This window comes from Gouania willdenowi, chromosome 4 (assembly GCF_900634775.1).
Source record: "Gouania willdenowi chromosome 4, fGouWil2.1, whole genome shotgun sequence".
NCBI lineage: Eukaryota > Metazoa > Chordata > Actinopteri > Blenniiformes > Gobiesocidae > Gouania > Gouania willdenowi.
This window is the reverse complement of record NC_041047.1, coordinates 21261780-21384404: the sequence shown is the minus strand read 5'-3', so window position 1 is coordinate 21384404 and position 122625 is coordinate 21261780. Positions and strand designations below refer to the sequence as shown.

General features: G+C 38.1%; 2 protein-coding genes across 2 annotated transcripts; both read left to right on the top strand.

The window, feature by feature from the left end:
- Positions 1-2309: 2309 nt before the first annotated feature.
- On the top strand, positions 2310-11082 carry lpxn (leupaxin). The gene is made up of 9 exons (XM_028443569.1): positions 2310-2359; positions 3497-3552; positions 3707-3792; positions 5232-5316; positions 5841-6092; positions 6195-6368; positions 8101-8182; positions 8270-8418; positions 10703-11082. Exons 1-9 carry the CDS (start codon positions 2347-2349, stop codon positions 10967-10969), a joined length of 1164 nt encoding a protein of 387 aa, XP_028299370.1. The 5' UTR covers positions 2310-2346; the 3' UTR covers positions 10970-11082.
- A 23394-nt stretch (positions 11083-34476) lies between these two features.
- trabd2b (TraB domain containing 2B) lies at positions 34477-112661 on the top strand. Its single transcript, XM_028443557.1, has 7 exons — positions 34477-34824; positions 37095-37664; positions 76218-76364; positions 83029-83203; positions 108740-108836; positions 110613-110888; positions 111935-112661. The coding sequence occupies exons 1-7, from the start codon at positions 34720-34722 to the stop codon at positions 112158-112160; spliced, it is 1596 nt and encodes a 531-aa protein (XP_028299358.1). The 5' UTR covers positions 34477-34719; the 3' UTR covers positions 112161-112661.
- Positions 112662-122625: the final 9964 nt, after the last annotated feature.

The window sequence follows — 122625 nt, the reverse complement described above, 5'->3', positions numbered from 1 at the left end:
TTTAAGTGGGAGAACTTGCACAATTGGTGGTTGACTAAATACTTTTTTGCCCCACTGTATATCAACCTATAGCTAAAAAACTAAGTAAATATGTACTTGATAGATAATTCATTTGTTGTGACAATGCTCTTTCTCAATACATTTTATACTGTTGGAATTTAAGCCTGTTTATTTCCCTTTTAATTGCCTCATTTTTAAGGAACATGTGGAATGAATGTGGGTTGTACCCATGAACAATGTGTAACTTATTCTCAGCTTATACGGTTATTGACTATTGTTTGCAATATAGTAAGATAGAAATAAAGAAAAACGGGTATTATTGCATCTTTTTATTTGGATCTCTATTAGCTTTGGTGAGAGCCATTGCTACTCTTCCTGGAGTCCACACCCAATATATTTGTCTTATGAGTGCAGTATACTATTACATATAACACATCACACAACAGAAGGCAAACAAAAAAACAACTAAAACAATTTACAAAACAAAACAAAAACATTCATACATAATTTGCTCCAATTATAATTCCTTCAACATGTGGCTTTTAACATCTGATGATTGGTTATTTAGCAGTATACATTTACAATATATCAATATACCTTTACAATTATTTATTATTTATTTACAATATACATATACATTCATAGATCATATAAATCTAATCAAACTTACCCTAATTGATTGTATTCAGTAGCTTTGATTTTACATCATTAGACATCCACAGTTGTTTTGTTAATACAATAGTTTTTTTTAAATCTAAATTTGTTATTTCCTTGAATAATTTGTCTTGGAAGAGCGTTCCATGTAACCATGGCACTGTACATTGTAGTACTTTTAACTTTATTTGTCTTTGATTTCGGTAGAGTAAATCTACCTTCCGTAGCGTGCTTCGTTTTATACGCATGTTTTATATGCTTATTCTGTATTAAAACACTTGTTTTAGTAGTCGCTACTTTTGCTACTTCTCAGAACAGCATTGCTGAGTGCGTCCTAACCCAGACCTTCATTTAAACAAGCCACACTACAGAACTCACTCACACGTACTATCCCTTAGAGGAGAAACAGCCAAAAGTGCAAAAGTTTGTTAATAAATGTGCCTGTGTGGCATTTTTGAAACGATATATCGCACGACTATGTTCCCATAAATTTGGAAGTCATCGGAAATGGGAGGTGGGCCCCCGGGCACCATTTAAAAAAAAAAAAAAGGGCTCCAAGCATTGATGCGTACACACTCATAGAATATACCTACCAAATTTCAGCCCGATCCGTTCACGAATAACAGAGGAGTAGTCACGGGGGCCCCCTGGAGCCCCAGTGACACATACGGGGTAATGGGCCCCATGTATATATTGGTATGTGCCAATGATTCGGTACCACCAACTGTCATAATATTTGACTTGCAAATAAATTATTCTTTTGAATACATTATTTTGGGCCCCCTTGGGGCCATTCTGGGACCCAAATATGAAATCGGGCTCCGAGCATTGATGCGTACACATCCATTGATTATACATACCAAATTTCATCCCGATCCATTCACGAATAACAGAGGAGTAGAGATTTGTACACAAGAAGAAGAAGAAGAAGAACAACAACAACAAAGTGAGTGGCGCTTTGACTCCTGCAATGTGCTCACATACCCCTGGTTGGGAAACTATGCTATAAGTCATGAATTTGCTATTTATTGTTTTGTAAGTGTCGCTTACAGAACAAAAAGTGTGTTTTTTAGATTCACCAACTGGATTTTGTTCTGTCCATGTTCTATTATGAGTCATAAATGACAATTAAAGAGGAAAACTAAATATCATCCTATGGTACACAGTAGGAAGAAAGGTTTTTGTGTTTCCATACAAGGGGTGAAATTGTGGAACAGCTTCAATGAGCAGCTCAGGGAATGTCCAAATATAAAACAATTTAGGAAAAGATTTAAAGAAATGATTTTTGAACGCTATAAAAATGAAGGAAAATGAAATGGTTTACCTGGAATTTTTGTTGTTAACATATTGTTTAAATGTATGAAGATATATGTGCTTGTGTTATGTCAGAAAGTAGATAAAACCAGGAATTAATAAGTGGTAAACTTCATCCCACTCCTTTTCGAGCAGCGGTGAATTTTTCTGTTTTCTGTGGATTATTGTATTATGTTATACATACTGTACACTTTTTCATTGTGTGCTTGGAATTAAACTAAAACTAAAGTATACTTGAATATATACTTCACCAGCGTTACAGTGACAAAGGAAACTCAACTTTACAAAGAGGAAGTGATGATTTCTCAACAGACGTGCAATCAGGTTGGTTACATAGCAACTCAACAGCTGTTTAAAGCAACCGCTAGAAACTCCAACATGGACGAACTTGGTAAGAGGATTTGTTTTATATGATCATCATCAAACTGAACACTACCTTGATTAAGCTCATCTTGATCAATACATTGTGCTGTTTAGTGGCTTAGTAACTGTGACAGTAAACCTACAGATCATGTAAACTGGTTTTCATCATGTCTTTTGTAGCTATTGCCATTTACTCATGATTTGAGATCATGTGTTAGACCAGAGATGGACAACTCTTATCGCAGCAGGGGAACACAAAAATAGATTGTCTGACCCGAGTGCCACGATATCAGCATTCATGCCAGTGTTTACACTAATGACCAACAATCTGAGCATTATAATAGTACAGGAATAACTAAAAGTTTATGGGGTTTTTTTTTTTTGGTGCATTTTGTGAGTCATTTTGTATGATTTTCCTGTTATTTTTGTGTACATTTGTAGTTGTCTTTTGTGAGTCATTTTGTGTATTTTTGTTATTGTTTTGTGTATTTTTGTTATTGTTTTGTGTATTTTGCCGTCATTTTTGTATATTCGTGTAGTCTTCATGTGTTTTTTTTTTTTTTTCTTTTTTCTTTGAGATGTTTCATGTATTTTTGTTGTGCCTTTGTGCAATTTTTTTAAATTGGTATGCTTCTTGGAGAAATGTTGTGTATTTTCATGGTTATTTTGTGTATTTTTGTTGTTCTTTTTGTATTTTTCTGTCATTTTGTGTGTTTTTGGAGTGATTTTGCTCATTTACTTTGGGGGCTGCACAAAATTGGATTGATGGCTGCCAGTATCTATTGTCTTTAAGATAAAAGTGCATAATTTGAAACATATATGGTATTCATTATTTAAACAAGGTTGAATTTGAACTTTTAAGACGTCTTAAAACGTTTGTAATCTAAGGACGTGTTTTTTAGGTTCACACTTCCTGTCACTTACACTTACAGGGACTTTCTGCTTGTTGCAACCTTTGACTGAGTTTCACTTCTAAAATATGTCACATTGAAACTTCCTGAAGAAGTGAACTTGTAAGAAACGACTTAGATCTTTGATTTGCTGTGCAAAATGTACACTTCTTCTCTTCTATCAGTTTTCTCATGCATGAAATACTACATATACTGTATAATAATGACTGTGCTTGATTTTGAAAAGTGTACATTTAAAGATTTGTGCTGTGCAGATTTGCTATTAGAGGAGTTGGCCCTGGATGCCAGCAGTGATGCTGCCAAGGCTGAGGTGAGTAACCAAAAAAGCAAAACTCATCTGTATATTCATTCTTAGTTAAAATGATTATGAATCATAATAAAAAAGGTTTTTAGTTGAAAACCTATTGTATACTTTTTGTTTGTATTAAAATCGCACAAAATTCTTATTTTGGTTGTCCTATCAGGTGCCAGCTGCAGTTAATGATAATCTCACCAAAAATGGAGGAGCATCAGCATCGACGTCGGCATCAGTAGGCTCAAGTGTCTACAGGTGAGACAAAAGCTCCAAAATGAGGATCTGCATAATTGTCAAGTATAAATAGAAACGTTACTTATTCAATTAAATGTGAGTTTATTCAAAAATTTTCTCTCCTAAAAAATGAAAATAAAAATATATTGCTGTTGACGGCCCTCAATAAATTCATCCAACATTTACAGTCATGTTAACATAAGGTCATGCATGCACCACAAGGTTGTGTCATATCCTGCTGAACTCTGCATGATCCCTGGATATTAGCATTAGAACAGTGGTTCCCAAACTTTTCTCAGTCACGGACCCCTTCAGACATTTTACCTGGTACCATGTACCCCCTATCCTGCACACTTAAAAACATAATAATGTAATGTCATATACAGCCCTACAGTGAATTTTACCTATCCTGTTGTGGAATAATAATAATAATAATAATAATAATAATAATAATAATAATAATAATAACTTGAATATTTGCATTTACTGGAGAAAATGCATGTGAGGATGCAGGTGCTGGCCTGCGTTGTACTCATTGGCATTAGCATTAGCCTAGCAATCGCAATAACCAAGCAATTGCATTAACCTTGCATCAACATTAGCATAGCAATAGCTATAGCCTAGCATTAGCATTAGCTTAGGATTAATATTGACCTAGTTTTAGCTTTAACATAGCATTATCATAAGCTTAGCAATAGCATTAACCTAGCATTAGCATTAACTTTGCATCAACATTAGCATAGCAATAGCTAGAGCCTAGCATTAGCATTAGCTTAGGATTAATATTGACCTAGTTTTAGCTTTAACATAGCATTATAATAAGCTTAGCAATAGCATTAACCTAGCATTAGCATTAACCTGGTATTAGCAAAAGCCTAGCAATAGCATTAACCTAGCATTAAACATTAACATAGGACTAGAATTATCTTAGCATTAGCCTAGCATTAACATTGACCTGGCATTAGCATTAGCCTAGCAATAGCACTAACCTAGCATTAACATTAACCTAGCATTAACCATTAACATAGCACTAGAATTATTTTAGCATTAGCCTAGCATTAGCATTAACCTAGCATTAGCATTAGCCTAGCATTAACATTAGCCTGGCAATAGCATTAACCTAGCATTACACATTAACCTAGAAATGTAATTATGTTAGCATTAGCATTAACATTGACCTAGCATTAGCTTTAACCTAGCATTAGCCTAGCGGTAGCATTAGCCTAGCGGTAGCATTAGCCTAGCATTAGCAATAACCTAGCATTAGCCTAGCATTAGCATTAACCTAGCAATAGAATTAACCTAGCATTAAATATTAACATAGCAATAGAATTATTGTGACTGTGACTGTGCTATAAAAGTATTTTTGAATATTCTTTTTTTATATGAGATGTTGTGTCAGCAATGATGGAGACATCTTTCTTAAAGCTGACGATGATTTGTTCTTGTGTTGCTTTTAGTGATCCTGTGGCCGCAGCATGCAGAGATTCACCCACACAGGAGCTGGATTTGATATTACAGGATATGCTGTCACTGGGACATGAGGTAGGCCAGAGGTTCCCAACATTTTTTCGGGTCATGATCCCATTTTGATATCACAAATATCCCTCGACCCCAGAGATATTTCTTTATTTTTTTATCATGTTTTTTTTTATAGCGTGTAGCCAGGATGTAGTGTACAAAGTAGCAAGATGCACCAGCTCAGATATTTTTGAACTGCATTTCATCATTATTTTTGATTCATGTGTTAATCTGAAAAAGGATAATAATTCAAAAAATGTAAAAATAAAATTTCAAAAATTTTTTTTTACACCAATTACTAGACATTTAATTACCATTCACCCAAGATGGAGTCCCGACCCCGAGGTTGAAAAACACTGGGGTAGGCCATAGAAAGGTTTGTGATAATCAATGTGTGTGTGTAACGCTAGAGGGCGCCATTATACTATTATCAAAGACTCATCTTTTAACACTGGTTTATCACAGTAATGATCCTTTGAATATAATCCATCAATTTAAAAATAAATCACTCTTTTCTGAAGACTTTTCTAAAGACATTTTTCATGTAGGATCCAGCACCACCACCAAGCCCACCATTGCCAACTAAAAAGCAGTCTGTCAAAAGGAAGTCAGAGGTCAACCCACAGCAGAACAAAGACAACAGCAGCTCCTCCATGGATGCTCCCTCTTCCTCCCACAAACACCCATCAGACACTGTCGATGGCCTGCTGGGAGGACTGACCTCTGATTTGGAGAAGCTAGGTGTGCGCACCACAGCCAAGGGTCACTGTGTTTCATGCAACAAGTGCATTGTGGGAAAGGTACAGTAGAAACACATGCAGGAGAATAAAGAGGAGCAGAATTCTGCATCCTGATGCTGAACTGATGGTCTTTGACTCTGAAGTGTTGTTGTTGGTCTCCAGATGATCACAGCTCTGGGGGAAGTTTGGCACCCTGAACACTTTGTGTGTGTGGTGTGTAAGACGGAGCTGAGCAACACAGGCTTCTTTGAGAGAGAAGGACGACCATACTGTCACACAGACTACCATCAACTCTTCTCTCCACGCTGTGCATATTGCATGGGGCCAATTATGGAGGTGAGAAGATACTGTGTGTTATTTAAAGCAGGGTTTCCCAAACCTTTGGTTAAAAGACTTGTCTGTGATAAATATCATCATACAAATGTAATGTTTGTTGTATAGTTACAGTAAATGATATACATATATATATATATATAAAATCCCCTTTCACGTGTAGAGAAGTTACACTATCGCTTTCTGATTCAATAAACTCATGGTCCGGGGACCAAATCCAGCCCTTTGGAGCATCCAATTTGGCCTGCAAGAGAGAGTAAAAGTGACAGCGAAAACATTAATTATCATGTAAATGAAACTGAACAATATTTGCAGCGGCTCAGTTTTCCCAGTGTTTACAGTATATCACATGGTAGCAGTCATTTTTAATGTTAAACAGTTGAAAAATCCTTAAAAGTTTTACAAAATCTTTCAATTTCCCTCAAATTATGACATAATATTTCCCTTAAATAATTAAATAGAAATTGGTCACAAAATCTAGGAAAATTTAAAATGAAGGTCTATCACTTATTGCTTGGATATGGTCACTCTCTTACATATTTTGTGTTTCATGCATTATGTGCAAACTAGGGCACAATAATGATGAAGTTACTTGTTTTCCTTCATAAAATCTTTGGCCCTCTTGAGATCAAACTGCTCCGTATTTGGTTCCTGAACTAAAATGAGTTTGACACCCCTGCACTACATTGTTTTTCCCAACAACCTTTATTTTCTTAATATTCAAATCAAAGAGACATTGAAAGTATAGTAAGAACAAAATGCAGAGACATTTCTCGTGTCATCTTAATAAATAAAAGACAACCACACTGAGGTTTTGGATCCTGGCTTTATAACACAATGCAGACCAAACTCATTATTCAGACACTACTGAACTTTTTCCCATGACAGATGTTTGTGGTTTACAGCCCTTGTTCTTGTGTTCCTGTTCCTAAAAAATGACAAGAAACATTACTTTGTACAAACCAGGACTGCAGTGAGCAATTCTGTTTCTTATTGATTATTATATCCATTTTTTAAATGATTAATCAATGAATTATCGGAGAAATCACACATTTTTTACACTCTTTATGCTTCAACTTTTTCTATAACTAGCAGATTTAGGTGACACAAAAATCTTTAGAAACTCTTTTTTCTTGCACAAAACAAATAACCATTGGCGAATGTAACAAAATTATTTCTTATGAGAGGTATTATGGAAATAAATAAGCCACATTGCCTAAATAAACACAACCACAGTGAGGTTAGGTAAAAAAAAAGGTTCAACAATTAAAGAATATATATAAAAAATTAAGTTTATCTTTTTCTTTTTCACCTTTTCTGCACATGCTGTCGAAAAGTCAACAAACTTTTTGTGAAGCAATGCATGTTTTATTATTGCAATTAAATAAATGAATTTATTTTATTGCATAATTGTGACCATCACCAGCCCTCCCTAAGGAAGGGTATGGAAAACTTTATTAAAGGGAGGATATAAAAAGAGAGAGCAGTGTTACACTTAGGTGATGGGGAAGGGAACAGGGAGGAGGGAGTCAGGGTCGGACAATGGAAGGGGTGGGGAAGAGTAGAGAAAAGTAGTCAAATGTAAGTTTATCTTAAAAACTAAAACACAAAAACACTAATTAAACGATTCATTGACTCCTACAGGTTGTATCAAAACATTTTCTTCATCGATTAGTCAGTTTAATTGACGAATCAATTCAGGCCAAGTACAAACATGATTACATTTGTTTACCAGCACATCCTGACCGCCATGGATCAAACCTGGCACCCGGATCACTTCTTCTGCACACACTGTGGAAGTCCGTTTGGACCAGATGGTGAGAGCCTCATCTAATTCTTTTATCTGTAATCAACCCACAACTATACTGCTCACGGCTTTCCTAATTCATGCTCTCTTGGTTTAGGTTTCCTAGAGAAGGACGGAAAGCCGTACTGTTGTAAGGATTTTTACCATCTCTTTGCTCCAAAGTGCTCTGGTTGTGGAGAAGCAGTGAGAGAAAACTACCTGACTGCAGCCAATGGCACCTGGCATCCAGAGTGCTTCGTCTGCTCTGTGAGACACACACACACACGCACGTACGCACACACGCACATACTGACTGAGTAAGATACCCACACGCCTTCTGTATTTTCAAAAATAGCCGTTGAAAACACACATACAGTATATAATCTTTTTTTTAAAAACATGTCTATATATTTTCCCACAGCATGCCTGTCAAAAGAAAAGCTCCTTTCAAAATAAAAGACGAGTCCAACATAAGAGACGACAAGTATTTATTTACTTTTGACCAGCTGTCCGCGATCCTGCACCCAATTCAGGTTGGCGACCCACTTCGGGGTCCCTACCCACCGGTTGAGAATCGCTGAATAGAGAATGTTCTGTCTCTCTGTAGTTATTCCGGCAGACGAGTGTTACAGAAATTTAAGCTCAAAACACGTTGAATACACTGTCAGTTCCTGCCACTTAAAACAGCAAGCAGTAGCATCCAAAAACATATGAATTAAACATAAAAACAGGTTTTTACTAAATATGATAAATAATCAGGATTACAATATTATAAATAATAGATTTTGGTTTATTTGTGTTGTGTTTTTTTATTTTGTTACACTTGTAAGTTATTTGTATGTTGTATATTGCAAATAAAAACAAAGTAAAAAAAACAAAACAAACAAATATATGAATTATATATTTGATTATATATATGAACAGTCACTACTTAAATCATAAACCAAGTGTTTAAGACTTGGCATGTAAGTTCAGCTCTATATGTAAAATGCTAAAATCATCAATACAATAGTATTAGTTTATTTATAAATATGTAATCACAAAAAAGTTATTTTTCTTATTAGATTTTCTTATTAGATATATTTAATGTCTTTTTCCCCTGTAAACTGTAAAAGTTGATTGTGTGACTGTTAGTTTTTATTGTGTATTTTTCCACCATGTTCACCACCAGATTTTTTTTTAATACTAAAAGAAAAAGAAATAAACCTCAATCTTCTGCTGTTTTTCATTAATACAGGCTGAGCCTATTAGTTATAACATCTGAACGCGTACATTTGATGGAGAGACCAAACATTGTTTTATATGAAGCAGCAATTACCATCATTGTCAGCGTTACCTGCCTGTGATGGCCTCAATCTAATTCCAAGGGGCTGCAGGTCAAACACTTCATAGCGCAGGAAAAGTGGACCCTCAAATAATATATTGAGAGCAGGTTTTTTAATCTAGGACCTTTGGATTCTCTGGTCAGTTACAGGGAAATGCTCTGCATCACAATGTTCCCCACAGCAATAGTGTTTTTTTATTAGGACTGGAATGATGTGAATAATGTTGATCAAAGACTTGATGCACAACTTGTAGTTCTGCATGTTGACTCACTGTTGTCGTTCAGTGGCACAAAAACTCAATAGAATGAAGCTATTTGTAGTAGGAGTGTGTGTTCTTAAAATCAAAGATTCTACACCAGATGATATGAAATCTATCTACTGCAGTGTTTCTCAAATGGGGGTACGTGTACCCCTAGGGGTATGCAATGGCACTACAGGGGGTACTTGAGAGAAAGAGAGTGGAACATTACCAAATCAAGTGTCAGTCTTGGTCCCACCCCAGGCGTGAGATGAACTGAAATGATAAAAACTATAGGAATAAGTCTATTCAGGAGCCACTAAATCTGTTTTTTTCAACCTTGGGGTCAGGACCCTATGTGGTGGTCATCTGAAGTTTAAATGGGGTCACCTGATATTCCTGAAAAATGAAAATTGCATTTTAGTTATTATTATTATTATTATTCAAATTAAGACAACACACAATCTTAAACAACTATATTTCTATACTTTCACTTTGTGAAATGTAAATTGAATGAAACTAAAATGCAGTAAAAAAAATAAATAAATAAATAAAAACATGTCTGAGCTCAAACATGATAAAAAAGTAATTCTAGAAAAAAAATGTATTGATATCAAAATGAGGTCCAAAAAAGTTTGAGAACCACTGCACTAATAACTGTTTCTTTCCACTTATTTACAAAATAAAATATATTTCAAAATATTCTTTAAAATATGTGTTATCACTCACGAAGGGGGTACTTGGATTCAGAAATAAGAGAAAAGGGGTACTTGAGCCAAAAAAAAGTTTGAGAACCACTGGTCCACTCTATCTATCTATCTATCTATCTATCTATCTATCTATCTATCTATCTATCTATCTATCTATCTATCTATCTATCTATCTATCTATCTATCTATCTCACAATAACTCAAACTAACACAACATTATTCCCTCCCTCCATACCATTGTTCTCACCCCACCCCCCTGCATGTGTCCCTGATCTCAGGACTGTCTGAAGCCCTTCACTGGTGGATGTTTTATGGAGCTCGATGGTCGACCTCTCTGCCAACTGCACTTCCACTCCAGGCAGGGCACTCTGTGCGCGGGCTGCAGTGAACCCATCACCGGCCGCTGCATTTCTGCCCTCGATCGCAAGTTTCACCCCGAGCACTTTGTGTGTGCCTTCTGTCTGCGGCAGCTCAGCCAGGGCCTGTTCCGTGAGCAGAGAGGGAAGCCATACTGTTCAGCTTGCTTTGACAAGCTGTTTGTGTGAAATTAAAGAAAATAGAAACAACAGCTTTCAAATATTTAAAATGCTGCAAAAGTGCAATTTATGGTGAGAATAATCCAATGCAGGGGTTTTTTTTTAAATAGAAAAGGAGAAACAGCATCTTTACTTGTCTTTACATTTAAAGGCATTGTTTATATGAATTACTACACGTCAAATATGTTTAAAAATATCTTGGATGTGAGCATATAACAAGTTAGCACAATCATGTTACTAGGATTGTAGAATACAAGGAAAATACACATTTTGGGGGATAAAACTGAAAACAACTTCTACCCATGTGTACTTAAAAGGCCTCCACAAGTTGTACATATTTATGTGATTTCATGAAACATGATCACATAACATAAATGATGTAAAACTGAATGGCTTCCATTAATTTATTTTTCAGTTTGCCATTAGGCTTGGCAGTGTAAAGAGGTTCTTATGGAGCGTTCTACGTATCCATGTGGCTGATAGCTTGTATTGGCAGTGACTGGCACAGGGCGGCCATGCCAACCAGAGGTTTCTATTACTCTCACTGACCACTTGGTCCTCAGACTTTTATTCTTCACAAAGGATGCTTTATAGCAGGTTAGTGATTATTGTAGAAGGTTATGTATCACTGTGGTTTCAGTAGGAGCTTGTTCACTTCTTTGCCATAGTTTTGACGTTACAGAATACAGTAAGTTCTTTAGAGCGAAGGAAGTCACGAGTTGGGAACCCAAAAGTAGATCTTGGATTCATTTTCAGTTGAATGCAGGCATTTAGCAGAGCAGAAGAAAGAAAAATCCCGTGTGCTTTTATTCTGAAGGCGATATTTTAGTGCCAAATTGTATATGTAAATGTTTCAAAGGATAGTTCATTTCAGTGTTTGATATGAAAAGTAAATGCTTTATTCTTTTTTTTAAATGGATGGGATTTGATAAGAATTCAAATAGTTTCTGTTGTTGTTCACAATAGTTATATTAGTGCATAATTAGGCCCTATAGCATAATAGCAGAATTCTCCCCTTTGTAGTAAACACGTCATTAAATTGGTCCCTATGATATTCCATTTTTTTTTTCAATTTTTGTAAACATGCTTTCTCATCATGCACTTGTTATGTTAAAAAAATATATTTTGATTCTGCAATAACAGCAAGCAAAAGTATGTAAATGTATATAATGTCAGATATTTTTTCTTCAGCTGATTGAAATACAGCGATCAGAAAAAAAACTCTAAGTTCTTTATTACGTCTGACAACGAAGGAAATATTCATTCATTTGTTTGTCTGTTAGAAGCATTACGTCAAAAGTACTAAAACAGATTTTGACCAAATTTTAATGAAAGATAAACCTTTAGGTCATGGAAAATTTCTTTTCATTTTGAAGGGGATCCGGATCAATATACGGATCAGTTTATAGAAATGAAAAATCCCTATTTCTCATTATTGGCAAAATCTCAAAAATTCATATCTAAGTTGGTAATTGACTGAACTTTTGTTGGGTTGGTTCCTAAACTATTCCTCAACAATAAGAGCCCTCTCTGATGCAAATTAAATAAAGCCCATGAATTAAAACATTTCAAACCACAGAGACTAAATGAGAGTGTTAAACTAATAAAATGTCACACATTATTATACTGGGAAATATTTCATCCACTGGAAACCTTTTGCTGCTTTCTTCAGTCTTTAGTAAACCAACCATTTAGGCGTGCTGTGTGAAGCCAGCGTGTAAGTGGGAACGGACATGGGCATTAATCATGCTGTCATCACTGTCAGGCGAGGCCAGGCCTCCTATGGCCTCTGCAGACCTTTACATCATGGAACAAGTGTGAAGTGGTCAAAATTAAAAACCAAGATCATCAAATGTTTAATGATCTGAGAGCTCTGTACTCAGTCAGTTCCACACTGAGCTGAAAGCCTTGAGCTAAAAAAAAAGGCCCCACTACATATGCTTTACACACATATGTAGAAGTCTGGTTGGAAAAAGCAAAACTAGTGTCTGATATGAAATTTGAATCATATTAACAGCAAAATCAATTTTAGATTTATTCTGACACAACCTGAAGAATTCATATTTTAGTATCAAAGAGTATTTTCAAAGCAGTGAAATAAAATCCTTAATGCAGAGAGATGTGTGTAAATCACTTTATCCTGTTCCTGCGTTTCAGTTTGAATACCTACAAACATTTGTGTTTTAATAAAACATCAACATCAACACTTTAAAGGTGCATATTGATAAAAAAAAAAAAAAAAAAATAGTATTTCATCTGCATTAAAATATTAGTTTTTCCTGTTTTTGATAATATAGTGCATCAAGCTGTAAGTAGAAGTTGCCTAATATTCGTGGAATGCTAAACTATCCACTTTATATGCCTTGAAAAACATACAAAATCTGAACATTTTCAAAAATGAATGAACAAACAACACAAATGGATGCTCCTGTGGAGGGCCGAAGTTTGCCCACTCTATCTTTTTACCTGAGTGTCAGGTAGTGAAACGTCTATGGTACATGGAGAAATTAAGAAAACACAAAATGTGAGCAGAGGTCCTATAAAGAGGGAGCAGAAGAAAGGGCAGTCTGTGGAAAGCAGAGGGGATGGAACTCAAGTGACATTTACAGCAGTAAAACACAGCTTTGCTAAAAGTCAAAGAGGGAAACACAGTGGGAGTGAGGAGTGGATGGATGGACACAATGGATGCTGTTGTCACGGGAGGAAGGGTGAACAGGGCACAGGTCACGGAGTGAAGAAGTCACACAAACCTCCTCTGTAAATATCACACGAGGGATGACATCGTTTCATTGGTTTCATGTAGAGCCTAAACCCAGTAAAAACCTTCATCTGAGTACTTTTGCTCACAGAAACATGAGAAACATGACTTCCTGACAAACATTGGACAACCTGTGCAGTGAACGGTGAGCAACCTAAGGTTGGACTGCTTTCTTAAGGACTCCAAGTGCATAGCGCTTAGGTTGTAGACATGATGTATTTATACCCTCCACCTACCCGGGCCCTGGGTGACACTCAATAATTTAGCTTTATAGTCAGATGTTGCGCCCTGCTCCTAGTGTACCCATGCCTAGCGCCCAAAGACAGCTGGAGATAGACACTTAGTCTTATGATCCTCTTTTTGTTCTGTAAGTCTTTGTTGGTTCTGTTCAGTTCTAGTTTCATGTGTTTTTTTTTTTTTTTTTTCCTAAAAAGGGAGAGCAGTGTTACGCCAAAGTGGAGGGGGAGGGGGAAGGGGAGGGGAAAGGGAGCAGGGAGGAGAGACTCAAGGCAGGAAATAGAAAAGGTGGGGAAGAATAGACTGTTTTGCAGTGAGGGTGAGATGTGAGGTTGTAGAATAAATTGTGCTTATTATGTTGTTTCATGTGTTATCTTTGTGTTCCAGTGATGCCAGTGTGTTGGGTTGTGAGTGATTAGCTGACTCAAGTTTTACACCCAGGTGTCGCCCATTCCCAATCAAGCCTCCCTCACTATTTAGCTGAGGGTTTGGACACAGAATGAATGATTGCTGGTTCCTTGTCTATGTTACCCTCCTTGTGTGCTGCTGCGTTTTTTTGTGCCCTGCTCCCTGTTTTCCTCGTGACTCCTTGTGCCATTTTGGATTTGAGTTTTTGCTTATTAAAATGGACTCCTATTACGCTACGCCTGCCTGCTTCACTTGGGTCCTCATCCTCAACTCTGACACGTGACTGAAAAGGATCAGGCAGGTCAGTCAGTAAATGGATGGATGGATGGATGGATGTGTGGTGTTAAGAGCGAGTACAACCAGTTATTTAAAAAAAAATGACAACTGGTGGAGGAGGGTCCAAATAAATCAAATCAAAATAAAGTGACAAAATCACAACTACGGGATGGGAAGTGCTCAACCACCCGCACCAGGACTGCACAGCACACGAAGGGACGTCACCACCCTGGACACACCACCACAGATGAATGGATGCCAGTAGCTGCAGGAAGAGGAGACACAGTTAAAATACAAGCTAATAAATTAATCATTATAAATTCAAACAGACATTTTACACCAACAGCTTACTTTAAAACAAAGAGAAAACAAAATATCCCATATATATTCACAGTGTTTTATAGTTCTATAACAATATACCAATAATACAAGCAAGTACATAAGCAAAGAGACAAATCAGATATAAATAATAGGACACTCAGATTGACAGTTTGAACAAAATGGACAAATTCTAAATAATTAACAAATAAGAATAATTCTATTTATATACTAAACTTAATACACATTCAACAACTCATACATATACTGTACCTAATCAATCAAATAAAGCAGACACAATATACTGCCAAAAGATAAAAAAATAATGAATCAATCAATAATCTGGAACATAATTTGTATTGCTTTGTATCAGCAGTAAATTTCATCTTTAATTAACTATGATAACCATTAGTAATAGAAAACATCTAATTAAAATAATAGTTAGATATAAACTTTTGAAATCTATGCTTTGATCTATAGAATTTGTGTATGTCTTTATCTTTGATGAGCTCATGTCATACGTATCATAACAAAAGAAGACATATTACCAGCCATGTGCCAGCCAAGGGAGGAGAAATATAGATAACATAGAATAAACACGCTGAGAAAACTACGTTTTTTTTCTACGCCCAGGGAGTGAGCCGACCCTAAGGCCCACAGCTGTGTTTTAGATGAGTGCCTGTTCTCCTATTCACTTAATATTGTTGTTGACTCATTATATTATTTCATAATGTATTGATTGATTCAGCAAAGCAGAACCTCCAACTATGTCTCTCTGTATTCAATCTCAGGTACTGAATACGAAAGTATCTCAAAACTGTAACAGTTTACTTCTAGCTTCTATAGCGTGTCCCAGGGGCTGGTGGTCTTCCGTCTTTCCCCGCTAATGGAGCCTCCGTCCTGCACTGCTGATGTTTTCCAGACCTGCCTACAGACATGTTACCACTACAGCTAACATTAGTATGAATATTAGCCGTAGTATATGCAGCAGTGTAAGCTCAGATTTTAGGAGGATGACGATCGCCACCGTTTGTCAGTGTTGAGCGAAACTAAAACAGGGAACCATTATGGGTCTGTCATGTAGGCCAATGCTGAGTAATAAAAACATTGAGAATGAGATAAGTCGTCGCACACCTACCGATCAGAGAATCAACAGGAGTGCACAAGCCAGGTAGTGGGAGGAGCACAAACCAGGAAGAAACCTTTTATTTTCCCACCCCATTAATGGGCTAGATTGAATTACTAGCATCAGCATATGAAACTGCTACAGATGGATGGGTCTGATGTTGAGAAATATCTTTTTCTTTCATTTTTTTTTTTTCCTCTCTCCATAGCTGTTTCTGAAATTTATTGTCTTTATACTGTTTTATGGATTTTACTATCCCTCCATCAAGGAGGTAATATTTTCACCGGTATTTGTTCGTTTGTTTGTTTGTTTGTCTGTCAGCAGGATTACGTCAAAACTACTTAATGGATTTTGACAAAAAAATTCAACCAATTATGTGTATATATATTTACATTTAACGATTCAGCTTGTAACGATTTCTTGTAAGGGAATCATCTATAAATGAATGATGGACATCTCATTTGTTATTTATTTTTCTTTTCAAGTTTTCTTATTTTTTTTTTCTCTCGTTAAGAGACACAGCAGCAACCGGAAATAAATTCCTTGTGTGTGAACGTACTTGGCGAAAAAAAAAAGTGTAATTATTGGCAATTGTAATTAACCAATCTTTATGAAATTTGACTCCGCTGTGTTGGGTTGGCTCATTCCGATCGGATCTGGATTGTACATCTTATCGTGATTACTTGAAATAATGGGGGTGCCCATACGAATGCTCTGGTTTTCTGTTAATAAAGAGTAATTTTGTGTATTTTTGGCGTCATTGTGTGCATTTACTCTGGGGGACTGCACAAATCTATTCTGAGGGCCACATGTGGCACCTGGGCCACGACTTGCCAATGTCTGAGCTAGTGTGTGCTACCTTACGAGATACAGAGCTATAGCCACTCCATACATCGTCAGGGAATTTCTTCCAAGCCTTTAAAGTGTGAATGATCATAAAATCATGATCATGTTTTTTGACCCAGATAACTGCTATCATCTGGCAAAGATGGAGGTTTGCACTCTGTGAGTGCTCTTGTTTTGAAGTAATTGAGTCTATAGTCGTTCTACTGTCCTCACTGAAGCTTTGTCTTTTTTAGGGCAGGTGTAAAGGAAAGCTTGTTTTTAATGTGTTTTGTCTCGTTATATAAATCAGGTCACATATTGGACAGGGCTCCAGGGCCAACACACAGACAAGCCAGATGCCATCTTGGGTGTACAATTGAAAAGATGAATTGCTATTACATGTTTTCTTATCAAATCATTCTTTATTTAACCTATGATGAGCTGACAGGAAAAAACAACTGCTGTGTTGAAAATGATAATTGTACGAATGAGATTGAATGAGAAGAGTCTTAAATCATTTGTTTGAGGCTCATCAGCACACAAACAGAAACAGTGTGTTTATTCACAAAGTTCAGCGAGCAAACTGCTGAATGAAAATAAATGTTTCTGTGTGAGAGCATAAATGACTATTTTCACCAGCAAAAAGAAAACTTCAACACCTCCATAATTACTTCCACACTTGAGAGAAGCTGAGAAGGAGCTCGACTCCTCTGGGGTCGTCGTGTTTGCTTTGGCGTCAGCAGATTTTGGGTGCAGGTATCGCACCTGATTCATGACTGGCTCCTCTGTCCAACAAGAGCTTCTTGTTGCTTTTGGCTGAACACTCGAAAATAGAAGATAGTTCTTAGAGCTATCGTACGTTCTCTCACACACCAGAAAGCACAAACGCCTGCAAAGTATATAAGCAAACTTGTAAATACTATTTGAGGATTTATTTGAGCCATTTTGGATATGCTTAGCATAATTACACATTCATACACCTGCAAATAAGGACGCATCCAAGAGAAAAATGCAGTTTAAGCATGGAAAACAAACCCCAGATTGTCACTTTCAATGATCCAGTGCAAAGTGTGAGGAATATGCTAGAGGAGGCTTTAAAGAAAACCTCTCCTGCTGCATTGGTCTCATCTTCTATTCAACTGGTGCAAAGTCTGTTAGTTGGGTTTCCATAAGGAATGTAGAAATGTGTGAATAAGATGGGGAAAATGACAGCACAATGCATATGATCTGGATGTGAATAACAACATACCTCAAACTTAAAGTCAGTTTGCTCCATTGTGGGCTCGCCTTTAGTGTCAAGAAGATACATAGTTTAATGATGTCCTCCTCATTGTGTCCATGTGTGGGTTTACAGTCGTGCACCACATAAGTGAGCCTGTGTTGAGGGAAACCATTCTTACACTTTGAGAAAATGAAACCCTCCTTGTACGAACGTCCCTTGAATATCAAGCAAAGACTGGGTATTGATATTAGTTTTTGGAGATAATTGTTAAAAATGCAGTTGTCGTTGCCACAATTTTCCATAATTGAAAATTCATAATGAAATTGGCTAAGGTTTGGACAGGAAGTTTTACCGAAACAGTTCCAGGTTTGAAGTTCGCATTGAAACTTTGGTAACACTTATATCAAGGTGCTTGTAATAGGCTCTATTGAATTATTTTTATTAAGGCAATATATGTGTTAACAAAGAGCTATATTAACATACTTTACTGATGTTATTCATACACTGAAACACCTGGATTAAGGAAGAGGGAGTTAGGGTGGGACAGACATTTAACTATTTTGGTTGTGCTAGTGTAAGAAGTGTAACATAATGCTACTATTGTATATATTGTGTTGTGTCGTAATTGTGTGCGTGTAATCTATTGTGAGCCAACCCCAAAATTACCCTTGGAATCAAGCTTCCATTCTTGGTCATAATTAAGAACCTGGAGAAGTTTTATTTCTTTCAAGGTGTTGGATGATAAAAACGTTTGCCTGCGATTTTGAGCCAGTAACTATCAGAGCATGACGCGACTGCAGCCGTTCATCTGCACCATGCTAATGAGTTCTGGATGATGGCTGGAACCAGGTTCAGTTCAAAATGGTGAACTTCACCAGGCGGGCTTAGGGCACCAATTACAAAAAGACCCTGCAAGTGCAGATTCATGCAAACTGCCACATTCGAAGGGTGTATTTTACAGACCTGCTCTCCTCCGATGGTGAGCTGCCATTTTAATTCAGACTCTTCAGAACTAAAAAAAAAAAAAAGCAGTAAAAGCCTCTGGACTTTTTCTCCTGGTGTGTGATGTGTTGACCTTGGAACTTCAGTTTTTCTTGTCTTGAGATCAGACAGGTATGTGCAGAAATTTAAAACAATTAAAAATAAGGCAGATGGGAAAAGAGCAAAACAGAAGCAATGATGATGTCAGCTTAAAAATGAATAATAGATTATTTTTTAGGAAATAGAGATAAAACAAGACCTTGTTAACTGTGAAAAGAGTGTTTACTCTGGGAAAAGGTTGCTTGACACTAATGTGCAACATTAAGGAGGGGAATATGCTCAGGTCAGTTAGATAATTAGTACTAGTTTACTTTGAACATGAAAAAATATTAATAAAGGAAAATAAAACTAATAAAATATAACTAATATAATATACCTATAAATAGTACTGTAAAAAGACTTACTGTTAGGTTGCTTGGAGTCTCTAGATTGTCCGTAGGAATGGGTGAATGGGTTTGTGTGTGCTGCCCTGCTGTGTACACCCAAAGGGAAGCTGGATATGGGCACGTGCAGACCCCCACCACCCTGAGAAGGAAGCGGGTTGGAAAATGGATGGATGGAACAAATGATGAAAATGATACATTATGATTGGATTATATTTCATGCCTGAAAAGCTTCAGAGGAGGGTTGGGTTATACACATCATTTTTTTCCCCTTTCTAAAACAGTTCAATGTTAAGCAATTAAAATAATCTATAAAAGAGGACTGAGCTTAGGTTGTTGTGACATTTAATAAAAGATTAATGAGAAAAGAAAACTTCAATAACATTTATTCTAATTTATTATATTTGTAATTAGGAAATAGACAACCGATACACTCATTTCGAACACACACGTTTCAGTCGCTATAGCGACTTATAAAGCCACTGCAAACAGGAACTCGAGGATTATTCTGTCACTTTTATCAACATCTTCTTCACTTTCCTTCCCTGAATGATGTCTGGCTGCACAAATGTTTCCACTAAACAGCTGCGTCTCCATCAGGGCTTACAGGGGGATTACAGCTCAAATTACTGACTCTGTGGCTCATTTACTCTCTCATTCTATGGTCTTCAAAACAAAAGTTACACGTAGACATGTCCAGTGATATGATAATAGCATAAAATGAGATCCATATTTCAAAAGAGAAAAAAAAATGCTGTTTCCAGCACTGCAGAGAGGCTTTTATGCATTGCTTTTGATGTTACAACAAACTGAGGATCAAAAAGGCAAAAGCAAAGACAAAAGTGAATGTGTTTTGAACGTGCAGAGCTTCTCTGGGAAAACAAAAAGGGGAATTAAGTGAGAGAGGAAAGGATCAGACTAAAATGGATTGAAAAACAATATAGAGAGTGATCATTTATTAGAAAACAAAATTATAAGTGACAGTTTGAGTTCGCCACTTATATCTGACAAAGTCTTCGTATGGCTGAGCTTCGTCTAAACTTGAAGAGAGGCCAAACTGAAGTCATCAATAAAAAACATATTTTTCATAAAGTAATAAATAAGGAGGGTGATGATTATTAAGTGCTGTTTTCCATGTGGTTGACCTACTTTGTCAGTGCTTCTCTGTGTTAAAAGTAGTTTCTAACTATTATTCACCTCCCAAAAATGCTTTTGATCGGTTTGAAAATTGCTCTCCATTTATTCTCTCATTAGGTAAAAATATGTGAAGATGTGGAAGCCAACTCGACAAAAATGCTGAATTTGTGGTTTTCATAATTCTACTGTGGCTACAAAATGTCAAGTCAACCAAGATTTACCTTCGGAACATACAACAGTTTCAGTCAGGAGTGTTTCTGAAGTTAATGTCTGTTATTCAGGTTTTTAACACTCAAGTTGATACAAATGACTTTAAAAATAACGAATTGGATTAGTAAATGTGCTGCATAAGGATTGGACAGTGACATAAGGATAAAGTGTGAGCAGTTTTATTTATCTATCTAGCTTTTCACATGATGCAAGATCCTATCCCAGCTTACTTATGAGCCTCATTTATAAAACATTGCCAAGGATCCATCCTAAAAATACCATACGAGAACTGCTGTGTCAAAAAAGTTCAGATTTATATAACCATGCTGAGCAGTATCGCATGTACTTTTTACTTTTACCCTACAGTCCACCACAGAGCCAACATGTACAGACAGAAAATTGCATTCACACCTATTGCTAGGGTCAGGTTAGAATGTTGACTTAACAAACTTGGTTTGGAATGGGGAAAAAAATAACAGTGAGATGAAACCTCAGAGAGAGAACATATAAACCCCATAAAAAGGCTAAGTTAAAATTAATTTCCCTGTTATGTGCAGGGTGGCCCCTGTACCAGCTACCATATTATCGGGGGTAGCTATAAGTCGAGTTGAGGTTTCGTTTTTTTTTTTTTGGTCTTAGAAGACAAAATGAATCTCGCTGAAATTATTACATGAAAGTCAAGTGAAACTTCAAAGTAACTATCAAAGGCAATCAGCAGAACTCCTATGACAAAGACTGGCAGTTGACAGTCAAAACGTGTCGGAAGATAAAAATCTCTTGAAAAACCTTGATTGAATAAACAAAACCTCAACTCAACATAATGTTAAAAAAGAAGACAAAATTATTCTCGGTGGAACTATTACATGGAAGTCAAGTGAAACTTCAAAGGAACCATCAAAGGCAATCAGCAGGACTGTTCTGACGAAGACTGGCAGTCGAAAGTCGAAACATGTTTGGAGACAAACATTTGCTAAAAAACCTTGTCTGAAGAAACAAAACCTCAACCTATTATAGTTTAGAAACTACAACATTCAGAGATGTGTTAATATTTTTATATTTAGTGTTTGTGTACAGTGATTGTCTTACAGCCAAAGGCAGCTATTATGTAAAAATTGTGGAAAACATATTGGATGAAATACAATAGTGGTTCAAGCCCCCAATTTCATGTTGTTTTAGGCTTGCATGATAAACCTTTTTGTAAAACCTTAAAATCACTGTTTGGCAGAATAGCAGTCGTTTTTCTATTAGCTTTGTACTTTACTATGCCAAAACCGTTGTTTTCCCTTCATCAAGCTTGAACCATAACATCCCGTATCATGTTACACCTGCTCCCCTCATGGTTGAAGCCAACATCCACTCGTTGATGGTTATCCTCACTTTCTGTCGGCACAGCTAGGCCTCATTTATCTTCTAAGACACTATCTTAGATTTATGCAAAAAGATAGCACGGCAGAAACTTTGTTGGCTGACTCTAGTTCTGACCTGTGATCACATCCTCCGGGCTCAATGTTCCATGATCTACTCTGTAAATGAGGGCGAGTTATGAGACCTACTGTGTGGTCCTGTGATACCAGGACTCCCTGACAAAGATAATAAACCCTGGGTAATTTTAACCAGACAACAAACATGCAAGTATAGGCTTTCCTTTCACTGTCCTTAAAAAAATCAAGAAAGAAAGACACGCATGCACGCTTGAATATCTGAATCTTTCTGCATCATTTTACTCTGAATGGCTATAAAATTCTCAAATATCAAATTTATTAACTCCAGCTGCATTCAGATGGAAAAATTTAAAGACTGAAGGATCAGAGGAGAAAATAATTTTTCAGAGAAGGCGGGGCCTCTGAAAATGGAAAATAAAAGAGAGACTTACGAGCTACAAAAATCTTCAATGCGATTTCACAAGAGTCATTTCTTGTGTCCTGTGTGCTCGGATTACTTTGTAAATGTTACTCTGTCAACTTCATTTGGTGGCCAGCCCCCAGTGTCAAAACAGAACGCCGTCATCTCTGGGTGTGTGCAGTGTGGTGAGTGAAAGGCCGCTACATTGGCTTAGATGGGACTTTCAATCATGGCGGCGTGCCTTTATAGCTGGTAGACTGTGCTGCGCTCTGCCCTGCCTCATAAATCAAGCAACTGGCTCACAGCGGATGCAGAGTTTTAAAGTCCCCAGAGAGCGATGTATGTTATAATCTACTGCAGTGAAACCATGGCTGCCTTTTTTTCAGACATCTGTTCAATCACACTGGTCATCTCTGGAGTTTTCTCCTCGTCATACAAAGCTCAGGTCTGTGCCAAGCATGACTGGTGTTTACTCCATCTCTGGATGCCTTAAAGATTCATGTTAACTAAATAAAAAGATCAAGTTCTATACTGATGTAATGCCTGGAACTCCCTCCAAAACTGCCTATAAAACTTAAATTATTTCTTTTTATTGCTACAAGAATGGCTCTATTCAGAGGTCTCCACTGCATTATCTTAACTGATGAATTGTCACGACAATTTGTACAAACAGTCACAGTGACCGAAGGATAAATCCCCCAAACCTTGCCAAACCCCTAGAGTGTCTAATTCAGGAGATTCAACTGGTCAAAGGTTTTGAACAATCCAACAACGTGTCCAGGAGTTTTCTGGATTTCCATGGACACAAATTTGCAATCACAGTCATACTATACATTTATATTTAATACATGACAGCAAAACAGCTTAGAGGCACGAATGGTAGGGTTTAACATTCAGATTGAGCTACAGCAAGGGTCCCCACATCTTTTCTTACTGAGAACTGATTATTTTGCTTTCTGAAAACAGAAAAATAAAGTACCAACTAAAAAAACCATCACGGGATTTATTTGCATCTCAGAGCTGTCCTTTTGTGTTAAATGTTTTCAGTTACTCTTTCTTTGTTCTCCTATAGTCTTGAAAACCACGCTGCACAACTACGTAGGGGTGAATAAATGCATATGGCTGTGTGCTTCCAAAGCAGCATTATAACAAAAGGTGGTCGCAACAGAAAAAAGTTTGAGAACTAATAATTTAAATAGGGGCTTTGATTTTTTTTTTTTGTGATGGCGGAAGTCGGACAGAAAAAACAGAATTCACATTCTGAGACTTTTAAAATTGGATTCTAACATGTCTCACATGCACGTTTAAGGATACTATCATCAATTTCATTTTTTTTTTTTAACCAGAAAACAGGTCATTGAATGTCTAGAAATTGTGACAAAGCCACAAATACATTATGTCCAATTCCAAAGATAAACCCTCTCAATATCTCTTGCTATGTGTAACGTATTAAGTAGTAATCAAGTTATTATGTGATTTTAAAAATAATTCATCTGTTTTTAATGTGTTGTGATCATGTGTATACGACTGCATTCAAATCTGAAAAGGCACAGGTTTAGCTGACAGTGTATTAGTTGAACTGGTGGTCATTTTACCTGGTGACACATTATGACAGAAGCATCTCCAATCTCACAGCTGCGCAGGGTTTTGTGCAAAACGTCAGGGTGATTCGCCGGGTGGCAGTAATTAAAGATTTCACAAATAATGTTTTGGAATCATATCACACATTTCATTTAGATTTTTCCCATTAAACATTGTTTGTGAGCTAACCATCCTGTTTTTGCAGATCACTGGAAGCGTAAAATTAACAATGGCAGTCGACTCTATCAACCAAAGATGATGAAACGTAAAGAAAATGAAAATTTGCAATGTGCAAACCCTAAAAAGGAATTTGGGAACGTTTGAAGCGGAAAATAAATCAGAGGCCCTGTTTAAAGCTACGAGGGTAATTTACAATGTGTGCCTCCCTCATGAAAGTTAAAGGACAAACGAATGAAGACGTTAAAAAAAATAGGCAACAGAAAAACAGGCGTTGCAAGGTAATTTTCTTTCAGGAGATTACAGTATGCAGTGACACATGTTGGGAGTGAGTGTATACAGTACGTGTGTATATTGTTCCTAAGGATCTTGCTGTTTAATGTCTTTCTGTTCTTTGTGCTTTTTCTATTGGTAATGCATTCTTTGGACATATGTTTGTGTATAGGCCGACTTCTTGACAGCCTTCGAGTCAGTTGACAGCTACGCTGCTTCCTGTCACCCACTAACAGCCCGATGTGTGAGAGAAAAGTGGAACAGCAGAACGTCGTCTGTGAGGAGTGTGTCAACCACATCCATGTTAGTGTGTTTATCTGTCATTCCTACTTTTTTTTTTTTTTTTTAAACTCACTTTCAAATAACAATTAATTCTTGACACTAAAATGTGGTCTTAATATCTGCACTGTATCACTCATCAGTGACTTTCTGGTATTTCTCTCACTTAAAATGCTATCAGTCAACACCTTTTCCCTTTTCAGTTTTCCATCCTTTGCAGACTCCCCTCTATTTCTTCACATTTAGTTTTCACGTGCTCTTATGCAAACGTTTTACAGAATGATGCATTGATTTTTGGAAAACGCGGAGATGAAAAACAAGAGATGTGGTGATAAATAGATGCAGATAGAAAGCATGAAGTGCCTGAGAGTGCACTCCACCTTCAAGGAAACACTGATATTCCTTTCGTTTCCATTTTGACTCTTTTATTTCCCGCTCTCTTAACTATTGTTAGTCGATAATCTGATTTAGATCATCATAAGTGGTTTTTTTCTTCTCAAGGTCTTAAAAAGGCCATTTTATTTGCCTTGTCTTATGACTGCTAAAGCTTAGATTTAATCAATCCTATATGAGCTACTATATGTTCTTGCTTCCACTAGTTGTGCCATCAGACTGCTATCCAAAATTAACATTAGCAGTATAGTCATAACCCTTCCTTAACTAAGCCTGATTTTTTATTTTTATTTTTTTTTGCATCTAAAACTATTGTTTGATTAATTTGGATGATTTGAAGACCTGATCTCTATTAAAAAAAAACAGATCTCCTAAAAGGGAGACCTCTATTAGACATCTCTAATTACTATTTTTCAATTAAAAATATAGAGATCGGCAGTTAAACAAAAAGCAACTTAATGATACACCTGCAATGTCGGATTGTTGAAAGAAGACTTGCTTGCATTTGAGTAACACACTAACAACAGCTACACTTTATGTCACATAATATCCATTAAATAAAGAACTAATAATATCATGACTTATTTTCCATGTTACATCAAAGCATCCAAAGAAAAGCAGCATCTTCAAAGAAATGCATTAAGCAGATGTCCGTCCAAGCGGTTGTGTTCAGATCTTAAACTAAAGATCTTCGGACTCTGGTGAAAAAAAATCCTGAATGTGGACACGCAGACTGAAGCCTTTGATGTAAATGCATCACATGACATATAGTATTTATTATGACGACTAAAGGCTTCATTAGGATTGAACATGCCTTTGTCAAACTACAACTTTAATAATGACGAAGAACACTATTTTAAAGCGTGACATTGCCAATACATTCCGTAAACCTATGCTCTAAAAAGAGGGCACTGGCTTCATCATATGATAGAGTTTGATCACATTGTTTATTATAATAACAAGAGAAGAACCAACATTATTCTTCCATATTTTATTTTTCTACCATTCACAAAGCCACAATGCACATCTGCCCCACAGCAGGAGAAGCCTTTTCACTTCTATACCTCGCCTCCTACTTTCAGGGAAAAATGGGCTAAAAGGAGTATAAGATAGCAGGGGGATCCAGTTGTAGATAATACAATTACACATAATACCATTGGGCACTGGGCGAGATCCCAGTGCATCACAGTGTGTCTTTGACAGCCAGGCCTTTGATGTGAGAGCATTAGGCACAGAAAAACAAACACGAGATGTGGCTTAGTGTTACAAGGCTCAGAACACACAAAATAAACACCATTATCAGTGCTGGTGTTAGGAGATGATCAACCAGCAGAAAACATTTCATAAAGCAAACAGGAGCACAGTTTATTGTCACGGTTTTTGCATTCGTGCACGAAAAAGAAATTTTTGGCCACGAAAATCTCAATAATGAACCTATAGTCAGGGATCACACACTATCCTTGACAAATTCCATGATCTTTTTGTATGTTTTCCTAAGTAGAATGTGCTGTATTATTAGTTTTTTCATTTCAATTTAATTTATTTATATAGCACATATTAAAGAAAAAACAACATTAAGGGCTTGTATAAGAGCTTCACCTCTTTCAATAAACACAAACAATTTAGATTAAGGGCTAACCAATGAACACTTGTAAAATCATGAGACAAAATGCATAATTAAACTTTGATATATGAGGAAAAATGATGTATAAACAAAGTACGCAGAAATCAATATCAAAAGACAAATGAAAATATTGAACAAAAAATTAATTGAAAATTAAAAAAAGAATACAAACTTAAAATATATATACATACGTATACATACACCCATATACACACGCAAATACAAACATACATGTTATACATGGATTGTAATCATGGTGGAATTATATTAGAAAAGTGGTTCATTACATCTGTCAAATGATAACAACCAAACATTTATTATTGTTTTATCTGTTGCAAACTTTAAAAAATGTGATGTGCATCAACTTGTGCTTTTTTGTGATTAAGGCTTTTCTTAAATCCATGATCATTTCAACGGGATATTAGAAACTATTATATCAGCTCTACCTTGATGTTGTGTTGCTGAAAAGAGTCGTTTAATATTAAAACTACTGAAATGGCCTCAAACAAAATCACATATCAAATTAAGTGTAAATCAAATAGTTTTATTTAGACTTTGTGCCTTCATCCCTATTTTACTGAAGAAAAAAAAAAACTCTTCTGTGGTAACAGTAACTTCTTTAGCTGCCTTTTTCCCTGTAAAAATGACAAATGTTTTAAAGAGACACTGTTTCAAGAAAAACAGTCGTGGCTCTAACCTTTGTCACGTTATCTCTTCCTCTCATCTTTCTCCTCCTGCTTTAGCTCATTCTGGATCAGGGGAGACTGACAGATAGCCATCCTATGCATGTGTTGACGTGCCACAGGAGACATCCCAGCCCCGACTGTGGAAAAACAACTTACCACAGACATACTGTCACTAAACACAATTTAAATCAGACTCCCCACATCCAGATCATTTCAGAGAAACTCTAAACACAAAGAGTGGAAGGCAGGCATTAGTTGATAAAGCATATACTCCTTCAAACGTGTCTTCTTGTCTACTCTCTTCTCTCTCCTCCTTCTTTTCTCAGGACGTCCGGAAAGGAAGATCAATAACATTTCACCAGAGACTCAGTCAATATTATTTCTTGACATCTTCAAAGCCGGACAGAGGATATTGGAACTGAAGAAGGAGAAGGGTGGAGGGAGGTGTGTGTGTGTGTGTGTGTGTGTGTGTGCGTGGCTCATGGCTTCTTAAAACCTGGGCACTTCATTAGATTAGTTATCATCCGTACTATCTTAGTAATCTTATTAAAGCTTTTCTATATTATATTAACCCTTTGAAGGCTTTTCTCCTTTAATTCCAGCAGGTTCATTTTGTCTTCCTTTTTGAAACAATATGTTAAGGTTTCATTCATTCAGACAACTTTTTTCAGAAATGTACTTTAATCTCCTGCATGTTTTACTCAACTTTATTTATATAGCGCAAATTACAACACAGTCATCTCAGTGCGCTTAATAAAATATATGGTCCATAGTAAGAAAGAAAGAAAGAAAGAAAGCAAGAACTCAGCAAGATCCACCTGAACAAGCATTTCTCCTTTGATCAATCACTAGTAATCCATCATCAATGGTCTTTATCTGCAACAAATGTTACATCGTGAAATGACTGAACCCAATGGCTAATAGGTTCAAATACAATGATAATGGCTGCCTTTGGCCATATGTGTTGAATTCTTCTTCATACCACTAGGGGTCCCTGTGGGACGATACACACAAATCAAACTTGCAATGCGTTCCATGAGTAGTTTCAGTGGGTATCTCAACCTCTGTGTGCTCTATAGCATTAGTTATATGATGCTGAGATGAATGGGTCGTACTGTCATTGAGTCGCAAAGACAAGTACACAAGGACACAAAATCTCTGACAAAGCTGCTGGTCATAGAGATAAAAATAAAAGTCATTGGCCATAATTATTCATCTTTACACTCTTGAACACCCTCTCCAGATGCAAAGTATTGAAATAAAAGGAGTCTCTTTCACTAATGCCTCTTCGCATCACCTCCCCAGATGTGCACCGACGTGCGATCTGTGAACACAACATTAACTTTAAAGTCCTCTTTGGTCCCCAGTTATATACATGTGTGCCATGCTGTAAGCTTTGGCCCTTCTCCAGGAATGTCCTGCAGCCAGTGGCTCATAAGCCTCTCTTCCAACCAGCCAAGAATGTGTAAAGCTCCTTCATAAGGGGGAGAAAGGTCTGCAAGGTGTGGCTAGAGCAGCAGCTTCATGGTTACCTGAGTTTGCTGGTGGTCGTACTTAAATCAGATGGAACTGCTTCATAAAAACCATACACAGAAGATGAAGATTAAAACAACAGGATTCTTGTTGAAGACTGTGTGAAGTAAACACATTAAATAGGTCATAAATGTATTCCTTAAAACATTTAAAAAGCCAATTAACCATTTATAATTTAATTGTAGAGCTATGGCTTCACAAACCCTGTTTCAGATTTGTGTTCAGGATTCAATGGGCGGGTCAGAAATCATGGCCGCGTTACGTAACGCAGCCATCATTAGCATAAACCTGACCCTACTGCTGAAGTGTATAAATACATTCAGCTAGTCAACCAATCAGCTAACCAGTCATGTCCTGAGTAGTGATAACAGTAAACACACACTTTTATCTGTGATTGACTCAGTTTGGAGGCGCTTCACGTGCTGCAGTCATGAAAGGAAATAATAAAACTCTGGCACTTTTAGTCCATCTTGGTTCTCTCTTTGACTCAATCCACTCTAGAAAGAACTCTCGTATCGCTCCGCAGAAAGTTGAAACAAGGCGACGTTGAGTGGAAACGGTAGAGACGGGCTGAGGTTTAGGCGGACCAATCAGCGCTTAAGTTCCAAGTCGCCTCGACGCACAGTCAGGATTTTTAGGAGTCAGTTTCTGGCTCTGATGGCCCAAACAGGTAGGGCTGGCTTTCATTGGCCACCTTTACATGATGTTTTTTAATTCAGAATTGATAGTTATTCTGAATTATATCATTCAGAATTAAAGTGTTCTGATTCGTATTCACATGGAAATAGTAACTCAGGATTGAGGTTTACATAGAAAACCAGTTTATTTGACTTTATTCAATTCCACTTTAGGTCTGGGGGTTGGGAAGGCTCGGATGGGACAGGGGGAGAACGTGACGTATCACGTCTATCGGGAAAAACGCACAACAAACCTTTTATTGTTGGCTGTAACACAGAAGACCACACATGAAAACTGTTTTCACTTTTATTTTGATTGTAGTTTTGAAGCAGTAGCTCAACACTAACACACTTTGGTCCGAGGAGTAGAAGGGAGATAGGAACTAATCACAGATAAATAATGCCCAATAAAACTCCAGAAAACAATAACCAGGAATAAATATTTGCTCCAGGTAAATATAGTAGCTCTAACAACCATTTCAATGATAAACTTGGTGATATTACAGCCTGTGCAGCAGTACGGGGACGTATTTACTCCATCTCCGTATCACCCGTCCAATGAAGCCTGTTCCATTTGCCGATGTTTGTGTGTCATTGTGCATGTCTGCATGTTTTTGCTTCCATCCATCCACTATTTTCATTATATCCATGTCTTTTAAGGCTCTTATTAAAATAAATAAATAAAATAAATAGATCAGCGCCAGTCCGGGCCGCCATCTTGGATTATGCTGTCACCAGAGCGTCAAAACGACCGGAATTATCTTAAAGGGGAATTAAGTGTTTACAAGATAGAGGAATTATTTAATTTGAAATTGAAATCAGAATAAACCAGGCACCTAATTTGGATTTAAGTGTAATTCGGAATTAAATTAGCATTAGGAATTAAGTGTTTACAAGGTCAGTTTAAACCGGAATTTCCTTGTATTCTGCTTTAAAAAGGAATTAAAGCTCCCATGTAAACTTGGCCATTGTTACTGTAGGTTACGTCCTGGTTCAGTACACGGAGGCGGCGCCCGTCCTGTGTGTGGGCGTTGTTCCAGCACCTCTTACTGACACGCCCCCAGCGTTTCAGAGCAGAGAGAAGTGCTTGTTTTTCCATGATTTTGAAACCTAATTTTATATTTATACTTTCAAATTTGGCTCAGTGGTCAATGACACATATTTCTGTGGCGTGACAAACTCATAACACAAATGTATTTCTGCTTTACACGGACTTTAAAGCAGTACCCCCTTTAACGTATTTCTGAACCCCCTTTGTCCAACTACTACATTTTGCTTAGAAAGCTATTTAAAAACAACTATAGTGCATAATGATGGAATGATTGATAACGAGTGATAACACACATTTTACAGAATCTCCTTTTGTAAATAAGTGGATAGAAACAGTATTTAGTGCAGGAGTTCTGAACCTTTTTTGGATCATGACCCCATTTTGATATCAAGAATTGCTGCAAACCCCAAAGTACATTTTTTTCTAGAATTAGTGAGCGCTCAGAGATTTGTAACTTTTGCAGTTTTTACTGCATTTTAGTTGAACTATATTTATATTTCACAAAGTGAATTAGAAATACAGTTGTTTAAGATTGTGTATTGTTTTAATGAATAAAGAACAACTAAAAAAAGTCAAAAATCTATTTAAATTTTTCAGAAATTTCAGGCAACCCCGCATGAGATCCCCAAGGTTGAAAAACTTTGATTTAGTGGCACCTGATTAGATTTATTTTTATAGTTTTGATCATTTCTAGTAATCTCACTGGAGGTGGGACAAATATTGACACTTTATTTCTTCATTCCCCCCCCCCCCCTCTCTCTCTTTCTCTCTCAAGTACCCACTGTAGTGCCGTTGCGTACCCCAAGGGGTACACTTACCCCCATTTAAGAAACATTGTTAAAGCATTGATGTGAATTAGTCCGCAGATGAATAAAACAATTAAATATTGACTGTCCTGTTATTCAGTTTATCACCAATGATTAATGAGTAGCCAGGGGGTGAAAGGACAAAATGTGTCACAGTTTATCAGAGACAAAAAAGGTCTCATTGGGACAACCCAGTAGGAGTGTATGAGAGGCACAGAGCTGCCCTGTGGCAGAGGTGAACACTGAGTGGTGAGAAGAGGAGTGGAGAGAAGGGAAGAACATGGTGAAGGACAAAGAACTGCTTGTCTGAGCTCTGTGAGCTGTCGGCCTGGGTGGACCGACCCTGTGCCACATGTTTGAGAGGTTCCCATGATTAATTTCCACTACTTGACTCTGTCACATCGCCTGTCACTCGGACAATGTAGGAGGCCACAGTGAAGAAGAGGTGGAGCGAAGCCCATTCTCAGTGTTATGTTTTTACACAGATTGCCGCTGCTGGGTTTCCATTTTTAGAGGAAAGCTGCTGAAACAAGAGAGATTTAGGATGTTTGGTCTGTTGGTCTCGCTCACTATCTGACCTCTATTTAACCCTCAGGGCAGATATGCAGAGGAGTTCACTCACAGTGTAGTTTTATTCATCATGTCATCCAAACCTATGGATGAACATGCCTCGGTTACAACTGTTTTTTTTTTCTTTTCATTTTTTTAATCTTATTTTAATAAGTGTCTGTGCCGCAGAAAAAAGAAGAAGGAAAAAAAAAAAAAACTACAGTAACACCAAAAATATCTGAAAGTGACTGAGCAAAACTATCTCTGCAACAAAGTATTTTAATATCTGTTGCCATGGCAAGAACATTTATTTTAAACCAAAGTGTCAGTAGTTGTTGAATCACAAAAAAAAAATCACAATTTTTTTATCAAAAACTGTGTTGCAGTGACCTTTTTGGTAAGACACTGAAACCAAAGTTGAAGCTGACTTGTTTTTCCAGCTTTGTTGGTGTGTGCTTAGATATCATTCATTTTGTACTAATGCTTTAATTGATGATTAAGTGCTAAAATAGAGCTTTCTATTGCATATATTGTATTAAAATACTAGTTTTAGGAATCAGTGCTTTCTCTACTTCTCAAAACAGCAAGAAAAGCACAGTTAGTTGTAACCCAGACCTATCACTAAACAAGCCACACTACAGAACTCACCCACACGTGCTGTCCCTTAGAGGAGAAAAAGCCAAAAGTGACACACATTGTGCAGCTGTTAATATATTTGCCTATGTGGAATTTTATATCAGCAAATTTAACCCAGAATTGTCTTTCTGGTATAGGACTTGAGTTGGATTAAAATTATTGTGATTTAAATTCAGTGACGTGCTGTGAGCACTAGGGTTGGGTAGGCAGGGCGTTGCAAATCGAGACCACCAATGTCGACACCAATGACACTTTCATATGTTTCTGCTGGCAAGTGTTAATCAAACAAAATCAAGATCGTAAAACACCATTAAAGAAACTTAAACAATTATTCAATATAGCCTCCATACTCTCCCAACAAGGTATATCTCATGACACGACAGCACATTGGTTGTTTGTGTTGGAAACACAGAAACACGGAGAAAATGACAACAACAACAACTCAGAACAGCCTCAGTGAGGAGCATCCACAAAGTCAATCCATCCTTTTACTGTGGAAAATACAAACAATTTTCTGACCTTACCTTTGCTGAAGGTCTGGTAGCTCAGGTGTTGGTCTCCCATCTTTTAAAAGCTGTCGTTTTTCCTCATAAGAAAGTTTCTTTACCGTCTCTAGAGCTGTCATCCTGCCTGTAGTGTTATCCCGCATTCTAGCTTGAGGACATAGCAGCAGCCATGCTGTATCAATTCACTAATGCACTGTGAACATACGTATAGCATTAAGCATAGCACGGTTATGTCCAAAGGCAGCATAGCAATCTGCCTTTTCACGTAAATGGTTTTCATATTGGGGAACTTACTGCGCATGCACAAACACATATAAACACAGGCTATGGCCAGAGGCAGAGCAGCATTGTGCCTTCGGGAGAGGGTGTGGCCTGTTGCTGCCTTACAGCGAAGTGAGACAGTGCAGCGTCTCTGCCATACTAGGAAATAGCAGTGTTGAGTCATTTGGGCTATGAAAAGCACAAAATGCTGACACTTTCATACTGCCTACCCCGCCTACCCACACTGCATGTCACTGTTTAGAATGTATATCGCCTTTGGAGAAAAAAATATTGAGCGATGGGTTTTGGTCCATATCACCCAGCCCTAACTGTATATTGTTTACCATTTGAATTTTTTTTATTAAATGCAAATTGTGGAATTTCAGTCAGTATAAGTTCTCGGGCTGGTCTTGCATAGTAGTTTTAGAATGTTTGGACGAAAGGTGGTATAGAAAGGTAGGCTATTTAAAGTTTATAATAAAAATAATAAAAATGATTAAATATGATTAAATGCTAAACTTTGATAAATAAATAAATCCTATCAGTTACTGTGAGTGACACTGTGTAAAGTTGCGCTCCTGGTGGTGGTGGTGGTGGTGGTGTGAGTGGGTGGGGTGGTGGAGGTGTAGGTGGACGCACGGAGATGGATCCACCTCCCTCCTTCTCCCACTCAACACGCTCCTAACTCAGTAGGCACCAACTCTCCAAAGAGTTTTCCTTTTACAGGTCTGGAGCTGGTTGTAAACCCAGGGGAGAAGTTTGACTCTGACGGTGGTGGTGGTGGTGGTGGTGGTGGTGGAGCAATGATCCTCCAGGAGAGCTGCACATGTCAGCCCGGAGATCACCGGTGACTTCAGACAGCGGACTGAGTGCGGGTAGACAGGCTGAGAGTGAGATCAAGTCCTCTGAGAGCTGACCATCACAAGTATCCTGTCATCTGAACGATGCTGGGACTCATCCTGGTGTTTATCAGCGCCCTCCTGCAGGCTGCGGCACCCCGGGGTGCAGACAGACCGGGACGGACGAGGCAGTGCGACGCACCACAGTCGGTGAGTGCAGGGACACTTTCTCCTCTCAGTGACAACAACCTAATAATATCTGAAGATAGATGCTTATATGGAAACAAAACGAAATGAGCTCCACAGTCAGTGCTGAGTAGATAAAAACTCCACTTCTTTTCTCCTCCACTTCATCTGGAGTTTGATGAGTTCAGTGAAACTTCACCAGGACATTTTATTTATCAGTGCGTTTCATTCACTACGCGTTTGTTTCTGCAGTTCAAACTTCCAGGTTAGGTTCAATTATGATTTTTTTATTGGACAATTATTTGTGTCAATGATTGTGATGAACTGGTGTCCAGTACAGGGTGTGCCATGATACACAGGCACATAAGATATAGGGTAGATAACATGTAATAACAATCATGAAGTTAATTTCCAAAACAAGTAAAAAAAAAAAAACACAAGGAAGATTTCAATAAAACGTTTAGACGTTCAAAAAGGAGTAAGAAGTCTGACTTATTTAATCCTTACCCTGTTATAACCAGTATAACCAATTTATTTATGAGCTACTTATATATACATACACATAATATATACGAACCATACACACGTTATAATATAATATACCTATATACCTAACACAGTAATTATTATATTAATAAATCCCATCCTTCTTCATAAGAACATTTTATTATTATGATTATTATTCATAAATAAACAATATATATATATATATATATATATATATATATATATATATATATATATATATATATATATATATATTGTTCTCCATTTTTAAACGTGTGATAAATGCGTAACAGGTGTACAAGGGGGAATTTTTAATTGACCTTCCAGAGGAGGTTAAAATCAAAACACACACACACACACACACACCAACACCAGAACACCACACACACCACCCAAACACACACACACACACACACACCTACACACACACACACACACACACACACACACACACACACACTGACAATTAAATATGTGAGGTTTTATGAAATGAGGGTAATATGCAGATCTATGAGTGACTATTCCAGCATGTTCTTGGAACAGGATAAAAAGATTTTGGAGACCATGAGGTCATGGTTTTTTTTTGTTTTTTTCCCCCGAGCTGAATGCTGTGTGCCGGGAAGCGTCCAAAATAATTCAAAGCTACGCTTTCACTTCATGTAATTTGCAACGTGTCATTACGGCGTTCCCTGTGTTGTGTTATAGTATTTGCTGATAATAAAGGAGCCCTGTGCATCATTCATTTCTTCAACATTAAAAATCTCCATTTATGAACACAATTGCTTTTTTTTACTTCTGAAAACAGAATTCCAGCTGCATAAATGACATTTTGTTAGTCAGTTATGTGTTGGATGTGTTACAGCATTTCTGCAGTTTGGAGTAAACACAGGCCTGTGTGCAGAGTTTGACATAATTTTGTGTTTGTGTGAAGTTAAATAATAGATATCCACAATTAAACAATAAACAAGCTGATTTATGTGGCGTGGTAAAAACGGTGCTATGATATATAAATATAATGATAAAGAAAACACCACATAGAGGCTTCACTGTAAAAAGTCTCGAAGTTTGAAATGATATGGAGAGAATAAAATGCGTCACATGGCTAAAGTGATGCTACAGTCATAGCACATTTGCAGAAGCTGAAGAATGAAAAATATTGTAAACATAATTAAGTCAACTTCTCCTCTAGAGTGCCAGGCATTGTTACATTTTCATTAAATAAACACAAGAGACAAAAGGCTTCTTGGAGTAGAAATAAGTGGTGTACTTTAAGGCTGTTGGCCTCACATTCCCCTGGTGTAAAAATAAAATCACAAACAAAAGTATCATAGTGAGGTCAGAATGTGTGCGCGTTTCTTTCAGGTTTGGGCTTTTATGGGCTCCAGTGTAGTATATTTGCACTACAGCCTTGAAAATGCTTTCCAGGCCGAATGAGGCTTTGGCAACAGAGGTATGCACTTCAACAATACACGGGGGTCTGTTTACAGCTGAGAAGGCCCCTCTATAAACTCCCGTCCTGTACTACAGCAGTAGGAACCTTACAGCACAGGCAGACCGTAGCTGACTAGATGTTTTATTTCCTTCGCCATCAACGTAAAATAATATTCCAGTCTTTAACATGTTGCCCTGAGTATATGAGCCGTAAACCACAATAGAGGGAAAATGTGTCAGCGTCAGTTTGACAGCCAGTTCAAATATGATGGCTCTGGTATTTGTGTTTTCTTTTGCTCTTGAAATCCGTATCAATGTTATTTTTCCTTCTCCTTTTTCCACTGCTTCTTCTACAGCAAAGTGACATGAACTCTTTCCTGTGGAGAGTAAATCGCACTCCACCAAACCCACCCTCTTACTTATTTGGCACCATCCATGTGCCCTACACCCGAGTGTGGGACTTCATACCAAACAGTTCCAAGCAGGCTTTCCACACCAGTAAAAATGTGTTTTTTGAGCTGGACCTGACGGATCCACTGACTATCTCCAAGCTGACCAGCTGCCAACTGCTTCCCCACGGAGAGAACCTGCAGACCCTGCTACCTCGTGACTTGTATCGCCGCCTGAAACGCCACCTGGACTACGTCAAACACATGATGCCTCACTGGATGACTGCCGACCAGCGCGGTCGAGGCCTCTACGCTGACTACTTATTCAATGCTATTGCGGGAAACTGGGAGAGGAAGAGGCCTGTGTGGGTGATGCTGATGGTTAACTCGTTGACAGAGTGGGATGTGAGATCGCGAGGGACGCCCGTGTTGGACTTGTTCTTGGCCCAGGAGGCAGAGAGGATGGGGAAGACAACAGGAGCAGTGGAGCGAGTTGAGGAGCAGTGTCACCCTCTTAATGGACTCAACTTCTCTCAGGTAAGAGGATGGAGACATCAATCCTATTATTTTTCCTTTTTTTTTTTTTTTAACTTTACAGTTGCTCTTCAGAAAAGCTTTTGGTTAAATTGATTTTATTATCTTTTTTGTGATGTTGCTCCTGTTGTTTTAATTTCACCTTTGTTTGTATAGCACTTTGTGATTTTATCTGTGAAAAGCGCTATATAAAAAAATGTACTTATTTACTGTTATCATATTTAACGCTCTCATTATAATAATAATTCACAACATAGGTTTATGTTTTGGCTTTTGGCTTTTGGAGATAGCTTTATGGTTTTCATTGCGTCTCTACCTCAGGGGTCACCAGCCTTTTTGAACCTGTGAGCTACTTCAAAGGTACTGAATAATCCGAAGGGCTACCAGTTTGATACACACTTCTTCACTTCAACATTTTCATGGTTTCACTTTAACTAAATGTTAAGATAATAAAGAAAACTAGCAGTAACTTAAAAAGGTATAGGAAATGGTTCAACGTGCAACACTTTTTTTTCTTAATTCATTGCATTACATTTCATAGGAAATCTTTTTATTCTTTTTTTTTTACTCGCCACTAACTAGCACCTTTTTTAACGAATCAATTAACATTTAGCATTTGTACAAATTAACAATTTTGTAACATTTTACAAAAATCCACAACTTATCACAATCTTTTGTTTCTTGAACAAAATCCCATCTGCAACACTTCAACAAATTTGTCCCAATGTCTTAGTGAAAATAAGCATTTGAAGATGGTTCATTTAATACAAAAACGTATCAGTGCAGTGTGTAATCTATTCTGTCACCTGTATTGATCTTTGTGAGTCTAAAGCCTGGCAAAAAAAAAATGATTTTAGACAAAGGGGTCACCATGTTGGTGACCCCTAGTCTACCAACATGGTAGACATAGACCCCTAATCTACCTTATTAAATAAACACATTTAACAGCTGAATCTGCAGAAAGTATGAGGTGGAGCAAGGCACAAATTTGAGAGGGCGAGAGCAGGAGAAATGGGCTCAGTTGGACATTTCTATGAAGTCTAAAATAATGGGTGGATACGTTTGAAACACTCATCGCTAGAGTTTTAGAATATATCGAGAAAAAAAGAGCACACAATGAGTATGTGAAGTGGGGCAAAACGTGTCTTCTCAACAGATAATGAGTTTAAACAGGTGCCATTAATACATTAATACGAGTGGAGGCTAGAAGAGCTTCTTAAAGAAGAAGTAACAGGTCTGTGAGAGACAAAATCTTTGCTTGTTTGTCGATGCCAAATACTTATTTTATGCAAGAATTTACAAATAAATTCTTAAAAAAAACATCCAATGTAATTTCTTGGATTTTTTTTTTTTAATATTCTGTCTCTCACAGTTGAAGTGTAGCTATTAGGAAAATTAGAGACTTCTCTCATCTTTTTAAGTGGGAAAACTTGCACAATCGGTGGCTGCCAAATACATATTTGCCCCACTGTATTAAATGATTCAACCACCTGGAGGTCACTTGAATAGCGTGCACACAAAGCAATTCAATGTGCTTTACATGATTAAAAAGTGCAACAGAAAAATGGAACGGTTTGAAAACTGACTCCTTTTCAAAGTCAGAACCAATCAAAGTACTTGGCTTTCACATCCGCTTTAAATGCACATTCAAAGATTGACAATGTTTTTACTACTTATTGAATCAAAGTCTGCTCAACATTTGTGTGATCCACGATCAGACCACTAAATGTTCTGCCTCAGTGCCAGTTTGTATCTCAACAGTCCTCCTCATCATGTGGTTTATATTTTAACATCATGAGAGCAAGATGCTCAAGCAAACACAGTTATAGAAACATTGTGATTCTTTGTTGTCATACCCACTCCTGCTGTTGGCTTTTGTTCCATATAATTGTTTAGGATGCAGGAATTACAAATCCAAATTTCATCCTAAATACAATGTTTTGAAATTATATCATTTCAGCACAAAATGTTTACAAATAAAAACAAAAAAATGTATGCTTTGTTTACACTTATAGTAGAAACACTAGCGTGTAAATCCGCATTCAGACAGATTCACAGGGCTTTTGCAGCAGAATCTGTGGGGTCCTGAAGATCCATGTGACAGGACGGAGTTGTGCGGAGCTAATTTGAGCGGCGTTGGCCTTCCAGCGTCTCTTCTTTCATCAGCACCTCCTAACTACACTGTCAAAGTCACGCCGCCTGCCCTGAAAATGCCGGAGAGCTTTACTGCTCCTAGAAATAATCTGAGAAAAGCATGCTGTGTCTGTGGAAACAAGTGCTACTGCTTTCAGGAAGGTGCTACAAGTGTTTGTTGCAGAGATTGTAGCTAAGATGAAGTCCAATAAGGCCCTTCAAATATAATATAGTTTTCCTCTGATTTTTAATGCTTTTAGAAAGCAACAACTTGACAAAATATAAAGCATTTTTAAAGTTATAAAGTACGAGTTGTGCAGGTGGAGAAGCTACAGCATGAATAATCCTTTGCTTTTGTCTGCTAAACTACACTCAGGCACCTATCAACCTTGTTTTTTTTTGTTTTTTTTTTTAAAAAATGATTAAGTAATATAAATTTAAACACTGCATAAAACCTAAAATCATGATATCTTTTTACTGTTTACTTGCTAATCAATTATTAAAAGATGGGTTTTTGTTAAAGTTGAGACTTTACTACTTTACAACAGTGTCGGTGTCATGATGGGGCATTCGCGGGCCGTGCCCCCCCTGCTGACCTACTGCACCCCACTCTTCCCACTCTACAGGGGGAGCTCTGGGACTCTCCGTTTTTACTTCCTGCCCTCCATCTGAAATTGCACCCCCTTTGCGCGTCATCATAATCACGTGACTGAAACCCAGCTATTGGATATAACCAGACATGGGCAGTAGTGGGAAATAAGTGTTAACAGTGTATATTTCAATAAGAGACTGGTGAAAGGCTTCAAATTGAGAAGAGATAGATATTAGAAAATGGCTGCTGACTGCATTAAGACATGCCTTCGGAGACTCACTGCCATGTGTGAGAATTCATTCTCCACACTGAGGAACATCTTTTCAGACCACAGACGTTAGATGCTCCACAAAATAAAGGCCTGACTGGTTCAGCTCGCCTTTGAAAGAGACTCGACCCGCGAATGTTCTACGGAGTGGAAGGACACTGTTCTCAGGAGGTTCAGCACCAACACTCACCACCTCCAGCTGTTTTAAACCATTTTTAGATTAATGGAGAGAAATACCCCACACACAGAGGCTACTTTTACTAAATGACACTTCCCATTTGAAATTAGGTATTGATGAATGCCAAATTGTATGCACATAAGAACTGTATATACTGTATGTAGATGCATGATTTGCTAATAATTACTGACTATAAATAGTTATATGTATTCTTAATGTAACAGTTTATTTTGTGCTTACATAGATATATGTATTAATTTCTATTTCTGTGGCACATTCTGTTTTCGCGGTTCTTTGTACATTGTACTGTGTTGTTTCCTGTTTTCTTACTTTGTATCTTCCATGTCATTTTTTTTTTGTGAATGTGCCTGGACAGCGGGGAAGGGATGGGGTGGGTATATGTATGTGTATGTATTTATGTTTTCTTTTGTTTTTGTATTTTGTATAAATGTCATTTGCAATACACAAAAATAATAATTATACCTTTGACCCATTGAGGGGGGACGAACTAAAAGGGGGGAAAATGTGTGCAGCTTGTATATTGTATTCAAATGTTACCAGAAATGTTCAAAATGTCTCACACACCTCAATAAATACTTGATCACAACAAGTGCCTTGTTTGCGTGAATTGAGCTTTGTACAATGTTTTGAAGTGAAACTTGCCGTGGTTTTTAATGGCAAACGTGTATATGTAGAATAACACCATGAATGAACAAAAATGTGTGCCCCCCACAGTTTTCTAATTCCCCCCCCCCGTTGAATTTTGTCTGGAGCCGACTCGGCTTTGCAATGACATTGATCAACATCCAAAGCCATCTTGCACTATTTAACCTTTCTCAGATGCATTCAGTGCATATTATCACAAAATAGTTTGCAATACTACCCTAAAAGTCTACACAAACACCACATAGTGTGTCTTCTCATTGTCCAACTGTTTCCCAAATATGTACAAGACCAATTCAGATCTAAATTGAAACTGACATAGACATGATTGCTTGCAATTACAATAATTTGCAATTTAATCTAAACCCTATGTATAATTGAATCCCTCTATGCTTTAGTTTAACACCAATCAGGTCAGATGGATGATAGACCAAGAGCCAAAGTGAAATAATGCAAGTGGGATTTAGAAGAAAGAGAAACTGACCAGAGAGGGAAAGTTGAAGGGTTGACGAGGGTAAATGGACAAATGTAGGAATGTGATGGGAAACCAATGTACGTCGTCTTACGGTCAACGCTAATCTGAAACATGAGCAAACAGAGATCAGAATTGGGAACTTTTCCAAACCTTCTCGGACATATATTATTTGTTACCAATAAAAACGTCACAGGGAAGTTTTTGGAGGGTAATTTATCACCTGTCACACTGTAGGTCACTTATAAGTGCCTGGTCTCGGTGATATCAGTGTAATGGAGCTGGGACTACTGGGACTCAAACCATCCACCGCAGGCAACGTTTTATCCAGCTTCACTGTTTAGCGGCTGCTTTGGGACTCATGACCTCAGAGGAAACCAATATTGGTCAAAAAGGGGTACAGCAAATACATCATCCACGATGAAAGCAGGAGGCGGAGCTGTGGGTTTGAAGCAGTACTTATAGCGATGACGTTGGTGATAGCGTGGGAAGGATGTGGACGTACAGTGTAACGTATGCCGGAGCCTTCTTTAGATTTTTCTGGTATAATAAGAGTTTTCTCCCGCGGTATCTACATGATTTCCTCAAATGACAGAGTGTGAATATGTCTGAGTGGCATTTAAAATGTTGCGGAAACATTGGTGCATTTTTTACAGGCCTTGCATGATTAAAAATGCTAAATAAGATGGTTTCTACATTTCTTCAAAAATGTATGAACGTCTTACCAATCAGACTCTTCAAGTAAATGCATCAATAATATGTATAACAATAAGAAAACTACCTTTCTGTTAATTAAAAACTGCCACATACATACTGTATATAGCAGCGTTGGGCAACTATATCACAGCGGGGGCCACAAAAATATGATTGTATCTGTTGCAAGGGCCACATTATCAACATTCATGTCAGCATTTAGAATAATGACTGTTTTCCGCCTATATTAATGCTCAGATCAGTTTTGTGTTTTTATATCTTTGTGGTTTTGTCAGTTTTTAATCATTGTGTGTGTTATTGGAGCCATTATTTGTGTTTTTGTTCCTTCTTGTGTTTATTATCTGTATTATTATTATCTGTATTTTTCTGTCATTTTCTGTATTTTTGTGCATTTTGTGGTTACTTCCTGTATTTTTGTTGTTATTTTTCTGTATTTTCTTTTGTTTTTGTGCAAATTTGTTGATATATTTGTTGTGTGTCTTTGGAGCTATTCTGTATTGTGTTTTTTTATGTTTTTGTAGTCATTTTGTTTGTTTAAGTGGTTGTTTAAGTGGCCATTGTGTGTTTTATGAGTCATTTTGAGTATTACGGCAGTTTTTTTTGTGTACTTTGTCTATTTTGCTGTCAATTTGTGTATTACGGCAGGCTTCATATTCCTTAGAACTTCTTGAAATACAATTTTTGAGGATTTGTTTTGGGGTTTGCATGTGTGCGTTTCCACCTACATTAACACCTGTATTAGCTTTCACTGGGTCACACACAGAGGACACTGGTCCATGTCAAAGTGAAATTACATCATATCGGTGGCGCCTATTTCCTGGTCAGATGTCATAGGTCACTGTAGGAGGTGGTGGTGGAGCCCCGAGCAGCAGAGCGGTAAGGAGACTGGCAGTCTGCTGGGGTCAGTCTGGGCACTGCTAAGCAGGCAAACAGCAGCCATTCTAGCAGAGATCCTGGGTCAACCCCTGACCAAAGTGAATTTCCATCAGTTAAAACTACTTTGTGGAACAGTTTGTGCAAACAAAAAAAAAAGTCCAACTGTCAGTAGAGGATGAAATGTCACCTATGGGCTAAAGATCAAAGTGTAAAAGTTTAAAGGTATGACAGGGTGGTGCATGGATGGCTGCAGACTGTGGTTTCCTCTCAGCAAGAGAGCTGCTCTGTTTATAGCTTCACTGGGAGCCTGATGAGTCTATTTATTCAATCAGTGCAGCTCCCGTGTCATCTCTATCTGCTTGAACGGGTGTCAGACTTTTTGGTTGGCTGACTCAGCGGCTTCACGAATGCTGCGGTCACAGTGGGACGCTCACAGGCTCGTTGATGTGGTCACAACACCACAACCATGTTTATGCTAATGTGAAAAAAGATGTGCAACGTGATATATAGTTTTGCGTATGAAGAGAGGGGGTAAGGGGAAAATACGCAACTACTGAGTATCTGTTGGCTGTCCGAGCAAAATGACGTCCTCTTTATGAGCGTTTGTAAGGACTCATAGAAAACGCAGAATTCACGTTCTGAATTGGAAAAAAGCATTTAAACTTAATTTATAATCTGGCCCCAATATGACACAGAAATACCTCCATTCCATGTTTTGGGACAAGTTCACAAATTTACTCGCTATTTTCCCTCGGAAAACGGGTGATTGAATGTGTGACAAGTGGTCAAACGGACAAATATTTCAATTACGCTCATTGTTCGACATTGATCATGCTAACATGTGACTGAAAATGAATGCAGAGCATCATCTGAAGTGTGTTTTTGATGTGTTGTGATGAAAAAGGGGTTTATACGATTTATACGACTGCATTACAATCTGAAAAGGCACTGGTACTAAGACAGGTTTAGCTGATGATGTATTAGCTGAACCGGTGATCATTTTACCTCACGGCAGACGCAATACACCTGAAATCACATGACTGCGTGGGATTTTGTGGGGCTGTTTAATAAATACTGTTTTGGGTCAATATCACTCATTTGTATGGTATTTAAAACATGTGGCTAAGGGTCAAAAGTGTAGCAAACAGGCATACTACAGCTCGTGTGATGTCATTTTGCTTGACTTCAGCATTAAGCATATAAGTGTAAATTTCATAACAGTAGTTGACTCTTTAACCTTGTTTGGTATGATTTTGGGAAGTTTATTAGCCAGTAAAGTCTTCTAAATAGGGAAATAACTTAAATCAGAAACAGAATGAAAATGGGTAAATCCTGAAACGGAATTTAGAACATTTTGAAACAAAAAATTGGACTCCCAAACTCCCTATACTTTGACACACATAATCATTGATTCCCACAAGCCAGTTATCTATTCATTATCTATTATTCTACTTTAGTTTTAGTTTATATATGTCCCCAGTAAAAAGTATTACAAAGCACAGCAAAAGAGAGTCTTTGAGAGTTGCGGGTGGTAAAGCGTTACTACATCTCATAGCACAAATAAAATCAAAACGAGATTCCCACCCGTCATATCTAATCACACTAAATACAGAGCTTTGTGTTTCTTGGACAGGATTCACCCATACCAGACATGTTTAAAGGACGGATTTAACTAACATCCAAGTTTGCCCTTATCCAAATATTTACACTCAAAGATGGGTGTGTGAGCTTGGGTCTGAGAAGAGATGTTGGCTGCAGTGTGAATGATGGAAAATGTAATTCTATGTCTACACTCTACTCTTGTTTCCCAGTGACCTCCTCACTTCCTTCAGATCTCCTCCCTCCTCTTTTCAATCCTTATCTTTCTCTCGGACATGTCCCTGGGGCCCCTTGTCCCATTGCTAACCCATTGCTCATCTGCACACTCACGCACGTGTATATTCACACACACACCCTTATTATGTAAAGTAAAGGAGAGAAGGAGACTAGAGATGGACATTACCTCAACATTAGAGTTCTTCAACTCTCGCCCGGAGATGGACAACTTTTATCACAGCAGGGGTTATAATTATCAACATTCATGTCAGCGTTTAGAATATTGACCAATCTGAGCATTTACACAGGAAAGAACAAAGAATTTGTGTGGTTTTAAATGATTTTTTCTTGTATATTTTCCCTGTTCTTTTTGTTTTACATTTTTTGTTATGTGTGTTTTTGTTGTAGTTTTGTGTGTTTTTCTAGTCATATTTTGGTGTTTTCATATTCATTTTGTGTGGTTCTGTTGATGTTTTCTAGGTTTATAGAGTTTTTTTGTGTATTTTTTTTTGGTCTTTTTGTGTGTTTTTAGAGTGTTTTGTGTATTTTTGTTGTGGTTTCGTCTATATGTTTTAGCATGTGTCACATTATTCCTTAATTCAAAGATCGTAGGGAAAGGTTCATTATTGGAAAGACTTATTATAAAACATGGAAAACAGCAGCAAACTCCATTTAGCGCATTACGCGGCTAAACTTTTATCACGTGCGCAAATATGTGACAAAACTTCATGGAACACGTATCACGCAGATCATCTGGTCTTGTCAGCGAGTCCCACTGTCGCTGTAATGACTTAATCGGCCCCGTAATTACTAAATAGCCCTTTGCCACTCAGAGGCACTTAGGCAATTATGTGCTGGCCAGAGCTGTGCAGGCCAACACAGCGCTGCATGTTGAAGGGAATTACAGAGGTTTGGCCTTAGATGATGAAAAAGAGAAGGCACATTGCGCTTGAGAAAATAATTATATTGCTCATATTTTTGGAACCTCTTTTTAAAAGTTAAGCAGTCACAATTTTATTTCTTTATTATATATTCATTCAAAAAAAGATGTCTATTTGAAGACTAAAAAATGATGACAAAGTAGCTTCTGGCAATGGTTTTTGCCAGTGCTTCTCTTTTTTCTTCTTTAGAAATAATGTGCAAGTCATAATCTCTGTCCATGAATTCATTTGTCCAGAGCCGACCCACCCATCAGTACACATTATATAAAGCAACATGTTCGTCCTCTCTATAAACTTTGTGAAACATCAATATCTGGGATTCCATTACAGTTTTTTGCTAATTAAAAGTGTTATTTCTAAATGTCGACAAAGTATAATTACACTTTGAAAGTGTTTCCATTGAAAGTTGTAACACGTAGAACCTCCTTGTAACACATTCCTTTGTTGTTTCATGTCTAATGTGGCAGTAATAGTTTTTAAGGATAATAATGCTAAGAAATGACCCGGTATTCTCTCTTGTTTACACGCACTGCGTCATGTTTTTTCGAAGAGAAGTGGACCAAGTACTTCACGTCATATGACCATGTACGTCACGTTCTGTGACGTACATGGTCATATGCTTTTGCGACACATTTCAGTATCAAAATGTCTGAAATACCTCCTCATTCAAAGTGTAAAACTTTTTCATTTTTTTCCAATACCTTGCGCTATTTAGATTTTGCGCATTTCCAAGGGTAATGGAGACGCAGCTAGTGACATGTTGAGCTCAAAAGAAGCATCAACTACATGCTCTGAGCGGAGTTCAGCGTTTCACTCAGTGAGTCCAACCCAGGTCACGGCCCCCTGAGTACCTGAGGGACCTGAGATAATGACTCCAACATATTGTGCCTGAGCATTTTCAGGTTGGATTGATCTCCCGTAACGCACTGATCGAATCCCATCCTCCTTTCATTGGACACAAATTAAAGGAAGAAAATGGATGTTCGTCACCCTTGTCAGTTTATTCTCAAAAGCTGCTGACAACCCGTCTGCAAACACACAAGCACAGACTCACACTCTCATGCGTACACATACAGGCTGCTGTAATTATTCTGTCGACATAACAGCGGAAATTGCATGTGAATAAAGCAGTCTGATCATCTTTTATTCTTTAGGCATGTTGTCTAAATGACACAGACATGCATAATCCTTCATTCTATATCTGCTCATTACAACATAAAGAAATTGCAGTCATATGTTTGAAGGTGGATGAGGTTGTTTTTAATGGAATGGGCAGGTAATTTCCAGGATGGCTGAGGTTAATCTTAGGTTGTCTGGGCTAAAGCTGATTGATCACAGACAGGAATGTGACTGACTGATTTCCTCAGAGACCCTATTGGCCCCTCTGGAATGCTGTTGTCTTTTGAGGAGTTGTTTTATTACCTTTATTCTACAAGTTTAACCCTGTTAGTGGTGGGGATGTGTAAGTGTGCATTACTTAAATTGAAATTCATGTCTGATATAGGAACCGCCTTTGTTATATTTTATCACTTTCAACTGTAATTAAATGTACAGCAATCTAATCTGATTAATCTTGGAGGATAAATTAAACATTTTGAAGGTTACAAAGATCTGTGGTTGAGCCCTATCAATTTTATACAATATATACATTTTTATTGAATTTATTGAGTTATTTTTTTGTTGATTACAAGCCCAAGGCAAAAATGTTTCAAGCGAGTAATTGTACTTGTGTAGTATTCTGTGTACATGTGATGATAGGATAGGTCTGAAAAGTAATGCAAACATTGTAGATTATCTACTACTAAGTTTTGTATATGTACATTATATACAGTTATAGAGGTGTGTGCTTTTTAAACGTACTTGCGTTGTGTGATTTAGCTAGTGTGTTTGCAGAGAATGCTATGTGTTAGGACAGCACTCAAAAGCCTGGAGTTTTGGGTTCAATTCCTGGGTAGAGAACCTGGGAGCCATCTGTGTTTTGCGAGTATTTTAGCCTCCAAAAATATACATATTTTATTTTAATTGGCCTGTCTGAACTGCAGATAATGAGCATATTTGTCTGATTTTGTTGCCTCCAGTTTTTGGTTTAGACCAAGGCTGTGGCTTAAATAAATAAATAAATTGTTCTGTGTGCCAACCTGATTTTGTCATATTTTTCGTGAATATGAAATGAGATTTGAATGACCTCATCAGAATGGAGGGGCCAGAACTGATGGACTATGATGCCAGGCCAGATGTTCAGCTGTGGTTCTCCCGGTTCTGGGGCCTGATGTGGCCCTTTGACTCTCATGCAATGGCTCCCTATAGTTTAAGCTTAAGTTTCTGATTTGTCTTTATTCTCTCTTATTTCACCTGTCAGTCAGCAGCACAGTTTTCCTAACACAGTCTTTTTACCTTTTTAAGGAGCACGCTGTAGCGATTTGAATATGATACCCACCATATGGCAGAGTTTATTTAACACAAATGAGAGAAGGAATCAAATTTAGTGAGTGAGCAACAGAGGCTCTGTATAGTCTCAGAGGGGCGACGTTGTTTAATAAGACGTAGAAGAAGTGTGATTTTAGGTGTGACCACAAACTCAACGTGGAGCTGAGCACTATAGCAAGGAGGGAAAGTGAGATGGAAAGGTCCAAGAAGAGAAAAGAGGGGATGAGAAAGGGGTTTCTCAGTGGGTGGCTCTTTTCTCATTTTTCTTCCTCCTTCTGTCTTGTGGGTATGCATCATGTGACCATGTGTAATTGGCCTGTGGTCACACCAGAGTTGTGCAAACAGATTAGCAGGGAAACTTGTCAGCCCAAAGCCCTGGAGTGTGTGTGTGTGTGTGTGTGTGTGTGTGCGTGTGTGCGTGTGTGCGTGTGTGCGTGTGTGCGTGTGTGCGTGTGTGCGTGTGTGCGTGCGTGCGTGCGTGCGTGCGTGCGTGCGTGCGTGTGAGATTCACAGATGTGGGATTCTCTGTGGAACAGTTTGATGAAATAAAGCCTAGTATTAATGGTGAACAGGTGGCGTTGCTGACTTTGTCGCAGACGTAGGCACAGTTAAGGAGAAATGTCTGTGTTCATGAACCGTTGCACAAGTTTATTCAATACAAAGACATTTATCCATCCTTCTATGCTTTTCGTTGCTTTATTGGACATTACTAAATGTAATTATGACTGCTCCATACTCACATATTCCAGGGGTTCGATGTGGTTTGAGGACACTCGAGGATACAAATTTTATGCTCTGCCATAAAGCCAGGTTCCTCTGCACCGCTGCACGCACCGAACAGTAGTTCATTGTGCAATCTGTCTGGTTTTACTAAGACCTCTTTTAGCGAGTTTGTTACATGTCTACTCATAGATTTATTTTTTACCACACAGTGAACAAAAGCTTGGTGTTTTGGTACATTAATTACATTTATTAACTGCTACAGTTAGCATCATCAGCCTAATAATCACTTTGTTATGTTGTACCTGCTTATCCTGTGCTGCAGAGTTACAACAGGGTTGGCCGTAGCCTGTAGCAGCTTTTGCAGAAGCTCGTGCCAGAATAACTTGTGCTAAATAGGTTTCTAGTTTTTTTTCTTTCTTTTTCCAGTGCAACCGAAACTTTAATCTTGTTAAACAGCGGCAGTGCCAAATCCATGCATCTCTGAAACAAACCCACTTTTTAAATGATTAAATGTATGTCTGGAATTTAAATTTGAATGTGTAGAAATATCCACAATTACTGAATGAAAATTAATTTGCTAACAATATTGATTAACACAAAATACATCAAAGACACTTTTTCAGTCTGAAACAAAAGATTGAAATGTGAAGTCGATCTTTTGTAGTTGTAAATCAGCGATCTACAAGATATAGTGAGTGACTGCTTATTTTCATAATTTTTGCAACTATTTTGCAAAATTTTTTTGCAACTATTTTGCAAAATTTTTTTGCAACTATTTTGCAAAATTTTTTTGCAACTATTTTGCAAAATTTTTTTGCAACTATTTTGCAAAATTTTTTTGCAACTATTTTGCAAAATTTTTTTGCAACTATTTTGCAACAATTTTACAACAGGCTTAAAAAAAAAATTTGTAGATTCACATAAAGCTTCATGTTAGCCAAAGTTTACAGTTTTCTCCTTGGTAATTTTGACAAAAAACAAAGTTTTGATTTGATCATTAAAAGTTAATTCAGTTTTAATTCACATTTTATTCTAGTTATAAGAACTATAAAGCTTTAGGGTTAGGCCGCCACCCTAACCTTTATTATTTGAAAAGGTTAATACTTGACCATTCTTCTTCAAAAGTCATAATAAATGTGCAATTGCCTATTTAAGAACACTAATAATAAAAGTTGAGTACAAAGAAAAAACATTATCCTTTTTATTTTCATCTATTTTTCATGCTCAAAGCTTAGCAAGGCTGTTCTCGTGCCCCCTCTAATCCTCAGGGGGCGAGGGTTATAACGTCACACCCCCCCAGTTTGGGAACCATTGGGTTAGGCCATGGCTCTTATTTCACTCGACTATATTTAGTATCATTTTAGTCTGTAGAATATCTATACCAATATTTATACCGACATACCAATAATTGAGAAATATTGCTGTCTTAACATCGCACACAGAGATTACAACTATTATATACTAATAATAATAATACATTTTATTTATAAGGCACCTTTCAAGGTCACTGTACAGAAAATAGGTTAAAAACAGTAGAAAACAAAACATAAATAAATCAAAATCTACTTCTTATAGCATATTTAATATCAGGTTCCTTTCACAGTAACTTTCTTCTACACCTAACAATAGCAATTTAATTAATGAGTTGATACAATTTTGTAGAATTTTAAAGGGCCCATGTTAATCAAAATGAACTTTTCTGTGCTTTAAACATGATAAAAGTGCTATTAGGGCTTCATACACATGCCCAAAGTGTTTTCTTCATTGATTCCCTCAATCGTTAGTTAGAGGGTGATTTGCTCCTTTCTTACTGCAGGGCGACCCCAAACACCTCACTACAATTTGATGATGAATTTGAAGCGGCACTGAGCTGGAGAAGCCGCGCCTCCAGGAAGCTCTCTGCCGTGATTGACATGTAAACAGACACGCCCACAAAGGTGAGCATTTCAGCGTCCTTTGCGCTGTGCTATGTATGTATTTTCTACAGTCTATGTATGTACCGGTGAACGCCCCGCCCCCACGCTCTGTCTCGTGTTTATAGAGCAGCATGAGCTCAGTAACGGAGTGGGTGGGAGGAGGGCGGGCCGTTCTCTGGCCTTATGTCATTGTGCGGGGAGGAGGAAGTCAGTGTCCTGTCTATAGACACGCCCACTTATGAATATGCATTAGTGGGACACAAATCAGTCTGTTTGTGTAGAGTTGCTCAGAAAGTCACTTTTCAGAGGCTAAAACTCTGGAAAACAGGTGAGTTTGGGAAAATAAACCTCAAATACTATGTTTCTGGGGTTCTTGGAACAAATGGCGATGGGTGAAAAATAGCATGGCATGACCTTTAATAGTTTTTATTGTTTGACAAAAATATTGCACATTTGAATTTGTTATTGTGCATTTGTTAGTATTTACTCCCTGTTTAGTTTTATTAAGGGGAAAAAAACATGGACATTTCTCTGCTCTCATTGGTGTGATACCTTGGGGAGTTGTGAACAGTTGTGAAAACCTTACATCAAACCTTACATCATGCACATTAGAGGCTTAAAAAAAAATCAAACATAAGAGTTCTGCATGTACCAAAATCCATGAGCATTGAAAGTCTGCGCTGTGGGATCATTCCCTCTATGTGTTGGGTCTGCCAAAAACATTCCTAAATTAGATTTAAGCTGAAAACAAATTATGTCATTATTAGAACAAGTGACGTAATGATTTATGGTTCTGAATCTAAACTTACCGTCTCCTTAGTGACGGCCTTCTGTAAGATTTATCCAGCTATCTCATTTTCTCCTCCGTGTTCCCATATTTATACTACCTCACTTGACCTTTACGACTATTCCTTGAGAGGATCCAGTGATTACATCTGAAATTAAAAAACATCTAAAATCCATCAAGTAGTCAAATTCAATATTGACCTTGAATGAAAATACCAGAAGAAAAGAAACAGTTCCAGTAAGTTAAATTCCAGCAGAGTTTGCAGTAGAGTCCAGGAACGGAGATATGGAGCATTCTTGGTTCTAAACTGAGGTGACAGACAATCAGAGAGTGTCGGGAAGAATAAGAGGAAAAAGAAATCTCTCGCACATACAGTATGGTTCCATTAAGATGGTTGAGTTTGACTTGGCTGGAGAAAGTCGTTGTGTAAGCACAGACAGTTATTGGTTTCTGACGCCTCTGTCAGCTACGTGCCAAACCACCTGCTTGGCTACGTCCCAGGATACACTGCACCACGCTGCATGGGTAGAATTCACTATTTGCACAAAGAAGTTCAATCACTGCATATTTGTGATACCCCATGCCTATAATGAGAAATGCATTTAAATGAAATGTTGTCTTTTGGTATCCACCTTAATAATTATTAGTGCACCAGATCTTTAAATGTTTTGGATACAATAACAACCAATGTGTTTTTATCACATCATATTTTTGTCACATTGTTCGCATCAATACTTTTATTTATTTATTTACAGTTTGTATCAAATAAAACATCTATATTTGTATAATGTGATACACATTATACAAATGTGACACATACATTTTCTTTCTCTTGTGCTATTTCCTGTCTTGGTGCATTATGTGATGAACTAGGCCATATTGTACCATGCCTTGAGGAATGAGCAACTGGAGATATGCTCCGGTTCAAAATTAGCCTTACAGATGGGATAAGCAGGGATGAAAAGTGGGTTGGATTAATTTGTTTATTAATTAAATGTGTGAGCTTGACAATTAAATTGATATTTCAACTACACATGCGTGAGAATTTGCAGTTAAGCCACAGTAACCAAACTCTTCTCGAGGCGTCGTATCTACTAGTAAACTGTGAAGCTGATTAGGATTTAAAAAGCTTTTAGTCACTATGCACTGATGACAAAAATGGTCATTAAATGTATAATGTTGTGCTGTGTCTGCGTGTGTTGCCAGGTAGAGGGTCACCGAGAAGGTGATTCGGGGGGAGGACTCTGTGTGATTGATTATATTTCTTGAAAGCGGCTGGTATGGGAGAGCTACTACACTCCTTCACAGTGAGCCGAGCTAACAGAACTATGTATAAATACTGGGCAATAAATAGCATAATACCTGCATGCCGTGTCTCCAACCGTTACCTGGTCATTGGTCTTGCTACAGAAGGATTTGTTTTTATAAGTAATGCCAACTTGAGAACTATTAACCAGGTTGATGTTAATAATACATACACAGGGACCACATGCAGGCTCAGTCACTTTCCCCCACCCGTCTGTCAAGAAGACCCCAAAGATGGGCAGTTTTAGGCTTTCTAAAACCAGCAAGATGCTGTTTTCACATTTAGCAGCTGACATTTGCTTTTGCTTTGGAAGAAAAATAATCCTCTTTTGTTCCCAGGCTACTCATCCTTTCACTTCCCAAAAAACTGTAAACCCTTGTTTATAAAATGCTTGATTGCTGCACTTTAAGCGCTTAAACTCGCAGACAGTATTTCTCTCGTGCCATACACGTATTTTGGTTACTGTGACCTTCGATTCGATACAACAGTGCAGCGCTTGACGGAAATGTCAAATTTATGGGGCGTTAGGGGCAAACAATGAGGAACATATCAGAGAAACATGAAGACCCTGCTAAACGCCAATAGGTTTAATTAAATCCAGGCCACAATCTTAATAAGCGTTTGGTTTTATAAGGTTTTCTCAGGTGCTCAAGTTACCGTCCACAGTCCCGGCTCATAAATGTTGGGTTAATTCATCTGCCTTTGTGGATTAGACTTGCAAAAAAACGGTGACCTGTCATAGACGCCTTCTTGTGTCCTGTGCATGGTGAGATATATTCAGTGGTTCAGGATTTTATGCAGAATAGACGATTAATGAATGCATGCATTTGGGCAACTTCACGACATAAATTTGACGACCTTTACATCCAGTAATGGTTTAGCCCATTTGTCAGTTTACACAACACAGTGCATTTTGTAGTCTACAGATATATTTAGTTGCTATTTGTCTGTCTGATAGCTTCTCTATCCCTGGTGAACGGCTTCACTTGCTGCAGGGGCTCTGCCTCGTGTCATTTTGTAGCTTCTGAGATTCTGATAATACAAAAAATATGCAATGGCTTCAAGCAGAGCCAAGCCATGTTTAGCATCAACTTGAGCAAATCCCATGTTTTTGATAGATTTCTCTGCTGTTGATTCTCATAGTAATAGTGTCAACGCCTGGGGCAGCTCACAGAAGCCTGACAGACACACAGTGCAGGCATGCGTGCCATTGTTGACAGCTAAAAGCCAAATCTTTGTGAAAGCCTCATGGAGAGAAAGTTAGTATTGGAATGGAAACACAAGTGTAATTTATCAGCTTGCCAAACTGCAAAGAGGAGAGACTCAGCAAAAGAAGGTTGGGATAGGGCGAGAGAGAGAGAGAGAGAGCGAGTGGCCAGGGCCCCTTAAAGCCTCTGTAGTGAGCCATGGTGACGGCCAACCCAAGCACTGGAGAGTAGTGTGAATGGCTTTTTAATGCCTGCTAACAGCCGGGGTATTTAGTGGGAAAGAGGGATGACTGAAGGGATTCGATGAAAGATGGAAAGGATGGATAAAGGATGAGTGTGATGACAATATTTGAAGAAGAGTTCCCAGCTGGCCATTACTCTATCACTGCTGCCCTCAGGAGCGGCTTCACAAGAACTGAGAGCATGAAGTCCGGCTTGAGTTTAGTACTTTTAAACGGACGTCACTTGGGTATTAGTAACTGCACAATTTGTCTCACACACCCACCCACTCACCCACACACACCACATTTTAGCTTTAGACTAAAATGTATAAAGTCAGCAATTAGTACTGTACATGCTTTTACAGCTGCTACTGACTGAACTTGATTCAGATGTTGATAAAATGCTGCAGAAAAGCAGTGTTAAAAGATACCTTTGTTACAGGACAAAATGAACTTCTTTATGGTTTTTAAATTTTGTTCAAAAAAATCTAATTCATTAAGACCATGAACTGTTTCTGTATATTTTACACAAAATGTAGGTAAAGTGAACTATTAACGTAAAGGGTAGTGATTGATATGACATTACTTTCATACTTATTTACTGCTCGTGTAAAACCAAAGCATAGCCAAGGAATGCTGTAGAACGTCATACATAAAACTACATCTGTGCCTGTGTTGAGTTTTTCTGCAGAAAGCATTTACTGTATCCATAAAAACACACACGAGACTCTTGAGACCGGACCTTTAACAATGGACTTTTATAGAGACAAATGGAATTCTGGTTTCACAAATACTCTTTGTGACATGTGTGCTCTGTCACCAGCTGCTTAGGTTTGTGGTACCTTTCCAAAGATTGAAGATAACTATGTGGGTGTTGCTGTTTTATGCCAAAATCTCTCAAAAAATAATGGGTTCTCGCCTTAATAAAACAACAATAAAGTGTAAACTGTTTTTCTGCAATTTGTTGATTTCAAAAGTGCATTTGAATTTAAGGAGCAGTGCACTGTATTTCCCCCCTATGCAATAAAATTAATGTGTTGGGTATTTTTAGTACTTTTCAAGCGTGACAAAAAAAAAAAAAAAAAAAAAGATTATTGCCATAACACAGCATGTGTCAACACAAAATGGCTCTGGACTCAAACAAAAGCTACAAATGTTCTTCAGAAAATATAGAAATATAGTTTTGTTTATTTGGAAACTATTTCAGAACAAAATAAACACAAACTTCCCACAGCACAGACATGATGAGTTTTTAGACTTTTAGTTACAAAGTAGCATGGTGTTCCTCTATGCAAGAAGGAATGTGCTGCATGTTTTTCCTGCACTAACGTGTGCAGAGTACTCTGGATTCCTCCAACAGAAGCATGTGTTTGGTTGATTGGAGATTGAAAATTGAGCGTAAATAGTGAATGGGTGTAAGGATGTCTCTGTCAAACTGGAACATGTACTTGGGGTGTAGCGATCCATTGATCTGGATTGACATACAGCATCAATTGTTTAAAAAACTATCCGGTCAAATCGATGGAAACTCAAACCATCGATTAACGTTAACAGGTCTTTTTTTCCGATTTGCTAAAAAGAATGAATGTCATTTAAATATCTGAAACACTTCAGAAATAAAATTGTCAAAAGATCAAAATTGGTTTGGTATTTTTTTCTAGCTTCAAATGGGTTTATAGTATTGCCTTAAATCGAAATCGAAGGCCCCTGAATCAAACCAAATCATGGCAGACTTTGTGATGTCGGTAAATATCGTACAAAGAATCCATATCATATTATATTGTCATGAAACTAGTGATTTACACCCCTACCGTGTACCCCTTTAGCCTTTTTGTCATCATAATAACCCCTTCATATTTTTTATTCCCCGCCACAAAGTGGAAGAGGGATATAGGTTTGAGCTCCGTGCGTCTGTCCGTCCGAGTTAAAGGGGACGGCTTTTCTCAGAAACTTTGGCGTGTGGCTTCAGGGTATCAACACCTTGATGGAGTTCGAAAATGAGAAGTGCACAATTTATTTTTACGGAGTTATTACCCTTGTTCTGTTTTTTTGACTCTGCGGTATCTTCAAAGAGGACAGCTTTTCTTAGAAACCGTTTAAGATAGTTAGTAATTTTATATATTTAATATTTAAGGCATTTATTTTATGTGTTCCTGATATTTTGGCAAATTTAGCCTCATCTTTTAACATTGATTGAGCGAATTAGACAAGAATGTATTGTTGGCTTATGGAAAAACATTCCCCTTCACAGGGACATTATCTTTTCCCTATTATCTTGTAATTGATTGACACATATTTCCAGGTACCCCCTGCAATGCGCTCATGTACCCCTAACCGTACATATACCCCTGGTTGGGAAACCCCATTATGCAAGACTAAGCAGGTATAGGAAGCGATAAAGTGAGATTCTTAATGCAGTAAACAACATCTAAAGTCAAGTCTGTGCATAATTTTGATTTGTACAAACTGTTTCCTGCCTAAAAGTAATTCTGAAAAATCTGGTTGTTTTTGCATTATTTTTCAAAAACTACATAAACCTTTGGCCTGAAATTGATGAGGCATCATCATCATCTGTTGTTAACAAAAACTTTCAGGCCATGTCCATGTACCGCTGTTCAATAAACAAACCACACAAATGCTGATCTTTGATTGGTTGCTGTCATCAATGCTCCTCAGAATGTAGTTGAAGTTTTTTGAAGGATGTGTGGTTTGGGTTGAGTTCTTCAGTCGTATTGTTGCCCACCCAGACAAACCTGCTGCTCTATCGCATGTTTCCGACTCGAGAAATATAAATACATCCCTTTTAATCAGCAGTGCATTCTTTGGAGGCTCATTTGGATGGAATGTTACTGAAACTTAAGGTATCATCATTCATAAATAAATGTGCTTTGGGAAGCTCGATTTCACTCTGTTCTGCAGCTGCAGTTTGATACACTCAATTGTGATCTCTCTGCGGGTTCGATGACAACACATCATTGGCTTCAGAAATGTCATGGAACCCATTCTGTATATTGTACAACACAGACCATTCAACAAATGATTACATGCAAATTGTCTTCTATCATGAGAGGTCCTTGGCTCTCACTTGCTGTCCGTCTTCTTTCCTAAGAGCTGGTTCTGCTTCTGACGTTCTGTGGACGTTGGGGGGGTGGGGGGGGGGTCCTGAGTTCACCTCCTCTGAAAGGAGATCTAAACCGTGTGCTAACGAGAATGCCAAGTCTAACTTGGACTGACAGCTCATCGCGCCGAGAATGCTCCGTCCATGAGTGTGTGGGTTTGGGGGTCGGAGTGTGCCAAATAACTGAGTGCATTTATTATGAGAAGGTGAATAAGTACAGTAAAGCTTAATAACTCCCTCATATTTTCACATGCACGCATACAGGAATGTACTCACGTAAACACACATGGAGATAAGTGTTGAATTACACCCATGGAATCAGACAGGCACCCTATACATGCATCAATCATTCAGTAGTAATAATATTTAGGTATCTGATTGGAAATGTAAGGAATAAGAAAGCCTCTCTTCTTCTATAGTTCAATTGCATTGTGACCTTAAACATGGGCTTTCTCCGCTCATCTAACCAGGCTCCAGATGAATAGCAGATGGAATGAAATGAATGAAAGAAAAGAGGAGGAATAAAACAGGAGGGGATAGCAGTTGAAGACTCAGGGGTCAAAGTTAAACAGGAGAGACAAAAAGCGCTTAAGAGGCGCAAGACACAGACAGGGAGGGGGAGAGGGAGTGCTAAAGAGAGAGTGAGCAAAGGAATGACAGCGAGCCGGAGATAAAGGCAGCCCAAGGGTCAGGCCGGGAGCGAGGGAACAGTCTGCCATTTTCAGATGAAAGGAATCCAACCAATCCCCTCAATGATAAACATGTGTCTGCGTCGCCCATCCCAGGACTCGGCTCTTCACAGGCATGTGTGCGTTTAGCCATCTGACAGTGTGTGCCTCTGATGTTACAGACACCGCATGCTGACACTGACACTGTTGATATCATTATACACTTTCACACACACGTACACTGACACCTTGTCTGCCATTTAAGCAGCAGTCGGCAAGCATCTCAAGTGTTAACTGACATAAACCATCACCCAGTCAGCACAAACCCAAACCACACGCAACACCTCAGAGGTCCTCAAAGTACTCAACAACTGTATATTAGCAAATGTACAAGTTACTTGTCTGTTTTTAGAAGTCTGTTAAACATTACAATCATGTATATTACATTTTGAAAAGCTTTAGAAATGATTTATAAAACACTTTTGGGTTTGTTGTGCCACAGTCTGCCTAAGGAGAATTGGTTAAGAACTATAAAAATCAGTTTCCAACCAGGAGCTGTGTGAACCTCATAGTTGTACATGAGTCCATCGCAGTGGATACATGGACACATTTACCAAGGTTTTTTCTAACAAACAAAAAAGAAAACAAGAAAAAAAACTGATTTTAGGAGTGCTATGTATAAAACTATCAGATTTTTACAAGTGTGGTCCTAATCACTGCAATACTTTTGCAATAGTTTGTTTTCCATCATTTGTAAGCAATATTTAATACTCCTCCATGTCAGTAAGTAGCTGCGTTGCCATTACTCTTGGAAATGCACAGCATTTTACATTTTCATGAGAACGTTTTTCATACGTTTCAATATTGAAAAGTATCACATAAGTGCAATGGAAACACTATTTCCGCAATCACACATCACACAGCATGACGTACCTGTCACATGACCGCTTCTCTCCTAGAAAACATGGTGCGGTTATTATACCAAAAAATATTACTGCCACATTAGACGTGAAACAACAAAGGAATGCGGAGTGTTATAAGGAGATTTGGAGCGTCCATCTCCCTGCAGCGAAGTCTTGCAGCATGAAATTTCACGAGAGTTAAGAGGCTCCTGTCCAAAACAACCTTCACTGGAAATATTTTCAAAGTGCAATTATGCTTTGTCTACGTTGAGAAATTTCGCTTTCATTTTGTGAAAATCTGTAATGAAAACCCAGCTAGTGGCAGCACACATAACAATACACCTCAAATTAGCATGTGGTGTGTGAGATGTATTTAAAAGGAGTATTTCCATTGCAGGACTGAATTGGTAATGGTATGAAGAGGAAGTAAAAACAATTAAAACACAGGAGTGTGCAACTTGAGGCTTGAGCCATTCTGACGAGAATGTGCAAATTTTCACACATTTTTGCAAAGGTTCTTGAAGTGTTCACAATACTTTGTTGATAATTTGAAGGTGAATTTTCATCCCGATCAGCTTTTCACTCTGTAAAACTTGTGGTTTTGAATTCCCCTCGATTTTCCATCAACCCCCCCAGAGACAGAGGTTAAGAGAAGGGCCTCTGTGGCTCTCTGTTGACTCAACCAACATGCTGGAGTGTTGCCATGGCCGCTGCAAGCCTGGCCTGAAATGAACCAGGTGGGAGATCTTTAGCAGGCATTTATGAGGTTCCAAACAAGCAATCTAAAAAAAAAAAAAATATTCCCCAGTTGTTTATTGTGGCTTAAACTGTATTTTACTCTCTGGTTGGTATTTTCAGAACAAAGGCTGTCTGAGTGTGGTGAGCTTGTTGAACTACTGCTACTCACCCATAACCATAACCGCACCAACTACCAGGTCACTGGCACACAGTTAGAAGAACCTATAATCACCTCTCTCTTTAATGTCCTTGTTTGTGTTATATTTGATGTTAGACTTCAGTTGCATGGCTTGTTTTTTCTCTGAAAATGTTGTTATTGAAGAAAATGTAGAGAAAAGCACGACAAAAACATCAATAAAAAGTCAAATGATTGAAATCAGGTGGGACCCAGTGTACACATTGCACTGGAACTAAAGACGTCAAAAAAGTATTTTTTTTTAAAATAAATGTGTGCATATTTAGTTTATTATTCAAACATTAAAAACCTTGTATTTATTTTATGCATGACTACTGACTAGCACAGGCACCCTTTAATTAGAGTGTTAAAAAAATATGTGCAGCTGCTTCTAAACTCACTATAATCTTGTAAAATCCCAGTGTTAATTAAGATAGGCTTTATTCCACAGAGGTTTTGATGAGGTGATAACGCCTAACTCATGGTGGAAAAACAGACCAGAGTGTATTTAGACAATGTTATCTTATCAATATGAATAATAACTAAAATATTAGGGTATGAGTTGGACCTGAACTTTGGTTGGGACACCATCAAAGTGAACATACAAAACTTTATTAAAAAAAAAATCAGTGAAATCTCACGGTCATGGGGGTAGGAAATAGTTTCCTGCGTGGTGAGGCATGGCTCATTAAACTAAAGTGTGTCTGTTTGTGTCAGTGTGTGTGTGTGTGTGTGTGTGTGTGTGTGTGTGTGTGTGAAGAAGTGGGTTTGTTTGTGCATGTGCATCATGTTTAACCAAGACTGTTGGCCTGTAGGCTTGAGCCCTGATTGGGGCGGCGATAACACAAAGGTAAGCAGAGGACAGGAAGAAAAGCAGCGTGCGTGTATTCATTGATGTCTATGAAATACGCTGTAGCTGTACACTTTCAGTCTTTTTTTTGTGTAAACATTGTAATGTGTTTACATGTCCTCTGAATGAAACATTTCCTGCTGTACTTCCCTGGAACATGCAAGCTTTAGTCTTGCTGAGTTTCCCTTTGTTTCAATTTATTATGAACTTTGCTGAGCTCTCAGATGGTATTTAGATAAACAAGCCAAACACAAACACACAGGGAAATTTAAAACTGCAAGTCTTGTATTTATTTTCCTAAATAATGTTTGGTTATATTGTGCCAGCCAGCCTTTTTGTGACGGTTGCCATTGATTATAAACACAAGCATTAAAACTATGGGAATCTCTCACTAGTCCACAACAAGTAGTTCTATTATCAAAACTTCTATAAAGGTTTTATGTCACTCAATAAAAAGCAATGTAAGAATGTTATATATTGCATACAAACTTGTATCTGGTTAAATAAATGATAGTTTTCAAGTTATTGTTGACACATATGAACAGGAAATGTTGAATTGAATATTTTACTCCCTCTATTTGGAGCTTTAAAAAACGTATACGGAAAATAACATCCAGGCAAGAAAAAGAGATGATATCAATGTTTTAACTTTAATCACTACCACTGCAATTTATCACAAGTTTGACTGTTCACAGTTTAGCTTTGATTGAGGATGTACTCCGGAGGGTGTATTTATTAAAGTTAAAGTTAAAGTTATTTTATCTCACATTAGGACATCGAGACGTCCTCTCAGAAACTCCGTAGCAGCTTTAAGTAGGATATATCTACTTTTTACACCTCTGCATATTAAATAATATTGAAATCCACTGATACAAAGGAGACTATGTGCACTTCCTATTGTAATACCCACTTGTCACTTAGGTTGTGTGTGTGTGTGTGTGTGTGTGTGTGTGTGTGTGTGTGTGTGTGTGTGTGTGTGTATAACTATTACACGCAGCAATCAGAGTCTTAATCATGTTGGATTTCTTCATACCAAACACTTACTCTAGGGATGCATGCTGCAGTGCGGGCACTCAGTAGTTAGATGAATATGCAAGTACTTTTTCTGATGAAATGATCACTGTGATGATTATATCAAGTTTAGTTTCATCTCAACTAGTCAATCAAAGGCAATAGAGACAGAAACAAAAGACATAAAAGGACAGCCAAAAATGTGACCCAAAGAGATTTGATTGGTAGTAATCGTAGTTGAAATATATATCACAGATTCACGAAAGAGTCATTTCATGTGTGCGCCAGATGTGTTGTGGAGAAATCGTACCATTAGTGTACCCGTTGAATGATGCATGGAGATACACAAGAAGAGAAGGAGCAGATGAGCTTCATCGTTTCTCCTTCTTTTAGTTTCTCACTGAATACACACATATATACACACATACATGACCCAGCATTACATATTGATTAAGGACATTGTACAAAATGTTGTCTAAGCTTTGGCAGAGTCTCAAATTAACAGAGCTTGTTGCCAAACTGTAGATTTATGAAATAATCAGAGTCTTATGAGGGCAGTTAAATGCCCAGTCTCTGATGTAACAGCCAGTTTCTAGTCAAGGCCAGTTCAAAGAGGGCCTGCTAATCTATGACCACTATTAGTGAAACCTCTTCACCACATGCTGCTCAGATTCTGCTATACAGCTCCAAGCCACTGGCAGCACACAGGGCTTCATTCCTGTATCCCATCCCTGGACTTTGTCTTTCTTTGCCTTTCGGCACCTCCCCCTCTGCGACTGCTTTTTGTCCGATTTGCTCCGTGTCTTTTGTTGGCTTCTGTGTTTTTCCTTCATCTAAGTTCACACATACATTTATATTGATCTCATTTCTGTTTTTTCCCACGTAACTAGCGTTTTTTGTCTGTGGTTAATCTGGCACTGATAGGACAATATTACAACGTATATGGTTGGATTTAATAACAGTTTACGTACATAAAAACGTAAGGAAATGTCACTGCTGCTATTAGACATTGCAAGTGATCTAATTACCCCACGCAATCAGGATTGTGTATGTGAAACACCCAAAATAACACAAGCAATCTATGAAGCATGTTTGACTCTAACGAATATGAAATCTTAAAGCTGATATCTGGAGTTTCTGAGAAATCTATGTTTATGTATGATTCTTTCGAAATCTGAAAAATACCTAACGAGTCATTTAGTATGTTCTACTGCCGGTGGTCATTCATATACATTAATGTATATACAGTAAGTCCCTCCTTCATCCTATAGACCCCTATACAAATGGAAACGATCGCCGAGTGCTCCCAGCTAATAGGCTTCAACTTCCTGTTTTTGAGACTGTCAATCAAAGTCAATGCGATACTGTGCACGGAAACAAGGCCGCGCGTCACAACAGCAAACAGGTAAATATAATTTTGGCTCTTACCTGACCCATAGACCTATATCAATGCGACCCAATGTGACCTTGTTATGTTCTGCGACACGCGTGCAGAAAAGTAAAGGCGTGGCTTCAGGTAGATTGCAGAGATAGGGGGAGGAAGTGAAGCTGTTGAGGGCGGGACATCGAAGCGTCCTCTCAGAAACTCCGGATGTCAGCTTTAATGGATCAATTTTGCAGATACAATGTTAATTACATAAAAAAGTAACTGATTTCAATTCAATTGAACTTTATTTCGTTTTAATTATTTATTATTTATTTCAAGGACTATTTTGCACATTCAGGGCAGTGGTTGCCTAAAGTTTAAGGAAACAGACTGGGATAGCGAGAGGGTCACTGGTTTGAACCCACATGGCCCGTCGCTGTGAGTTCTATAGTGAGCTTTATGCAAAATGGATGAATGAGAGGAGAAGACATTTTTTCTGCTGAGTGAAATAAATGAACTAAATTTTTTTAAATTTGAATCCAGTAATTCTCGGGGGCGGGTCATGTGGGTCTCGGGGTTGTGTACGCGTGTTTCCTGCACAGTATGTATCAAGTAAAGAAGGTATCAGCACTAAGTGGAAGCAATTTTTCAAAATAAAATGGCCAGAATATACATACAAATAAAGTTAAAAATACATTATTTTATTTTTGCTTTGTGGCCGCACCAAATGTTCCACAGATCAGTACTGGTCCATGGCCCATGATTGGATCTATTATTCAATGGCATGTTGAGATCAACAGTTTGAAAAACAATTGTATTTTCCACATTACTTTGTTTTCTTTTATTTTTATTTAAAAACACAGAACTTTATTTAACTTATATCCATTTTAATTAAACTTGATTGGGTTTCATACTTTTATTCATTAGCAGAAAATGTTGGTGGCATTTTTGTGTTCAGGTGTATGATCTTTAATATCTTCTATTTCTATCACTGTGTATACTTCTGATGTAATAAAGAACACCCACATTTAACATCATTAAAACTGTTTGATTGATTACTGTGCAAGTAGGTTTGAACAATTTAAATATTGTCCGGTAAATTACTTAGTAACATTCCAGACAAAGGAGCAAAGAGTAAGAATGTGGTTAAAGAAAACCTTGTGTTGACAAAGAGCAGCAGCACCAATGGCTGTATTTTATTCACGCACACAGTAAAAGGATTTGCTGGGAATGTAATTTTTTTTATCTTCTCAAGTTTTTATTGCAATTGTTGCAGATCCACCAAACACAAGCCAGGTGATTTATATCAAGCTCTATACAAAGCAGTATTTGTGCCTTATACCTCAGACTGCAGGTGGTCAGTGCATCAGAGCAGCAGGACAATTTCTTGGTTTTGTTTTACTGCTCCATAAGGGTTGTTATCGATCTTATTGGTTGAGACTATACTCTCTTCTTTTGCTTTGTGAAGAACTGTCCTTTGGCAGCCCATTTTAATTGTTCATCACCTCTGAACCATATGCATTGGTTTATGGAAGTACTTTTACTCTTTGGTGGCTATCATGAAAGATAAAAAAGCAACATAAAAGCATTGCTTGGAAAAGTCTTTCCATCTCATTTTGGCAAAAGCTGCAAAAGTCTATGCTTACTTTACAGACACAAAGCCAACGTTTCCAAGCAAGACAGACAAAACTGCTCTTAAGGATGTTTTATAGATTGGGATAATACAGTTTCCAAAAGTAATTTAAACATCTTTCATAAACAATACAAAAGCCTTTTTGTTGATTGTACATTTTCTGTGTTGGCAAACCTTATTGGCAGTTGTTGGTACATTTGAGGTAAATAGTAAATTGACTTATCTTGCACAGTTTTTATCATTTCTTGTGACTTGACATTGCCAAACACTTTTACCAATCCACACATAGACTCTCATCAAGGCCTCATTCCTGAGGCACTTTAACACACAGACGGGCTGGGAATTGTTTCCCCAACCTATTTAATCAAAAATGAACCTCCTGGTCATCCTAAGTTGTTGATACTTGCTTGTCTGCTCTGATTTTCGAAGCTCAATTGTTGGAACTTCTTACAGTTGTGTGAGTTTTTTTATGGCTGAGCATCATGATCCTTACTTGTAATTTTTTGCCTTTTAACTTTACTTTCAGTCCTTCTTTAGTCAACGCGTCTTTGCCTATAAAAAGTTTACATTTGTCTGTCTGTTTTTTGGCAAGCTAAGTGTGCTTGCGTGAAATTGAACATTTCTCCCACTGATTTGCCGTGAAATGGTGTGCTTGTGTAAGATTATGGCGTGCAAGCCTCAGAATGAAGTGAACAGAGTGGAGGTTTGATCTACTTCGGGCTACTTCTCCTGATGATGGTTAGACAGTCGGGGTACTGTGCATTTTGAATAAACTATGTAGTGAAGACAGACATGTGGAAACACACACAAATACAGAGTATTCAACTGCGTGCACACTAGCATTGAGTTATGGTCAATTCTGAAAAGGCGAGTATGTTCAGTGTTGTGCACAGGAAGGAGGAAGGACATGAAAGCTAAATAAACAGTTACCGTTGACAGTGCTGGAAGGAGAGCAGCCATCAGCCAAGAGACAAGAGGGAAGGAACACAGGAGGAGGTAGATGAAGGCTTAGACTGTATAATCTAGAGATTTGCCACAGCAGCTGGATAACAAGAGTGGGAGAGAGATATGAGGAAGTGTTTGAGAATGATGAAAGTTGTTGTCAGTGCTGTGACAGGTCCGAGGTTTGAGGAGCTTATGGATCATGAAGATGGGGTCATCTGTGTAGGTTGTAGATCAGCTGTTAACTGGTTTCTTCAAACTATATTCCTCCTGACTTTTTTTCCATCAAATTGACCACATAGTACCAGTAGTAGTTATATATTATCTATCTTACCTCTCACCATGAGAGCATCCAAGAGAGAGTGCTTAATGTGAAATCCAACAAATCAAGAAACTGATTCCTACCTGTAGCTGGAGATGGGCACCCTTAGACCTCCGAGACCCTGAAAAAAGGAGCAAGCAGGTTGGAAAATGGATGGATGATTGATTCCTGTCTGTATGTTTGAAGCTGCTACCTATGATCATTTTCTCATTAGATCAAATAGTAGTATATTCTTCTTAGATCATTTTCTCAAAAAAAAAGATGTAAAAGGTTGAAATTGTCACTTGAAAGTTTGATTTCATCTCCACTGCAAACTCTGCATTGGTTGACCTTTTTGTGCATTGCATTGCGGGATGTGCAGTCCTGTAAACAGATGAATAGAAGTGTTTTGGAGATTAAAACAATTTCAACCTTTAAGTTCTTTTTCAAGCAAATTATATTTGATTTATTGTTCAATGAGACCTGCATGTCTTTATCTGATAAAATGTATCTTCTCTTCAGTTAATGATCAGGGTGAGCCTCGAACTTTTCTGAGTCTGCATGTTTCATTCGAGGCCCTCAAGTTTCCTCTGCCATCAAAACATACATGATAGTGACATTAGTCAAAGTTGGCTAAATGTGGTGAAGTACTCAGTCTCAGTAATAGATCTGTCTTTCACTCAGACCTGTAATCTTACATACAGTTCACTGCAAAATGGCAATAAAAGCTCTTTTGTAAAATCCTTTTATATTTTGGCACATCACATGTGAACTGCTTATTTAAATCACTTTACCATGTTTTTTTTTTTAATGTGGAGTATGTATTGTATGTAGCGTAGTTCAATCTGCACGTCAGTTGAAAAGGTTTAACAATACATTTCTAGTCTTTTCCACTTTCTCAGATGGACACAAAAATCTTCAATGGGTCAGTAGTAAATCTGCCTAACTCCTCTTGGCATCCCATCTTTTCAACATAATGTCAATGTGTGAGGTTGAAATCCTGTATGTGTATTTGACACTGAAACCTCTGCAAGGATTCCTCGCTCAGAATGGCTTCAGACAGTGGAGCCTTTCAGACCATAACTTGGACAGAATGTTACCTCGGTTACCCAGTCCACCTTTACACAGGACATTATGTGCGGCTGCCATGTTTCAGCATCACTTCAGATGACGCTGCAAAGACAAATCCATAGATGTCCAGAAGAAAAAAAGTAGTTAGCTTAAAAAAACGTAGAAGGCTAAAACTTGCGACGAGTTGCCACCTAAGGGGTCGGGGGGCATGCTCCCCTGAAAATTTGGCAAAAGTTATGCTATATGATGTCCTGTGGTGCATTACTGTATGTTAATGTAATTGTGGCTTTTCTTCTGTCTATTTTGTAGCACTTTTCTTAACATGATGTATTTGCTCACCTAGTTTTTGTTTGCATGATGCATTTAAAAGTTGAAATCTGGTATCCATGATAATGATGACAAAGAATTGAGCATCATTATCAGTTTACCTCCTTCCAGTTGAATATCAACCAATTTAGAGTTTACCAGTAGTATGGGCGTTTGGTCTCTTAGTAGTCCTCTGTAGAATGCTGTATGGCACTGTAACATATCTGCATGATTAACATGCTTTTTGTGTGGTTTGCTTGTAGTTGGTTTTGGTAATATATTTAGTTGTATCAATGCACATTAATATTGATAATATGTCTAACACAAGCACATTCATATTCCTAATATATCTTACGAATACCCTTACATTGTGATTTTCTTAACCCAGTTCCCTGGGCACAGGACTTTTAATTCATGATGATAATGATCATAAATGTTTAAAAAAATACGTATTCAATTCCATAAAGAAGAATTAAAAACCCCTTCAAAATCTACTTTTTTTAAATTTGGTCTGTGAATTATTCTTACCAGGGACTCTTTTCTTTGTTGAATCTTTCTTAAAGATAATGTTTATTTAATTTAGTTGAATTCAGTAATGTTATGAATGTTAAGATTTATTATATTATTGGGGAAATGTTTACAAACAATGATTGTTTTCCTTTAGTTGCAGCCGCCAGATATTTGTTTCGACCAGCAGAGGGCGTTGGTAACCCGGTGTTCGGTTGGTATGCAGCTATTCTTCATTGAAGAAGAGATGCTACGCGCTAGCAGACAGAACTGATAGAGAAACGTGGCTTTTGCAGATGTGTATGTATGTATGTTCATATTGATTCCATACCCCTTTAGCACCAAAAGGGGTATGGAATCATTTATGAACATGTTTAAGAGTAGAAGGCAGCCATAAAGAGAGTATTAGGCGATTCCGCTCACTGCCTACGCTTCTGGACATCCCTGCAAATAATTTTTTGGGAGTTAGTCTGTCCAGAACTATCTTAGATAAGACATTTTAGGGTCCAAGTTTGCAGCCATTGAGTTGGTTTTTAACTTCACACAGCTTTCTCTGCCTACTCCTTTCTCATGCTATTGAGAAGACCAAGCTCATCTGGTTTGTATAGCATCACACTTCATAATGGGAACTGGGTAAATCCGACGGTATTTGATGAGAACATTTCTGCTGGAAAATATGTGAATGTGAAACATGTTAGGATTAGTTGAGGCCATGATATGAGAGATGGACTAAAGATTTAGAGGAGTCTAAGGGTAAAGGTATAAGATTCATCTGATTTGGAGTGAAAACACTGGCTTAAGAGGATTTTTGACCCAATGAGGCAACACCAAATAACTAATTTACTCTACATTGATTTTCATCAAAGCAGATGTTAGGAGACTTGTCAAAATTTCAATAGAAGCAATGCAGTCAACATTAGTTTTACCAGCACTAGACATACAATTGGGTAGGTTGGCGATTATTTAACCTTCTGAGGAAAATTGCTAAAAACATTGACTTTAAGATGCAAGGATACTGGGATTTGCTGCCGTAAGGGGTTATTGGTTCCAGCAAGATTTCTTCAAATTGTTGTTTGAGGTGTAATGTAATGTCATTGTCACCACAGATATGTTTTAATTTTTCTTCAGGTGTAGTTAAGATGTACAGTAGAGTTAACCTCATCTAAGTGAAATAAAAGTGATCTGTGTGGCCTTAGTTTAGGGCTAAGAAGGCTCAGGCCTAATGCTAGTAGCAGACTGAATATGACTGAACCATTAATACACCTGCTCATCCCGTTTGGGGTAATGGGAGCCTTTTGGTGACTGACCTTAGGCACTAAGCACTGGTCTATCATCGGTCTAACTCTCAGCTAGCATCCACCATATTATGACAAACTGATCATCACACGCTCCAAATTCAGCACACATGGGAATCTGTAGAGATGAAGGACAGCTGACATAGATTAGGGGTGGGTGGTGTCACACAATAGCCTACAATAATCTAGTGTTGGTGGTTTTAGTGATGCACAGCAGTTGGCCTGCAGACCCTATAGACATGCTACAAGAAGTCTTCATGACTATTGGCTTATTATTCTATTTACTACTTTTACATCATTGGACAACATTTTTATATTCAAATGATAAGTGCTTATAAGATGTTTTTGCAATAATGACAGAGGGATGGGGTTTGTTTGCAGATAACTGTAGTGGGCAGGCAACCCCTCCCTATTTCCATTTTCCTGGAGAGTTTTGATAAGAGTGACAGGAAGCTCCAGGGACTGGCGAGTGTATATCGTGCAAGTGTGTGCTTTTGCGTGCCAATGGGTCCGCAAAGAGGACAAAGATAGAGGAGAGAGCTGAAGAGCTTGCACGGCAGTTGAGGTTATATGATTGAACTTTAGTCAGAGAAAGAAAGAATGTGAAAAAAAAAAAAGAAATACAAGAAAAGAGTGGATGTACGGAGGATTATTTTCTACTATGTTACTAAACCAGCAGAGGGTACCTCCCATCCAAAGACCCTCGCCCCTGCAGCAGAGAGAAAATAAGATGGAACGAAAGGAACCAGAAGGGAAAGAAAGAAAGGATTTTTAGGGAAGCTGAGATCAACAGGCTTCTGCCACTGGGAATGTCTGTCTAGTAATCCCTGGATTTCCTTTGCTGAGACAGGAGGTAGACCAGGCACTGAGGCAGACTACAAGTAAGAATGAGGACAGAGAAAGGAAACAGGAAGTGAAAGAAAGGCAGAGACAAAAGAGAAGACAGATTAAAAAGAGGGTTGCTATGCTGTGATTTCTGCTGTCTTTAGTGTATTACTGCAAGTAGAGGGAAAAAGTTATTCAGTAAATGGGATTATTAGTGATTGAGTACATGGTTCCAGGTTTTATATACATTTATTTTTTTAGAATGAAGACTTGGATAAACAGTTTTTATTCATTCATTCAATTTACAGTAGTTTTTGTTTAAATAATCAAACCATGTAGATATAAAATTACTAAAGGGCAGTGAGGCTGTTTTATGAGAAGTTTTGACATCCAAAGTGACACCTCAGACTTTTGTAATGTGGAATTTGGGCCTATGGGACTGGCTTCAAGAGTCTTTGAATCACAAGAAGGACTTGGGTGCAAGACAATCTACACTTTTTTAAGGCTAAAAATGTTTTTCCACAGTAATCTTTTTTCCACTTGTATATGTGTAAAAAAAAAAGAAAACAGACTTAGAATATTTTCATCAGATAAGACGAGACAAGCTTAGCAAGGACTTTTGTGGGAAAATTAATTGTTCGTGATTAGTTGAAAAGCTGATAGAGACACAGTAATGAATAAACAGTGTGTTCCAAAGTGCATTCCAAATTTCACCACCCGTAGTTTGGCCTCCAAGGCCAAAATTCCCTTTCCTGAACCCTCCAAGGATGCAGTCATAATACAGATTATTTAAAACAGGAAAAAATGTCCGAAACTTTAAAAAAATGAAAAAAATACTACTAATTGGGACATGTTTAACTCATTGCGTCCCATTCACGTCTATAGACGTGAATTGTGTTTTTCGGCTGGGGTTGCTAGGAGACAGTGTGACGAAGCTCTCCGGTGAATATCTAGCTTGTACTATGATGTAGTGACCAACTGGTCAGTAAGAAAACCACTCAACTCTAACATAGATAGTAAAATAATAATAATAATGTTGCCATCAAAAGCCAGGTCTTAGTGTTGTTTTTGTAGTTTTATAGAAGGAAACCAATGTTGAGTTGTCACTAAAGCAAAAAAAAAAAAACAGCTTCTACTAATAGATTATTTCAGAAAAGGCCATTTCTTTCAGCTTTTTGTCACAAACTAACGATTTGTGTGAAACTTGCCTCTATTCAATTGCTGATTACAAAAAAAGAAACAAGCTAGAAACAAAATTGTTTTTTCTGTTGAAAGTAGAGAGTAGAGATCTGTCAGATTTGAGATTGTCAAAGGACAAAATATTCTGTGGGCCTTTAAAAATCAGTCAAAATGCTCTAAAACGGCTGGCACTTAGGGGGTTAGAAATTTTGAAAAAGTCTGGCACTGAATGAGTTAAGTACTTTTCTAATCCATTCCGTGGCAATAGACCTGCCTGTTCAGTTTCTGTCTAAGATGATTAAATTTTTTTGTTGTTGAAAGTTTAGTCATTGGGATACAATACAGACACACACACACACACACACACACACATTAGTGTTGTTGACTCTTTTCAAGGGTTGCTCAGTAGAGATGAGGTATCACACTTTCCTTTTCTTGGGTTGCCCCAGATGTTATTTCAACTTCTTGCCTCCTTCTCTTCAGTCACCCCAGGGTGCTTTGAACCCAATCGCCTCTTGCAGTCTTTAACAGGGGCCCAGATGGAAGCTGGTTTGGCCCAGAGGAACTCAACAGTGTGTGTCCTGGGTCAGGGGTCCAGCTCTTCTTCTTCTCAGGGAATGAAATATAACCAACTCTGGAGGCGTGAGCTGTGGAGAGGAACGCACCGCCCGGAAAATGTTTGGACTATTTTCTTACCGAGGAGATGATTAAATGAACAGAGACACAAAGTGTACTTTGCTCTTCCTCTACCATTTTAGTAACACTCATTACTTTGTCTAACAATGCCCTCCCTTATAGCATGAGGATACAGCACCTGAGCTCCTGCCCATATTGCATTATGGATATTTTTGTTGTCAGGTTTTGACAAGAAGACACATTTTTGTTGTAGATCTTAATGTAAACCAAAGCCTTCCTACATGCTTTTGTTTTTGAATAATGTCTGAACTTCGAGGTATCAGGAGAAGCAGCTTCAAGTAAATCAGATTAAATGGTAAAAGATTTTTCAAACTGACATTGCCAGTCTTAAAAGTACCAAACTACATTTTGGTTTGAACAATGGATTATTAACAGCGTTAATTGTAGAATTTCAATCCGACATCTCAAGTCCATTTTCTCTTGTAAAAACATAGAAGAACTTTTTAAATAAACCTAGTGCAATTAAGTTTGTGTAAATTTGTAGCACTCAGTTCACATTTAATCTAAGTAACAGATGTAGGACGTGCTGTCACAATGATCAGGTCCTGCTATAGTGTGAATATCAGCTGTTTTAGCTGTGAAGTAATATGTCTTGATTTTCATCCTGAGAGCCAGAACTAAGAGCCAGAAGTGAGAAAATCACATTTCTTGGCAAGTATTTACATCTTTGTGGTCGGGATGAAAAAATCCCTCTCAGAAAAAAAAAAGGATTTATGAAGCACCCTTTTACTCATCGATAAGGTGAAAAAAATAATAAAAAAATAACTATAAACAATATAAATGAAGAGAAAGTAAAACATCTCAGACCTCCTGCCTGATGCTGACAGCTTTTTGCTTTCATGCACCTGATTTCCTGGTTATATTCTATCTCAATGCCAGCTTTGACTTGCAAGTCTTGTGCCCACCAACCTAAACTTTCCACTGTGCAAATAGAGAAGAATCACCTCCATATGTCCAACACATGCTCCTCATGGAAAACAAGGCTTTAGTTGTCTCCTCTCCATTTTTTCCCCTCCACACGGTCTACTCTCTCTGCCTTTAGTTCTTTATTTCAATTTTTCAAAGCCAATCATCTAAATGTTTCCTTTGGTGTTGTTCTTGTGATTGTGTTTATTTATTTTAATTTAGATTAATATGAAGAAATATGAGTGAATGTGTGATTGTTTTGGGCTGTTTTTAATCGTGCAGCAGCTGGTAACAATGTTATGTGCCTTGGGTAATGCCTCAAGCATACCAGTACTCTGCTTATATACTATTTTTGCTTTTTTAGCAGTTTATAGTTGGATGACTTTATGGTTTAAAGACTATAATTTGACACTTCCGATTGAACTGCAGCCCACAGCCCTTCCATCACTCACGATTCAGATATAGAAAGTTGAAGTGGACGAGTGATGTAGTCAAATAAAAGTGGGCTCTCATGGTTCCAGCACCTTGTCATCAGCAACTACTTATCACATGCTTCACTCTATAGTAAAACCTTCAAACAGGCTAACAGTATAGCATGGCCTCAACCAGGGCTCAATGAACTTGAAGGTCAATGACTGTGTTTCACAGAGCTGAGTTCAGTGACATTTTCAAAAGCCTTAAAAGATCTCTCAGGTTTTCTCTACATTTTGTAGCTCGACTCCCTTTCCCTTTGTTTTCTTTCCAACAACTGCTAATGAATTTTTGGAGGCTTGCGCTCACTTTGCAGCTTCCAAAACCATCCATGGGCTTGGCTCGTTCCAGCTTTGTTCTTCAAAAGCCTTCATTTAATTACAACGGCAGTTTCTCACGCACATATCAGAGAACCTGAGAAAAAGGAGACCTGCTGCAGTAAACAATGGAGGGCAGAGTCAATGTTTGGGGCTTTGAAAAAAGCTTGGTTGTTAAAAAAAGAGTTGGTCTTTTACATTGAGTAGAGTACTTAAGCATGAGAACACCCACTTTGTGTGTGCATGTCATCGGGCACACACACACACACACACACACACACACACACACACACACACACACACACACACACTAACGCTTATGCCCTGGAACTCCTGCATTGATTGACAGACTCCCTCATTTGGGTCCTGCACAAACTCGGACACCATGGTTACCAGCGCAAAGCTGTAGCTTACTTTTCCTGGGATACGGACAATATTGAAATAACAACTCTCTTAACAAACACAACCACTCACCATCACATCTGTTATGTCTGAAGCCATTTGACTTGTTAAGAGTGTACCCGAGCTGCCTTGACGAAGAATGTCCTCACGGCTTTCGATGCTTTGTCAGATCCTGACCTGTCTTTACTCAAAGCTTCCACTGTACTGGTATTTCTCCTTAAAAAGTCCTTAGAGGATCTATAAAGGCCTGTGGGTAGCACACAGCTGGCAATGAGTCTTCGTCTATGGCAGGAAAAGCAGCAACTTTGGCTGGTTCGCCTCTTTGTGGATTTGTTCTCCGTCTCACTTTACTGCAACAATACCTGAAGTTTAGGGGAAATAAAAAAACTTCATAATTATTGAAGATAGGAAGCAAAATAAGAAATACAGCTGTCATTATCTAAACAGAAAAGAATTGCTTTAATGTGGTGCATTAGCATTGGGAAGCATTAACAGCGTAATTGCAAGGATCAATTTAATTCTATGTTTTATAATGATGGCAGCTACTGGTTTATGTGTTTGTGACAGAGTTACAGAGAGACATAGACAGTGGAGAATATTGGCATAAGAAGAGAAAGAAACAATTTCTGTGTTTAAAAATTTGAAAAAAAATCTGACTGTTAGAGTCACAAGTTAGTGCTGGTTGTGATTACCATGGTGTTTGGGTTATTAGGGGTTGAAACATTCAATGAGTATGAAATAGGCATTCATGATGTGAAAACAAAGAAAGAAATTCCCTGAATTGGGACTAAAACTTTTGACATTGGCCTCATTCAGTTGTGCAGCTGTATCAGCCTTAAGCTGCGTCACAAATCATCTGACCCTGGATGCTTCCTGCCGTAGGTTTCGGAATAATTAGGATCAGCCTGTTGTACTCTAAAGATTATGTAGAGCTTACTCACCTGGGAGTAATGTGAAAATCAAGTTCGATATGCAATGAGATTGTGTTTTTACCGCCATTTAGAGACGTTTCTACTGTAGTCAGGCAGCGTAACAGTGACTGACAGCTCAGTCTTGATTGCTGGACCAGTCGTAAGGGACTTGGGATTGTGGAAGGCGGGATCAGTGAGGTTAACCCCTGGTGTCTGGGACGGCTGCGCAGGCTTTTGACGAGCTGGCGGCTGCGCACGCCATAAATACTACTGAGAGAGAATTTACTTTTGATTTTAATGGGTGCTGTAAATTTCCATCATGCTGGTTCTGGTGAAAGGGAAAGGTGAGTTTTTTTCAAAAAGTTTCTCAGTTTTTTTTCCTTCTCCAGTTTTCCTTTTACTGCCCTGTTTACGCTTTCCTACAGAATAAAACTTTGAAAGCTTGGCCACCCCCTTATAATCTATTTTTTACCTGTACCCAAACTGTATTGAAATATATGAAATGTAACACCATTTATGCTGCACTTGCTTGCAGTACGATTGAAGTTAAGTAATCTTCTAATTGATGCAGACTGATTAAAATGGCTTGTTTTTGTGTGTTTATTGGCTGCACTTTTACTATTTCTCATCCATTGTGGCAAGCTTTTGAGCGTAGAAGACATCACATTTACCTCCAGATGGAGAAATTAATTAACAGGCTCTCTGTTCTTCCACCTTTCCCCACAGGTGTTGTTCGCTTTAAACCAGACGCTGCTGCAGCACGAGGGCGTTCGAGCAGGAAGTCTGCAGGGCTCCTACACCACAGAGGACCTCATTACTCACTATAACTGTGGTGACCTCAGCTCCATTATCTTCAACCATGACACTTCACAGGTAGGTTGGTATCTACCCTCAGAAACGGACGAAAGTCCATTTTTCCCGTGTTTTTTAAAGGTGTTTGGTTATAGCAGTTTAACATCATCAATATGCAGCAGCTGTATTTAAATTAAACAGCAGTTTATTAGAACTTTAAAATTGGCAAAATATGCTATCGAGCTAAATGTATCATTGGACCTGCATTGTAATAAAAATAATTTCATATTATAAGTGTGCCTTGCTGAAACATTTCAAAAAATCAAACAAGGTTGTAAATTTTACTTCTTAAAAGATTAATTTGGTTCTTGGTGGCTTTGAGGTTTTATACTCCAAGTCATAAATAATTTTAGAGCATGTAGTTGAAGCACATGAATCTCAATTCTTACTTTTGTGCAAGACATAAATATTTTGCAGCTGTTGTGGTTCATACTGAGAGTCTTTAATAATGTTGCTATAATTCTCCCAAAATATCTGGCCCCTAATGAGAGGTGTATTATCTTCCACAGTGGTTATATTAAAAATAGAAATGTAAACACTTCCTTGTGCATTCCACACACACAAATCTTCCTCTGCTTTTGCATATTTTTTTGCTACAGTGCCACAATAAGGCACTTCTTTTATATTTCCGTTATCTACAAATTCTTCTTAGACACAATTCTTTGTTGATGAGACACTTTTTTGAATGAACAGGGTTGTCAGTTCTACTGTCAATGGACTGGTTTTGAAACCTGGCAAACCCAAACCATTTAAAACCATTAAAGTTCGATATTCTGATTTACTCCAAAAATAACGGAAAAAAGTCAAACTTTTTCATCTCCACCGTAAAACACTATTTGTTGACATATTTGTGCATTGCATTATGGGATGTGGAGTCGCATTTTTGCTTTAGTCTGGTATTACGGGGAATACCGGGAAAAAACTGGAACGAAAATAGTGTCAAGCCAATCACTGTCCTCATTGTCTGGTGACGAAACAAAATAAATCACGGTAAGAATGTAATAGAAATCTTGGGTGGCAGTTTTAAACTTGATCTTAAATTTATGTTCTTCCGGTGCTACTTCCTGCTACTTGCTAACATGAAAAGGTGCACATTTTTTTTTTGCCAGTCACTATGTACTAGGGGTGTGTATTGCCTAGCATCTGGCGATACGATTCGTATCCCGATGCACATGTCACAATACGATACGATACATCCCGATATTAAAGTATGATGTGTACACCTTCATAAGAACATTATGTATGAAATATATTTTATTGGCATATTTTAAACTCAAAACATTGGCTTTAACATGCCATGTGCCAACAACTTAAAATAAAAAAAATAACATATAATCTGCCTGTGGCTTTTAAATCAACTTTGACTTTAGTGCAACATGACTTTAGTGCAACTTAACTGAGGTATATGCCCAGATCATCAAATAAAGTCAGAAAGTTAGTACTTTCTTTTTAGAATTTATTGAAAAAAACACAAGCTGGTCAACATGCCCAGGTTTCAGCACTTCTTTGTGCAGTTACAATGTTTCCTGCAGTGGAAAATACTTTCCTGGTTAAATAAAGGTGAAATAAATAAATAAAAAATGTAAAAAAATAAATAAAAAAACAGTATGGATGCATTTTGAATCGATCCGAGAATCACGCGACGTAATATCGCGATATATTGCCTAATCGTTTTTTTTCAACACCACTACTATGTACGCTAAAGGCACTGACGCTCATCAAGAGCAAAGAAATTACAGTAAATCAGTCACATATTTGGGGCCGTTTGAGTAAATATCAGCCACATGCAGCTGCCAACCATAAAAATAAATGTAGCAGTGTTTGAAACCACCTCAAATCTCTTGGAGGCTTAATTTGAGCTGGCAAACCTCTCATGGTCACTTCTCTACAATTACACTCTCATCACTTCCAACTTTTAGACTTTCACACCAATTCAACAAATCTGCACATATTAATCCTTCTCAACCTCGAGTTACTTGATAGTCTGACACTTTAATAGCCCTGAACTCTGTCGTAAATACAACATTTCACATCCACCATCAACTTTGTCCCTCAACATGGCCTCTGTTCCTTCTGCATTCTCTTGTAGCTGCCAGAAGGTCGTTGGGCACACGTACACACACACACTGCAGTATTGCTCTTGGTTCCCCTCCGTACTTGAATACAGATTTACTCAAAAGCCCTTCTCAAAAGTCAATTATGCTGTGTCACCCTTCCTTGCTGATCCTCAAGTCCCATTAAACCCAACAAACCGTGTAACCTCAGCTTACTGCATGACTGCAGATTCCACATGTTTTGCTCGAGAGACATACGAAAAACTGTGAGAAAGTACGCCAAACTTAACAGTTTGCAACAAATGACCGTGTCCATGTTTTAGACTTGGATCATCCCCTCCTGTCTTCATGCTTTGCCTTATGTTTGTTTTTACTCATTTTTCACCTTGAGGCCCATGAAAAGTTTGTTGGCCAGACTTTACTCGTACCCATGGCTACAGCTGTGTCCCACATAAGGGCTTTAAATCACACAAGTGTGCACCCCATGCTCGTGTCAGAATAACATGTATTAAAATTCCATCTATTAACACATGCTACAGCAATCAGACCACAAGACTGGTGTGTGCTTCTAAAACTTAGTGATCCAGTGTGTGTGTGTAAGTGTGTGTCATACCCAAGCCAATGGTTGAAAATATACCACAGAAATGTGAAAATAGTTTAAAGGAAAATATTAATTAAATAAAAAAGGGAAACTTGACATGTTTTTTTCTGAAAATGGACAATTAAAATAACAACAACAAAAAGTTCTAAAGTCCCCCATCCACTATTTGCAGAAAAGAAAAATGAATTCCTGACAGGACACAAGAGATGAAGACTGAGAAAGTGAGGAAAGGAGGACATTTCTGTCTTGCTGTCATGTTACACTTCCTGTGCAGGTTACAGGGAGCAGCTAATGGCCTCTCGTGTGCTAGCTTTTCTGCATTTGCCACTACACTCCCACCTTAACCCCATCTGCCTGAACACTCTTCATCATAGTACGCTCAAACTCGTTGTTAAGGTGCTCTTATGGGACTGTATGGAACTGGCTCTTTACTCACTTTCAAAATGACATAAAACACCTGGTACTACTGGTACTTTCTCTCCAATGACAAATACTTTGCAAACCAGCCATAACACAACATTTATAGCAATAATCTTATACATCAGATCAACTTGACATTCACCCCATAAATGAATACTGTATGTAATGATTACTACCACATCCTCAGGGATGGGTTAAATGCAGAGGACACGTTTCATATATGTAATAACATATATGACCAATAAAGGCGAAAACCCTGATTTAATCTTTAATTTAATCATTCATCTTTAAACCTCTCGCAGCACTGCATAAAACAGAAGACCACCTTTGACTCCCCACTAACTAAATTAATTATAAAGGGCTTTAGACAGTGTGTCGACAGGCAAGGTATCCGATTCAGATGGATTTCAAATTGAACTTGAAAAACCATTCTGGCCAATGCTGGCCACTTTCCTTTGGGTACAGTCACATAATTACAGCAAAAAATAAATTGCTACTAGTTATCGGCTTATTTTGCTTGTTCACACAGACATAAAAATGACCTCACTTCCAGACTAGAAAAGGTAGTTCAGTCATTCATATAGCAGGACTAAACAGGATTCATTAAAAACAGACACTCTACAGACAATGTTAGGGGACTATTCAAACAGAACTATAATTCTGTCCAAGATGACTGCTGCTCTTTCATGTGGGGACACTATGTAATTACAATTGTAAGACACAAAGCGAGAAATGAAAATCAACTATAGTTTCAGATAGTATAAATGACAAAACTGACAAGTGGAGTTTGAGTCAGGTATTTGAATTTCACTTAAGCTGTTAGAATATTTAAAAACTAATTTTTCCATTTCAATAATTTAATTAAAGTTAATTCCGAATTAGGTGGCTGTTTATTCCGTTTTTAATTCCGAATTAGATAATTCCTCTTTCTTGTAAACACTTCACTTGGTTAAAGCGGCTTTAAGTTAATTTGTATCATTTTGCACACGTGCGACTTGCGCCGATGACGCGCTAGTGACGACATAATCTAAGATTATATCTATCTCTCTTCCGCTCCGCGATCCAAACTGAAACCGTGTGTTATCGTCGAGCTGCTGCTTCAAAACTACGATCAAAATAAAGGTGAAAACAGTTCTTATGTGTGGTGTTCTGTGTTATAGCTGACAATAAAAGGTTTGTTGTGTGTTTTTCCTGATAGACATGATACGTCATGTTCGTCCCCTGTCCAATCAGAGCCTTTCCAACCCCCAGACCTAAAGCGGAATTATCTAAAGCCAAATGAACCTGTTTTCCATGTAAACCTCATTCGGGAATGGCCATTTCCATGTAAACAAGAAGCAGAAGACTTTAATTCTGAATGATTTAATTCGGAATAAATAATTCGGAATTAAAAAAACATCATGTAACCATGGTCATTGTGCATTGCTACTTTGCTGCTGACCCCGCTCATCTTCACAGATTAACGGCCTGTTGAATCCCTCATGGAGCTGAAAGTGGAGCAGGCATGGCTGCCTTCTCCGCCTGTGTGACTCATAATAAATCACACTGCTATTAGAAAAACCCACACTCGTTCACAACTGGCGTACATTAGTAATTCTTAGCACAATCTCAGAGTGACACATACAGTACATACAGTATGCAATACATTATCATTAGTGTCTGCATTTTAGATGACTGCAGTTTGACTTAGATCATACTTATAAGACAGATCTATGGCTGGGCGATATGGCTCAAAACTCATATTGTTTTTGGGGAGGGGATAAAAACAATATGAGGGGTGCGTACTATTTATTTTCAATATGGCGATTCAGTATATGAGATAAATTTCAATATTTTAACTCAATAAAGTCTTCCCAAAAACACAATTCTGGTTTAAATGTTCTGATGAAAATGCCACACAAGCACATTTATTAACAAACAGCTGCAGCATATGTGCCACTTTTGGCTTTTTCTCATAAGGGACAGCATGTGTGAGTGAGTTCTGTAGTGTAGCTTGTTTAGGGGAAGATCTGTGTTAGGACGCATCCATCTAACTGTGCTTTTCATGCTGTTTTGAGAAGTAACGAAAGCAGCGACTCCTGAAACAAATAATGTAATACAAAACAAGCTATAAGATATATACCTCAGAAATATGGAAACAGGTGTAAAGAGGGACACTGTGATTTGTACTGTGTGATTGTAAAAATCAAAACATGTAACAAAAAAGAAGATTTATCTCGATGTAGGTGATATTGTCATTTTCTATATCGGCAAAATAGAAAACTCGATATATCTTGAATTAATCACAAGGTTGAGTTTTCAATAAGCCAACACTATTAGGTTGTAAAATGTGCTTTTCCATGAAGTGCAGATGATAAATACATTTATCTTGTCAATGAAACAAAATGAGATATACCACCTAAGTAACTGTTGTCTTGTTAAAATAGGTTAAAAGTAGGGTAGGTAATTTTCTTCAAATACACTTTTTAAGTTTTTGGTTGAAATTGTCTTTATGTCCTGAAAGACATTAAGATCTTATGTGGTCTGAAAAAGGAACGAAGAAAGTCTGTCATCTGTAGCAGCTGTAAACCTGTGAAAACTTCGACCAATTAAAAAAGACGGTTCGTTTTTTATTAACCAATCACGTCTCTCTGTCTCCCTGCCTCCCTGCTTGTTCTCGACCCTGGTGACAGAGTGAAAGCTGAGTTTTTATTCACATTTTTTAACGTCTATAATGATAGAAACGATACAATACAAGCGATGAGCTGAGGTCCGCTTTTGGAGCACCAGCGCTCGTGCATTTGAGTGAGGGGCGTGGCTTTAGAGGAAGCACAGAGGGGAGGGGGCGGGTAAAAGCGGAGCACTTGGAGGATGCTACATTCAAAATCATGCTCGTTTTCAAAAATTACATACCCTGCCTTTAAGGTATTAGGCTCCCCAGTTGTTGAACTTAGTTTCAGCATAGGAGTTGAGTTTGATGGATGTTATCTCAGTCCTGTCCTGTTCTCTTCATTTCACCTAATCTCAACCGAGGCAGTTGGCTGCCATAACTAAATATAACTGATAAGACAATGTTTCATTCTGCTCAAACCAGGACACCAGTGGTGTCCTGGTTTGAGCAACTTCATCTCAGTGCAGGATTGTAGGTGCTTTTTGCGACACACTGACATCTTATCCAGGTTACTATTGTTTGCCAAGTGCACTTCAATCAACTGTTAACAATAGGCTCCAACAACCCTGTACTGACTAAACTGGTGAAGAAGATGTGAAAAAAAACCCCACCACATTTAATTGAACCATTATTGTTGCACACATACATTTTAGCACAAAACCACAAAGCTCTCACAGACACTCGTGGTGTTCTTACCATCTTTTCTCCATTGCTTTACTGAGATGAATGCTTTCATATTCAAACACCAGCTGTGGAGTGAGCAACACTGCTAGCTGCCAGTTGTCACACTGTTGTGTGCACTAAGAGTCCCTTTCATCCTTCATGTCTCTCAATCTCAGCTCTCTTTGATGAGCTTCCTCACTTTGGCGCTCTGACGTCAATTTTCTAAATGATTCATCAACGTGTAATCCAGACTTGGTTTAGAATTCCTATTACTCAAAGTCTTTTTCTTTCTTCCAGCTGCCTCACTTCATCAACAGCTCTCTGCCAGCACATGACCGCTTGATCGCCCAGCAGATCGACAGCTACTTCCGCCAGGAGCTCATCTACAAACGCAATGAGCGAATGGCTCGTCGGGTGTCTGCTCTGCTGCAGAGAAATCCAAACCAGACATACTTTTTTGCTTTTGGAGCAGGTAAGGTTAACACTGCAACTGTGAACAAGTTCTTTATCTTTCCTTTGGAGATTATTATTACGGTACTTTGTCCTTTGTCCGCCATTTACAAATTATATGAGGCCTGTGGCAGCAAGTCCGGGATCAATAATCTAACTGAATGTAATAAATCAAGTGTAATAGTATTTACACTGAGGTTTTGTGATTGTGTTAAATGATAGAACCTTCCATTTAATTTTTCTAATTTCGGCAATTATTAGAATTATTTTTTTGAATTTTTGAAACCGATCCAGAATTGTTATATTTATCCAGATCCCCGTCAAGATTTTTTTTTTTATCTTCATTGGCGTAAGGTCTATCTTTGGTGAAAATTGTGTTAATATCGATTAAGTGCTTTTGACATAATCCTACTAACAGAAAAACAAACAAATAAATGGCCGTAAAAACATGACCTTCTGGGTAAAGGTAACAAACTCTGTCAATTGGCGGCTGATTCTGACTTACTACTTTTTTACCTTTACCGGTTCTCTTAGGAAGCTGATTAGTGTTAAGTTAGCTGGATTAATGCCTTTTTACTGTATGGAATTCAGCAAATTACTACTGACAAAAACTCTGTTTAGATAAAGCTAACTGCTAACACACACGCAGAGATCTGCTGCAGTAAATATTTACACAAAACACAGCGGAGATGGAAAAAAAAAGCCCCAGTTAACCTTTCTAGTATGAGAAAATAATTAGAATAAAATAATAGTCAATATTAACCTCCACTGAATGAGAAAATAAAATGTGAGTATAGTGTGTGCGAGGGAGAGAAAAAGCTGGATGCCTGAAGCCTGTGTGGAGTCCGGTACCCGTGTGTCCGCTGTGGTGCAGAGCCACAGGATGCTGTGTGCAGACCTATATGGATGTCTGTGTCTTTCTCTCCACGTTTTGACTGTCAATGATCTCTCATGTTGCGCTGATGTCAGGCCAGAATCAGCTGATCAGATGCGTAATTTACGCAGTGATGGTGCAATGTTCACATATGAGAATGCGTGTCACACAGCGCTGGTCAGACTTGCTGGATGATGGTCAGTAGATTATCTTCAAATGGTGCAAACTGATTGAGACTGTAACTCAGATCAATGGCAGATCAATAGGATGGTTTCTGTCCAAATCTGCCTATTTTTCATGGACTGATCAGTGCAAAGTTACAGGACCTAATGGAGCAGCCACATTAAATTAGGCGGAAAAAATATCATTAGGTTTTAAAGTTGAGTCAGAGTGTTAAATGTGCTATATAAATAAATGTTCTTTGCCTTTCCTCCCCCTCGTATTCAGCAACCCAGCACCCAAGGCCATGCTACTGTAAGTGCTAACTACTACTAGCATGCTGGCACAGAAAGTAAAAACTATCAAACTAAATTTGTCAAAAGCTTTAAATCCTTTAACTGTTCTGGTTGTTGTAAAGCATCACTTTGATGACTTTTTATCTTCATAGAAAAACTAGAGAGAAAATAAACATGTGTGGGGTCACCGACAGGCTACAGCTTTCAATGTGACTGGTTAGAAGTGAGAGAAACCCTTAAAGATGTGCTTTCACTCATACAAACATATGCATCTGAATTTAGTTACTGTTAGATGTACTGCAGAGGCACACATTTACAGTCTTTGGTAACTTTCATGTTTTGTGGAATTTAATAAATGATCACTTTGCTACTAAATAAGGTCAAGATGAAATACTTTATTATATATATCTAAGCTTTTAAAAAAAAAAAAAAAAAAAAAAATGATAGTCATTTAGCCTATACTACTCCTTAATTCAATGTCCGTCATATATTAATACAGTTTAAATTGAGATTCAAGTTTTTTTGGTCACCCTCTTTACTCATCAATACTGGCCCACGTCAAACTATTGTTTTAGAAGACAAACCTTCACTGCTGCAGCTCGACAAAATCTGGACATAGAAGACTATAAAATAATGTCTTTGGTCACAAAGGTTTTCATCTCATTACTGTGTTTGGAGGAAGATTAATGTTTTTATGATCCAGTAAACAGTCCCAGTTTCCCCATTGGCTATTATCAGCCAATAAATCTTGTCTTTCTGTGATGTTGGGACATATTTTATGGCAGCACTGACTCACAAAACCCCAATTACTCATGTTTTGTCCAAACTTTTTACATAACTACATGATAGGATCCATTTTATGAAATCTTTCTCTCAATTCACGCTCATTAAGCAGCACATCAAGATGAACAATTACCATTTTTAAACAAAATGAGGGTGTGAAGTGATGTGTTCATTGAAAATCTGATCCTCATGTGACTTACTGTGTCATGACTCATGCAGAATTTGTTGTTGCTTATCACATCACTGAGAGTGTAATTCATGTTAATCTTTGCTCTATGTTTTTTTTTTCTCAGACTAAAGGTAAATTTGATACCAATTCAATGTTTGATTGGAGTTATGAACTGTGTCCAGCTATACAGAAAGAAAACAGAGCTTTTTGGGAACGATCTGGTCGGCTCTGAGGTCGAGGCTCGCTCAAGTTACAAATGTCACAATATGATCCAGAAGTTTTTTGATAGGTTAATTAAACTACACAATGTGTGTGTTTAATGTGGTTCAGACAGGAAATCCATCTTTCCTCAGCATCGTATTCGCCAGGCTCCGTCTCGCCTTTCAGTGTACACCTACACTCTGCTGAGGCCAAAGTGCTTGTGTGTGCAAATGTGTGTTTTTGTAATTTAGAACAAGTCTTTTTCCTGCTCTCTTTAACCGTGTTCTCCCCCTGCACACAATTATTTATCATTTTACAAACTTTTTGAAATGAGTGGGAAGAAGAGCTCAATCGGTCATCATGGGTCAACATGTGGAAGATCCCAGCTCAGCAGCATTACTGTATGTGGAATCTAGCATAGCTGAAGGGCTAGCTCAGCGGTCTGCAACCTTTACTCTCAAAGGAACCATTTTGCCTCATCTCATCTGGATTAAAGTCCTTCCGGAGCCGAAAAAAATACCTTCTCAAACTGACCTGATGCATGAAAAGAATCCATTCAAAGCTCGATAGGGTTTAGTTTATCAATTAGAAAATTGAGAATACAATGGATGGTATACATTTGTATATAATCTGGTACATTACAATACAAGTGTTGAAGGTAATCAGTGGGACTTACAGTAATAGAACAACAGAAAAGCATCAGGGATGAAACTCAGACTTGTATTTCTTTTTGAGAACCCATTGGTTTTTATAGTCACAACCTGGTTGGTATAGATAATATATATATAAAAAAAAGTGTGGCAAAGAACTGCTGTTGGTAGGATATAGGGTGGGAAAAAATAGCGATTTAAAATTTATTTTAAAAAAAAAATAGTGTGTGCAGTTAAAATAAATGTCAGACTGACTGACTGGCATTTATATTATTTCTGAATAAAGAAAATTAGTAGTTACTATGTTTACTAACAAATTGCAATACCTAATAAATCAGACTCCCAATATAAATCAAATTGGCATTCATGTATTGTGATTAAATCGAATCGCGACAAAAGCATATCGACCTAGCCCTAACAGGAAGTATAGGTTATGGAGTTGCTATTGGCGATGCTGGTGATGTATTTATTCATTTTTTTCATTTGTGTGCAAAACATAATGCTGTTAATCTTTACTATCAGTGTTACATCCTGTAGGTACCATTCAGCCACTGGGATGTGACGTCTTTTATATTCAGCTTCCTGTTGGATGGAAGCACGAGATGAATGTGGTGAAGGGAAAATCATGTTCGGCTACAAGTCATACGCACTCTCTCCTGTCGTACCACGAACGGACAAAAACCTCAATTAATCTTTTGTTTTCATCGCTCGCTCAAAAAAAAAGAAGCATTTTCAATCAGTACTACACACAAACACACGTGCAGTGAGTGCTGTCATTTGAGCTAAGGAGAGTGTTAGTGCTGTAAGGGTCAGTCGTTCGCTGTTGGAGATCTGTGGTGCACATCAGCAGGTTTTCATTTACCGTACCAGTTCTCTGGCTGCCACTGGCACCTCTTATTGAAAACATCCTGTGGAATTTATTCATGCTGCCATGGCCAAGAAAACACTGCACACACACACACACACACACACCAGTACGCTTACTCGTGTGTCAGTGCACGTTTGCAACACAAAGACTTTTGAGAGGCAGATATTTATCGGCACTGACTGCAGCTGCTGTCAAAAAATACACATGTAGTTGAGTTTGTTTTGAAGTTGGAGCCACTTTGGATCACTTGGCTGAAAGTTGATTTTTGTGCATGTGTTCTGGTGTGTAAGCCAATAATAGCCCGTTGAGCAAGCACATGAGTGGGTCCATGTGTTTTTCAGCCACTTGTGGTGTTGTGGTGTTGAAGTGATGACTGCCTGGCGTGCGTGTAACTGTCTCTGTGGCTCTGCAGCTCCTTTCCTCATCCGTTTTCCGGCTTTCACTGCAAACTGTCTCCGCCTCTAAATGATGTTTTCCTACCTGTACCTCTGTTTGAAACTGTGGGTTTTTTTGCATCTATGACTCTATTTTAATCATACACTACTTCTTGCATCTGTCATCACACCCACACTATATTGGGAACATGTTTACGAAGTAAGAGCCTTACCATGAATCCATGTTGAGTCCTCTTCTCTGCACGAAAGTGTGCAAGAAAGCACCAATAATATATTTCTATCCCTCCTGCCATATCTGACAGTTTAGGCCTGGCGTACATTTCAAAATCGCTTTTAAGATATATGAGTGTGGTTTGGCCCAGAAGATGAAAAAGTTCTGACTGTTTTTGCATGTTATGAGAGGAAATGTTATCTCAGGATGTTGTATTATACAACACTGTAAATATTCCTTGTCTAGTTTTCTGAAAAATGTATTTTAATCAGTTTTTTTTTTTTTTTTTTTTTTAACGTAAGTTCTGCCTGAGTTTTGTGATTTTTTAACTTTGTATAGAAAACACTAGGGATGTAACGATTCACTCAACTCCCGATACGATTCGATTCGTGATACTGGGTTCACAATATGATTCTCTCACGATTTATTTTACAAAATGGGACTGTAGACAAATGATGACTGAAAAATATTCCTTTATTTTTAAATAAATAAAGGAATAATACAAATGAAGAAGAAGCCTATTCATTTAAATTCTAGTTCTATAGTAAACAATGCAAAACTGCATAATAGTTCTTTTTCTTTTTAAAAGTGCAACTGAAAGTGTATTTTGTGCTTTAAAATTGAACTTTAAAAATAAAACCAGTTATTGCAATGTATTTACGTCAGATATTTGTTTGGACCAGCAGAGGGCGCTGGTAACCCAGTGGTCGGTTGGCATGCAGCTAATCTAGCAGTGAAGAAGAGATGCTATGCACTAGCAGACAGAGCTAATAGAAAAACGTGACTTTTACAGATATTCACGTAATATTACAGATATTCTTTCGGTGCTAAAGGGGTAAGGAATCATTTATGAACATGTTTAAGAGAAGAAGACAGCCAAAATGAAAGTAGTAGCAGATTCCGCCCACCACCAACACTTCTGGACAAGAGAAGGATAAATATATATACATATATATATATATATATATACATACATGTATAGCTCCCTCTGCTGTTTAAAAAAAGTACTGCGATTAAATTTTCACAGTATCGATGTGAACCGTGATACCTATGAATCCATTTTTAACTGCTTTACGATTATTTGTTACATCCCTTGAAAACACATTAACAAGAAAGGTTGTTTCTGAATTCAATAGAAATCATTAGTAAAATCATATCATACTTCAATATCTTAACTTGGGTTAAAATCTTGTAGGCTTAACAGACAAAATGCAAAAAGTAATAGAAAACGATACTCCAGATTGGCACCACATTTTGGGCCCTTGGTACAAACCATCTTGTTTGGCCCCTACTGTAAGTCGTGGACACTTTTTTTCACCTGGAAACTATACTAGTTTTCTTGCAGTATTACATAAGCTTTCTTTTTTCTTCACATCAACCCAGAAGTTGCCAACCTTTTTTGGGTCGTGACCCCATCACAAATGTCCGACGACCTCAGAGACATTTTTTTTCTTTCTAGAATTAGTTTTTGATCATGTTTATTAAAAAGTGTTACAAATACAGAGTAGCCAGCATTAGTGCGCACAGTGACAAGTGCGCCACCTCACATATTTTTATACTGCATTTTATTTGAACTAGATTTAAGTATAGGATACAGTTATTTGATATTCATTGTGTGTGAAAAAAAAATACAATTTGAATCCTTTTTTTTTACCTACATTTATTTATTTATTTATATTGTTTTACAATTATTAGACATTATAGGCAACCCCATTTTAATTCCAGGCGACCTCACATGGGGTCCTGACCCTAAGGTTGAAAAAAACTGCAATAACCTAATGGCTCCATATCACCATTGCTTATATTTTATAAATCTATTCCACCATATTTTAGTGGTTTATTGAATATTGTGTTTGTGACATATTTTTGCTACAATTTAGGGGCGGTTGGTAATTTTTTATTTTATTTCTTTGGGGGAGAGGGGAGTACAACTAACACACACACACAAAGCAAAATTAGCAAACGTGTACAAAGGTTAATAAAAGGTAAAGATAGAATGATTAGAATCATGGGGACAATCTGGTCACTTATTTAAGACTCGGTGGCAGCAAAATTTAGTCTTCAAAATATATATATTTTAAAATCATTTCATTTCCAGTTAAGATTTGACGTGCAAAAGGAATGATCCAGCATTTGTGCAAGAGTGCACGTAGCTTATTTCAAACTAAATAATATATTGCTTAAAAAAAGATGTGTTTTGAAGCTCACCTCTGAAGAATTGAGTAAGCAGCAATATTTCCCTCATTTAACCTTCTCGCCCTCTCCTTTCTTTCTTTGCGTTTTTGGCCTGGTTTTCCTCTCTTGAGGTCTGTCTATCTCCAGCTCCATGTCACATCCACATCCATTTAACAATTTATCAATTTAATTTAAAACATTTTTTTTTTATCTTATATTTTGAACTAGGAACTTATTCCCTTTTCCAATACGATACAGATATTACAGCCCTGCACAATGGCTGATACCGATATTAATCAAATACGAAATATTAACAAGAATCACATTTATTTTATTGATTATTTTGAAGTGTGGATTGTTAGAAAAGGTTTGATCAAGTGAAAAAAGAACAATAGTCAGCAACAGTAGGTATGAGATAAACGGAACCACTTATTAACCAATAGGTTACATACATTTTTACCTTACACATTAGAATATTCTACAACTAAGTAGAATAAATTAAAAAAGTATCCTAAAAAATAACATCAAAACCAATAAAAACTATTATAACACAAATTGTATTTTTAAAGTGCAAAATAATGTTTGAGTTATTTTTATGGTCAGTATTTCGTTCTGTCAGCTGCTGGACAGAATTGCTGAAGCGGCGTATGGAATGGACTGCTTGTATGGAATGCTAATATCAAATATATTAAATTTAGGCCATTATAATTAAATACATTTTTTTATGATTGTTTTTTGCTGATAATTTAATATTGGATTGGGATACCGCAACTTTTGGGGCCACTTGAATGGCACAGTCTTTAGTTGCGGGGATAAAATCCTCACCATGCTGTACATCTACTGGTGTTTTGTGAAAACATAGTGAAGGATGTGAATCATAATCACCAAATCAAGTGTATACTTGGTTCCAAGTTGTTACGCACAAAACTATTTCTCCGTCAATGACTCATTCATTGTTTTTCCATGATTTCCCTCTTTTCCTTGCGAACTTGTCTTTTCATTACTTCATACAAATAATGTCATATAAGCTCATGTCTGAGTCCTTAACTCAAAGCTGACACAGGATGTAAATAAATAACTTTTACCTTCTATAGAAACACACTCAGCCGTACTCGTGTTTCCCATTTAAGGTTATGTGGTCTTGTAAAGCTTCAGGAATGTAACAGTTTGAGAGAACAAATCTCCTGCTAGCTCTCAGATGCTGCAACTGGATTCCTTGATGTGATTAAGCTAGCACAGCTCGTTAGCTTATTCAAGGATTACACAGTTCATTAGCAGCTGAAGGAAAATAGGCTATCTTTACTCAGTCTTAAATGTACTTTTCCATCCACATATGAAAGAATCAGCCAACATTGCTTTGATGTACTGAGTATTTAAATTGCTGATCATCCACACAGTGCAGCTGAAAGAATGAAGGTATATATGTTCACCTGTGGTTTCAGACCCAGCAGTTAACTGCAGTCACCTGTTGTTCGCTGTGTAAATCAGGTCTTGATTAAAAGGTACAAACGAAAAGCAGCCGGCCTTTGGAGTGTGGGAAACAGCTGATGTCAAAGGCAGCTTTTATGCTCACACACACACACACACACACACACACACACACACACACACACACACACACACACACACACACACACACACACACACACATACATACACACACACACACACACACACACAAGCCGAGGGCTACACTGTCACATACCTTTGCTCTCACTTTTATCTCTGAGCTCATGCCTACTACTAAACGTGCGTGTAGCTGGGTTTCCATTGCAGATTTTTGCAAGATAAAAGCTATATTTCTAAAATTTGTGTATTTGCGCTTTGAATGTGTTTCCATTGAAGGTTGTTTTGGGAGGGAGCCTCGTAACTTCTGTGAAATCTTATCCCGCAAGACTTCTCTGTAGAAACACGCTCTAAACCTCCTAATAAAACTCCATATTCTTTTGTTGTTTTACGTCTAATGTGACAGTAATAATTTTTAAGTATAATGCTGAGAAATGTCCTGGTCTCCTCTTCTGTTTACCCGTACCGCACCATGTTTTCTCAGAGTGAAGTGGTCATGTGATCAGGTACGTTACATCATGTGACATAGTGTCTCCATAGCGCTTTTACGACACATTTCAATATTGAAATGTCTAAAATTCCTCCTCATGAAAGCGTAATAACTTTTTAGTGACATTTGAGTGTTTTTTTTTTTCAAAATTCAGGTGTTTCCATGATCAGTTTTTATTGCGCTACTTAGATTTTACGCATTTCCAAGGGGAATGGAAACACAGCTAATGTGACGTCTGTCCGAAGCACAGATTGATGCACCACTGTTTAAGACCTACAGAAAAGGACATGTATGAAAGTTTTGTAATAAAAAGAAGATTAAAATACAAATCGTCCTAAATGAGCTCAGAGGATAATTTCTAATCATATCTGTGAAAATAAATGTAAAAAAAAACCCAGAAAAGAATGCAAACGCCAGGGGCAACTTCTAGTTAATGCTCTTACCTCACTTTCCATAGCTTTTCTTTATGTTTCCTCCCTCCTCCCACATGGGGTGCTTTTATAAACTATGGCACCAAGTTCAAGCAGTCTAAATATTTAACTGTGGGGACACACTTAAAAGCTGTTAACAGTGAACCAAAGAGCAATCCCTGTAGCTTTTCTGACATGAACTGGTGTCAGGCCTACCGCATGCAGCGTTTGGGCTTTGGATCTGTTCCATGTAGCCTTCGTGATGTCTGTATTTGATCACAACATCAACCAGAAGTTTGGCCTGAATGGCCTCATCAACAGCTGTCGCTCATAACACCTCAGTGTGGTGCTGGGAGGAAGGCGGACCTCCTACTGTGTGAATTGACAGTGAAGTTAATGGATAAAAAATGGGTGAGGCATGTTGGATGAAAACTCTAGACTGACACGTTTTCTTTTCCGGAAAAGCCCAAAACTGTTGATTGTCTGTTTCGAGGGCCACATCATCGACGTTCATGTCATCTTTTAGAAAGATGTTTGATCTGAGCTTTAATACAGGAAAGAACAATGGGGTTTTGTGTTTTTGTTGTTGTTTTGAATACTTTTGTGTATTTCTGCAGTCGTGTTGTGTGTTTTGGGAGTCCTTTTTGTGTATTGTGTGTATTTTCTCTGTTCCTCATTGGAGAGGCACTTCCCTAGCCCCTGTGTGAATGTGTGTGTTTAGTGAATGTATGTGGTGCAATTAAGAGAAAGGGGATGGGGGAGCGGTGCTCCCCACCCAACCTTTGTGTATATATGTGTACGTGGTGCATTAATTCAATTCAATTCAATTCAACTTTATTTGTATAGCGCAAATTACAACAAAGTCATCTCAATGCGCTTATCAAAATATAAAATTCATAATGAGAAAAAAAAAGTGAGTGTCCCAGACTAGTTGAGCCGTGAACCACAGATCAGGAACTTCCATCATGAGCTTCACGACACCTGACACAGAGCAGAGAAAGAAGGACGAGGAGAAGGCACTGACTGCAGAAAAACATGATACAGTATTATCAAGTCAGCCTGTCTTGGCCTTGGGCCTCACTCCCAGTGGCCTAGTCAACACTTATTGTAAAGGTGACAAATCTCTTCCCGTTTATTGGTAAGCTAACAGCGACTCCAAGGTCTGTAAATGCGACCGTTCACAGACAAGCCCATGTCCGCTCTTGCGGTTAGGTTATGTTATGATTAGCGGAGGATGGAGGTGGCAGTTGTGCCCTCTGGGGTTGGTGTGTTGAGGTGTTATTGAAATTAGAGGGATTGGTAGTGCCACTAGATGGTAGCACAAGCGGCGCCCCCCCCTACCCTCAGCTCTGCCATTCAGTCCCCCAAGGGTTGGATAGGGGGGTGGTGCACAAAGTGAGTGAGCCAGACCAGCTAGGAGTGAAGTGAAGTGTCCATGTAGGAGGCCTGTCTGGTGTGAGCCCTGCCCGTTCACTAGTGGGCCACCAGAGAGGGTAGAAGGTGCAAACGCGGCACCCCCTGAACCATATCGGCCCAACGGAGCTTGGAGGCACCCTTCACCCCCAGGCACAGCAGGGCATCTGCCACACCTACCAGCACCTGTCCCATTCTTTTTTCCATTTTTTTTTTTTTTACTTCGTGAACGTCTTCTTTACGGTCACTTATCAAATCCACTACATTCTTCACTCAAAACAAATTCCCCCAGCCAAATCTAAAGCCCACCAGTCAGACAGATATAGAGAAACAGCAGCATCACTATTTAGCAGTGACGTGCCATCAGAGTAGGCAAGGTAGGCAGTGCCTACCCAAAGGTGAATTGATATTTTGATTATTTAATTATATATATATATATATATATATTTTTTTTATTTTTTTTTTTAATTATAAATTATTTATTTTTCCATTTCCAATAGCCTACAGTACCTATAAGTTTGATAGTGTCCGCATTTTGTGCGTTTCATAGCCCAAATCACTAAACAGCTGCACAGTCTTTTTTTTTTTTTTTTTTTTTTTTTTTCGCTCCGCTGTAAGGCAGAGGGAGGCCACGCCCCCTCCCAAAGGCACGTCGCTCTTCTGCCTCCGTTCCCATTGCATGATCTTACGTGTTTGCGCATGCGCAGTCAGGTCCCCAATATGACATCCATTTACACGTAAAGGCAGCGTAGAGAGCTGCCTTTGCACGTAACTGCGCTATGCAAAATGCTATACGTAAGTTCACAACACATTAGTGAATAGATGACACGTGACTGCCGCTGCTACGTCCTTTAACTAGTGGGCGGGTGACAGCGCTAGAGATGATAGAGAAACTTTGTTTTGAGGAAAAACGACAGATGGAGACCAACACCTGAGCTACCAGAGCTTCAGCAAAGGTAAGGTCAGAACATGTTTCATACCTTTCACAGTGAATGGTAAAAAAAGGAAGGATTGACTTTGTGGATGCTCCTCACTGAGGCTGTTCTGAGTTGTCATTTTCTCTGTGTTTCTGTGTTTCCAACACAAACAACGGATGTGCTGCTGTGTCATGAGATATATCTTGTTGGGAGAGTATGGAGGTTATATTAAATAATTGTTTATGTTTCTTTAATGGTGTTTATGATGTTGATTTTGTTAGATGGTTAAATGCTTGTTCATGTGGATCTTATTGGGTTTTTTCTTTCTTATTATGAATTTTATATTTTGATAAGCGCATTGAGATGACTTTGTTGGAAATTGCTTTATACAAATAAAATTGATTTGAATTGAATTAACACTTGACAGCAGAAACATATGAAATTGTCATTGGTGGTCTCGATTTGCAACGTGCCTACCCAGCCCTAGTGGTCACGGCACGTCACTGCTATTTAGTCCATCATCTCCTTCTGAGGTCAAAATTCCTAAAATGCTCTTTTTATTTACATATTTTTTTACATCTATCAATTTAACAAACTTAGTTCAGTTGGTATCCTCAGTCATGGAATGACAAGTAAACCACTTGTTTTAATTTGAACTTTTGGAATCAGCATAGCAGAGGGCATCCTGACATTAAACACATTTAATTGTTCTATTTACTCATATATTCATCAGCCTTACAAGTATTTTGTGATTAGAACTGCAGGATACTACGATGAATCCAGAAACTTCAATAACCTAAACCATGTGTTTTTAGTGAATGGGACAAAATCAGAGAAACTCCATATGGCAAGACTTGGATTTGAACTCATGACCCTCTAGCTATGGAGCATCATTTGCCAAAGCCAAAGTCATTTAGCTGCACTAAATCGTCTCCCTATTATGGAGAAATTAGACCAATAATAGAATAAAAACTTGGCCAAATGTATTGCAAATTTTAGTGTTGCTCCACAGCAATATTTTTTTTTTTATCAAAATTGTCACTATTTAAGATATAAATTGAGAAACAACCCTGCTTGTACTTACACTCTCACAAGGCTTGGCGAGTGAAATGCATCCCTTTCAGCTCACGTGTTTGTACTCTGTAAGGTTCTCTCTGTTTTTCCTCATCCTCCATAGCAGCTGGCAAAAGCTTGTGTTTTGTTTGGTAGCAACAGTACCCAGGATGTTTTCTGCCTTGATAAGGGGCATGCATCAACACACTCCTTTTCACCTTCTTGTCCATTAATGTGCTGCTTGTTTCCTAAAGTCATTAGTTTGTCCATTTTTTCATATGCATTGGTATGCTGTTAGGCTACATTGGATCTTTTGAAAACACTAGTGCCTATCAGTTGATGCAGTGTTTCCACAACACAAATGTAGACAAAAAATAGCATGAATCTCTTCGATTAATCTCAAGTACTTAGCTATTTACTGTGTTTCCATTTTACCTCCTTTCCTGTTCTACTATACTCCCTTTACACTTTGGCAGAAGAAATAAAGCTAATATGCTCCAGGCTGAGAATATTTCTTTGGAGTAAAGGAGCAATGTGGAGGAGTCAAGACAAACACTGACAATGAATATACTTTGCTGAAACGTTAGAGGTCGGGTGCACAAATCCACGAGGGGGGAAATAATGGGTAAAAAGCAACACCACTATATCCCAATAGATCTAACAATACACAGACAACCATAAAAACAAAACATTAAAATGATTGTGAGAGAGAGAGACAGAAATAAACCTGAAGTCAACAGGTGGGCACTGTAAACACAGACTCACCAAGGTGGCAGTGCAGTACATGAAATACACTGAAAATGGAGATCCAGTTGAGAAAAATCATCAAAAGAGTAACTGCACCATTAACTCTGCTCTCTGAAGCAACAGGAGTGGAAACTATCAGCAAGGGAGTGTTGACTCTGTAAAATATTAGTGAAATTAAATTTTAAAGATACTACTAGCAGACAGGGTGTCTAATTTTAGCAATCTGAACCTATAGATGTAAGTAAAAAACTTAGCCACCTTATATTGAGTCATACATCATTACATGTCTATGCAAAGATTAACAGTGGGGTTTTGTTTGAAGTGTTTTCTACTATAACTAGATATATTTTAAAATTTTGCTCGTCAAATTCAAATTAAACGTGCTCTTTTTCACTACTGCCTATTTTTAAATTTATTTTTAAATTTATTGTTAAATTAACTGTTTAATGTTCTCTGTTGCACTTTTTAATCATGTAAAGCACATTGAGTTTCCTTGCATGAAATACGGTATACAAATAAATTTGTCTTGTTTGGCCTTGCCTTGCCTTACAGTCCTGCAGGGGGGGCAGTGTCTGCCTTGAAATCTAAGCTGTGTTAGAAAAGGCATCAAACTCCAGAAATCTATTATCCATGTTGCAATGAAATGCATCCCATGAAGGGATCCGCAGCTGTTAGAAGCTTTAATTAGCATAGAAAGTAAACGTAGTCTGAACAGCAGCCCGTGTAAGGATATCTAAGAGTGAATGGTTTTAGGTGATATTCTTGAAAAATAGCAATTTAATTCATAGTTACAACACTTTTTTCCCTGCTTGCATCTCTGCTAATCAACCTCACTCTCTTCACCTGTGTAGCCCAGCTGAAACTACTCAGGTTATCCCTCTGAGGTGGATTTAAGTTTTCTTCCTCCAGTCAAATCAGGTTTGTCTGTGTTTCCTCTTGTGTTGACCAGCCCAACAATGTTCTCTTGGTTTTGACTCTGCTTTAACCCATTTGAATCCCATCCTCAAAGGCTTTTAATATGTATTCACAAATGGAGATGTTGGTTAGGACTTACTACTGCTGCTGAAGTCTTAGTGTTTAAACTAGGCTAGATTGCATTAATTCAGCAAGCCATTATCTCTGCAGGGGCTTGGTCACACATGAAAACCATGAATTCACAGAGAAACATACATTATATAGGCGCCTATTGTTAAATGAAATTTATGCAAAAAAAAAAAAATCTGAAAAACCAAATTTTGAGAAAGTTGTGTCCATATTTGGCAGGTCTTTATACTGGTGTCAAACATCAGTCAGGATTTAAATGACTTTTATTTCATTTGTTTTTCAACATGAAAATTAAAAACTTTTAATTTTTTTTGGCTAAAAAGGACAGTAGTTCTTTACAACTAAACGTACATAAAACAGCGCTCACCATGGGAGAGAGAAAAGGCTACAGTACTTAACATGTGTACAAACACTAAAATGGTTACGTGAACTCTGGCTTTATATTGTAGCTATGGTATAAATAAGCTAGTCTACTATACTTGCTGTTGCAAGCACCAGATAGAAAATTACTTAAAGTAAAAACTATTAAAAACGAAAAAAAATTGCATGTGGTCACATGTCGAGCTCCTTGGAAGACCCAGCCATCTCAACAGTGTCTCTGTATCTATTTATGACGGGGAAATCACTTGAAGAATATCTTTCCTTTGACACTGAGCAGAGAGATGATTCTGAACTAGCTGATGTTCTTGGAGTCTTCTTATTCAGGAATCTATGTTCCTTCTGCAATTCACACTGCTGTGCTGTTCTGATTCTTCTCCAGATGATTTTGGTGACCCTTCATAGCTGGCATAAAAGCTTTGGACAATACTTGTAGACATTGTGGGCTGCTCCACTTGGTCCCGGTGCCTTCACCACCACGTCCTGGACTTCTTTCAGAAGAGGTTACTTCAAGTCAACTAGGTTCTGGCGGTGTTATCAGAATCTCGCCCTGGCCCAAGTCGTGGTCTCTATTGGGGTCACTAGAAGTCAGATGCTGGTCTACCACTTCTTTTGAACATGTTAGATGTCCATTGCCCTTCTGGTGAAACCACATGGGTACCATCTTTCTAAGGATGAGCTAAAGCTCTGCCAGTGGTTCCCTTGTTTACTTCCTCACCTTCTTGTGTTGTCTTTTAGGCTAGCAGAGGTCTGCCTTTCTTTGTCAGTGCCAAGTCTCTCAGCAGCCAACCTCTCAATGATAGTTGTCATAGTCTGGACTCTGTAGCTGCCTTTCTGCTTCCCCTTTGGCTGTTGCTTCCATTACCCTGTCGACATCCTCGTCAAACATCTGCCACTCTGATGCTCTGCAGGCTTGAGGACACTTGATCCTTCTCTTCTTGGACTGCCTGCCAGAAGGGTCTAATGGCACCACCTGGGGGCTCTGGGCTCTGTGGGGTGCTTCTGGGCCTTCATCTTCCTCTGTCTCACCAGGTACCAGGACATTGCATTGTGGTGTGGTGCTTGCAGTTGCTCCATGCACTTCCTCCTTGACTTTTGAATCTTTAGACAACTCTCGTTCTTGCAAAATTTTCTGCAGAAGGCTTGTGTAATGTTGAAATATGAAGTCTATTGGATATTTATTGTTTCATAATTTAGAAATGGTTTGGTTTTTAAATATCTTCAAGTATCTTGATATTTTCCACATGAGGATAAAACCGACAGCTTCAGGTAAACAAAAGGGGACACATTGTGCAGTTTGTGTGTGCTGAGCGATGACGGAAAAGAGGAAATCAAGTCAAGTCATGAAGCATTTGGTTTGACCTCACAACTGGTGAACACACAAGGCGTACTCTTCTTTCCCCACCCCGCAGAAATTAATGAAATAGCTGTGTGACACAAATATGAGGGAGGTTGAATCTGTCAGCACACAGTCTCTGAATGAGCTGACGTTACCCTAACATCTTGTGAGGAGAAGGGAATGAAAGCCAGAAGATTGTAGGGAAGAAGAAAGTCAGATCAGCTGTGTCTAATGATAAGCTTTGCTGCTACATATGTAATTGGATGGATTGGCTTCTACTGAATCGCTTTGTGTTGAAGATGCATATGAAATATGCAGAATACCACTTTACAAATAGTTTCATGCTGACTGATACAAAATTTTACACTACATTTGATAACAACCTATTCAAACAGATGCTTGGCTATTTCACTAAGTAATCCAGCATGTGTCAGATGGATTAGTTGAGATCAAGATGACCACCCATGCATTGTGTGGTTGAAAACCATTGTTCTTTTATCATATACTTTAAATTATGTAATCTGCTTGTCAAATAAGTCACTTCTCCATCTCAGAAATCAATCACGTAATGTCACATTTTTTACTGAAATATTTCACACTTAACTAAAGTTGACAACATTGCGAACAATAGTAAAATACAATATTCATAGAACATTGGATTCAAATTATTATTACTTCTGCCAAGGAGGTCATCTTTTTTGTTTGTTTGTTAGCAGGATTACGTCAAAAGTACTTAAGGGATTTTGATAATTTTAAACAATTATAGACCTTGCACCATGGAAGATTCCATTACATTTTGGCGGGGGATGTGAACCAATAATACCAACCTTTTTTGCCCGATGGACCGGTTTAATATCGGACAATATTTTCTCGGTCCAACCTTTAAGATGTGGCCAAAAACCTAAAAAACTGTCATTTTCTAAATATAATAATAAACGTGAATTTACATGAAATGCTTTATTAAGCAGCGTCAAAGTTAAACATGCCTTCAACATAAAATATGCCACAAAAACAAATATAAAGTGCACGAAAAATACAACTCACCATTGCTTCTGTTCGTCTTGTTCACACTTTTTTTATTCAAAGTACTTCAAAGGCTCGTCCTTTAATGCAGAATGCTTGGTCTCCAAGTGGCAAAACATTTTTGAAGGCTTCACTGCCTCATCAGAAAGCCAGTTGCCGTATATTATGCAGAGCGAGCTTGGTGAGTGGGAACTACCTATTGCAATAAATCCATATTTCAAGTAGGACTCCTAGTATTGTCAAAGTCAGCTTTCTTTTTCTTTGAAGTCGTAGGCTCTTCTTCTGTCTCCTGACTGGCTCTTTTACCCCGGGGCAAAGACGCTTGTTTTTTGTTAATTTTGCTGTCTTGGAGGCTTCCCTTTAGCGGTAATTTACCAGCCGGAGCATCCCCTTTAAGATATGCTTAAAGGGGATGCTCCGGCCGGTGACCAAAGCAGGCACCTTGACGTGCATCAAGAGTGAGGGATAGACAGATGTAGCAGAGAGAATCCGTAAATGTTCCAAACTAAAACATTGTTCAGGCTCAGATAATAAATACAATGGAAATAATGTAAATGTATTCTTTCTGTGCGACCCAGTACCAAGTGACACACGGACCGGTACCGTTCTGCGGCCCGGGGTTGGGAACCTCTGCTGTAGATCACTTTCAAAAATAAAAAAAATACTCTAATTTTTAAGGAAATTCACATCAGAGTTTGTAATTGACTGAGATTTTATTCAGTTATGTATGGTTAGTTTCTTAATTACCACATCTAATCTACATCGCATTTTATCGTGATCCTTACATATGGATCTACTACTGTAAATTGTTATTAATTGGGATATACATTTCTTGCAAGTCTTTAAAGTATGAATGGTCATGGTACCAAGATCAGGATCACTGATCCAGAAAACTGCTACTATCTGACAAAGAGGATAATTGGCGTTGGGTGGAGGTTTGTGCTCTCTGAGTTCACTAAGCAAGCCTTTTTGAATGAAGACACATACATCAACATAATGACACGTATGGTATACAGAAAACCTCAATAAATAAACTAATAGTGTTAAACACAATTGTTTGGCCCGAAACTTACCCTTGTGGTACTCCGCAAGATATTTTTTTAATACATTCACTGTCACTGTTATTCACAACACAGTAGTGTCCGTCACCAATGACGATAATAAAAAATATTTTAAAAAAGGTTCCATAAATTAAAAAAACGCTATTCTGTGTGTTTTTAACAGGACCATTTGAAATATTTAATTCTAGTTATCGAAATCCTTAAAGATAATAAATTGGGCTCCAAATACACATGTATGCACCCACACATGACTGTATACAACCCACCATCACACAGACAAAAACTCACACTCAGCCTTCTGTGTAATCCCGTTTGATGTTGCTGAGACTCCACAGCCTTTCCCTGTGCTGCCTTTGAACTTAGCTGCCAAGATCGTGTAACACCACGTGCCTCCTTTGACTTTCAGGAATGATCAGGAACATTGTAAGGATAAAATTGGCAGGGGGTGAGGAGCTGAGAGGGAGCCCTGACAGAAAGCAAGTAAAAGCCCTGAATATTGTCAACATTTTGTTAATAAGCTTAGGAGTGTGTGTGTGGATTCCTGAGTGTGTGCAGACAGACACAGTGTGTATGTGGCAGTGCCAATAGGAATTCCTCTGTCTTAGTGAGGGTGATGTCAGGCTACATTACAGCTTATTGCTTGCTGGGCTGAGTGACATGCAGGATTATCCACTGATGGGAGAAATAAAAAAAAAAAAAGAAAATGCTTTCATCAGCACGGAGCCGGTGCCTGTGCGTTTGATGTTAGATTCAAGGAATCGTTCACAAGGTGATGGAAACTGTGTGGGGTGGGGGGAAGAGGTTGAGTACCAATAAAAGGTCATGACGAAGCAACAAGTGTGCCCAGGAGATAAATAGCAAAGTAACACTTCAAGATATACTACCAGTTCTTTCATAATATTTGTTTCAATGTCTCACTATGGGATATACGCCTCCCCGTCATATCTCAGAAGCTCTATCTCATCACGCCAATCCTGATTGGCTGGTGAAATGTAATAATCCTCTGCAAGTAGTTCTGCCTACTATAAGTGGAGTGGGCGGAGAATGCAGCACCATTCATTAAGGAATCCTGTAACAAATTACAATTACTCTGTAATTGAGTAGTTTTTTAGTGTACTACTTTTTTGAGTACTTTCTAAAATCTGTACATTTACTTTTACTTAAGTAAATTTTGTTTCAAGTAACAGTACTTCGCTACATTGGAAATCGATTCCTGCCTATAGGTCTTTGATCATCCTCTTCCTCTGGATTCTCCCGTGCGCCTCGTCCTCCAGCAGTGCCAGATAAGCCACTGTGCGTCTTTACGCACTGTGTGCGCATTCCATTTTTATAACAGCTACAGTTTGTTGCAGCCAATTGATCAGCAGTTTTGCGCAATGATCATGTGATTTTAATTAAACTTATTATTAATTTAAAGCTGAATTTGTAGGCGCTCACACGTCACCCTGGGGCTCTTTCGTTTTTTTGGCAAATATATCCTTCATATACAATATGTGTTGTGAAATATGCAATGTTCGGTTAATTCACACAAATGTATCAATTTCACAGAGCTGTCTTTAATTTCATTGTTCTCCTGTTGGGGTCGGAGTTTCTCATGATTTTGTGCATATGACAGGGTCGGAGCTGCCGTGGAGGTGCACACATTATCCCCTAAAGATAGGAATTGTTCTCTTACTGGAAAATGTTTTATTGGATGCTCTGACAAATTTAATGTATTGACACAAGCACTTACCTCATTGAATTGACGCTCTTGACATTTATTTTCTTTTCTTTATCCAGGTTAGCTACACCATGATTTGTTCTCATGCAGGTTTTTTGAAATGGTAATCATATCATAAAATCATATAAAAAAAGAATCTAGTTTGATCTTTATACGTCTTTGTACTTTTTATTGCATGAGAGAGATGCCCCCCCCCCCCAAACTTTTACTCTGAGTACATTTTAAGTGATCTACTTTTAACTTTTACTCGAGTAGATTTTCACACCAGTAACTTTTCTTCTTAAGTAAAATTTCATCAAAGTAGCAGTACTTCTACTTAAATACATTTTAAGTACACTTTCCACCCCTGCTTCTCGCCACAGCAGCGGAACCATCCACAGATGGACCCTTTTTGTATTTCGTTGCCGGACACTGTTGTTGGCATCGTTTTTTGTCAACCACCTCAGGTCAATTAGTGAACCCAACACCCCAGTTGGCGGCTCGGTTCCAACGCTGCTCCACGCGGTCCCCAGACGCTGGTTGGCGGCCTTCAGCTAGCTTAGCGGCTAGCAGCCACGTGCTAACACTAACTAGCTTCTCCTTCCTGCTGTACCCCAGCACAGAAGAGAAGGATGGAGGGAAAAGCCCCACACGCCAGCGGAGCTGGAGGCGTGGAGGCTGGCCTCTGCAGGTGTGGGAAGAAAATCTCAGCCCGAGATACACACCAGGTCTGCTCCAAGTGCCTTGGGCAGGAACATGGACGCCCCGGCTCTTGCTTCCACTGCGCCGCCTTATGGTGAAGAGTCTCTGGAGGCGGCTGGCATGCCAAAACAGGCAAACCAGGAACCCCTCCTCCCCCTCTCAGCGCCAAGCCCATTGCTGAGTGGGGCCCAGCTGGGGTTCACAGTTCGATATCGCATTTGTCCCTCTGCCCTGGGAGGACATTTTGGATTTGGACTGTGGAAACCACAATGACGTGACCTCTGAATTCCTCATTTCAGAGGAAGAAAAGGACAACATCTTTGTCACCCCGGCTTGGGCTGCAAAGCACCCCCCTTCTGTCGCCTCCACAGCTGGAGGTTTGCAGACGCGCTGCTGCCCGTCTATCCATCTCGTGGCCCGTCATCGTGACCGAAGTGAATAGGGCCCGGTACAAGAGGAAGTGCCTTCCCGTGACCAGGGGTATGGCGAACCAGCTGCCTCCCATCTTCCCAAAGCTGCTGGATGAGGTGGCACGCTCCTGGAAGGACCGGCCGTTCACCAACAGGGGCGTGGTTCTGGGCGATTCATCCCTGGACTGTGAGTTCAGGAAAAGCCTAGGTCTTCTCCGTGTGCCCCCTGGCTCAACCTAGCAAATTTCTCTAAGGTGGAAAGGAGTGACATCCTGGACATGCCCGTCCCCGCCAGGGTGCGGGAGCATGGGCACACTCTGATCTTGGTGGCTCTGAATTGGCCTGCCATGCATTGGCTGGCAGAGATCCACCGGTTGTTGTGCGCTCCCTCCTGGCAACTCCTGTTGTGGAGGGACTTACTGTCACAGGCGGGGGGCTCAGTCTTCCACCCTCACCCAATGTGCTTGGTGCTATGGGCTTGGTCCCTGATTGGTGCAATATGTCTGTCGTGGGACTCTCACAGTGGGAGATTTCCACCATACAGAGTGCTCGGGCTTCCTCCACTAGGTCTTTGTATGACTGTAAGTGGAGGGTGTTGGAGGACTGGTGTCATCGGGCGAGACACACCCCTTTTCAGTGTTCTGTGGGAGTGATTTTGTAATTCCTGCAGGAGCTGATGGACAAACGGAGGGCTTTCTCCACAGTGAAAGTGTATCTGGCAGCTATTGCTGCCTGTCATGTGGGCTTCGGGGATAAAACTGCATTCGCTGATTGTTCGTTTTATGAAAGGAGCACACAGGCTGTGTAGAGCTGTGTCCAGGTCACTTGTGCTGCCGTGGAATTTGGCTGTGATTCTGGAGGGTCTTAAACGCCCTCCTTTTGAACCGATGGCACGCCTAAACTTAAAGTTTGTGTCTCTGAAGGGAGTGTTGCTACTGGCTTTAGCGTCAGTTAAGCATGACATCCATGCACTGTCAGTGCACTCATTGTGTGACCAGTTCTTCCCTGGCAATGCGAGGATGATATTGAAGCCCATCCCGGCTTTTGTGCTGAAGGTGTTGGGCTCATGCATTCCTATTGACATCACAGCTCTCTCTGCCTCACATGGTGAGCAACGGCCTCATTTATTGTTTCCGGTACACTCTGTGAACGTGTACGTGGCCATGACAAGGGGTTTCAGAAAGAGCGATCAGCTCTTTGTCTCCTGGACCATGCCCCGTAAACACTGGGTGGTGGAGGCGATTTCTTTGGCTTATGCGAGTCAGGGTCTGCAGCCGCCTGCTGGCTTGCGTGCTCATTTGACTCGGGGTTTAGCCACATCCTGGGCCTTGTTCTGGGGAGTGTCTGTTCAGGATATTTGTGTAGTGGCGAGTTGGTCCTCGCCCCACCCTTTTGTTCGGTTTTACCGGCTGGATGTTTCCGCTTCGTGTGTGGCACGGGCGATTCTCCTGTCCTAATGTGTGATAAGCTTGTCTGTAATACGAGAGCTACGATATCCTATAGTGAGACATTGAAACTAATGTTATGAAAGAGAACTGTAGGTTATTTACACAACCCCTGTTCTCTGAGTAATATGAGTGAGATGTTTCACCAGACAACCCTTCTTGCTCACTGAGTGAGAAAAGGATTCCTGAATGAATGGTGCTGCATTCTCCGCCCACTCTACTTATAGTAGGCCGGACTACCGGCGGCGGATTAATACATGTCACCAACCAATCAGGATTGGCGTGATGATATAAAGCTTCTGAGACATCTCACTCATATTACTCAGAGAACCGGGGTTATGTAAATAACCTATAGTTACTGTATAGCAAAGATTATCCCTTTCTTTCTACAATGTGAGTAGCTCTTGTATCAGATACTGTAATGGGAAATATTTGTTCATGTGACTTTCCTTCCTGGTGTCATAGAAGTGAAAGGAGTTTCTACAACCCTTTTAAGAGCGGTTTCTATATAATGAAGGAAGGAACAATAGTTGGGGAAGAAAAATGTTTATGACATTGGGTTGGAAATATTTGGTCAATCTGTAACCTTACCGAACCCCCGAAAAAGGCTATTATTTACAAATCAGGACTCTGGTTGAGCAGAATTGTCTTTGATTTGAGACATGTGGAAGTCTTTCTCCAACCCCAACTAGCAATTCACTCAAACGTCAAACTGACACTATGAAGTTGTTCCAAGAATACAAAATTATTGGCATTGTGGTTTGTGGTTGAAAAAGTCTAATAACTTGTGTCTCCTTGTCATTGTACTGCAGTCTTGATAAAACATTACATGACTCCTTCAACAACTCCATTAATCTTTAGCATGTTTAAATTAATCTGATCTGTGAGGCGGAGTGAAAGCACTTAATGTAAGAAAATATTGTGTATTTTTCTCACTTTTTTTGTTGCCAAAGTCAAAAATGTTGGATTGATAATGTAGCCAATTTCATATTAATAGTAGAACCGGATCTTACGGCAGTTGGTGAAACTGTCAAGTTAATTAATCTATTTTTTTGTTTTATCATTCTGCTTGAAATAAAAATATGCTTCAGACTGGAAAAAACACTCGCCAAAAATCAAACCCCTGCTGCCCCTGTGAAAGATGGAGGCCTCCATCACTGCATTAACTCAATTAGACAAAGTAGTACACATCACTTGGACTTTTTACTTGTGGTTGATTGATGGTGTCAGTAATATTAATCTCAATGAAAGTGCACCACAAGACTATTTATTTCAATAAGTGTTGTACTTGCAGGAAATGTGGTGGAGTTGCTGCCATTTTTAAATCAATATTTCAGTGCAAAGAAATAACATTTGGTGATTTTATCTCCTTTGAATATATGTCATTCTTACTGAAAGGGTGATTCAAGAATTCTGTTTCTAGTCATTTATAGACCCCCAAAATATTCTGGAGAATTCATGGATGAGTTTGCTGAACTGCTGTCAGTTGTATGCACTGAATACAACTTTTTAATAACAACAGGTGACTTTAATATTCATGTAGACAATAACATGCACAATACTGCCAAAGAACTGTATGCTTTAATGGACACTTTTTATCTTATACAACATGTGACTGGTCCGACATACAGTACACTCAAGGTCACACTTTGGATCTGATTATCTCTAAAGGTGTTGATATTTCTGCTGTTGATGTAAGAGTATCTGATCATTTCTGTCTTTTTTGACTTGGAGACTGTAACATCTGTTCCCCCTACTTCTGTGTGTTTAAAGAAAAGGTACATAAATGATAACACGTGCACAGTTTATGGAAGCCATAGCAATGACACCTACATTGAGTGCTGAGACAGTTGATAATCTTTTGAATGAGTTTAATACAAAAGTCTGTAACTCACAAGTTTGGATGAACTACGGCCGGGCCCACGTAACGTATCCACACCGAAGAGCACGTACCACGTTTCCGAGAATTCAGTCAAATGACTTGGTTCGACCGAGTAAATTTTAGTGTACACAACATCAAGAACAACAAAGTGAGTGGAATTCTTGTAGCCCGGCTTAAAAATGTTCCTATTAACATGATCCAGACGTACCAAATGTCATGCTTCTATGTGTAAACCCGCAATTGTTTGCTATATTTCACATATCTACCTGACTATGAGACTGGGCTACTACTCGGGATGGGAATTGATAAAAATGTAACGATTCCGATTCCATTATCGATACTGCTTATCGATTCGATTCCTTACTGATTCTCTTACCGATTCTCATTGGGTGAGGGGATTAAATAATACAAATGGATTTGTTTGCTTTAACTCTTTATTATCTTATCCTATCTTTCTTTAATTTTCTGCAGGGATATTAGCTCTCTTTTAATCCACCAGGTATAGATTGTTTTCACTGGATAATAATATATACAATATATGACACGTTGGCTACAAACATTTGATAATATTTACAGTGCTCCTTTTGAACTTCAGACATTGAACAAATAATTATTCTGTAAAAAGAACATAACCAAAAGTACAGCTGCACTTATTATGTATTTAAACGGTAAAGCTTTAGTTATTTGCCTTTGTTTACATTTCTATAAATGGACCTTCAGAGACGCCGTCCCCTGGACGTCATCAGCCGTGTGTGTGAATGTGTGAAAGAGCAAACTAAAGACAACGATCAGTACCAGTCTGTCTCCCGTGTCTGATTACTTGTTATGAGGACATAAACTGGCAACAAAGTGTGTGTTCTTGTGGAAGTTTGTTGTTTTCAGAAGAAAAGTCTGTGCAAAAATTAACTTTTGCGTGAGTGTACAGAACCCGGAAGTGAGTGGCGTAGTGATCGAGACGCTACATACACATCACGGAGGACAGCGCAGCTGCGGGGGGAGAAGGTGGATTCTCCGTGGTGGAAATATAGTGAAATATAGCCAAACTTTCTCAGTTCTCAGAAAGAACCAGTTTTTGATTCCACGCATGTTGACCATTAATAAAATAACAAATATAATTTGTATTCAATCAAGCAAAACTGAACACAAACTTTATTTTCATCATCCAATGAAATTTGTACTCAATTTCGTCTTTTTGTAGGTCATTTCCTTGGTAATCGCAGTGTGCTGGACATCCTCAGGCAGGAAGGCTACGAGATTGTCCACATGCCTTCTCACCATCAAGAGTCAGTTGCAGAGTGAGTAAGCACAGAGTGTCAAAGCATGTCATTTCTGTGGTAACACTGAAACCAAGAAATTTAGACAATTATTGATGCATCTTATTTAATTTTAGAGGTATCACATCACTGTTTGTGGGCTCATCTGTGATCCTTGATTGTAACCTTTAAAGTAGTAAATGCTGTACATCTTGCTGTAAACCAGATATTTGAACCAGGTTTTTAACCCCACAAAGAAAGTAAAACAAGGGTGAACAGTGAACGCACAATTTAGTCGCTCCACATCCGTCCAATGCTCTGTCGAGTTGAGGCATTTGACCTCAGTAGATTTAGTGAAATGCACTGCTCAGATGGGCCAACTTTTCCTCTGAAGCAAATAAAGCTAAGCTTTACAGGAATCCTTTGATACCTCATCAACTCCCTCACCTTCCTCCCTCCCTTTTAATGACTGCCAAAGGCAAGCAGCCAGCAGTGGTTCTGCCTGATCTCACCACAACATACACGTGTGTTCAGGGATGTTCAGTGCCAACAACCAAGGCAGCAACTGTGTGTGTGTGTGTGTGTGTGTGTCCCTCTCTCTTTGGCACAAGACGGCATCCCTGTCACCTTGAATTTGCACTCTGTGCACAATAAATAACAACAGTCATTAGAATCTCGTCAAAATGTAAAAACAAGACATAAGGAAGAATCAGTCAAAACATCATTTTTCATTCAGCCAGCTATAGGCCTTATACAAACTCTTTTACTCCAAGTTACAGCTGTAAATGTAGATTTACTGTTCTCCTTCCTCCCTGTTTGCTAAGTTGCGGGCTTCATCCAGCGGCTCTTGGTTTTAACCCTGACAGGCAGACTCACTTACTGTGGTCACAAATCTCTCGTGTATGCTGTACGGCCACACACTTGCATGCAAGTAGACAAGCTGCCCAAGGCAGGGGCGAAGTAACAAGCGAGCAAAAACAACACCGGATGGCAAAAAACGTGGTGTTTATGGCAGCTAGTATAGCCTCAGACTTTGTGTTTTGAAGCAAACGTCTCCTAAAGGGTGAATGACAGGGCTTGCAGACCAGAGCTGGGTTTGGCTCTACAGTAGCTTGACCACAAGCCTGGCTCTGTCATCACACTGACCATGCTGCTAGGGCCAGGGTGTGAGTGGGCCTCAAATCTATTAAGAATGGTGAGCCAGAATAAATTATGAGTGAGCAGGACTAATGCAGAAGATTACAGCTGTTCATTTAATGCTGACTTACACAAGGAGTTCCCAACTTCAGGGTTACTTCCCAGTTGGTTGAATTCTGCTAAATTTATCTCCAAAGTGATCTTACAAATTGCAGTATAGCTACAGTATAGCTAGCACTGTATTAGTTTCTTCTTAATAATGTTAAAAACATGGTCTTGATCCTCTACCTTGAAGTCCCATAAGCCATACTGACTAGAAGAAGGCGGGGAAAGGAAGTATGAGTAATGGATGGAAGAAAAACAGACATGGCCAAAGTTTTAGATGTGTCAGAGAGTCTGGGTGGTCTTCTTCAATCAGACGTTGTCTTAGATGTTCCAAGATTGACCACATGTGTAAAGATATTTTATATCTTACCCTGTGGGTATTTCAGCTACTGAGGACAGCCTTATGCAGTAAAAACACCCTGCATGTTTGTTTACATGATTAAATTTAACAGTAATGAAGCATTAAATGACCAGAAAATACAAACATTACTAGTTGTGTAAATGCTGTTTACCCTGCAAAAAAATAAAAAATAAAATAATATATTAACTGTCGCCTGTTGAACTTTTCTTCTTTAGAATGAAACCAGATCAGATACCCAGGCACGGTGAAGACATCACTGACCCCAGCACTGAGCCTCCAACTGACTGGCTGATCTCTCCTGAGACTGAGTTGGAGTTTGGAGATCTAGATAATTTACCTGACCTTGGAGAGGAGGAACTCCCTCACATATTGCTCCCCGACAGCCTGAGCCAGCTGGAGGAATTTGGTCGACGCAAACGGCCTCGCAAAACTCACAGAGGCCACGGGAGACCACGTCTTTTCAGCGACCTGTGGGTTCGCATCGGAGATAGGTGAGAAGTCTCCCACATTGTTGTTATTCATCAAGGACACTTAACTTTGAAGGGCAAGTCAAGATGAATTTTTTTTTTTTTTTTTTTTTTTTTTTTTAAAAAGAATATGAATGAGAGGTATGATTGGGCAAGCTTTAGAATAAAGACAATGAATGTGCACTAAAGCTGCTGAGAATTTAAAGAGATGGACACAGTGTTATCATTTTACAACCTCCAATAACTGTTTGTGCATAGAAGAAAATCATAAATACAAGTTTCATGCAACAGTTTTGCCAAAGAAAGTGATTTGGTAGACATTTCACAAAAAAACAAAAGTAATTAAACATGTTTTGTTTTCTGTTGAAATAAAAAAAAAAATGGACAAGAATGATAAGTCGGTTTTATATAGCGCTTTTCAAAGAAAACTCAAAGACGCTTTACAGGAAGCATTAGGAGTGGAGGAGATGAGTTAGTTTAATGCCTGTGTGAACAGGTGGATTTTTAACTCTGTTTTGAAATATTAAAAGAAAGAAAAAAGTAATAAAGAATAAAATAGATAGCATAATAAGTTGGTAAGAGGAAGAAGAATTGTCACATTACAATAGTTATATTATCGGCCCACCAATTGTATTAGCCGATATTTGCCACAAAATGTAATATTGTAATACTGAGAGTTGAACTGTAGTTTTTAACGTTATTTAACCAAATGCTCACAATATGCTAGTCTTGTCTGAACTCTCTGTCCATCGTCCACATACGTCATCACCCCACATCCTCGTAGTTCTTTCCAACGGACTCAATCACACAACAGAAATAAAACATCTGCAAACAATATTCTTATTATGGACTGAAAATGTTTGATGCCCCAGTCGGGCATCAAATTAAACGTATGTTAGTTACCTATAGAATTAGCTGTGTGGGGAGGGATTCTATATAAATTTCAGCATCAATTGATATCAAAAAACAGCATCAGCATATTGGCATTATAAGTAACGATACATGGCTAATATCGAAAATCCCTATTGTCAAGCTTTTTGTATCCATTGGTTTACTTTTTGTCTTTGCAGCACCACCCCACCACCTAACGTGAGGATCATTAATGGTTATGTAACAGTGGAGCCTCCGCTGATCCACCAGGAGCACCGTCAACGGATGGAGATTCACGCCACAGAGCAACACCTCAGCTCTCCTTCCTCTAAACCCTCCGGCTCCGTCCACTGTGCCCCCAGCAGCACACTCTCAGCCTTGTGTGTTTTACCCTGGCTTTTAACACACATGCTGTTCACCTCCTGACCACAAGACAGCTTTATCTCTTGACTCTTAGGACAGCTCTGCCTCCACGGAAAAGCAGTGGAATGTAACAGATAAAGAACTAACAAGGAGTCGCCGTCAGCACATGCAGAAGGAATGGAGAGAGATTTTATTGTGAAAAAGAGGTCAGCAGGCAGGAGACGTCCACTGTTGGCCTACAATATGAGAAACGCTGTTTCAAATCTCTAAATGTGTGGAATAAGCTTTTCATCACGATCCAAGGAATAACCTGTGTCTGACTGCAAGGGGAGAAGTCTTAAAATGAAATATCAAACTCATAGCACAGAGAGGAAATGCTGAATTCCTCGACCCAATAATGATCCTAATATTGGATGATGAAATAGGACTGATCTTAATAATGAGACTAAAACATACTAATGACAAATATGGCTGTGTTAGATGAGTTCAGTGCATTTATTACTGTGTATATGGGTGGGAACACTCAGTCACCACTTTGTAAATTGTGCATTTTGTCCATAAATGAGTAATGTATATTTATTATTTCTGAAAGAAAAGAGTATATTTTCTTCTTTTTTTGGAGACAAATGTAAAAAATAAACTTTAAAAATGTTTTCAAGGACAACAAACGTTTCTCTCCTTTTTTTGTCCTTCTTTACTCTGTTTAACAAAGCATTTCCAGTGGTTTTCATTATTTAATAACTGATTCCTTCACAATAAAGTTTGGTATTCACAATATAACTGTGTAGTTAGAGTTTTAAATGATCATGTGATAAGCCTTTGCGCTCAGATTATCATTTACCATAGCATTTGTTTGCAGGTAGGATCTGTCATGGAGACGATGAACACATAAAGAGAGTTAAAAAGGATTGCTATAGTTTTGTTCACTGTGCCAATGATGGCATTTTTTATTTATTTATTTATTTTTTTACTATAAAATAGCTCTTAAACAAGCGACGTTAGCATGAAGTTTGCACCAAACCATCAGCAATAATTAAGAAAAACCCAAAATTAATTTGTAGCATTGATTTCAAAATCCCAAGGTTGCAATTAGAAATGTTTGGGATGTGCTTGACAAATGATTAAAATCCTTTGACTGATATTTTTTTGTATTCAATCATCTTGCAATCTTGAAATATTATGTCTAAAATGATTAAAAGCCAGGAAGATGAAATGTTTGTGTCTGTTTGTCCTGTGATGCACAGGTAGAGTGACCAGTGCAGACTGGGAGAGATTAAAAAATAATGGTTATAGAGGAAAAGTTGAAAAGGTGCTCTCTGCTGGCTGGATAAAATACTACACCAGAGAGATGACAGATAGAGCTTCATTCTTAGTATTTACATTAAAACTTAATGTTTCACATGCAGTAGTATACCTGAGTCTATCAACTTTTAAATTAAATATTAAAATTCTATAGTTTGGTACAAGAAATGTGCTACATATGGGCTGATTGCCTTTGGCTGGTGAAATAAATAACGTTTCTTTAATATAAATGAGTTGTGTCTGATTTAATAATCCTTTTTTAAAAAAAAAAAAAAAAAAAAAGCCTAAATGGCAGCTTAAAAAAGATCAAATTATTTTAGGTCTTGTAAATCCAAGATTATTTTTTGTTTGTATGAACCATTTTCTCGGACACGTTCTAGAAATCATCAATCTTACAAAAATGATCATGATTTGAGGTTTTGTTTTTTGTTTTCCAGTCAGACAGGCCTCATTGTCCTTTGTGAAAAATAAAGACAAGAGAGAGAGAAAAATGGACACACAAAGAATGCTGTTACAGGAAGTTTATTTTGATAGGAATATAGGCCTTTATTGAGTCAGTGGCCCAAAAAGAAAAACACATTTCTATAAAGAAGGAGATTTGGACTTTGCATTAGATTGTCTTGCAGTTCAATGCAGTGTTTGGATTACTAAATGTTAATATTAATTGAACTGCTCATGGTTGACTTCTTGTTCTGGTTTCGCTTTAATATCTTCTTCTGACAAATATTATAACACTTAGTTTTCTTTACACACAAAGTAACTAAAGTAAAACAAAGCACCAGCATAAACCAGTTAAAAAAGCTTTTTAAATCAAATATCCTTAGTATAGTATAAGTATAGTATAGTATTAGTATAGTATAAGAAAAAAGAGCAACAATTTTACCTAGCACAGCAATATTTAATATGTATTTAATAGTATAAATATATTAATACATAATATATATATATATAGCCACTCTAAATTTAATTGATGAAATTTGTGCCATAAATATGAAATAGTATAATATTAATACTATGTACATGTCATATACATTCATGAATGTGTGTATATGAGTGTACATATGTATATATGTTTGATATGAATGTATAAACTGTATATATTAAACTTCTGAATAATATATATTGAATGTATATTGTGAAAATAGTAATTTTTTTGTGTGATATTATTTAGAGAACCTTGATTTTTGCTTTTTGTTTTTTGTTTTGTTTTTTTTTTTTGTTTTTTTGTTTAGCCAAAATAAAAATTCAAATTCAAATATTTTGACTTGAAACAGGATGAAAGAATAACACTGGGTTAGAGTTGATTGTAAAACAATGGCCAAGTCTGACAGGACATGTTTCAACAAAATGTGTGACAAACCTTTGGATTACATAAAAGGTAAATACATGTGAATGTATTTATTTATTTTATTTTGGAGGATCTTTTATCCATTTCATGTTTACATGTGACCTGATTTAAGCTTGTAATCTGCTCCAACAAAACATTTAAAGAACAAATAAACACAGATGTTAATTTTTATTTTTTTTTTTACTTTAACAGAAATATAGTATATTGTGAAAAGCAGATTTTTTTTTTAAAATTGCCTTGAAGAATGATAAATGAGGACTTTGTATGTGAAATTACACAGAGGAGGAGAATCACATCTTTAGTGTTGGCAGTCACATACAGTTTGATGATATAGAGAGGAGCAAAGTGGAAAAAATGACTGCTCTTCTTTAACAAGTATCATCTCAGTGTCCTCATGCAGAACACTTGACCCCTGAAGGGCCCCAACTGAGCCAGTGCTCAGTGGAAAATAGAGACTACCTGGACTGAGCCCATTAGCCTAAATATGAACCATAGGCATATGTCTATAAATACGTATCAGCACTTTGAATATTAATGATCAATCTCAAATAATCTATTATTATCATGCAGCATGCTAGTTATGTAGTTTAGCTCTTGACCACTAGTGGGCGTCATAGTCATACCTTTAAATTTACTGTGTTGATATTGTGCTCAGGCTGGGAGTGAGTTAATGCTCTGTTATAGAATATTACCATGGTTACAGTATGTAATAAACATATGATTATGATTCTGATATAACAAGCCACATTATTCAGCGGAAGCTTTAACAATGTTCTTATTGGGAGTTTGATCAGTGTTTTTCAAATGGGGTACGTGTACCCCAGGGGTACGCAATAGCACTACAGAGAGAGAGGGGAAAATTAACAAATAAAGTGTCTTGGTCCCACCCCAGGCGTGAGATGTCCAGAAATGATATTTTTTAAAAAACTAAAAAAAAAAAAAAAAAAACTTAAAAAACTCTAGAAATAAATCTATTCAGGAGCCACTAAATCAGGGTTTTTCAACCTTGGGGTCAGGACCCTGAGTGGGGTCGCCTGGAGTTTAAATGGGGTCGCCTAAAAGTTATGAAAAATTTAAATAAAACACACAATCTTAACTGTGTGAAAATGAAAATGCAGTAAAAAAAAAAAAATATATATATATATATATATATATATATATATGAGCTCAAATATGATCAAAAACTAATTCAAGAAAAAAAAAAAGTCTTTGGGGTCACCAGAAATTCTTTATCAAAATGGGGTCACAGTCCAAAAAAGGTTGGGAACCACGTAAAACTAGTTCTTATCACTTATTCATGAAATTAGATTATTGAAAATGTGTGTTATCACTTGTTAATTGTATTATTGTACTCTACAGTTGTTTTTTATTTTTCTAAGCAAAATGTTGTGAATCCAAGTCCCCAAATCGGGGACTTGGATTCACAAATAAGAGAAAGGGGGTACTTGAGCCAATAAAGTTTGAGAACCATTGAAGTAGCAAGTAAAACATTTTCACTCTAAGTTTTTTTTATATATATATATTTAAAGGGAAATAGGAAGTAAGTCAGGGATGTTAAACTCATTTTAGTTCAGGGGCCAAATATGGACCAGTTTGATCTCAAATGGGCTGCAGATTTTAGGTGGGAAAAAAGAGCAATTTTAACATACATTTTTAATATCGGTCCTTGCCAGATGTTCAATTAAAAAAATCATGATATTGCAACCAATTTTTGTGTAATTTAGAAGAATTTTGTTTGCAATAAATTGCAAGATTTGTGGAAAAAATCGAGAGTTCTTTCCACAATTAACAAATAGCAAATAACAAATGCATGTGATATAAACAAAGAAAAATTGCAAACCCCTAAAAATATTGCAGAGTTTCAATAAAATGGTGAATTTGAAATATCTACAAATTAATTATTGGTAATTTACTTATTGTCAATAATACAATACAATAAAGGGCAGGATTTGGCCCACGGGCCTTGCATTTGACACATCTGATACAAGTTAAATGCAAAAGAATATAAAGTCTAAATTAAAAAAAGAAAAAAAAAAACCTCCTAAGTATGGATGCATCATCTACTACTCAGTGTTTTTGACTATGCACTCATAACATAAGAATTTTATTTCATTCATCATATTGAATTATTAAAATGTAAATACTGACTATAGGGCATTGGTCGTTTAAACAAAGTATTATACAAACTTTAACAAGCAGGAAATTTCTATAATTTCATATTGAGAGTTTCTCCTATCAAGGTGACCTGGAAAGTAGACGATGTAAAGTCTGAGAGAGATTAGTCATGACTTTGTAGTAGAGCTGGTGCACAATGAATAGCTCAGTGCTTAAATCCCAGACCACTTCTGTAATAAACATATGGGTGAAACTTGTCTTGTTTCTTTTTAACTAAACAAGTTAAGTCAAATAAAGATTTAAAATTCTAATTTAATCTATCTCTTTGCTTTGTATAGACAAAGATCCGTTATGTTAGCTCCCTGGTTTTATATGGGAAGGAGAAGAAAAAGAGGAACAAGCTGATTTTTTTTTTTTAGCGCAAACAGCTTTTTGCCCCCTAAGCCGAGACAGGACAATATTTGCCTTAGCTAGAATACCATTTTCCCTAGGCTTTAGGGTGTTGTTTGAGAGAGTGGGGGGGCCTTGACAGGGTGCTCTGAGGGCTGACCCCCTCTATGCTGCCAGCCGCATATAAATAAAAGATTACAGTGGAAAATCAATTTCTGAGCAAACTCATTAAAAATGCCCCTCACCTTAAATGATTCCCATTTCCTACCATTCAACCTGTTAACGCTTCACCCAACCCACACCACCCCTCTATCCACTCCCTCCTTCCTGCATGCTTCCTTCGCCCTGTTGCTCTCCCCCGGTAGTAATTACTTGCACAAGTCGTCTTTTGCCCTTTGAGTTGCACCGTTTCACAAATGAAGGTTAAGTTTGTTTAACCGTTGTGGATTTGCCAGTCATGTTAAAGCATATAATGTGGCAGGTTCTTGATTTCTGCGCACACATCAGGCAAGCAGGCCCAGCTTATCCCTCCACCCACCCACAAAGCCAACCAACCTCTTAACGGAAGCAGGAGATGTTGGCTCCAAGGTTGAAGCTTGGTGGACCTGAGGAAGCCTGCAGTGGATCAGACTTCAGGCCCATAGACTTGACTCAAAGGGGACCAGGAAGTTGTTAAAAAGCACCTCTGGTAAAATGATTAACAATCAAGCTGTGGTGTTTGTCCTAAGGAGACATAAAGATGCTCACTTACAACACAGCACGAGAAGGTAAAGAAAGAAAGTGCAGGAACAAAGAACCATTTACAGACATTTATTCAAGGTCTCGTCACTTGTGTTGACACGCGTATTCCTATACAAGCGTAAATGCAACATGGTGCAATAAATAGCTGTAAAAACCAAAACAAAATGCTTCATAGCGTAGGACATGGGCACCATAGTCTTTTCTTCAGTCAGTACCTGACAAAGAGGGAAAGTCACCGGAGCCAAGGAGAGCATTGATTTCAGGTCGCTGCAGCTGCAAAGTGCATTTCAAGTGTGTGATGCTTTGATTTGAAGTTGGAGCTCACACAATGATCACAGCAATAACACACTGAGTCAAGGCAAGAGATGGTTTTCACAGTTTTTCCTCATTCACAATTATCTTTCATTCCTTTATTCTGATTTGATGCCGCAACTGAAGATACCTCTGTGTTTCTTGCTATATGGTTTTTAAAATATATATGTTTCCCTTTGTTTTCTCTCTGGCAGAGGGCAGCCATAAAGCTTTGGGAAAACAAAAGTGTGATAGCTCTCTTCCTTTTGGCTAATCCTGCTGATAGTAAAGGCAAAGCGGTGCTTTTTGAAGGCCTCACATGCAGTTCGTCAGTGTTTGTGCTGGTTGAGACATTATTCTCTCCCCTATTGTCCCATTGAGCTGTGAGATTGAGTCGTGTGGCCTTGCATTGGCTTTACAGGGGTCAGGTGCAAATCACAAGGGCAGTCAAAGAGAACTGGTCAAACCTTCAGCCTTTATCACTTTTTAATAGCAATTACAATAGTTTAGTTTAGTATTAGTTAATTATTTTGTGGACAATCCCCTTTTACAAAAAAAGCAGCAGCTTTAGTCTTTGCGGCTAATTTCCAGCTGTAATCTCCAGCCAGTTGTGAATTGGCAACCTAAATATAGTGCATAGTTAATTAAAATGCAATAAATGACGTTACATTTGTGAGGCAAACAGTCATATACATGTGTAAATTGGAGCAAGGACAGTTTGAGCAAAGATATCAATACAACAAAGACAGCACAGAGGCCACATTAAAGTATACAAGACATAACATGGAGGCAGGCAGCAGCAATGACCATGTCCCATTGAACATACATCTCACATCTGACATACAATAGTTACTGGTGATGAATTACTTTGTCACAAAAAAAGAAAAAAACTTTACATTTTATTGAAGAAAAAGTTGTGATTCACTATGAGAAAGATGCAATATCATTATTTTTACATTTTTGAATTTTTGGCTATTTATTGAATTCACCAGATGAAGGGAAACATGACTTTTTTGGCATACAATGATAGGTCATTTTATATATGACAAGATCAACGCTAATGTCCCAGATAACAGTAAAGTTTAATTGGTTTAATTCTTCTTAATACTATTTCATTGAATGCGGGCCAATTTTTTACCTCTGCCAAGGAGGTTATACTGTCAATTTTGATGAAATTTTAACCAAAGATATAGACTTTATGCCATGGAAAATGCCATAACATTTTGGAAATCAATATGCTGATTCTGGATCAGTTTGAAAAATTCATAAATCCCTATCACTCATCATTGGCTAGATTTCAAAAATTCATATCTGGGTTCGTAATTGACTGATCTTTATTGAAATGTATGAACTCAGTTATGTTGGGTTGGTTCCTATAAATAACCCCACTGAGTTACATCTGGATTAGATCCAGATTGTGCATTTCATCATTACTTGTCTTTGGACCTACTGTACCATTATTATTGTGTAAAGCAATGTCTTACAAGTCTTTGAAGTGTAAATAATCATGGTACCATGATCAGGATCACTAATAGAGGAGATTTGGAGCCTGGTGGAGGTTTGTGCTCTGAGTGCATGCTATAGTTTTTTCATCAGTTCTTAGAATTCTGAAGGTGGTTAAAAATGAACAGAAAACTTTCATCTTCTTAAATTTATTTTCATAGAATGATGTGGGGAAAAAAGAAAGAAAAAATCATAATGGCTTACAATTGTATGTATCTATTGCACAGATTATTATAGGCATTTTCAACATTTGTTGGGGGATTCATTAAGTGCGTGTTCACGTGACGAGAAAATTAATGTTTTTGTGCGTGCCAACACAACACAACTTTCAAATTAATGTATTTCAATTGGAAGTTATTTGCACAACTAATCAGAATATTTTACTCAGGGTTAAGGGAAGGGTTCTGGTTAAGGTGATGAATGTCTTTGACAATGCAATTTGCATGAAAATATTTTGTGCCAGCAGCAAGAAAAGAAATCGTGTCACGCAGCACGAGAAAAGTGAGAAAATTGTGTTACTGTGCACGAAAAATGTCATGAAAGCTTGGAAAAAACTGATGTTATTGGATTGTCCTACATGTCAGTTTGAAACACTTTGACAAGTGAATATGGTACATTCATAATTAAATATTAGAGATATGTGTTGCACTATTGTCTTTATTATGGTATAGTAAAGATAAATAGTTTATTTTTAAGTGCAGAGGTGGAAGCAGTGAGTGTGAACCTAAGGAGGTACAAAGAATAGTGGGATACCATGTGTGTAATTGTGTGTCTGTGCATGGTTTGTATCTGTGCGTGCAATGGAGGATGGTGGTGAGAGTGTTGTGTTTCACAGTTTTTTGCCATGATGCACTGCTTTATTATTCTGTACAAGGGGCACTTCACATGCGAAATGGGTTCTCTTTGATATCGACAGCAGCTTGAGGGAGAGAGTGCACTCTAAAACAGGCGAGGGCGAATTTATTCTAGAGGAAAAAACAGATAGTTGTGTACATCCCCGGCAGTGGTTTGCTGCACATACGGGGAGCCAACCGCTTTGATGCTCCAGCGGTGACACTCCACACGCTAATGAAATATGGTAATTACAGCCACATAAAAGCATCTACGCAGAGCGAGAGAAAGGGTATAAAAAACAAATATGACTTATCCAAAGATATCCTGTGTAATTAATTCTTCTTTTCATAAACATATTTTTTATGCCGTTCACCTTCTACAAAGCATTGTGAGCCAGTTGACCCAGGATCCACTGAGGGTGGTGGTGTCTGCTGATTAAGAAGTTCTTTGTTCACTTTTTTTAGGCAGAACTACTGGACTTAAAACACCACTGTTGTTGTTGTTGTTGTTGTTGTTGTTGTGTACACTAATTAAAATCGCTACTCTTCTGTAATTCGAGACCGGATTGGGCTGAAATTTGGTAGATATGATTTATGGATGTGTATGCATCGACGCTCGGAGCCCGATTTTTGATTTTGGGCCCAGGGGGGCCACAAAACAAAATATTAAAAAAATAAATGAAAGTCGATTTCTCATTTATTTCCCAGTCAAATATTACGACGGTCGGTGGTACGGAATCATTGGCACATACCAATATATAAATGTGCCAGGGGGCTCCCAAGGGCCTCGTTTTTCAAATGACTACTCCTCCGTTTGTTCTTCTTAGATATGTATGCAGTTTGGTATGAGTACTCTATGAATGAATATGATGAGACGTTCGGAGCCCTTGTTTTGGAATGGGGCCCTGGGGCCCACCCCCATTTCAGGTAATTTCCAAATTGATGGAAACATAGTTGTGTGATATATTGTTTCAAAGGTAATTCAATGTAGATTACGATTATGCCCACCTCCCCCTTTTTTTTGGCAATTTCCATTAAAATTTTGTCATTTATTTGTGAGTCAAATATTGCGACAGTCGGTGGTACTGAATCATTGACACATACCAACAAATGAATGTGGCCCATTACTCCATTTGTGCCACGGGGGCACCAGGGGGCCCCAATCTTTTACTCAGTCATTTGACTGAATTCTCAGGAACGTGGTGCGTGCTATTCGGCATGGCCGTAGTTCACCCAAAATAGTTTTTGTAAGATTCTGTTTGCAGGAGAACACAAGATTGGTGAGTGTGATGTAAAGTGGAGATATGTGGTGAATGGTTACTGAGTTGCTATGAATTTGTCTTATCCAGTTATTTTCAATTAGACAAACAGAACTGAGAAGAACAGTCTCATCTGTTGGTCAAAGCGAGCATATAAGAGCGTGAAGAAAGTTGTGTCTTCTCTGTCTGTTCTTTCATAACAATCAACAACGGAGCAGCAACAAGTTGCCATACTTTTGGTGGTTTTAATGTTTTGTTTCGCGTCGTAGCCGGTATCCTGCCCACCCGCAATGCAGTGCGCTCTGTCATCTTCTGCACTTTTGAGGTGAGAGTGTTTGTGTTCACAGCTCACCTGAATAGCTCTATACTTTAATTGGAAACGCTCCGGGTCCATCAAAAACAATCGCTCTAGACTTCAAACGAGACAGACTCTCCAGTCAAACAAATCTTAGAGTGTGTGAACCCTTAGTACAGTAGGTATATCACAAGTTGCCTGGTTTCCTGCTCAGACCCAGCATGATTGTCACATGTTTTGGTTGTCCAAATGTAACATCCATCAGTTTCTACTGAATCCTAACAGGGATGTTTTTACTTTTGCAAATTCTTATGACTCTCATTATAAACACTATGATCCTGCCTCATGGCTTACAGCTTATACTGAGAAGCTTTGCCATGTGAGTCAGTTTACTGGTAGAAAAAAAAGAAAATGAATAACAACTTGTCTACAGGTGTATTAGATGCTTTGA

Excerpts from the sequence above, each read along its gene's own strand:
- lpxn (XM_028443569.1), top strand. Across the intron at positions 3,553-3,706 it reads GTGATGCTGCCAAGGCTGAG|GTGCCAGCTGCAGTTAATGA; the intron begins GTGAGTAACCAA and ends TTGTCCTATCAG. Across the intron at positions 8,183-8,269 it reads AAGTCCGTTTGGACCAGATG|GTTTCCTAGAGAAGGACGGA; the intron begins GTGAGAGCCTCA and ends CTCTTGGTTTAG.
- trabd2b (XM_028443557.1), top strand. The coding sequence starts at position 34,720 with ATGCTGGGACTCATCCTGGTGTTTATCAGCGCCCTCCTGCAGGCTGCG. Across the intron at positions 34,825-37,094 it reads AGTGCGACGCACCACAGTCG|CAAAGTGACATGAACTCTTT; the intron begins GTGAGTGCAGGG and ends CTTCTTCTACAG. Across the intron at positions 76,365-83,028 it reads TCAACCATGACACTTCACAG|CTGCCTCACTTCATCAACAG; the intron begins GTAGGTTGGTAT and ends TCTTTCTTCCAG.